Genomic DNA, 135,996 nt, shown 5'->3' with positions numbered 1-135,996 from the left:
TATTGAGAATTCTTTTATTGAAAAAGGATTTAATTTACTATGACAAAAAAATTCATATATAATTTGATTTAATTTACATGTTAAAAATGAGAATTGAAGGTTTCATATTTCAATATTGACTTGATTCAGAAGTATATAAGAGTGCATTTTTTTTAAAGCCTTTTCACATGTTTCAGTTTCTGCTAAATTTGAAAGTATACCAATTTCAGTTTTGAAGTTATTTTTCCTCTCTCTTAACTAATTAACTACTGTAATATGTTTTAAATGTGAAGTTAGGCCAACACTGTCTTTGATCACTTTATTTTATCTAGAATGAAAGTTTTTTCCCCAAGATTCCTAGATATGTACATAAATATCGTTTCTCTTTTTCTTGGTTCAATCAGAGACATGTTCAGGGCTCTCGATTCTCTATAATTGGGGCCGATATTCGGCCCCATTCCCAACGTGAAAAAGGTACCTTTTTTCCCAAATTTAAGGGTAAAAATTCCCAATTTATGATTGCTTCAAATTTATTACTGTAACAAAAAAAGCATATCTTTGACAGTCGTAAAAGCACTGTTAAGATATGAAGGAAAGACGTTCGTGTTATGAACTGGTAGTTTGTTTTAAATATGCTGGAACCAGTTTAGTATGAAAACGAAAGTCGTATGTAGTAAAGTAGGTACTTGTTCATTCACAACATGTCGCAGAATGTGAAGATCTATGATGTCAGGGCTCGAAATCAATGGAAAATACTCTTTGAATGAGAATTAGAATAAAAAATTGCGAGTTAAAAGCGACCTGTGTTCGCCACCTTTTGTGAGAAAAAAAGGTCTTGTAAAAAATTCAGATTTCCAAGACTGAATGAGAAGCACTAGGCCTACAGGTATTTTATTCACTATTTTGCTTTTAGATTCCCTAACAATTAAAAAAAAGTAGGTACCATGCTCCTACAGTTTATAAATCCCCTTAATCTTATCCATTTTGCAGCGCTACCTGTCATACACTGTAATTTACTTCCAAAAACGATCGTTTTTTTTTTTAATCCGAATTTCCTCCACTCCTTTCTTTATGGTAAATACAATCAGATACAATGTAACGTTAGATATTCCATTAAATTATTTACAATCTCTAAAACAACTTGAGTAAGAAAGTTATGTAATTTTCCAAAAAATATATCCCCAGTGTATTTAATGATTTAATTTTAAATTTATAAAGATGATTTTTTTTTTATTAATCAACTGATTTACTCTGTATCTGTTCAGATTTCATCTGTAATAAAACGGCCTAAATGATTCCAAGAGGTTAATTATTATTATTTTTTAAAATAAATTATTTAAATCTTATATGAATCACTATAAGAAGAAAAAATGCTAGGAAAAGTTCAAAATTACAATTTGATAGTAAAAATAAATCTGCTGATATTTACTACAGTGGTCAAAAAGTTAAGTTTGACCCCTGCAGTACTGTTGTCAGTGTAGAAAAAATATTTCTACTAAGAGCAAGACGACAATGATGTAAGTTTAAATTATGACTGGTAAAAATTTCCCAATTTTTATAGAAACGTCGCATTTTTCCCAATTTCAATGGCCCCGGCCCCAGTACCAAAAATGGGTGTGAGAGCCCTGATGTTTGGTTCAATTTGTTCCTGTTGGCCCTGATAACGATCTAGTTCTATCGGAAGCCATTTTAATTGACTTCAAACATTGAATTGTCAAAACAACACCCAGTTAATTGTTTACACCTGCACTGATAATTAATCCATCTGCATTGTTTACGCGTAGATCTAAGCTTGGGTTTTAACTGGAAGTTAAAAGTGCAACCTATTTTACGAACCAAATCCGGAAATCGGGAGATTTTCGGGTTGTTTGGCAAAAATCGGGTGATAAGCATGACCCGCCGGGTCATAAAAAATAATCGGGTTACGGGTTGAAAAATCGGGTGTGACCCGACGAAATCAAGTGAGTTGGCAAGTATGCTTCCCGCTCTTTCGTAAACCGAGTAAACCACCATCGGAGGTGGTTTGGTTGGTTTAACGAACTGGTTTCAGTTACAGCCAAAACAAATGGAAATCCGGTTCTGGGTGTAAACTAGTTTAAAACCAGTTTGTGGAACAAATGAACAGTTTACAAAACTGGTTCAAAACTAAACCCAGATTTGAGAAACAAATTCGCCCTCAGTTTTAGAGATTTTATTGGGGAATCAGGGCTTGATAACCCTTGCCTTCAGGTCCAATTGAAAATCCTTGTCCCAACTGAATTTTCTCCATGATAAATCCCCAAACAATAAGCAGCTTGAACTTTACACTTTTTTTTTTTTTTTTTTTACATATAAACAAACTTTAATAAAACTAACTTTATTTACTTAAGCACCAGTATTATCTCTTCAGTATTAAGGCCAAAATCACAGAAAAAGATGGCCCTGAAGCAGCTGATGCATTTGCCAAGAAAGCTCAAACCTGTATAAAAGAGGTTCTAGGAAACTTCAAAAACTTTGAATTTTTTCTTGGTAAGTACAGTTTTATAGATTCTGATGAAAGATTTTTCATGAAAACAAGAAGATCAAAAAATCTTAAGCATTGTCATTGAAAGTCAATTTTTAACAAAGAGTGGATGGATTAGTCTGTTGAAATTCTTTCAAAACTATTTATCAATCTACGTCTTTGGAAAGGTGTAAGATTGAAATTACTGGATATCATATTTGTAAACCTTGTAACCACCATCTAATAGCCAGTACCCTTTTTAGGATAGTGGTCGCAATCGGTGGAAAATAAAGAACTAAAAATAACACTGTAGACCTTTCATTTCATTGGAGAGGTTCATGGTGTTTTTTCTAGGACAACGGAAAAAGAATAGATGTATATTGAAGACCACCTCTAATTCACAAATGTTTATTTTAAGTATAACAAATAAATAGCATTTTATAATCTCTAGCTGGTTTTAATAAGCACAGAATCAGGTTATTCATGAGTGTTGTCAACAGATCTGTGATTGGCTCAAGTTATTCATGAGTGTTGTCAACAGATCTGTGATTGGCTCAAGTCATTCAAGAGTGTTGTCAACAGTTTTGTAATTGACTTTAGTTATTCTTGATTGTGTCAACAGTTCTGTGATTGGCTTAAGTTATTCATGAGTGTTGTCAATGGTTCTGTGATTGGCTCGGGTTATTCATGAGTGTTGTCAGTGGTTCTGTGATTGGCTCGGGTTATTCATGAGTGTTGTCAGTGGTTCTGTGATTGGCTCAGGTTATTCATGAGTGTTGTCAGTGGTTCTGTGATTGGCTCGAGTTATTCACGAGTGTTGACAACAGTTCTGTGATTTGCTTGAGTTTTTAGCTCACCTGAGCCGATGGCTCATGTGAGCTTTTCTGATCACATTTTGTCCGGCGTCCGTCTGTCCGTCTGTCTGTCCGTCTGTCTGTCTGTAAACTTTTCACATTTTCGACTTCTTCTCAAGAACCGCTGGGCCAATTTCAACCAAACTTGCCACGAAGTATCCTTGGGTGAAGGGGATTCAAGTTTGTTCAAATGAAGGGCCACGCCCTCATTCAAGGGGAGATAATTGGGAATTAATGAAAATTTGGTGGCATATTTTAAAAATCTTCTTCTCAAGAACCACTATGCCAGGAAAGATGAACCTTATGGGGAAACATCCTCAGGTAGTGTAGATTCAAGTTTGTTCAAATCATGACCCCCGGGGGTAGGGCGGGGCCAAAATGGCCGACCAAAGTTTTACATAGAAATATATAGGAAAATTCTTTAAAAATCTTCTTCTAAAGAATGACAAAGCCATAATTCATCAAATTTATATGGGAGCATGCTCAGGTAGTGTAGATTCAAGTTTGTTCAAATCATGACCCCAGGGGGTAGGGCAGGGCCAAAATGGTCGACCAAAGTTTTACATAGAAATATATAGGAAAATTCTTTAGAAATCTTCTTCTCAAGAATGTCAAAGCCATAATTCATCATATTTATATGGGAGCATCCTCAGGTAGTGTAGATTCAAGTTTGTTCAAATCATGACCCCCGGGGGTAGGGCGGGGCCAAAATGGCCGACCAAAGTTTTACATAGAAATATATAGGAAAATTCTTTAAAAATCTTCTTCTCAAGAATGACAAAGCCATAATTCATCATATTCATATGGGAGCATCCTCAGGTAGTGTAGATTCAAATTTGTTCAAATCATGACCCCCGGGGGTAGGGCGGGGCCAAAATGGCCGACCAAAGTTTTACATAGAAATATATAGGAAAATTCTTTAAAAATCTTCTTCTCAAGAATGACATAGCCATAATTCATCAAATTTATATGGGAGCATGCTCAGGTAGTGTAGATTCAAGTTTGTTCATATCATGACCCCCGGGGGTAGGGCGGGGCCAAAATGGCCGACCAAAGTTTTACATAGAAATATATAGGAAAATTCTTTAAAAATCTTCTTCTCAAGAATGACAAAGCCATAATTGATCATATTTATATGGGAGCATCCTCAGGTAGTGATTCAAGTTTCTTCAAATCATGACCCCAGGGGGTAGGGCGGGGCCAAAATGGCCGACCAAAGTTTTACATAGAAATGTATAGGAAAATTCTTTAAATATCTTCTTCTCAAGAATGACAAAGCCATAATTGATCATATTTATATGGGAGCATCCTCAGGTAGTGTAGATTCAAGTTTGTTCAAATCATGACCCCAGGGGGTAGGGCGGGGCCAAAGTGGCCGACCAAAGTTTTACATAGAAATATATAGGAAAATTATTTAAAAATCTTCTTTTAAAGAATGACAAAGCCATAATTCATCAAATTTATATGGGAGCATGCTCAGGTGGTGTAGATTCAAAGTTGTTCATATCATGACCCCAGGGGGTAGGGCGGGGCCAAAATGGCCGACCAAAGTTTTACAAAGAAATGTATAGGAAAATTCTTTAAAAATCTTCTTCTCAAGAATAGCAAAGCCATAATTGATCATATTTATATGGGAGCATCCTCAGGTAGTGTAGATTCAAGTTTGTTCAAATCATAACCCCCAGGGGTAGGGCGGGGCCAAAATGGCCGACCAAAGTTTTACATAGAAATATATAGGAAAATTCTTCAGAAATCTTCTTCTCAAGAATAGCAAAGCCATAATTGGGCCTAAATTAAAATATTGTTTGTTTGCCCTTAGCCGACCGACCCGCGAAAATTAGCCCGACTCAAAATATTTTATTTCAATTTTCACAAAAATATTTTTTTTTATTTGATTCGTATCTTTATCCGTTTTTATCCGTTTAGCTTTTTTCAACAAAACCTGTGTTAGGTTATTTAGACGCTTTGATTCTCCCTTTCCCCAATTGTATAAAGCGTGTTGATGATTGATATTAGGAACTTCGTTAAATGTTGACAGAATGGTGGTATGTTTGACAGCATGGCGGTAATTCGGGTAAAAAGGAGTTTGTCTACCTTCAAGTCGCTTTCAGACGAGGATTGCTTCACCGTGTGTGCCTCTATACCCGCAACATGTACTGGCAATTCAAAACAGATTTGTATAAACAGACTTTTAGAGTACTATGATGAAACAACATTTGCAGATATATATGTCGATCTTGCCAATGAATGTTCAGACTATCACGTGCATAAAACGGACAGGGTTACCGTTACTATTTCAGAAAAACTAAACAGTCCCGATTGTTTTCACCCAGACTTATAAGAGCCATTGCAGACTATTAAAAATTTTAACAATCTTTTAAAATATGTACGTTTCAAAGTAGAAAGGGACGAGAGTGTAGGATTAGAGTTAGATTTAAAGGATCAGCCCCAGGGAAAAAAAAAAGAAAAGCATTCGATCACAGATATATAGCTTACACCAGATTTTTTTAAGTACTACTTGTACATTTTGTTGTTCCATGAAGCATAAGATCTTAGACTAATAAGGAAGAATATGAACATGTTGATTTTTTTTAGGTCACCTGAGTAAACTCAGGTGACCTATTGCTATCCGTTTTCGTCCGTCGTTGTGCGTCGTTCGTCGTGTGTTAACATTTGAACATTTTCAGCTTCTTCTCTGAAACCACTGAACCAATTTCAACCAAATTTGGCACAAAGCATCTATGGGTGAAGGGGAACAAAAATTGTGAATTTCATGATCCCTGCCCCCCTGGGGCCTTGGGGGTGGGGCCAAAACCACTAAAATTAGTGCAATCTTTAAAAATCTTCTTCTTTACTCCTGGACAACAACCAGGCAATCTGTTTGCATGATTGTAATCAGCAATGAGTCCTCTACCAAAATTGTGAAATTCATGGCCCTAGGGTCAGGGGTTATAGTGCTAGGGCGGGGCTAAATAAGTAGGTAGTGAAAATGCATTATTTCTTTGAAAATCTTCTTCTCTGCTCCTGGGTATTAAATAAACCAACTAAGTACATAGTTATGATGAGCAAGAGTGCCTCTACCAAAATTGTGAATTTTATGGCCCCAGGGTCAGGGGTTCTTGTTTAAGGGGGGGGGGGGGGGGGGGGTCTAATGTTTATATAGGGAAATGCATGAATTATTTGCATGAATTCTTTGAACATCTTATCCTTTGCTCCTGGTTAATATGCTAATGATCTAATTACATATTTAAGGCCAGGATTTATTCTTTTTTAGTTTTTCCAACCCTCCGCTCAAGGTTTTGAATGTTCAGAAAAAAAAATAAAACATTTTTTTCTTTCCGATGTCAAATTTGAGTCGGGATCGAGATTTCACATTTACGAACTCGCACTTCCGGTTTTAGGATGAAACGGCGGGTAAATAAAGCTAGATCTGAGAAGAGCTTGGTTTAGTGTAAAATTCATCGATAAGAGTGCCATTCAAAACGTTTCACCCGTTCAAAAGACAAATAAAATGCTGACGACTTTGTTGCACAATGACATGATGGTGAGATAATTATGTATTCATTTCAAAACAACTGTAAATTATTTTCCTCCCCCAGGTTTTTAACTGCCCATGGTAGCTATTGCATATTGCCAGGGACATTGTTTAGGTCTCTATTATAGCTTACAGTCTTAGCATCATTCCTCAGAAAAGGGTTGCTTATGGATCAGGTGTAATGAATAAAACTATGGGAGAAGTGAATTCAAATTTGAGGAAGAAATAAACAATAACCTGAAGAAATAAAAAAAAAAAATTCAACTATTAAAAGGCAAGAATATACAAATATATACAGGCATGTAGTATCATTTGTATCAGCCAGAAAATTATTCTACACTTAATTGAAGAAAATGTTGACCCTACTTCCCAATACTCCCTGCCTGTTTTATGATAGGGATTATAATTTTAGGCATCAAGTAAATTTTAGAACAATGTCTACACATTCATATAACACATATTTAAAAAATGAAGATATATTGAAATATATTTTGATCAACATCACAAAATTTATATAACTGGCCCAAACTGGCAGATGATGAAATAAGCAATTAAATGTTCTACTTTCCTATTTGTAAGCATTATGTGTCCAGTGGTAAGGAGCCTATTAGGATAGCATAAAAAAAGAATGTAAAAATGTTAATAATTGATTTATCAAAATTTTTTTTTATTTTCTTCTCCTTCGGGACTTTTTTATTCTCATGTTCATAACTAAACCTAAACATAAAAAAAAATGCTGGCCTTAAAATGAAGAAAGGGGCCTCTTTCAAAATAGATAATTTCTCAGGGCTGCGGGGTCAGGGGTACCAGGGGGGTACTTTGACTAAAAATGAATTAATGCTTTGAAATCTGCCCTTTGATAAGCAATGGTGCCTCTTTCAAAATTTGTGAATTTCATGGCTTTTGGATTAAAACACGAACCAAATATAATCACTGGAAAGTTGTTACATGATACTCAGGTGACCTATAAGGCCCGAGGGCCTCTTGTTTATTTTAATAGTTATTTTATAAAAGTCTAAAAGAAAAAAAATAAAATATTTTTCCTACCTACCTACCCATTGCTAAAAATCTGGGTCGGCTAAGGGCAAACAAACAATATTTTAATTTAGGCCTTGATCATATTTATATGGAAGCATCCTCAGGTAGTGTAGATTCAAGTTTGTTCAAATCATGACCCCCAAGGGTAGGGCGGGGCTTAAATGGCTGACCAAATTTTTACATAGAAATGTATAGGAAAATTCTTTAAAAATCTTCTTCTCATGAATAGCAAAGCCATGATTGGTCTTTGGACTACTTTAGGATTTAAGCTTTTCAAGTATAAACCAATTCTGCTTATTCCTAGCCACAGTGCTCAGGTGAGCGATGTGGCCCATGGGCCTCTTGTTCTTAAGTGTTGTCAATGGTTCTGTAATTGGCTCGAGTTATTCATGAGTGTTGTCAACAGTTCTATGATTGGCTTGAGTTTTTTTTAAGTGTTGACAACCGTTCTGTGTTTGGTTAGAGTTATTCATGAGTATTTTCAACAGCTCGAGTTATTCATGAGTGTTGTCAACAGGTCTGAGATGGGCTCGAGTTAATCATGAGTGTTGTCTATGATTCTGTGATTGACTTTAGTTTTTCATGAGTGATGTCAACAGTTCTGTGATTGGCCTGATTTATTCTTGAGTGTTTTCAACAGTTCTGTGACTGTGTTGTTGCAGGTGAAAGTCAGAACCCTGACGGACATGTAGCCCTGCTGGACTACCGAGAGGACGGAATCACCCCCTACATGCTGTTCTTTAAGGATGGAATTAGAGCAGAAAAATACGTAAGAACAATGTTTATAATTGATCTTTCATTATAAAATCTGTTTCTCTTAACCATATTGAACTAGCCCTCAATTTCTGTGTTTGATATGTTGATGGAGGAATTTCACATTCCTAAGAGTTATCTCCCGTTTTCGGTGTAACACTCATTTTTTCCACTTTGTCCTTTGTAAGTTACCTGTTTATATTTTTGATCTTCAAACGTTTCAGAAAATTTCAATCTGATCCTCTATTGCCAGAAAATGGGGCAACATGAAAAACATAATGAACAATGAACACATTCATTCAGAATTATTTCTAAGATCTTGGCCCCTAAGGTTGGTAAGGTTATAGAGGGAAAATGGTGCCTTTCGCCGGTTGACCCCAAATTGATCCTACAAAGGGGAATAACTTTTGTAAATGTGAGTCGTCTACGGGGATATACCGTATAACGGGTAATTTTTACTGCTGTAAAGTTTTACGAATTTTGGTAAAAAAAAAGTGTGATTTTAATTTTTACGCATTAATTTTTTACGAATTGAACATGTCCGTTAAAATTAAAATCATCAGATGTAAAATTCCTGATCACTGATTGATAGCTCTTTGAATATGTTTACATACAAATGATGTGTCCGAAAACCCGACAAGAGAGAGAGAGAGAGAGAGAGAGAGAAAGATATTGAATTATAAAAAAAACAATGCAACAAATTACATAATGTGTAATTTTTTTTATCATTTACCTTTATATACACGAATCATGTACCTTTCATTTATTCATGTTTTGTAAAAGATATAGCTAGGCACACCACATGCTCGTCTGGATTTACCGAAAACAAGAGAGACAACTCAAACTATCATAATTGAAGTGAAAGTATACATTTACAGTGTATTAAGAAGTCAAAGTTTTATTCAAAGCACATGCATGAAACGGAAGAAAGTGTCAAAGATTAAAAACATGGGTATAATTGGAAGACCTGTAATTATTAAGTCATTATCAAAATTCATGTGTCTCGTAAAAATACTAATAAAAAAGAGTAGCCAGGTAGGTCTAACTGATTCATTAATTTACGATGTTTGTATAATTTATACAATTTAATTGAGATTTACCCGTATGATCCCAACTGATGATTGACTTAAAAGTGCTCTTAATAACAACAGTACACTAATTATATAGCCTCCAGGGAGTGAGCTTAACGACAATTAGCATTATTACTTTTACACATATGATGTTGAAAATTTTCAGGAGCCATTTTATAAATTATGTGGAATTGTACATGTTTAAATTTTACGGATTTATAAAACTCGTAAAAATTAGCACCACATAAAAAATACCCGTTATACAGTATTTTATATCTGAGCCAATACTTTGAAATTCATTCTGTAATTAACTTGATATATACCAAAAGTGAACTTTTTAAATATAAAGCAAATGAAATGTAAACAGGTAATTAAAAATTAAAATAATTCCCAACTGAACTTACCTCCTAACTGAAATACCTCTCTCCAATTAAAAATTAAGTTGATTATTTAAACAAAGAAGAAAAGATCTTAGATATCCAACAATTGGACATCCATCAATTTTTATCAATCTAACAACGTTCAAATCTGCATCAACATAAAAATAAAAGTTTTTGATTAAAGATTAGTTCGCGATTGAAGTACAATTGGTAAGAGAAAAATAGGACAATTCATTGGTCAGGTCAATTTAGGGGAACAGATATTTTAACGTTGGCCTCAACAACTTGTGTTTTCACCATCATACATAGTTTAGCCTTCAAATGATTGTAGTCAGAATATTCAGTTTCAATAAAAGCTTCTTAGAACATTCACAGGAATTTAGTTGAAAAAATGAGGTTCCTCAAAATCATTGAGGTTTCATTCCATTCCCAAGCCCTATCACTGAAATCAAAATATTACTTGAATTTTCAACAGAGGCTCTACAGAACTACATTGAAAAAAATTGTGTTCCTCAAAATCATTGTCGTTTCATCCCATCCACCCCTATGATGGGGTGAACAGCAGTTGATACTTAATCTAATAATTAAGCTATCTCATTTTGATAATTTTATACTATTTATACTAATAATGTATTTTTCTTTTCTTTCAGTGAACAAGTCTTCATAAAATTAATTCATTAAAAAGAATCAGAAACATCCAAAAAAGTGACATTCAGGACTTTCTACAAATATTGGGAAAAAAATTTACAACTATACTGGAATTCTTCAAACTTTGGACCTGAGCATTATTTCTGCTTGTTTCCCATTGTGAAATCACTCCTAGTCTCATGGTTATCGGGTACATGGCTTCGGCTTCTTATGCCAGTATTTATTTGTTGACACAGTAATACAATTATATGATGACAAGGCTACAGATACAACTGTGATACGTTAAATGGGACTGTTCTTAAATAACGCATGTTGTTTGGCTTGTGACAAAGCTGCAATATAATGTATATGATTATACAATAAAATTTTTAAAAAACAAAATAATTTTAGTCTTTAAGTTTCATGTATGCGAGTTAAAACATTTTGCTGTTTCTATGAAAATACAAATTAGGCTTTATTGTATTGGTAAGCAATAAACCTTGTCCGTCTGCATGTGTACCACAATTCCCTGTCATCCTTGGACTTTCAGTAAGGTGTGGCATTCTCAATGTTAGGTAGTTAATGTCTCTCAAATGGATATATAGATTCTCATTGGTAAAGAAATTAATAATGTCAGTGTCAGGAACTTCAAATCGTGGTTGACAACAAACAGATGACTGAAGCCCCACCCTTTGCCGTACAAAACGCTATCATTGGATCCTTGTTACACTTGACGTTCGCCCAAATTTCTATCCCATGTATATTTCAACAGCAAACGAAAGGCTGTGTAAATTTCAGCGCTAAATATGAAATGTCGAGAATTCCACGCCTTACTGAAAGTCCAAAACAGAATTGTACTAACTGTCTGTGCAGTACTAGCAAGACTATTAAACCACCAGCGTAGAGAAATATTTCAAGCGTTTGCATAATAGAAAGATGGAATTTGATAATCTGAAGCAATTATCGATCAGACAAGTTCTGTAAAGGAGAAAAGGTGTATACTTTGTTTCTGGTCCATCGCTTTCAAATGAAAATTATTGGAATAAGAAATACATCCTTTTACCTTAATTCGTGCAGTAAAATCTCAAGACCATTTTAGGTCTAAAAAAATACTAGTATGTAACTGCTCTGAAATGAAAAGAGTGAAACATGATGCCGGAATATAATGCCATAGGCCTTAAGAATGTATCGACAAAAATATAGGTCACAGTGACCTAAGTGTACTTTGTTTCATTTATGGCTAAACATTTTCAAAAATCGTTATTTATGGCTAAACATTTTCAAAAATCTTTTTTTTATTCCGATAGTAAGAGGTTTAGAATCGTCAAATCTTGTAAGTTGATACAATTTGGACCTTAAGTTCTATAAAAATGTAGGTCACATTGACCATTAATTTTTATAAGCCCGTCTTACGGGACGTATTATTCTGTAGCTTCATGTCTGTCAGCTTTTTTCGTGTCCTGCTCATAACTTACTATATAGGTCTAGAGTTATCAAACTTTGTCAGCTGATGCATCTTGGTTAGAAGGTTGTCGCGCACAAAAAGTAGGTCACTCTGACCTTTAATTAAGAAGTTATAGCCAAATATGGAAAAATCCTTTCTTTAGAAAACTATTAGACTTAGAATCATCAAACTTGGCCAGTTTACATGTATGCCTCTTAGGTAGAAGGTGTGTCGCAACCTATTTCAAGGTCACTGTGACCTTTTATTCAAGCGAGTTTTTTTTTAAAAATGTGTTTTTTACTATTTATTTACACATCCCAAAATGTAAGAGTATTGCATCACAATCCTTATTAAAAAAGTGTTAAATCAAGAAATACTTTTTTTTAGCATATACTTGGCAGCAATCTATAACAAATGTATGTTAGAGAAATTTCATTCCTCCCATGAGTGTAATTATCAAGCACTTTTAATGACAGACAATTGCATGTCAAATTAGAGAGAAACTACTAGTAATGATTTTAGTGTGAGGAGCTAACTGATAGAGCATCTGTGATCAAGCACGTGTTACTATAGATTGCAGTTAAGTGTGAAGTTTTTTTTGTTACGCCACGATCTAGTTTGACAACTGCGCTCAATGTAAATAAGACCGCGGAACATTAACTGGCAAAATTGGAAATATACAGCTTACGTCATTTCTATCTGTTACAATCAAAACATTCAGTGATAGACAGCGTAATGGGCGGGTACAATTCGACGCGGACGTTTGGAAAACATCGGATTGAAATTGCAGATCGAAATTCATTTTCAATCCACCTCAGCTACGCTAGAACCACATTACTGATTGACCCAAAAGACAGTATGATTTCAATTTTGGTACAGTTTGAATTTTTTTGTCCAGTGTTTTTAAAAAAATATTAAGGGACAAATATTTTATTTCTGTTTGGTAAATATATGTTTATGTTAGGGGCTTAACAATTTTAAATAAAGTTGTCCAACATTTTTCAGTGAGAATAAGTATAAAACTCATGCACTCTTATAATCCTAGAAATAAAATCTGTTGTCATGTTACATGTAAGTAATGACCTGACTCGACAATTTTTTACCTCCCCCCCCCACATTTAGAATCAAATATCTCCTGAAAAATAATCCTTGTCTTCTATGATCTTTCGCGTCCCTAAAATTATAAGCTAAAACTCGTATTAATGTGAACTTCAAACAATATGTATTCGGGAGTTGAAATTAGTTGATTTTTGGATCATATATTCACTCTTAGCTTTGAAAACAGTTCAGGTGGATTGAAAATGAATTTCGATCTGCAATTTCAATCCGATGTTTTCCACACGTCCGCGTCGAAGTGTAGCATAGCTGAGGTGGATTGAAAATGAATTTCGATCTGCAATTTCAATCCGATGTTTTCCGAACGTCCGCGTCGAATTGTACCCGCCCATTACGCTGTCTATCACTGAATGTTTTGATTGTAACAGATAGAAATGACGTAAGCTGTATATTTCCAATTTTGCCAGTTAATGTTCCGCGGTCTTAGTACACGCCTCCTAACCGCAAACTTTTATGAATTTTCTTCTAATCGCTGATTGGTTGCTCGTACAACAGATATTTCTGTGTCAATGTTGATAATACGAGTTGACCAATCAAGTGAATTGTTTACGCTGGATGCATCTGTCGGAAAAGATCGTGACGTAATGCAAAACTTCACACTGAACTGAAATTGATAGTATCTATATACCGGGGGTATTCCTATGGAATTGGGCAAATGTGTCAGCCTCTTGGATTAAAAATTAATAGCTCCTTGTTGGCTAGCCCAAGTTTTAAAATGAAATTGATGAAAAGTTATTAAAACTAATTTGATATTACATAATAAACTAATCTGATATTATATACTATTATCAATTTAAAAACTAATTTTATTGGGGAGGGGTTGAATCAACATGTCCATATGAAATGCATTATTAAACCTGTCTGATATTAAGTCTAAAAAAATCATGGAGTATTTTATATGCTTTAAAAATGTTTTAGGGTAGAAAGTGAAAATCCATCCAACTTTTGGTAGTAATGAGTAGACAAGTAGCCAGAGATTAATTAATGAGTTCACTGTAGGAAGGCTAGCTGTCTCAATCATTTTTTTAGAGCATCTCTGATCAAGCAGTCTTGTCTGTATCCTTTGGGGATTAGACAGAAGAACTGTTGTTCAATGATGTAATATTTGTTATAATTTGTCATTAATGCCTACACAACAGGGGATGGATGAACAAATATTTTAAGGAATGGAAAAATCACGGAATTCTTAGAATCAAGGTTGATTTGATTTTCTTGCACTCTAAACTGTTTGAGATAATTGTAATTTTTTGACGGGCGTATCATGCTGTGGTGTAGCCCTTTATTTAACTTATCAGGAATTTATTTCAAATTTTATAGGCATATTTTGGACAAAGCCGATGATCATAAAACTTGTCAATTTATGCATCCTAAGGCTGCAAAGTTTTCAACCAAAAAGTCGGTCACGGTAACCTACTTTTGATAATTTATGGCTATAGTTGAGCATTCCATCAATGCTATATCAGTAAATGCATCTTACGTTTTTGCAGTGTATCATGTCATTTGAAAAGCATTTTTGTTTGTGGCCTACTTTTGAAATATGGTTATATTATTGTAAATATTTCAGATACTAAATGGCTTATAATCATAAAACATTTGCAGTTAATGCCTCTTGGATTCTGAAGTGTGAAGTAGGTAGCAGTGACTTACTTTTGGAATCTTATGGCTTTAAAGTAGCAAAATACTTCAGATACTAATTACCAGGTAATTGACTTAGAATCATCAATCTTTGTCAGTTAACGCATCTTGGATCCTTGAAGTACTAGTATGTCAATGGAAAATTATAGAGCTATACGTATTCTAAATTTCAAATGCTAATTGACTGGCTTTGAATCATCAGTCTTTTTTTTCTTTTTTAAAAAAAATCTTGCATTTGTATTTGAAAAATGAGAGCAATAAAGAATTATAAAAAATTAAACTCCTTGAAATTAATACAACTAGATGGACATTTATATATTTAAAACATCGAGATCTATGGAAGATCTCTCTCTCTCTCTCTCTCTCTCTCTCCCCCATACACATACACTTATTTTAACAATATTTATTTAACTTACGGCAAAGACAATTAAATCAAATATTGTTCTTATGTGTTTCTGTCTGTAATATACAATGAAAGGGTTTTTGATTGCCTTTCTATTTATATCCACTGGAAATGACATTGAAAAATCAAATCCATGTTGATTGTCACAATATTAAACTACATATAAACTCTCAGTCAGCTAGAATACAGTGAATTAACCTTATTATATACAATCTAGCTAGTTAAAAAAAACAGAAATATTTACGTTTTAGATTTTCTCAGTTAGATCAGTTCTAAAAAAATAAAGTGATCTTCATTCTAATAATTATTATTTTAAAATACCCTGGTAATTGGATCCTCCACTTTAAGAAAGTTTGAACGACAGTTTTAAAAAATTCACTTGACCTACTTTAATATCTTTGCAACCAATGGCGAAACGCCTTGCGGATAAAACGTTTAAGAGACTCCATACACGTACATATGTGAAATAAAAAAATCACTTCCTTGTTTAAAAGTAATCCGAAAGTATGAATTATACCGTACTAAATCCTGATATGGTACTACCTACTGCGAAAGTGTAACGATTACAAATTCTGGACTGTGCAAGGTGACACACCAAGAGCTGACTGATTTATTGTAAGTGTATATTTATTATTGAGCACACTACTTATGACGTCTCTTGTTTACATTCCCAATATTTTATTTACAGTCTTTCTAAATGTAATTATTGTTAAAGTAGGCTGTCCCCCTGCTTACAAGAGGTCAATTAGGGTTACTAATCTTTAATGTATCATTTCAGTGACAGGTCATAAGTAAAATCTGGCTGTAAGGTCACCAGTGTTCAAAGTGCAATGGCCTCTACCTCCCGGGGGGGGGGGGGGTGGCGCGGGGACTATACTGATAACGAAAATATCACAATATTTTCTTTTCTTTCTTCACATCTCATCAAGGTCCCCATTCCCCATTTAACACCCATATTTACTTTGTTTAAACATAGTGCAATCGATCCCTCTGTATATTAATAATATCTGAAAAATAAAAAGCAATGAATGTCCAACATGTACAACTGTCAGTACACTAAACATGCTGCATAAAAAAGTCTCCAAGTAGCCTCTTGTCTCTGTTTTATTTTCTATCCTCTTTTGGTTCCTCCCCCTTTCTATATTTATTCTTTCATTTCCTTCTTCATTTCCATTTCTGTCTCTAATTAAATCACTGCTTTTGACTGATATTTGTCTCTGACTCTCTAGCTGTATTTCTTTCCGTCTTTGACTGTCTGTCTCTCTGTTTCTCTCTCTGTCTGCATTTCCTTCTGCCTCTATCTGTGTGTCTGTCTGTCTCTGACTCTCTGTCTGTATTTCTCTCTGTATTTATTTCTGCCTCTATCTGTGTGTCTGTCTGTCTGTATCTATCTCTGTCTGTATTTCTCTCTGTATTTATTTCTGCCTCTATCTGTCTGTCTGTATCTGTCTCTCTCTGTATTTATTTCTGCCTCTATCTGTCTGTCTGTCTGTACAGTATGTACAACTGTATATATCTATCTATGTCTGTCTCTGTTTCTCAGGTTATGTCTCTGTCTTTTTTACTGTCTCTGAATCACTGCTTTTGACTGTCTGTCTGTTTCTGACTCTCTGTCTGTATCTCTCTCTGTCTGTATTTATTTCTACCTCTATCTGTGTGTCTGTCTGTCTGTATCTATATATCTATCTCTGTCTCTCTCTGTATCTCTCTCTCTGTATTTATTTCTGCCTCTATCTGTTTTATCTCTTTTTTATGAATTCTTTTCAAATTTACGTACTTTCATTTAAGAATAAAACGAAAAACAAACTTCCAAAAGGTGTAGGCTAACATATACCTGAGACTCCCAAACTCAAGAAAAATCCAAGGTATGGAGACTGCATTTCTTCATTATTATAAAAAAATTAAAACTGGTGAATTAACTTTAAGGAAATAATTTCCAAGTATATTTCTTTGCCTTTTTTCACTGACTTCTAATCGACTGATAAACTCGACCACACTGCATGATAATACAATAACAATTGAAAGTATGATACACTGTTTTTTAAAACATTCAATAAATTGAGGGAAAAATATGTGAAAAGTCAACATATTCTTTTCGAAGCAAATAAAATGTCAAGGTAGATGACGGTTTCACTGAACTAACCATGAAAAGATGTATACAATATACAGCGGTTGTTGAAACATTGCTAAGAAAGTTGGAATTCACTTTTTTCAAATTATATTCTGTGATTTGGATAAAGATAAGAACCCTTAAAGTGTACATGAAAGAAACATCTATCAGTGACAAATGCTATCTCTTGTTTTATTTAAAATTCCAAATACATTAGACAATCTGGTTAAAATATCAGCTGTTCTGATACGTACATATACTACATACTTCCTATCGGAAATCGTTTGTAAGCGGTAGCGTATCAGAACAGCTGATTTTAATCGCATTGATAAAGTGGAGGATTTGAATGGTTTGTGATAAGCATGATGTTTTCAAATATTAAAAAAATATACAAAAAGATAACAAGTGTTTTATCTAGACAATGAAGAGTGAACCTTTGATAAAACGTGAACGATTTTCTCTCATGAGTAGATTGCTATAATTTTGATTTTGCGTTATAGAATGTATTTTATGTAGATGTATTTAAATTTTGTGAATATGATATCTCGAGTGGATTATGTTTTTAATAAATAACTCTATATAACCTTAAATTACATAATTTCAACTCTCGTATAAAGAAGGCTGAAAAATATATAGTGCTAAGAATAACCATATCTGTCTTTCCCTGAACACGAGTAAATTGTTTTACATATATTCTATTATATAATCATATTCTATTATATATCTATTCAATATCTATGGCTTATCTATATCTATTCTATCCCTATTCTATTTCTATACCTATTCTGTACATGTACTATACCTATTCTATATCCTTCATTATTCTATATCTATTCTTCTATCTATATCTATATCTATTATATATATATATATATATATATATATTTATTATATATATATATATATATATATTATATATATATATATATATATACTATATCTAGATTTTATATATATATATATATATATATATATATATATATATATATATATATATATATATATATATATATATATATATATATATATATATATATATATATATAACTGGTATTTTCTGCGGTTTTTTAATTTTTGCGGATAGAATAAATTCGCAAAAATTACAATCGCAAAATATTTTTAATATGACTTAAGGTATTTTATACATGCAAGTATGATAAGTGGTGTGTCTGCAGACTCACGCATGGTCCTGTCTTCGTTTGCGAGAAAATTCGGGTGACATCGAAACTCCGATAGCTGCAAACAAAATATGACAGCTTTTCTTTCTTTCTTATTTTCCACTTTTCAATTTTGTGTTTTGTCTTGAGACCGTGATTACTGCTTGTGTTTACAACATGGTTTGTCTCGTAAATTTCATTCAAATCAGACGTCTGACAGTATTAGTTACACCTCAATGCGCATGACACGTGTGATTGTTTAAGTTTAGAATGAAACTCCCGAATTAATTTTGATGGCAATTAATTTTAAGTGCATTTTAGATTATGGCTTGGGGGTATTTATTATCATTATCTATATACTTTTTAAAATTATTTTGATAGATCATATTAATGAACGACTGCGGTGTTAGAATAAAGATTTTAAATTATTGTTTGGGTGGACAAGTTCTGTTACTACAATAATTAATTCCAGGACTAGGCATAATTTTACAAAGAGTGACTAAAAGCTAGTAGTTTAATAGCGCAATGCCTGTTCTCATGCACGTTTCATTCATGTGCCTGAATGAATTGACAAAAAACGTAGTAATTGCAGTGTTCAAATAAATCTTAGAGTTTGATGATCCTATACACCCCGTAAATATTTTTTTTGCGGTAAAGTGCAACCGCAGAAATTGAAAACGCAGAAATTACTTTGCTACCTTTTAGGGGTTAAATCGCAAAAAATTCCAACCGCAGAAAATACCCGTTATACGCACGGGCACTGGAAGTTGATATAAATATATAGTAAGTGTATGTATAAAAAAAGAAGGGTAGGACACTCTTTTTTAGGCAAATTCGGGTTTGGGGTATTGTAGGCCTTTCTCAGACAACTTGACGCGATTAATCGTTCGCATATAACACTTTAAATATATTTACTGTTTCGTTCCGCTTCAATGCCCTCCCTTCGAAGAAAAAGATGTTTTTATACCTCCAAGTGCCTAAGAATTTCGCTAGACTGCCTTACATCCGGTTTATCCAAACTGAATAGAAAGGTAAGTTCTGATTGGTCAACAATAAAATAAAATTTAGACAGATGGATATACATGAAGCAAAAAACAATTTATTTGTCATGGTATATTCAACGTTTGTTGAAGAGTTAGTTGCAGTTAATATATTTTAGCCTTTTCACAAATAATTTCTAGGAATAATGAAGAATATTAGTATAGTATATAAAAAATATGTGTATGACATTGACCAATCAGAACTTAGCTTTCTATTCAGTTTGGATAAAGCGGAAGTAAGGCAGTCTAGCGAAATTCTTAGGCACTTGGGGGTATAAAAACATCTTTTTCTTCGAAGGGAGGACATTGAAGCGGAACGAAACAGTAAATATATTTAAAGTAAGTTACATCTGAACGATTAATCGCGTCAAGTTTTCTGAGAAAGGCCTACAACACCCCAAACCCGAATTTGCCTCAAAAAGAGTGTCCTACCCTTCTTTCTTTATACATACACTTACTATATATTTACATTAACTTCCAGTGCCCGTGGTTATACGGTATATATATATATATATATATATATATATATATATATATATATATATATATATATATATATATATATATATATATATATATATATATATTTGAAGAACAAATACAAAATCAGTCCACAACAAGCACAAAGATGTTATAAAAACCAAAAACAAATTGTGAAAGCCCCAACTATTTAAATATCCAAAATCGCATTTTATAACATCGTGAAACATGAATGGAGGTTTGTGATAACCCTATCTCCTTCTCTTCAAAGTTCGAAGCATACTACAAAAATGTGGCATAAAACCTGCATATACCAAGTACTTCCCTGTATTCTAGTCTGACAAGCATGTACATGTATGCATACACTCGAATGAAGTTCTCTTCATATTTATATGCATAACTTAAAAATAAAAGCAATACACATGCCTTATGTATAAGCTAGAATGAGTAATTTAATTGGATATTTTTCTTAAGAGGAATGCTCTCGACAATTTCCTCTTTCTGTTAGGGCCGTACGAAAAAGATAGCATTTCCTTCAAAAAGTTGTCAAACGGAAAGAAGAATTCTAATTGAAACTATAGGTTCTGTGAGCAATGAGCTCACTAAATGATACATCCGCCTCCCATATGTATAAAATGGCAGTGTCTATGTTTTGCTATGGTAAACCCAAAATCTTTGTCGGATCAAATAGTAAAATGGGAGATGGACAATGGCAATATGTAATAAAGATTATGTGAAAGTTTCTTCAAATATCATTCAGTGGAATGAGAGGAGTTTCAGATAAGAGATTGGTACCCCAAAGCGTAACAGACAGACGGCCGGCCGGACGGACATACCAATTTCTGTATACCCTCAAGCTTTTCAACCGGGGGGTATAACAAAACAATCAAGTCCCTTCCTTCCTGTATGAATATTAAATCAAACAAAAATTTCATATCAAAAGCAGAGGAAAAAAACTATTCTCCAAAAAGTGGATGGGCGGGGTTGTGGGGAAGGGGGGGGGGGGCACCACCCTTGCTACTATTCACTATTTTGCATTGATTTTCGTCAATTATGAACAAGACAAGTATTATATAAGGAAATAAAAAAAAAAATGAAAACAATTACGCATACAACATGTAGATTGTCAGGATCTCTGTAAAAACAGAAAATTATAATGTTAATTCAAAGTGCAAGTAAGTTAACCAATGGGCACTTCACAGTTAAAATTATCGTATACATATACATTATTTTATTTGAATTAACTAAAGCCCTTGAAAAAGTAATACAACACATCCGACAAGAAAAAAAAGTAAATGTAGGTCAACGGATGTTCCTTTTAAAATTTTCTGTGTTACAAATCTTTTTCTCTGAAATGCTTTATACAGTCCCAGACCCACAAGCTTCCGTTCCTCCAACGGACAGAAATACCGTCACTGTCTGAAGTGACTAAACTGTGTCAAATCTCGATGTTTAGTATGATATTATGAATAATGCAGTAAATGTAGTTACGCAAGTATTTAATTTATAGTTTAATAGATCAATTGAAGAGCCCCTAATTACTAAAACCCAGGAAATTTTCCTATTATCCTCGCAAAAAAATCACTTCTTAAATAAGCATGTTAAATTTTTTTTTTTTTTATAAAAATGTTATCTACCAAGAAGCGTATATGAAAAATGGGCTTCTTAATATAAATCGCCGAGAACTCATTTAAGATATGATTTTTGATATGTGGAAAGTTTTCAGATGGATTCAGAAATTAAAAAAGTAAATTAACATGCAGGAAATATTTAACTTATGCAGTCTTACTGGTCGATTGTTTGTGGGGAAAGCAAAATATATTGATGCTGTGTTTAAAATGATATAAAAACGCCAGATTGACACGGAAAGACATTGTCAGGACACTAAACATTTATACCTCACATTTTTTTTTATTGAATTCTGACAAAGAAAATGAATACGAGACTAATATTTCTATCAGATACCTATCTATTGCCTTAAGTTCTTACAAATGCCCAAGAGAAAACACACGTTGAATGTGGATCCGATCTTTTTATTAACATTTTTAAAATCAAAAATACAAGATTTCAATTTAATATTTAGCTCTTTGGATGAGAAAACTTGGAATGCACTCTCTATCATCGAAAAGGAATATCAATAAAGTATATGGAATTGTAAACAAAGCTGTCTTTTTATCAATTTTAACGAGGCGCAAGGGCTTCAAACATGTTTCAGTAGTTTTCCTTTTTTAAGAGGTTTAGTTAATCGTGAACATACATCGTGTGAGGGACCGTTAATGGTTACTTTTATGTTCAAATAGCAATAACGAAATTTAAACACAATCAAAGAATTCCAAAGAAGTCCAAATAGCGGTCGCAAGGGTCTTTTCATTTCCTGTACGTGACAAAGCTAACAAAGAGTAATAAATTAGATTTTGAAATAATGAAGAGAGGAAAGCTTACATAGCTTTTCTTTCACACAAGAAAACAAAAGAACATTGTACAATATCAGCACAGGCACCTGGCGTACGTTACTTATTTTTCTTTTAGTTGAAAAAAAAACTAGAACTGTCCAAACGGGACAAAATACCCCCCGCTGGGTTTTTCAGAAGTAAATTTTTCCATAATAAAGATATGTATCAGACACGAATTATGAAATTTTTTCTTCCAGTGACCTTGAACTTCCCAAAATGACCTTGGGTCAAGGTCATGAAACATTCTTGGGTCATGGGCAATCTTTGAGAGAAATGAGAACTTACCAAGTTTATCCATAAGAAAGATATGGACCGGACACAAATTATGAAATTTTTCTTCCAGTGACCTTGAACTTCCCAAAATGACCTTGGGTCAAGGTTATGACACACCCTTCGGTCATGGGCAATCTTTGTGTGAAATGAGAACCTACCAAGTTTATCCATAAGAAAGATATGGACTGGACACAAATTATGAAATTTTTCTTCCAGTGACCTTGAACTTCCCAAAATGACCTTGTGTCAAGGTCATGACACATCCATGCATCATGGGCAATCTTTGTGTGAAATAAGAACCTACCAAGTTTATCCATAAGAAAGATATGGACCAGACACGAATTATGAAATTTTTTCTTCCAGTGACCTTGAACTTCCCCAAATGACCTTGGGTCAAGGTCATGACACACCCTTGGGTCATGGGCAATCTTTGTGTGAAATGAGAACCTACCAAGTTTATCCATAAAAGATATGTCTCAAACATGAATTTTGAAATTTTTCTTCCAGTAACCTTGAACTTCCCCAAATGACCTTGTGTCAAGGTCATGACACACCCTTGGGTCGTGGGCAATCTTTGTGTGTAAAGAGAACCTACCAAGTTTATCCATAAGAAAGATATGGACCGGACACGAATTATGAAATTTTTCTTCCAGTGACCTTGAACTTCCCCTAATGACCTTGGGTCATGGTCATGACACACCCTTAGGTCATGGGCAATCTTAGTGTGGAGTAGTAGATTCTAATGTCCCTCTGTAGGAAAGATATGGACCGGACACGATTGCACAGACAGACGGACAGACAGCTAGACGGACAGACGGACAGACAGACAGACAGACAGACGGACAAGGTGATTCCTATATACCCCCCCAAACTTCGTTTGCGGGGGGTATAAAAACCATCTACCTATATATAATACAAAGAAAAATAAGTTACGTCAGGTGCCTGTGAATATCAGATATGTATTAAGCTTGGGAAGTGACATTCATCATCAATCTCTTTGGGGTACCCCTAAAGATGAGCAATCATACATTTCCAATCGGAACATCACTCGGCCTTTTCCGTCAGGTCGAGAAAAAACTTGACGAAAAAGGCCGAGTGATGTTCCGATTGCATACCTTTCTAGATCTGTTCCTCGCAGCAAATTTTAATTTGATTTAGTTACTGCGATGGGGTTTAGGTTAAGATGTTTTACAATAAAGACCCCTTCCTACTTTTAACTTTTTAAATTTCTTTTGCAGGTAATTTATATATCAAGAATGTGAAGAAAGGAACAAAAATGTCGGACGGAAAAATTCCTCAACCTTTAGATAATATAGGTAATATATGGATTCTTTAACATATTACGAAATAAAAAAACGATAGAGAAATCGGAGAGATAACAGATTTTCTGAAAGAAGTCAATTTGAATTGTATATTTTATCATATGTAATAACCCTTTCTAAATTCATCAAAATAAACAGTCATATCATATCACTTCTTAATTTTACTAATCTTGCATTTTTTAGCTCACCTGAGCCAAAGGCTCAAGTGAGCTTTTCTGATCACAATTTGTCCGTTGTCTGTCGTCGTTGTCGTTGTCGTCGTTGTCGTAGTCGTCGTTGTAAACTTTTCACATTTTCATCTTCTTCTCAAGAACCACTGGGCCAATTTCAACCAAACTTAATACAAAGTATCCTTGGGTGAAGGGGATTCAAGTTTGTTCAAATGAAGGGCCAGGCCCTTTTCCAAGGGGAGATAATTATGAATTAGAGAAAAATTAATGGCATTTTCAAAAAATCTTCTTCTCAAGAACCACTGGGCCAGGAAAAATGAAACTCATGTGGAATCATCCTCAGGTAGTGTAGATTCAAGTTTGTTCAAATCATGACCCCAGGGGGTAGGGTGGGGCCAAAATGGCCGATCAAATTTTTACATAGGAATATATAGAAAAAATCTTTAAAAATCTTCTTCTCAAAGAACCACTGAGCCAGGAAAGTTGAAACTCATGTGGGATCATCCTCAGGTAGTGTAGATTCAAATTTGTTCAAATCATGACCCCCGGGGGTAGGGTGGGGCCAAAATGGCCGATCAAAGTTTTACATAGGAATATATAGGAAAAATCTTTAAAAATCTTCTTCTCAAGAACCACTGGGCCAGGAAAAATGAAACTCATGTGGGATCATTCTCAGGTAGTGTAGATTCAAATTTGTTCAAATCATGACCCCCCCCCCCCGGAGTAGGGTGTGGCCTAAATGGCCGATCAAAGTTTTACATAGGAATATATAGAAAAAAATCTTAAAAATCATCTTCTCAAGAACCACTGGGCCAGGAAAGATGAAACTCATATGGGATCATCCTCAGGTAGTGTAGATTTAAATTTGTTCAAATCATGACCCCAGGGGGTAGGGCGGGCCACAATGGATGATCAAAGTTTTACATTGGAATATATACGAAAAATCTTTGTAAATCTTCTTCTCAAGTACCACTGGGCCAGGAAAGATGAAACTCATATGGGATCATCCTCAGGTAGTGTAGATTCAATTTTGTTCAAATCATGACCCCTGGGGCTAGGGTGGGGCCAAAATGGCCGACCAATGTTTTACATAGGAATATAAAGAGAAAATCTTAAAAAATCTTCTTCTCAAAGAACCACTGGGCCAGGAAAGATGAAACTCACGTGGGATCATCCTCAGGTAGTGTAGATTCAAGTTTGTTCAAATCTTGACCCCTGGGGCTAGGGTGGGGCCAAAATGGCCGATCAAAGTTTTACATAGGAATATAAAGAGAAAATCTTAAAAAATCTTCTTCTCAAAGAACCACTGGGCCAGGAAAGATGAAACTCACGTGGGATCATCCTCAGGTAGTGTAGATTCAAGTTTGTTCAAATCTTGACCCCCGGGGGTAGGGTGGGGCCAAAATGGCCGATCAAAGTTTAACATAGGAATATATAGGAAAAATCTTTAAAAATTTTCTACTCAAGAACCACTGGGCCAGGAAAGATGAAACTCATGTGGAATCATCTTCAGGTAGTGTAGATTCAAATTTGTTCAAATCATGACCCCCCGGGGGTAGGGTGGGGCCAAAATGGCCGAGCAAAGTTTTACATAGGAATATATAGGAAAAATCTTAAAAAATCTTCTTCTCAAGAACCTTTGGGTCAGGAAAGATGAAACTCATGTGGAATCATCCTCAGGTAGTGTAGATTCAAGTTTGTTCAAATCATGACCCCCTGGGGAGGGTGTAAAATTCAAGCCCCCCCCCTAGTTTACTTTCAGTTCTGATCTGATCTGTGTTTTTTCATAGCCAATTGCTCAGGTGAGCGATGTGGCCCCTGGGCCTCTTGTTTTTTAAAATTCTTAATGAAAACACGACGAATTAAACTGAAAATTATAAATTAGTAAGAGAAATATGTACCTAATGGTTTGGAGACTAAAAGAAGTCACGGTGGATACCCAATCCCTTTTCCTTCAAGCCGAGACTTGACGGAAAAGGCCGAGTGATGTTCCGATTGGATGGATACCATAAATGTATTTGTGATTTTTTTTAAAGGTTGTCAGGATCTTTTATTGGAGGACTACAGTCACAGTGGTTGGTTAAGAAAGCAGAGCTTTATTAGCAGATTAGGAAAATTTAGATGTGAGCCCCCCTCTTTCTCTCTACTTTACATTTATAATATTATCTGTTATCAAAATACACAGTATTAATTCTATAATTTAGATAAAAAAAATTATATTTCACCATAAATGCATTTATTTAAAAAAATCATAAGCCTTGACTAACTCCTTTTACAGGGCCCCAGATTTACATGGTTCTCAGTGGAGGTTGTATTTATTATTTTAAAAATGAATACAGTACCCGACCGGCGGGGAAGTTCACCCTTTATGGGTATAACACGTACGTAACTTTAAAGCTAATTAACATTCTATGGGTATCTTACGTACGTAACTCTAAAGTTAATTTACATTCTATGGCCATAACATGTTCGTAAAACTAATTCACATTCTATGGGTATAATACCTACGTAACTTTAAAGTTAATTTACATTCTATGGGTATAATACGTACGTAGCTTTAAAGTTATTTACATTCTATGGTTATAACACGAGCAAAAGCTTATTTACATTCTATGGATATAACATGTTCGTTACTTTAAAGCTAATTTACATTGTATAGGTATAATACGTATGTAACTTTAAAGTTTATTTACATTGTATTGGTATAACACGTATGTAAAGCTTATTTATATTTTATGGGTATTACATGTACGTAACTTTAAGGATAACTTCATTCTTTTGGTATAACACATATGTAAAGCTAATTTACATTATATTGGTATAACACGTACATGAACTAACTTACATTCTATGTGTATTACATGTTCGTAACTTTAAAGATAATTTACTTTCCATGGGTATAATACGTTATAAAGCTTTACATTCCATGGGTAAAGCACGTACGTAACTTTAAAGCTCATTTACATTCTATGGCTATGGCTATTATGGCTATGGCTAATTAACATATTATTGGTATAACACGTACGTAAAGCTCATTTACATTCTATGGGTATTACACTTACGTAAATTTAAAGTTAATTTACATTCTATGGATATAACACATACGTAAAGCTTAATATTTACATTCTCTGGGTATTACATGTACGTAACTTTAAAGATAGTTTAAATTCCATGGGTATAACACATATGTAAAGCTTTACATTCCATGGCTATTACACCTACGTAACTTTAAAGCTCATTTACATTCTATGGGTATAACATGTATGTAAAGCTAATTTACATTCTATGGGTATAACACGTACGTGAAGCTTATTACATTCTGTAGGTATAACACGTATGTAATTTTAAAGCTAATTTTCATTCTATGGTTATAATACGTATGTAACTTTAAAGCTAATTTAACTCTATGGGTATAACACGTACGTTACTTTAAAGTTAATTTACATTCTATGGGTATAATACGTACGTAACTTTAAAGTTTATTTACATTCTATGGTTATGAAATGTGCGTAACTTTAAAGTTAATTTACATTCTATGTGTATATCCCGTACGAAAAGCTAATTTACATTTTATGGTATTACACGTACGTAACTTTAGAGTCAATTTACATTCTCTAGGTATAACACGTAGGTAAAGCTTTACATTCTATGGATATAAAACGTACTTTTAAGCTCATTTACATTCTATGGGTATAACATGTATGTAAAGCTAATTTAATCCTATGGGTATAACACGTACGTGAAGCTTATTTGCATTCTATGGGTATAACACGTAAGTAGGACCTTTGAAAAAGTATTCATTCTATGAATATTAACGCTAAGTATGAAGTTAATCTACTTGCATGTAATGGATTAAACTCGTAAGCAAGGTGTTATTTTTTTTAGTAAACATAGTCGTCGGAACTGGGGAGGGGGTTAGGAGGTGTGGGTTAGCCCGCTCTCACATTTTTGTAAAGATAAGAAATAATATAGGCATTAAAAAAATGGGGTTTAGCTTTTCTTTGATTGGTTTAGCCCTCCTCCCCACTTTCAGCCCCCCCCCCCCCCCGCTTTCAATTTGCTTCCGACGCCCATGATATAGTTTTACTACATGTAGTACTTTGATGAACTTAACAATACATTGTACAGCAGTTTGATTTACAGAATACTCTCTCTAAATGAAAACTGCAAGTTTTATTATATATTATATAAATGATAAACATTTAAACTTGAGGAAACATTTCAAAAATAACTCTAAAAAAGATTATCTCTGAAAAAAATGCGCTTAAATTTTATATGTACAAAAAGTGATATTATTATTCAACTTCTCTAACGCAATTAACCACCTATTGATAAAACATATGGAGATGACGAACAGTCAGATCAAAAGTCCACAAAACAATACAAAAATAGGATCAGAGTAAACACGGACCTCTTAAACATCAGAGGTGTGATCAGGTGCCATGGAGGAGTAAGCATCCCCTGCCAACTGGTTACACCCGCCGAGTGCACCTTGTCATGATCAGGAAATAACAGGAAAATCCGTCGTCAATTCAGTGTATTATCAACTAAATGGACTTTCAGTTTAGTATGAATAACTTCAGTCAGCATTTGACTCAATGATAAATTGTATTTGATATATTAGTGCCATGTTCGCTAGCCAAGGGTTTCTGATACGCCACTCTCCATGAGGAGAGCAACGTATCAGAAACCCTCACCTAGCAAAGATGTATTAGTACACACTTTCTCTTTTCTATGTAAGTGTAGTGCATGCATTTGTATTTCAGAGTTGCCCGAGCCCAAGAGAAAATCTCACCCAAAGTGGCCCCCTTCGCCTTCAAAGTTGTTCATGCCGACCCAGAGTATAAAACTTACTATTTCGCTGCTGGTTCGGAAAAAGAAATGAAGGCAAGTTAAATGACACAGAGGGAATTCTATTTATTAAGGATTTCCGATCCTCAGCCAGGAAGGATAACTCCAAAAATTAAATATTTAATTCGAAATGCACCAAAATGAAGCTTGAAAATGAAATTTTTTCATCTTTATAAGATTCAAGGTCTTTGAATGTCTTAGAAAAGGTCTTATAAAAGTTTACATTTGTACCCTATAAAAGGAGAAAAAATTAATAATTTTTTGAAGAAATTATTTTTTCTTGAATCCAGCCTTAGATACCAATGCTTATATGCATGAAATGAAATGAGAAGTGATTTGTGGTGTCTTGCTATGATAGCAAAAGCCTTTCACACTATGTATTATACAATTCACGATGGAAATAGAAGACAAAAATAAAAAATAAGTATAAAAATCATGACAATTTCTATGAATGTCTGGATACCTATCGTTTTTTAATCTAAAATATATTTGATGATCAATTTGCAATTAGAAAATGCATTGTTGATATTCGAATTTTTCTGCAAAAATATTTGAGATTTGACAATTTTCCCTATATAATATGATAAACTTTAATATTTAACTTTAAAGAAATACTGTGGATAAATTTACTTTACTTTGTGGATTCAGAGATACTTTAATGAGTATTTTTGATTACTTAATTGCTAATTTTATGTATTCGAGGATTGGACTACCTTAATCCGCATCAAAACAATCTTACGTGCTGTTCAAGGAAAGAAATTTAGGTTTATCTAGGTTATACACAGGTCAGCATCGCGGTCGGAAAGGATTGCAGTTGTTCAATTTGTAGCAAATCGCGGTCTTTTGAATTCGCGGAAAGAAAATACATTTTTTGTTATTTAATACTTTCATTAAAAAAAACAAAAACTTAAATTACTTTGCAGAGCTGTACATTGGTACATTTGCCGAAGTCTCAGTGACTATTTCTTTCACTGTACAAATTAAAATATAGATTAAAAGTATATGTTATTATATTTTTTGGAACAGGTCAATAAAGAATGTCCTGTGCTTTTTTTGAATAGGAATGGATGAGGCGTATAAAAAGTCAGCTAATGAAAGCTAATGGACAGAAAGCAGATAATTATTATTATATGCATAAGTACGTGAAATTATACATTTTATATAAACCATATGTATGTATATTTATATGAAAAGAATAAAAAAGTATAGATAATTAAGATGGCATTTACCATGTTTACATGTTTTCAAAATAAGAGTGAAAATAAATAAAATGATATGCTCTTCTTAATAGTTATTAAATATTTATTTTTGACAATTTTTATATGAATTTCATTCGCTAAAATATTAAACTTCATTATCTGTAATTAAGATCAATTCAAGTAAGATAATAATGGCTGTTATTTTCTTCTTAGGAAAGCTGAAAGAGAAATGAAGGCTGCAGAAGAGGACGAAAAATCTATGACGTATCAGGAAATAGAAACTGACATTTACGGTGACACTAATGCCTTCAAAGCAACCAATGACTACGCTCTGAAATTCAAACTCAAAGGAAAAGATGATGGTATGCAAAACGTTTATCACTACACTGTAGAATTATACTGCAGAAATATACTTATAACAAAGAGACCAGGATGGACACTTTTGCTTCGCTATAAACATGATAAACGCAATTTACGTTCCATTGTTCTCCTGCCAAACAGCCGAGTTTGGTTCATGCTGAAGTAGGAAAAAACCAATAACATCGTGTAGAAGCGGAAACATGTCATTTATTCAAGTAAATTGTGAAAATTTGTAAAAGCATTGTTAACAATATAAAAAAGAAACTATAATACAAATAAAAGTAACACCAGTACAACTGGAGAATTATTGTTGTATGCTGTATTCCATTTTGTAGTGTCAGATGATGAGGATATCTCTGTACCCGCTCCCCCTCCCCCAAGGAAGCAGGGAAAGGATGCATACAAAGAAAGACCCCCAGCCCCTCTACCCGAGGAGGAGAACAAACCGTCAGTCCCTCCCCGACGGCAGGCAGACACGTCTCAACCAGTTAAAGGTCAGTGAGTAAACAATGCAAAAAAACTCAAGTTGAGATGATTCTGACACAAATTTGATCTCAGTGCATAAATTTATCTTTTGAATAATGATACATTGTAATTATGCAATAAAGAACAATGATTGCGAATTTCAGAAAATGTAGATTACACCAAATATTCAATGTTCTGTATTTTTAATATAACTCTTTCCAGATATTTCCAAAAGCATTGAAGGACTGATGAATTTTTTGTAATTACTAGTATCTCCCCACCTAAAAAGTGGGAGTATATAAATGAGATTAGAAGTCCTTCCGTCTTCCCCTTCCATACGTCCATATTTTTCTTGGAGGACCCACCTGTAACCTGCGATTCCTCCTTTATATTGAAATAATTGAAGAGGCTCACACAATCTTCATAGTCCCAAATTATGTTATGATGAGATAGATATTTTGGGTTAACCATAATGTGGCTAAATGTAGACCCAATCATTCTTTCTATAACATTTTAATACCACTGAATATATAATAGGGCTGTTACAGAATCTTTATATTACAAAGTGCAGATTTTTTTCCCAAAGCAAATAACAGAGAACTGAATTACCTTTAAATGTTTTTTTTAAAGAAGAAGGTACCTTTTTCAACCAAAAAAAAAAAAAAAATCTGAAAAATATAATTGTTGCGAAAAATTAAAACATGGCCATGCTTTCTGATCATTTCATTTTCTGATAATTTTTTTTATTTGACCTTGTAAATTGACAATCACGACGTGATTAACATGTGCAATTTCCTTATTTTCATCAACTTTGTAAAACATTAATTATAAGTAGGCACAATGCATTGCCCAAAAAGTTGATATAAAACATGCTTTTTCAAACAAGCAAATAAAAGATTTTGATATTCACTGCATATCCTGAATTTAAAGTGAGGGAAGACTGTAAACACTATTCTCTATTTCATTTTGGGAGAATTTGATAAGTTAATTATTTTAAGCTTTTCTGTTGCAAACTAAGAAACTAGAAAAAAATTATTGACTTCATATTTCCAGAACGGTACTTTCTTATGCTATATTCTTTCCAAAATCAAATTCATTAATTCAACCCAATAGCCATTAGAAAAATTGGACAAGATTTTTTAGTTTTAATAATGATTGAAGCAAAAAGCTTACATGCATCTTTTTATAAGTATTTTTCTCTCTCCAGAAAATGAACAAAGAGAAAGGGGCAAACGAAAAGAATCCATGGACGCGGCGGCTAAAGTACATGTAAAGTATACCTTGATATATCGTTATACATATATCGTTAAAAAAATGTTGTTAGGAAGTTTTGCCTTGTGACTCATGAAATCAAATTGTACATAATGTTGAGAAAGTAATGATGGAAACTGAGACGAAATAATAGTCATATTGACTCGAATATTTATACATATCTCAAGTTCAACTATTAATCAAACAGTATTCATTGATTTTCTGATTCTAAATACTGTTAAAATTTCATATTTTAAGTTCAAATGTTAATTTAACATTTTTCTTCTATTTTGTGATTCTATGTACTGTTAAAATATTCATTTTGTGGTTTATATCAGACTTTGAAGAACATAAATACAACATTTTTAGCTCACCTCAACGAAGTTGGGGGAGCTTATGTAATACCCTCGGTGTCGGCGTCGGTGTCGGTGTCGGCGTCGGCGTCCCAGGTTAAGGTTAAGTTTTTTGGAGCAGTTTTCTTTTTTTAAAAGTACTTCTATGTCCTATATTGATTAGACATGCATGGAAGATGGTTATAGTGTGTTTCATTGTACCAGTCAAAGTTTCAGATGCTGCAATTTCAGCAAAGGAATGACCAGGTTAATGTTTCTGGAGCAGGTTAACATTTTTGGTGCAGTTTTTCTTGTAGGTTTCATTTCCAAGTAACTATAAGCCCTATGTTGACCAAGCTTGCATGGATGATACATCTAAAACCCCAGTCACATTTCCAAAAACGACCAACGGCCGACGGGTTGTGAAGCAAAAATGGGAGTCTTCGGGTGACAGTCGTCAGTTCATCGGCCGGTGTCTTGGCCGATGTTGACCTCTTTTGTTGTCGGCCGACCAATTTTGTGTCCATCGGTCCAGGTTATAATTTTTTATGCGTCGGTGGCCGATTCCTTCATTGAAGTTAGCCATCGACCAACCTTCGATCATCGTCCGACCATTCAGTTTATAAAGTCGGTTGTCCGTCGTTGGACAATAAGGGTGTTTAAAATGGCCGACGCTTAAAATCAAACTGTAGCTCAGAGGATGATCGGACGACGATTGGCCGACTTGTGAATATTTAACCTAGTAAGGATACATAACACAAACAAAATTTTGATGCATGGATTGACATAAATTTTTTGAACGGAAATAACATGAATAATTAATCCGTAAAATATAAAGAAATCTAAAGTATTATTTGCTGCTTAGATATGCACCATTTGTCATTTTTATGCAATTCCACACAAAATTTTGCACACATTTTCAACTTTGCCTTGCAAACATTACTCACGTCACCTATCTGAATATAGATCTATGAAAAAATATTGCTGAATTCAAAGAAAAAAGATTTTTTTGTTATTTGTCCAAGTTTGTCCCTAGGAATTAATGTGACTGCTCCGTGTCGCCCGAGGTTTCACAAGACCAGAAAAATTTAGTCGCCCGACCATCGGCTTAAATGTGACTAGGCATAAGGATGCATACTACCGAGCTTGCTTCGGATGCTGAATCTGACCTACATTTTCCAGTTGAGTGAACAGGTTAAAGTTTTTGGTGCAGGTTTCATTTCCAAGGCCCTATGTTGACCAAACTTGCATGGATAATGCATCTAAGGATGAACACTACTGAGCTTGCTTCGGATGCTGACTCTGACCTACATTTTGCGGTTGAGTGAACAGGTTAAAGTTTTTGGTGTAGGTTTCATTTCCAAGTAACTTTATGCTCTATATTGACCAAACTTGCATGGATTATACATCTAAAGATGCATATTACCGGGCTTGCTTCGGATGCTGAATCTGACCTACATTTTCTGGTTGAGTGAGGTTTCATTTCAAAGGTTAAAGTTTTTGGATGCACATCTTTTGGTGTAGGTCCTACATTTCCAGGTTAAAGTTTTTGGTGCAGGTATTTCGGAGTAACTATAAGCCCTATGCTGACCAAACTTGCATAGATGATGCATCTAAGAATGCATACTACTGGGCTTGCTTCGGATGCTGAATCTGACCTACATTTTCTGGTTGAGTGAACAGGTTAAAGTTTTTTGGTGCAGCTTTTGGTGTAGGTCTCATTTCCGAGTACTATAAGCCCTATGTTGACCAAACTTGCATGGATGATGCATCTAAGAATGCATACTACTGGGCTTGCTTCGGATGCTGAATCTGATCTACATTTTCCGGTTGAGTGAACAGGTTAAAGTTTTTGGTGCAGGTTTCATTTCTAAGTAACTACAAGCCCTATGTTGACCAAACTTGCATGGATGATACATCTAAGGATGCACACTACCGGGCTTGCTTCGGATGCTGAATCTGTCCTACTTTTTGTGGATGAGTGAAAATATTAGTTTTAGATTCATGTTTCATTTCCAATTAACTATGAGCCCTATAATGACAAACTTGCATGGACGATACATCTTAGGATGCACACTAATGGGCTTGCTTCGGATGCTGAATTCGACATACATTTTTCAGATAATAGACCAGGTAAAGTTAAGGGTGCAGGTCTAATACGAAAAAACTATAAGGCTTATATAACATTGTATAAACCAAACTTGCACAAATGTTGCATCAAGAGATGAAAACTCTCAAATTTGCTTCAGATGCTGGATTTTGATTACATTTTCATGAAAGAGAACTAGTTTAAATTTGTTATGTAGGTCTATTTCAAAGTATCAGATCAAAATTGCTTAAATATTTTCGGAATGTAAACTTTTTATTGGTTAATTGTGTGACTTTGGCTTACTTAAAGACAACATTCGTTAAGGTGAGCTCTGTAATCTCTGATTACCTATGTTTTATATTATATGATTTCTTCTATATCTGGTGAAGAATCTGGTTAAGAATTGAGCAAACCATTAATGTATGTGATATTAAAAGTTATGTAAGTTTCATTAAAAGATTTCACAGTTATCTGCTTCTGCTTTGCAGAAAGAGTTAACAGAGACACTTTCAAACAGGTAAGATAAAGACTATCCCTCTCACTTTTTGTCATTTCTGTATGCTAGCAACTTTGTAAAGTATTGTTACAATATAAGGAATACATTGCAGCAGAAAGTTGTGTGAGCATTAATCATAATAATAATGTTTTCTAAATACATTTTAGTATTAATGAACACCCAGTTTTGAAATCCTAAATGGAGCAGTACTAGTTACGCTTGGGTATTTACTAAAATTGATGATGAAAGCAAGCAATTAAATGAAATTACAAATGTATAATATCACATTCAAGAATGTGTAAAATAAGATTTTATCGTACTGTTAAATAATCTTTTTTATTTAATTTATTTGGCACTCATCATTTCAGTATTTTCTGCAAGACATACTACTGGAGAAGTAAATAACGTTTTAAAAATTTCACTCATCAAAATTAAAATCAAAATAAGCAGAACTTCCCAATTTCCTAAAAAAATATGTTCAGTATATTTATGTATTGTTTTGGTTCTTTTTCATTTAATATAATAAATGAAACAGAGGTGAATTTTTATGTATCTTTTAAGTCACTCTAAAGGAAGGCGAAAAGGATCAAAAGATAAAGAAAACACTCCAGTTTCTGACAGAAGGATCGCCGAAATCAAAGCTGCAGACGAGGAGGTTAGAAAGATGGGTTTTCTTTTCAAAGAAATTATAATATATTAGAATTGTTTCAATATAAAAGATGAAAATAACAAACAGTGATTGATATCTAAATATCTCTGTATAATTAAAATATGTGAAGAGGGCATAAAAAAGACCCCTATAATTTCCAGGGCTGGGATCAGGTGCCTTTAAGGTTTCGTCAAAGGTCAATTTGTACAAAAATTGATTTTTACAATAGCTCCAAAACTACTAGTATGTGTTTTATAAAGTTAAAACTTTTACAGTTTTTAAATACATCATTGATTAACAAATATAGAAAATATCTCTTGATAACAAGGAAAATTCTTTTAAAAAATAGCATATATTTTCAAAAACACACTTTTTATTAACCCCATGGTTTTAGTGAAAGCCTTCATTGCAGAAACAACAAATGTTTATCAATGAAGGGCAAGTTGGACTTAGATAACCTCTGGAAAGTTGTTTTTCTTGTTTATTTTTCAAAATGTTCAGATCTGAAACTAAAAATACATTGCAAATGGCCGATTTTAAAGGGGCCTTGTCTTTATGCATGTCATGCTTTCAATAACAGCCTTTCAGAGACTATTCACATTCAACTTGCCCTTCGTTGATAAACATATATCATATCTGCAATTATGGTTTTCAAAAAAGGACAGAATTAAGCAGGTGCACAAAAAAATACAATGTATATTTTTTAAAATACAGTGCATTTGTTTTCAAATGATACTTTCTATGCGTTTATTATTGATATATCTATTAACTGTAAAAGTTTTACCTTTATACCTCTCATAGTTTTGGAGCTTTTGTAAAATAAATTTTTCGAAATGTTGACCCTTGACTAAACCTTAAAAATAAACATACTTACTTCTGTAAAATCATCATAAATGTTTTTTAACATCATCTCATTCGAGGAAATATTGATTCCAGAGAATGTGGAATTTATATGGATTAAATACAAATAAATTTAAGTATAATTCCTTCAGCTATTTCAAAAAAATTGTCGTTTTAATTTTTTCTTTCACATTTAAGGTTTCTGTAGCAATATAATACTTAAAGATTACACGATATTTGAAATATGGTTTACTATAGGATGATGAAGATGAAGATAGCGAGGACTATTGGAGTAATATTTACTACGAAGGTGATGATAAGGAAAGGGCACAAGAGTGAGTAGCATTCAGCTGATATGTCTCGAGATGTGAAATGTAATGTACATGTATGCGTTATTATATATGAAAGAAGGGTTATTTCAATGTCATCATTTGCAATATCTGTGTTTTACATACCTTTTTGTAGTGTTTGTGAATTATTATAATCATCTTAATTGCATTTCAATTTTTTTTATTCAAATCTTGATTCAACCAAATCTGTAATTTACAAAAAAAAAAAAAAAACAAAAAAAAAACAAAAACACACAACCAAAAAAAAAAAAACAATTTAAATAGGATGAAAAATTTGCAATCATAGAAAAATAAAAGTTTATTATTTTTCTATGAGCTTTATTAAAAACATATTTCATTCATCTGTAGTATTTATTTTTATTTCTAAAACAGAATTATAAGGAATATTGGTGAGGATGGCGTGTATCTAGTTCGAACAGGTGCAGATGGCGGACAGGTTTGTACAGCATTTTATCTGAAAAATCCCTACAAAAGTTAAATAGATCTTGCAAAAAATATGCATAATTATATGAGTCTAAAATTTAATTTTGCTTTGGCAGGTTTTGGTTGTATTTGCAGAAAACATGCCAAAGAAATATAAAATTACCAACGAGGTCAGTATTGATATTTACTTAAGCTGCATGTACATCAATTTAAGTAAAAACTTCCAAAATTACATGTATATTAAAACAAGTAACACTTCAGGTATAACTGTTCAAGTATTTAGTCTTTATGTAAAGATTTGAATAAGATATTTCTTGCTTAAATACAGTTAATCAGACTTTGAAATAAACTTTTCTGCCTGTTTCAGAACGGTGAATTTTATCTCAAGAAGGAGGGTCCCCATTGTGACTCAGTGGAAATGTTAATGTACACCTATTACTCAACAGAGCTTCCTACAGCAAAATCTTGTCTAGAAACACCTTACAAGCTCCACTCTAAATATAAAGGGTAGCAGCCCTCTTTAAGGTTAGCAGTATTTATAATATTCTGTTGTACATTTTTAAAAAAAAATCTGTTGAAAATTAATGACAAGTTGTAGAAAAAATGTTAATTAAAAAATATTTGCTATAATCATTTATGAAACGTGAGGTTTATACCAAAACAAGTCCAAAATATGCCCCAACCATGCATCTAATTTCCGGTTTAAACAGGTTTCCCTAAGGGAACATCTCAAAACACATCTCTTACCTCTGCAGTCCAAGCTCGACCTTTTTTCATCGTTGTTATGGTAAATTCAAGTACCTTAGATTATGTCATACTATGTATAATTTCTCATGAGTCTGTACATAATATTTTCTTGTCAAAAACATTTCCTGAACTGGATTAGTTTCATTCATATACTCATTATATCTATTTCATGTTGTAAATTTTAAATTTAATAGGGGGAGGTAAATGCACAATTTACAACACGACAACCTTCTATTTACCCCCCCCCCCCCTCCCCACCAGTACATTCAAAATTCACAACATGATACCTACCCCAAAACCAAACCTCTACAGCCGTGCACTAGTACAGGTCTCGTATGCGAAAATCATGAGTTTATATTAAGCGCAGCCTTGCCAAAACATATAAATTGATGTTTAATCAATAAAAATACAAGTTTGCTATAATCATATTTCCGTTTTGGATCATAGGTGACAACATGTTTTAAATAGCTTACATTTAAAATTATTCTACATATTTAATCCAGTTAGATTACACAAAACTTAAGAAGTTTGTATTCTTTAAAAGTTCGTTTGCATTTTCAAAGGTGTTTTATAAGGCTGTAGTGATATAATTATATATATAGTTTATTTTTGTTAAGTTTCACATCATTCTACTTTGGATCACTGCAATAATATATGTTTGAATTTGTTATGCTTTACGAGTAAGAATGATTCTGATATTGGTGTAAATACGAGTATATTTATAAGACTTAGACTTTTTGTATTAAAAAAATATATTATCAGTACTTCTTCGTCATGGGATAATTGTTTGGAATAGGTTAAATACATGTATTGTTTGAATAATGAATCTGTTCAAGCTGTTATGTTAACAGTTTGGAAGATTGCATGTTTTTAAAAGATAAAAGTAGAAATGTTCAACAAATTTAAGTTTGTTCATTGATTTTTAGAATAACTACCATTATGATTTTGCTTTTATTAAAATGTTTTATTGACTGCCTTTTTCATTTTTTTTCATCAAAAAACAAATTTTTTGGTATGACCAAATTAAAAAAAAAAGGATTGTGTGCTGTGCACCAACTTTTAAAGCGCATCTAGAATTTATTGAACGTTCATTGAAAAGGAAAAGGGAAGAATTAATTTACTTCATTAAGCTTTGTTGCATTAAGTATCCTTTGTATTAAAGAAGGGATTAATCCAAAATCTTGACCATGCTTTCGTGCGTATAAAACTAAAACGTACTGGAAACTTACAGATAGCAGATTGCAGTCGTTTTGCAAGTGCTAACGATCTTAATTGTTAAAGTAAAAAATCATTGAAAAGCTTTTGGAATACTGCCTGTCTTATAAATACATGAAGAAATTCTGTGCATTTCTTATAATTAAATGACAGAATGTAAATATTTATGTTCTAATTGTAAATTCTCTTCCGGTTTTGAATTGAAATTTATATCCCCATGTCAGGTATGGACAAGTACTGCACCTGGGCTTGTTGCATCTATTGATGATTGCTGCTTCGTTGTTGTTATTGGAAAAGGATGCTTTAGTAAGGATTGATTTAAGAGAAGGACTTTGTCGCTTACTCTTCATGATTCGTGAAGTTTCTAATATTTTCTTCATGCCTGGATAATCCTCTAAGATAGGCAAATTATTTCTCATAATGTTGAAAATCTCTGGATTTCTTGGGTCATGTGTTGAAACGGTATGGTATGACATTATTAACCGATTTATTTTTCACGGTAAGAAGAGCTTTTCTTTCTTGAGATTTTGCTTTGTTTATTCTGTTTTCAATCAATCGTCTGGGATAGTGTCTTTGAAGGAGTAGTTCTTGTAGTTCTGTGAGGCGAGATTCTTGTCCATACCTAACAAAGGGATCTTAATTTCAATTCAAAACCGGAAGCGAATTTACAATTAAAACATCAATGCAATGCACCAGCTCCAATCATATTCATTAACTTTTACTTATAATAAAATTTATCAAATAATTTATAAACCTGTGCCGATTGTGTTCAAATCATATCGGCCAGACAGGAGACCTCCTGAGACATAGAATGACCGTACATTGACAACAAATTAGGGAACCAAAATGCCAGGGTAGCGCCGGAAGAGAACACATTAGAAACTGTGCCAAAATAGAACCTTCTAATTTCACTGTTTTTCTTTAACACATTCCGAAGGAATACTACATAGAAAGAATGTGAAACTGAAGAAAAACATTGTACGTTCTATGACTGATACAATGTACGTTTGTTACAATTTTCATACAAATTCTTATTCCATTATATAAATACTGAATTGTCGACAGTATTTCCCGATCCTGATCCCACCTCTGATGTTCTGGATGCATGCTCGTGTTTGCTTTGCCCCCGTTTTGTATTGTTTCGTGGACTTTTGGACTTGCATGCTGTTCTTCATCTCCTTATATTTCATCAATCAATTATCAGTGGATTAAAATACTGAAATTTATAGGACGGCTATTTGGCGAGGCCATTAAAAAGAAAACAAAATTTGCATTCAACTCATTTGATGAACAATTAAACTTTTAATGCTCAACAACTTCTATAATAACCAAACCCAATGATACTATTGACCTAAAAAAAATTAAAAATTTACATATTTACGTGCAGATCAGCAAAGAACATTTGATGAGAAGTGAAACAATATTTTAAAGAATTTTCATCTTCTATTTCTTATCTAAAATCTTGAACAATTGAAAAAAAGAGATAAAACAATCAGTGTAGCAAAATGTTATCCGATTTATAGTTTTTGAAGCACAAACATGAAAGGAAATATAACAACTTTTCCTTTGACTACGCTTGCATATTTCTATTCTGTTGTTCTTTTACACACTCAATTCTTATCAATGTAGCTTCCTGTATTTTGTTATATGGATACTGACTAAGTGACACTTCGTAAGATTGTAGAGCCCCTTTCAAGTCCCCCACAACTTGCTGACAGATTCCTAGTATCTGCCAGGATACGTCTCTGGTTTCTACAGGAACATATACATTATCATCATACAGCAGCAGTGTCTGTAGGTCTGTCAGTGACTGCAAACACCGAGATCTGTTACCTAGTCCATAGTGAGATAACACAGACAACAACTCAATCATAACATTTAGTGATAAAAATAAGAATGGATGTCCGTTTTGAAGACTCCAATTTTGTTCTAAACATAACTCTTCCATGTATAGAATATTGTTGTTTAAAAATATATTATACACCCAAGCTATTTTCATCCTTCTAGACAAAGGGAGATTACCTACAACTTCATTGTACTTCTGCCTGTCCTCAGTATCTATATACATATTAAAGTCCTGAGACTGTCTTTGTTTAGTCGGATAGATAATGTGTAGTGCTTTTTCATACTTCGCTGTTCTATAGTGATATAATGCTAGAAATAACAAAGAGGAAATAGGGCCTAGCCTACCTGCTAATTTTAGCACATTACAAATCACTCGATCTAAGATGTAGATATTTTTATATTTGCAAGATGAATTATTGTTTGCTACTGTGAAGGCTAATTGAACAAGTAAATCAGATGTAACACACTGTAATGTAAGTAATTGGTATGGAGAGCATGAAAAACTTGATAGTATTTCACTGGATTTTAAACACAGATAAATATCCACTATATGTTCATAATTAATACCAATTTCAGAAATTTCCGTCATGCCACATACGTTTCTATCTGCAATACTTATAAATTCTACCTCAGCAGGGGATAACACAAAGGACGGGCTACTGAGGGCTGGTTCAAGTATTGAATTTAGAGTCGGACTCAGCAGTAAACAAGTCACACCCATTCTGTAATACTGATAAAGCTGTTGTAAAAGAGAGGCACGTGCATCTGCAACCACTTTGTTTATGAACATGTTGTTTTGTGGAATAAAAAAATTAGGAAAATATCCTTCATAAACACAATAAATAAGATATTTAAAACACTTCCAGAAGCAATCTAGTAATCTGTTTGGAAACCATTTCAAATGTCCCTGTTGTATCATCCAGAACATCGTGGTCTTCATGAAATATGAACACAGTAATGGTTCCTTCCTATAATTGATAACTTCCTTTAGAAATATTTTCAAAAGTCCGTAACACAAAAATTGAGTATGATTCATAGTACATACAAGTTGTTGTTCGGCTTGAGAAAAGGATAATCTCCATTCTAATTCGTTAGAAGTCGAAACAATTTTGCTTCCAATAGGCACACAGTGAAAACCATTTCTTAATATTTTTTCCAACACAAGTACAGGTGGCCAGGTGTGTCTCTGACATCTGTCAACCCAATCTCTCATCTGTTTAGGCCAATGTATACTGGCAAAACAAACAGCACAATCCCATTCAAAAGTTTTTTTCAAAACCAGTAGCACATGGACCATGGGTACGGATATTTTTCTGTTTGCAATATCTGTTATTTGCTATTAACCGATAAAACAATTCTCTCCAAATAGAACATGATACATAACCCCTGCCGTTAAATTCTGCAAGACACATAGATATTATGAACTTGTTTTGTGGTGTCAGAAGGCGTAGTCTTACAAACCCTGGTGGTGTGTCGAAATCTTCCATTAGTATGATACATGTATCATGTTTCGACGTATTATATATCCTGGACTGAGATATGTCAGTTATTAGCCTAAACTGACAAAACCAGGCCATTATATCAATGTCAGATGATATCAACCTAAATCCCTCTCTATAACTCCCACTGTCCATTTTAACAGAGCCTATATGATAAAAAATTGGTTTCTGTATCATCTCTCTTCATGTCCAACACGTCCCTTCTGATGGCCACTTCCGTCGGTGTCCCTATCTCACGACACAGACCAACATACAGGACCTCTGATAGACGGGGAATGTGTTCCATTCTGTATATAAAGATTAATAAATAAGTTATACTCGATAAAAAAAAACAGGTTTGGGAAATAAATTTTAATTCTTAACAAGTTTATATATTTCTACAAAGAATTACAATATACGTAATTTCAAAAGTGTTGTGGAAGCAGGAAGAATTTCTTTGTGACCCGAATTTTTTTGTTGGAAAGGAATAGTCTCTTACTAGTCATAGGGGGATTTATAATATTGTAGATTAAGTTACATTTAAATTAAAAAATTACACGTGTATTTATAAAACGTGCATTAATTGAATGAATTACCTGATAGTATTGTCACTGCAAATGGCGGCTTATAAGTCAGCAGGAAATACCAGTTGCGTATATTCCAGAAGTCAAAAAGGTTGTAGCCTACACATCATTTTCTCAAGAATAAAAATTAAGTTGAATAAATGGAGGGGAGTTGATAATAAATCGTACTTATTAATTTGTTTTGTTGCAAATGCCAAAAAATTTAGATTTCTTAGCAATTGCACTTTTATACCTATCTGATTATGTTTACAGTTTTGCTTAAATATAAGAACAAAACTATTCCCCTAGCTGGAAATTTTGAAGACAAAGTTCAAGTGATATTAATATTACGTCCGTATCAGAAAATTTCATCGAAAGCAACAGGAGTCCATAATAAAAACAGGAAACGAAATTGATAACTTGAGTTATATTTGGTTAGTAGGAAATACAAAGTATTGATCGAATTTTGATTATTCAGTAAGGAATTTTCCATATTTTCTAAGCAGAGTAAAAGAATAAGTTGGAAGTTCTCAAATTTGTTCAGTGGTCCTCACATCACGATATAAACTACATGTAAATACGTCTACAATATTACTTTTAATATCTAACTTTTAAATGGTAACTTTTACGTACACATCAGTACAAAAATATTTTAATTGTTAGAGAAATGCTTACATGTAAATTTTCGTACTAATTTTTAGGCAATTATATACACACTGAATTTTTTTTAGTGGTTTTTCCGTTATTTTCCAATTATGACACGCAAGTGTGACCGTTCGTCATGGGATGCTTACTCCTCCATGGCATCTGATTTTCACCTCTTATCTTTTGGAGGTCCATGTTTGCTCCTATTTCATAATGTTTTATGTACTTTTGAGCTTGAATTTTGTTCTTTATCTCCATATATTTCATTGAAAAAAAAATCCCCTCTCCCCCCCAAAAAAAAGAAATATTAGATTCAGTCGTCAAAGGAGAACGAGGCGCGACAGGTATAAAGTCCCTCAGCCAAACTCTTTATTTTTCCTACCAAAGTTTATGTATTAACATAACTGGTATGACAATGATATACCTTCTCTCAAAAAAGGAGATGGGTGAACATGACGAACGATAAGCCTATAGCGCAACAAACACGAAGGTGAAAAATTAAATCTCAATGATATCAAAATTTTCTAAATATTTTATCTAACAATAAATTATACTTTGCGTGAAAACTCTACAACTTGCACAAATTAAATATCATGACGATTGAGGTTATTTGCCTATGAAATATTATACGCACACGAAAGAGGACAAAATGAGTAATTTTGCAAACTATAACAAAATTTTTCGATATGAGTGGGTCTTCGCTCCATTTTTTTAAAAAGTTACTAGTAATTCTCAAAGTTTGAATACAATTATACATATTTTGCATGGTTTCCAAAATTATAGAGCAAACACCCACTATACCTTAAATATATAATTTTATGACTTAACTTTCGTATCTTTTCGAGAAATACTTGAAGTCCACTAAGTCAATGGTCATACCACAAACATAATTTAAAAGCCACACTCCATCAGGACATGTGTAGTTTAGTGGTTAGTGTGCTATTCTCAGTAAAAAATGCTACTTAGGATTTTTATTGCTAGGGTTTGAACCCAACGGATACCACATTATTATTATTTTTTTTAAAATGAAAATTCAACGAAATATTTCATCAATTTTTTTTTTTGTTTATCATTATTTTATAAATATCAGTAATGAGAACTTAATTTACTCTAAATACTGAATTCACAATTTGAATATGATTTTTATATATCTGAAGCTGGTGGCTTTTCTTCAGTCTTCACACTAAGTTCGACCTCCTTTGAGAATTATATATAGATTTAAAAAATGAGATAAGATTCCCTGGAAAAAATAGCACCCAATCAATTTTAGAAAAGTAGTTTACAAAAAATCAAATACAATAAAAAGCAGAATTGTATAAAATGCATAAATTATTAATTTTTAAAAAATACTTCTTGTTGGCGCTAATTGAACGTGGGGAAGGGTGAGAAACCAACAAAAAAAATGTAAGTCCCAATTTTCAAAACCTTTAATGTTATGTCTGTCTTTTCCAGATAGAAATCCATAGTATCTGCATGAATATGGGGGGAAATAATAATAAGAAACCGGGTTATATTGCCTTGTCGACTATTCTTATGTAATAATTATATTGTTTTGAAATTATAATTCCTGGTTAAAGTTATAGAATTTATTCAAGTCCAAAAGTACAAAATCAAAATTTACATTTATTTCGATGAAAAGGTCTTGAAGATAAAACAAATGCATGTGCGGATCTAGAAGGGTGGGGGTATTCTAGAGCCCTCCCTGTAATTTGCAGAGTTATATATTAAATTTAGAAACGTAGATCAATAAGAAATGATAAGTATGAAGCTTTAAATAAGTAAACATTGACTACACCCCACCCAACCCCCAATTTACACACACGAAATAGGTTATTTCACATTTGGAAAGTGTTTTTGGGGGGGGGGGTGTTTGTTTGTTGGGTTTATTTTTTTGCTCGTCACGAAATTTCTCGGTTGGAATTTTTTTTTAATATTTGCGCCTGAGATAAAACTCAGAGGAAGCTCTAAACACTAACAAAAAGTGTTTTCTGGACTAAAGAAAAAAATATCTATGAAGGTGTGCATATTGAGACTGTTTGGTTAATTTTCAACATAGGGTACCTGCCTTAATTGAGCAGGGAAAAATGTTTAAAGACAATGGACTTTGCATGAACAGGAACAGAGTTGTTAATTTACATTGGGAAAATTTGTGGAAATAATAACTATTTTACTTCTAGGGGAAGATCATTTTAACAGCATAAAACTACCCTACAATTAGAACTTTTTAGTGTGCAGTGTTTAGAGCTTCCTTAAATTATAGATGTATATCTTTTTTAATTTCAGCAATATTCCGGAAATAAAATATCTATTCGTACAGTTTATTTTTTTTTCTGCGCATGCTCATTGTACATTTTCCTGTCGGATTTCAAATATCTAGCGGGTAAACCATAACAAAAATTGGTAAGAGTTGCTAAAGTAAAAAATAAGCCGAATAATCATATGATTTCGATATAAAAAAAGGATCCGTATGAAAGCTCAAGACAATTAGAAATGCTTGACCAAAAGCGTATTCATTTTGATTCATGATCACATCAATTGTCGGACGAGTCATTCCGTTTGTTTATTTCATATTTCAACTGTTCATCGGTTTGTTATTCATCATCATGACATATAACGATGTTGTTAAAACAATACAATACAGAGTAGTTCATGCAAAACCATGATAAAAGGGTTTTTGACAATCGTTATGATGGAAAAATACACCAATTTCTGTTTGCGTTAGGTCATTCAAAAACAAGGATCAGGTTTTTGATAGTCGTATCATGATGAGGTGGAACCTTTTAATTAGCCTTATGCTCCAGTGTTTTCCTTTTATTTCAAAGTAAAGGATTAGAGATCGGATGTAAAAGTCTAGGGTATGAGGTTTATGAACAAAATCTCTGTGGACCTTACAACATGTACAACAAATTGTTATTTCAAAGCGGCATTTTTGTCAATTGAAGTGGTCAATTTCTTATGTCGGAGACTGTAAAAAGCAAGCCCCATATTGCAGTAGGTGCAGACTTAAAAAAAATCTTCACTTCTTACTGTCTTTGAGTGTTCTAGACTATCAGAAAGTGGTGGCATCTATATATAATTAATATGACACTGACAGAAAAAGTTTCAATAAGGACATTAAACAAATAACTTTAAGCCAAAACTTAAAGGGAAAAGAGTGTTATTACAACTGTAAAATACTGTATACAGTAATATATTTATTGAATAAAAATGATACTCTATCACATTTTGAAAAGATGTCAAAATGTCTGAAAATCATATCCTTTCACGGTGTGTCAAATATCAAAAGTTTAATAACTTTCCAATTTCATCTTGTAACAAAGAATGTTGTAAAAAATATCCCTTGAACTGTTATAAGATAAATGAAGTAAATAATCGATATTGACATAGATTAAATCTGCCATAGTTCCTGTAAATATGTTGTTGAAAGAGATGTTTACATTGTTTTCCAATCTCACATTTACTTGATAGTTCATATGATGTCTCAACTGATCAATTATTACCTCATACATATAGCAGATGGAACAATTTATATATAAGAAAAACAAATGAAAAAATACAAATGAACATATCATTGGACACCAGTTTTTGTATCATCACACTTTCACAGTATAAGTAAATTTAAAGACAGTGGACTGTCACACAGTTTGGTCCTATGTGTTCCTTGAATACATTACATAGGATCAAATCTGAAATGCCTGTGTGTCCCCAAAAACTTTTGATTAGAATTGTCTCGGGGGGTAACCTGGGCATGTGTCCAAAAGCACCTGTGTATGGAACTTAAAATTATCCTATTTATTAAAAAATTAATATTAATATACATTTAATTTATTCATATCATTAATGAATATACATTATTTGTGTTTTGTGATTACCTTGATGACATATTATACAAAGAACACCTTGAACATGTAGAAGGACCAAGTTTACATTATAGTCATAATATAAGAACCAGCTTCAATTGACAAAAATGCCACTTTGAAAAAAAAAATTGTTGTTAGGTCCTCAGAGATTTTGTTCATAAACCTCAGTCCTTAGCCTGTTGCAACTGATGAGATCTCTAAACCTTTACTTTGAAATAAAGGTAAAACACTGAAATATGCTGAACATGCTCAATCGATCTTTTGTAATCATGTCATTTTGCCGTTTTCATTTATTTCTCTTTATATGGTTTGTAAGCTGTACATAGATGTTTAAAATGAAAATTTCCTTTTTTAACAGATATAAACAATGGATGAAAACTTGATGGAGTTTTCCCTAAATGAGAACGGTGAGAATTCTTGTCTGGAGGACCTGAGGCCCCCCATGTTGATGCAGACCCCCCAGGTTGTCAAGAAATCGATCCTAAAGCCTTCACAACAGGATAACCTCATACAACTCTGTACACCCATACACAAAGGACTAAAGGTCAGGAAAAACACAGAAAAGTGAGACATGAAATTCAGGGATGTCATTTACCTAAGCTCTGTCATATACTGTCCTACTAACTTAGATGTTTGGATTTTTGGAAATAAAAATTCGGAAACGTTAACATGGTTAAAAAAAGCAAAATGCTCATAAAGAACATGAAGAAAAATTAAAAACTTAAAGATAATAATAATACATATTGATATTGGATAAATTTGTTAAAGAATATTTTATATAAATTTATTCACAAAACATATATGAGCTTTTCAAAAAATTTTATAAATGAAAGTTGAAACATATTAAAATGATGCACATGTACTGTAGAAATATGCTTTTTTATGTTAAAAAATTTTTATAAAATGAATATTTCGATAATGTTGCAGGTAAAATTTGAAACCCCACACAATGTTAAGAAGTCGACCCCCACTCGATTTGAGGAGGTACGAGTGTTGGATGAGCAGGAAAACTGGATTGAGCGGACCTCAATTGTCACCAAGGATCAGCACCAAGAATATCTCGAGATGGCTCGAGATATTATGATGGAAGTCATCAATAAACTGCCACTGTAGGTTCTATTGGTCACAAAATCTTTATAACTGTATAAACTTGAATACAGTAAGAAGTTAGAAGAGCTATGAATTATAGTTACATATATCATATATGCAATGGTATACACATATTAAACTTTTTAGTCTTAGCATTTGAAGTAGTTGTTTCTTCTGCTTAAGAGCCATGAAGCACAGTGGTTTATATCTTATCAAAGTATGGATGTGAGAATCTGTTGCAGGGCATTGTATTGACTTTTTAATACTTGTACCCTTTAATTTTATAGGCGTATTAGTTAATAGATTATAATTGTAATTATTTCCAGTGTTAGGTATAACCAATTGGCATATATATGCATTAAAATGTAATAGTGATATGGGCCTTTTGTTTTGCAGTGAAGACAGTGAAGTTGTTCAACCCAGCTGCAAGTCGTCACAGGATCGAATGGAAGAGGACATGGATACTGATGACTTTTTTGATGCCGTTGATGAAATCGAGAACATTACCCCAAAAGAGGGCAACATAGAGGACATGGCTCAGCCAGATGAGGAGTTAAAGAATGGAGATGGTCCTCAGTCAGTGGAGGACAAGACTGACAAATCAGGAGTTGGATCCGAAAAAGCAGAGGAGACGGGGGATAGATCTGAGGAGCCCTCATCTCCTCCCCTCCCCGCCAGTAAGGGCAGCTACAACATTGACTTTGATAACCTAAATATGAGGAATGTCAGCGATCTGCAACATTCCTTGTTCAACCCAGCTGCAAGTCGTCACAGGATCGATCGGAAGAGGACATGGATACTGATGACTTTTTTGATGCAGTTGACGAAATGCTACCAAAATGACAGTGCAGAATTCTCCACTGTCAGCCGCTGGTAGAAAAGAGCAAGATTTGCCAGATGTTAATGGAAAAGAAGCTGATGTTAGTGAAGTGGCGGAGGAAAATATGAGAGAGGACAACAGCCCCAAAGAAACTTTTCAGTCAAAAGAGGAAGATGAGAGGAAAGAAGTTCCAGGCTCAACAGAGGAAAAGAATGGAAAGTCAGAGGAAGTGCAGGATAAGGAGGAAACTGTAACAGAAAATATAACACAGGGATCCTCATCTCCAAAACTGCCGATCAGCAAGGGCAGCTACAATATTGACTTTGACAAACTGGATGACATCAATCCATTTGCTACTAAGGTGGCAGTGCAGAATTCTCCAGTGACGTCTGCTAATGGCCAAGTGCAGAATTCTCCTAAAGCTGACGGAAAGGAAGTAGAAGAGGATGATGAGAGAAAGGAAGGCAATACTTCACTCTCTGAGTTTCAGAGTGTGAAAGACAATCCATTCATTAGACTGATCGAATCTCCAGCCATAAAAGAAAAGAAAAAAGAATTAGCTTTGGAGTCCATCGTTGCTGAGCAGTCGGAGGATATCTTCAGCCAAAGTTTTGAAGACATAGATCCTTTTCAGCCTAAGAAGCAGCTGATGAACAGTCCAGAAGTGTCCAGAAAGACAGAGAAGTCCAATGTTCAGGACACATGTGTACCTTCAAATTCTCCCAAGAATCATGTAAAGTCTAGGAATGTTGAAATTTCTCTGGAAGAAGAACATCTCTCTCAAAGTGCAGGGTTAAATAATGTCCTAACAAATGAAGTAAGTGTAAGGAAATCTCCTGAGTCTGAAATCAAAGAAAAGAAAGATTTGGGTTCTGCTGAAATTGATGGCAGCATTGATCCATTTGCAACAAAGGCCACTGTGATGAATACTCCTCCCAAGAGAGAGGAAGATGACAAACTAGATCCATTGATGAAGCAAATGTCAAACTCTCCAGTAAAATCAGCATTCAATGATGTTAATCCATTTGCTACTAAGTCTAAAGTAGTCAATTCCCCAGCTCCAAATTCATGTGAAAATGAGAAGAATCCATTTGAAACCAAGTCAAAAATTGTGAACAGTCCAGAAAACAAGAGTTTACAATCAGAGGAGCCTGATCCCTTTGTAACAGTGTCTAAAGTCGCAAATTCTCCGGCGAAAGAAGCTTTGACTGAAAACGTGGATCCGTTTGCAACAAAGTCTAAAGTTGTCAACTCTCCTTTGCAGAACACTGAAGAAAGTGAAAAAGATCCTTGTGGGACCAAATCAAAAGTTGACACTTCTCCTCCTGCAAAATTACCTGAGGAAGACTTAGACCCATTTGCAACAAAAGCAAAAGTTGCTAATTCCCCAGCACAAAAGAATGTAGATGATGAATTTGACCCTTTTGCAACCAAGTCTAAGGTTGCAAACTCCCCTTCTGTACAAAATTCATGTAATGAGGTTGATCCCTTTGCAACAAAATCAAAGGTTGCATTTTCACCAGCTGGAAAATCAGAAGACATTAACCCATTTGAAAGTAAATCAAAGGTTGCTAACTCTCCTGCAGTAAAGGCAGATGAAGGAAATCCTTTTGCAACAAAGTCTAAAGTTGCAAACTCCCCAGCAAAAACATCAAATCTAGAAAATATGGACCCATTCACATCAAATTCAAAAATTGCAAACTCACCACAAGTGTGCAAAAAACCAGCAGATGATTCTTCCAGACAAAATAATGATCCTTCCGTTACAAAAAGTAATGTAGAGGAATTACCCACCAAAGACAATGTTGAAACAGCCTCAGAAAAACAGGGAAAGAATCATTTTGAGAAGCTTTTGATGGACAGTGAGAAGTGTGATAGTCCATTCTCAGGTCTGAATGCTAACAAAATGCAGGATGCTTCTTTCCGACTTCAGAATGATCCATTCAAGACCCCCACTGGTTCTGCTGTAAGTTGATGTTACCATGGTTACAGTTAACGTTACCAGGGTTACAGTAAACCTTGAGTACAAGGAAGTCACAGGAACTTCCAGTTTTACTGCTTTATAATCAAGATTTTGTATTTTTATGCTTAGGGCAAAGTCTTCTGTGGTTTTCATAAAGGTTTCTATATAATTAAGCTTTCCTTATAAATGAGTTTTTTATAACCAAATTTTACTTTGAATACTAGTACCATAGTCAAAAATGGACTTGTTAGTGGGTTTTACTCGACTAATAAAAATCATTGTTTTTTGAATAGGTTTACCATATTTACAGGATAGTTATGATAATAAGCAGTGTGACTTTTATTGTAGAAAAAGACCCCCAAAAAGAGCTGCCCCTTCACCAATATGAGTGAGTTTGGTTTGAGTGATGATGACTTCAAGCCAGCCAGTTCTACATGTAAGGATTTTTTTTTTCTGATAGACATCTTTAGCACATTCATACAGCATAATGTGTCAAGAAAAGGGTTTAACATTTTCCAGCTGAATGATAAAACATTTACAAAGAATACTCATAAATAAAGTTAAACTATTGACCATGTTGACATGATGTATTTTTTTAAATATTGATTTTTAATTATTTTTTTAAGTGTTTAGTGATCCTGCTGACTTTGACATCTTGGAACAGTTTGGCAGCAATAAGGGGGTGAGTTTTAACAATCTCTGGCTCAAACACTGCATCATGGTGAAGAAAATAGCAGAATGATAAAGTAAATGCAGTACCTTTATTATACCCCCCGCTTGAAAAGTGGGAGGGTATATAGTAAAGGGTATTTCCTCCCCCGTCCGTCTGCTACGCTTTGGGGTACCCATCTCTTATCCGCAACTCCTCTCATACCACTGAAGGAAATTTAATGAAACTTTCACAGAATCTTCATTACATATTGCCATTGTGCACCTCCTATTTTACTATTTGATCTGACATATATTTTGGATTTTCCAGAGCAAAACATGGACACTGCCATTATATTCATATGGGAGGCGGGGGGTATCATTTAGTGAGCTCATTGCTCACAGTACCTCTAGTTTAAACTAGAGGTACTGTGAGCAATGAGCTCACTAAATGATACCCCCGCCTCCCATATCGTTATAACTGATGACAAAGTCCATGTTTTGCCATGGCCGGGAAACCCAAAATATGTGTCAGATCAAAAAGTAAAATAGGAGGTGCACAATGGCAATATGTGATAAAGATTCTGTGAAAGTTTCATTAAATTTCACTCAGTGGTATAAGAGGAGTTGCGGATAAGAGATGGGTACCCTAAAGCGTAACAGACGGATGGACAGCTACTCAGCTAGACGTACAGACGGACGGAATTAACGATTACTGTATACCCTCCCGCTTTTCAAGCGGGGGGTATAAAAAAAGAATGATATAATCATGGTGATTTGATTTAATCTTCATTAGCATAAATAGAGGAAATAAGCCATTATTTAAAACTAGAGGTACTGTGAGCGATGAACTCACTAAATGATACCCCCCGCCTCTATATAGTTATAATGGCAAAGTCTATGTTTTGCTGTGGCTGGGAAACCCAAATATGTGTCGGATCAAAAAGTAAAATAGGAGGTGCACAATGGCAATATGTAATAAAGATTCTATGAAAGTTTTAGCAAATTTCATGCAGTGGTATGAGAGGAGTTGCGGATAAGAGATGGGTACCCCAAAGCGTAACAGACGGACGGACAGAATTAACGATTACTATATACCCTCCCGCTTTTCAAGCGGGGGGTATAATAATGATGGTGCCAAAAAGTCATCTATAAATTTAGAACTTAAAGTCTTAGTGTACTAGTTGTAAATGAGTGAATTGCATTTTACAGATTGCTGAATCGGCCCTGTCACGGATGTCACTTTATGTTAAATTTGACCCCTTGGTGGACCTCCCTGTTGCAGGTACTAAGAATCAACAGATAGATGTTTTACTCATGGTCATAGAAAATTAACAAAGTTATAGTTAGGCTCGCTTTTCATACATTAAACTTGTTTATAAAACATTTTTGCTGAAAACATCCTGTTTTGTTGTTCATGTTATTCTAAATTCAGCTTTAATGTCTTCTTTTGAATGTTGTCATATTTTTCCCTGTTATTTTTTTCATATGCATTTGTTTCCCTTTCCTCCTAAGTTTATGTTAAGTATTCAGAATTTGATTTTTTTATTGAAATGATGGCTTTTATACAGCATCCTCTTCTCTTGCCAGATCCCCGTCGAGCCAGTATTGATGTCAGGAGAATGAGTATGAAGCGAGGAGGTACTTTTGACCCCAGACTCCGACAGCTGTGAGTATCTTAAAATGTTTCAAAATAACTTAGAAAGTTCATGTTTATATATTCATTACAACAATCAAATCTTTTCATCTTAAACTTGATTTGAAAGAAGTAAAAAATGTAGAGAATTTGTAAAGAATACGTGGTTGGACCTAAAAAAAACTTTGACATATTTCTAGTATTTGAGTTGTCACTGTTTGTGTTGCTCAAGTTAAGCTGTATTATGTATGTTTACTCGGCAAAAGATGGAGATCAGTATAAATTCTACCTCAAGGCGGGCATTGTGTAGAGAGATATCCTGCTAACTTAGGAATTATGCTATACCTAAGCCATATTATTGTGACAATTTAATTTTTTTGTTAAAAAAGCAAACTTCAGTACACTTGTAATAGGGCTGCGTATTTGCCAAAGATTTCGTATTGCGATATCTTTTACTGTATTGCGATATGTATTGCAATATTTTTAACGTTATCAAAGTGGCATTTTCTTATTATATTAACTTTAATTTACATGCAGAAATGTACAAAACTATGATTAGTCAGCAAAAGAAAAAAAAATCTTGTTGGTTTTATTTAATCTATGCTCTAAAATACACCCATAAAACAACATCTGTCTTACAGTTTGGTTTATAACAACCTTTGTTACAATTATTTTTATGTTTAATGATAAAATTCTTAGTCAAAACATTTTGCCAATATATTGATATTACAAAAACGTATTGTGATGTGATATTTTTTGTCATTGTATTGCAATATACCGAAATATCGATATTTTTGCCCAGCCCTAACTTGTATTAATATTGTTTCCTGATTATTCACTAAGAGAGCCAGAGGAAAGCATGCTTTTGATGGGGACACCACCACGAGGTCCCAGTCAGAGCCGCGTGGTGCCGGTGGTGAAGAATCAGACACCAGTCAACACGAAAACGGTCACCTCTAATGACCTACTTTGTTCAGATATACCAGAGGGCAGGACGGTAGGCATTGTATTATCGTACAGAAACCACTAAAGATAATGGGAAAAGATGTGAGTGCTTGAATTAAAAAAAAAAATGTCATTTTCTGTACATTATTGCTGACATGCCTCATTTAATTTTTGCTCATACAATTTGCTGTTATTGTCAGAAAAGATTTTTTTTTTTTTGCAAATGAAAATTTTTATGCAACATTTCTTGAAAAGAGAAAACAAGATATTTATTAAAGAGGATTATTTGACTTTAACAGGAAGTAACAAATGTGATCAAGGACACCTTGTCTCTAAATCAGACAGAGGGAGATGGAATCATTGAGGTAGGTCACATGACAAGCCAGGACATATGCCGAGTATATAACTACAGCAATTCATTATTTTTATGCCCCCCCTTCGAAGAAGAGGGCATATTGCTTTGCTGCTGTCTATCGGTCTGTCGGTCCACTTAGTTACCATTCATTTTCTTCGCAACCGTTGCACATACTGAATGGAAATTTGGTATACAGGTATATCACATGAATATGTAGGTTCAAGTTTTGTTTTGGGTATGATCACACCATTTTTGACAGAGTTATGCCTTGGACATAGAAAAATTCCAATCATTTGCAGTTTCCATTCATTTTGCAACTGTTGCACATACTGAAATGAAATTTGATATACAGATACCGGTATATCACATGAAAATCTAGATCAAGTTTTGTTTTGGGTATGATCGCACCATTTTATACAGAGTTATGCCCCTTGGACTTAGAAAAATTCCAATTATTTGCAGTTTCCATTCATTTTCTTCGCAACAGTTGTACATACTGAACTGAAACCAGTATACAGATTTATCATATGAATATCTAGGCCAAGTTCTGTTTTGGGGACAATTGCAACATTTTTGACAGAGTTATGCCCCTTGAACTTTGAAAAAATTTCAAATTATTTGCAGTTTCCTTTCATTTTCTTTGCAGAGGTTGCACATACTGAAATGAAATTTGGTATACAAATTTATCAGATAAATATCTTGGTCAAGTTCTGTTTTGGGTATGATCGTGCCATTTTTGAAAGAGTTATGCCCTTATGGACTTAACTCTTTAAAAATGGAACGATCGTGGAATTGTAAAAATTCCAATTTGGGGGGAGGGGGGCATAAGTGTTTTACAAACATCTCTTGTTGAACAAGTGTCATATCATCTAATATAAATAATGACTAAAGTTTGCTTTATATTTAGTGTTGGTTACCAGGGATACTGATGTAATTTGTATCTTTGTTCAGGGTGTTTAAAAAGTTTCAGTTTCATCGTTTTTGCAGTATTTTGCATGTATTCAAGAAGGGTTTCGGTTTTAATACAGGAAACAGTTTTAAAATTTGTAAGAATAATCTGTGTGATTTGTTTGGTATACTTGCATGTATGGTGTAACTGGTATTTGATCTTTTTTAAAAATATTTATACATCCTCATAGTTCTGTGTGAATTGGAAAGTTTATTTTGTGTATATTTGACATTTGAAAAGTCAGGTAATGAATCATATACACATATTTCTTCCTCAGGTTTTGCAATATACAGAGGCAGACATCTCTCGGATCAAACAAACGTTGGCCTTGGAATTCCAAGGCATATTACTGGACAATCAAAAAGAATGGAGTCAAAAGTTAGCAGAGGAGGAGAAAAAACACAGTAAAAAGTTGGAAGAGGTGAAGGTACAGATGAGTCAAGAAATCGAAAAGAATCGGGCACAGTGTCAGAAGGCAGAGGACAAGGTCAAACAAATGGCGTATGTACTCTAGTTCTTTTTTTAAGGACAGATGATACAAACCAAAAAGAAATCTTATGATGTCTAAAATTTTACATTTCAGTAATCGTTTTTAAATTCTTTACCATTTTTTAATTATCATTTGATGTACATGTTTGAAATTTTAAAAGAATTATTAATTTTTAGGTCACCTGAGTAACTCAGGTGACCTATTGCTATCCGTTTTCGTCCGTCGTCGTCCGTCGTGTGTCGTGTGTTAACATTTGAACATTTTCAGCTTCTTCTCTGAAACCACTGAACCAATTTCAACCAAATTTGGTATACAGCATCTATGGGTGGAGGGGAACAAAAATTGTGAATTTCATGGTCCCCGCCCCCTGGGGCCTGAGGGGTGGGCCAAAACCACTAAAATTAATGAAATCTTTAAAAATCTTCTTCTTTACTCCTGGACATCACGCAGGCAAACTATTGGCATGAATGTAATGAGCATTGAGTCCTCTACCAAAATTGTGAAATTCATGGCCCCAGGGTCAGGGGTTCTAGTGCTAGGGCGGGGCTCTATAGATTATATAGTGAAAATGCATTTATTTATTTCTTTGAAAATCTTCTTCTCTGCTCCTGGGTATTAAATACACTAACTAAGCACATAGTTATGATGAGCAAGAGTGCCTCTTCCAGATTTGTGAATTTCATGGCCCCAGGGTCAGGGGTTCTGGTGTTAGGGCGGGGCTCTATAGATTATATAGTGAAAATGCATTATTTCTTTGAAAATCTTCTTCTCTGCTCCTGGATATTTAATAAACAAATTAAGCACATAGTTATGATGAGCAAGAGTGCCTCTTCCAGATTTGTGAATTTTATGGTCCCAGGGTCAGGGGTTCTGGTGTTAGGGCAGGGCTCTATAGATTATATAGTGAAAATGCATTGTTTCTTTGAAAATCTTCTTCTCTGCTCCTGGGTATTAGATAAACTAACTAAGCACATAGTTATAATGAGCAAGAGTGCCTCTTCCAAAATTGTAAATTTTATGGTCCCAGGGTCAGGGGTTCTGGTGTTAGGGCGGGGCTCTATAGATTATATAGTGAAAATGCATTGTTTCTTTGAAAATCTTCTTCTCTGCTCCTGGGTATTAGATAAACTAACTAAGCACATAGTTATAATGAGCAAGAGTGCCTCTTCCAAAATTGTAAATTTTATGGCCCCAGGATCGGGTTCTGGTGTTAGGGCGGGGCTCTATAGATTATATAGTGAAAATGCATTATTTCTTTGAAAATCTTCTTCTCTGCTCCTGGGTATTAGATAAACTAACTAAGCACATAGTTATGATGAGCAAGAGTGCCTCTTCCAGATTCGTGAATTTTATGGCCCCAGGGTCAGGGGTTCTGGTGTTAGGGCGGGGCTCTATAGATTATATAGTGAAAATGCATTATTTCTTTGAAAATCTTCTTCTCTGCTCCTGGGTATTAGATAAACTAACTAAGCACATAGTTATGATGAGCAAGAGTGCCTCTTCCAAAATTGTGAATTTTATGGCCCCAGGGTCGGGGTTCTGGTGTTAAGTCGGGGCTCTATTGATTATATAGTAAAAATACATTTATTCTTTGAAAATATTTTTCTTTGCTTCTGGGTTTTAAGCCAATGATCCAAATATATAATTATATATTTATGATGAAGAAAGGTGCATCTAGCAAAGTGGTTTTTAATGCCCCCAGGGTTAAAGGGGGGGGTGGTTACATAGCCTGAAAATAAATTAATGCTTTGAAATCTGCTCTTTGGTATTAATCAACCATTTTATGATAACATTTGCAAAATTTTGAAATATGAGGCCCCAGGGTCAGTGGTTCCTTTGGGGTGAGGTGCACAACTGGTTATAAAGTGGAAGTGCATTTTCTCTTTGTTACTCTGATCTACCTCTGGGTATTAAGTAAATAGAGTAAGCATGCTAAGTTTATAATTATGAGGCCATCCTTAAAAAAAAAATTTTTTGCGGTAACGCGCCTCATCATTTTAGGTGTGGGTAGGTAGGTAGGCTTATTTTTTTTTTTTTGGAGACAAAATGTCAGAAATAAATTTCGATGATATAGAGGTATTAATTATGTCTCAATTTTCACCTTATTTATCAAACAGGAAAATTAAAGCATTCTAAATGAATTCAATCTTTTATTGCTCAAATATCAGAACACATCAGTTCTTTTTAGGCAAACTTTTTCTAAAAAAGTGACTCTCATCAGCCACGTACCTCAAATAACTGACTCCACACTAATCCAGTGTTTTGGGGGTGTGATATTTACGAGGTTTAAGATTTTGATAGTTTATTAATTAGCTGTAAATCCGCAATCATCCCACGTGGAATTTTGTCTGCCACCAATTTTGTGGCGATCTCGTAAACATCATACCATGTATCTGTTAGGTGGAACTGACGTACAATATTTTTTTTGCCTAGTAATTAAGATTTTTTTCCTTTAAAATTTACTGTAACTGACAGAACTATAGAGTCAATATTTCCAGCAACCTTCTCGGACGCCATCTCTAAATTTGTAGATCACAAAGACGTTTTAATAGTACTTGGGGGAAAGATAAAGCGTAGGTGTAACCGAGACGTAAAAAAAAAATATCAATCGGATAAAAACGGAAAATGGATACGTAAAAAAAAAAAAGAAGATTTTTGAACCGATAAAAAAAATCCAGTCGGGTGGATTTTGGTGAGTCGGTCGCGTTACCGCAAAAAAACAATTTTTTAAGGATGGCCTAAGCAATGGTGCCTCTTTCAAAATTGTAAATTGTGAATTTCATGGCCTCCGGTTTAAACGCGAACCAAATTTAATTGTTTGAAAGTTGTTACACAATACTCAGGTGACCTATAAGGCCCGTGGGCCTCTTGTTAACAAGATGAAACAGCAAGCTTATAGAATTAAATCGCACCGACTGAAAAGATTTTTTAAATAAGAAGACTCAATTATTTTTTTTTTTATTGTTAACTAAGTTTCTTGAAATACAATTTCATCGAAATCAGTTTTTAGCAGAACGGCCGACAAATTGATCTACTGTGATTTGTTGAAGAAAATGACGCCAAGATATGATTACTGAGAAAAAGTTCTTAATAAAACAACGGCGACATCTCAATCTCATGCCTTTAGCTAACTAAAATTCTTCACTCTAGAAACAATTTGATAATAAAATTTACCACGACTAATTAAGAGTGTTTCGGAGGTGTCTTGACGTGAGTGAATAAATTTTCGAAAGGGACGGTAAACAACAAACAAACCTGTATATTGAATTTAAGGTACGTAATACATGGTACATGTAAGGCCCGCCTAATGAGCAGATGAGGGGCCCACCCATTTATTTATGGGTTAAACTTCATGACTATGACATTGTATATACATGTAGCATTTTATCATTTGTAGATTCGGTTTGGTTCAATTAAATATTGTTTAAATACATTTTACAATTTATAGTTTTGAAATCATTATTCAGCTTCCTGAGACGCCCAGTGTATTTTTCTTTAATTACGCCCTCGAAGATTGGTTGTTTCTTTGCTTTTAATCCCTTTGAGATTTGTTTGGACGACATTTGAACATTTCCCCATTGCTTCAAATTTAGACGTACTCAGCACTTTTTTGCCATTAAGCAGTAAGGGATCTTTTTTCAGCCAGAATCTTTTGTGAGACTGGACATAAGTTTTTATGGTCCCTTTTGAAAGACTGCTTTCAACGTTCCTTATTGGTATTTGGACCTGCGACTTAAAATTAGACACTTACTTCTTAACTCTAAAGCAAAATGCTCTAGAAACACTGCAAATCTGATGGCCCTCAAAAAGTACATTGATTGTCTATAAGCACTGGGGGCTGATGGAAGGTTTGAAAAAATATACTCGGATGTCCGGTCTTTGCGTATTTGAGAATCTTGTCTTTATCTATTCGATCTATATAAATGTACTCTGGCACGAGATATCTCACAAGTTCAACGAAATAACAGTTGTAAATTAATTAATCATGAATTTTCCTTTAAACAGCATATGTCTGATACATAGCATTTAGTTCACAAATCGCTTTCTTTTGTACTTTTCTTACTTATAAAGTTTTTTTCTATTAAATTTTAGAATGTATTTTCAAAGCTGCTATCAAGAAATAAAATTGTTTACCTACCTACCGACCCATCTTGAGAATTCATGGTCGGGTTAGGGGAAACAAAGACATTTTTAATTTCGGCCTTACATGTATGAGTAATACTGTTAACACTATGTGTATTTTATTTACACAGTTCTGTAGTCCAGGAATTTGAGACCATGATCAATGAGTTTGTAGGTAAGTTTGTCTGTTCCTGTGACAGTAGGTAGATGTACAGAATGATTGAACTAAATAGATGGTAGGGGCCTTTTTACCTAAGCAGTTACTTGCATAGGAACTACTATGTACCGGTAATGTGAAGGCAACCTAAAAATAGAAATTGACACCTGAGCTTAGACCAAGGTATGCATGAGCATCATGTATTCGTAATTTGAAGAAGTGGAGTTGAAGTTTTTTCTTGCATGATAAAAATCCAGTTCTCTATTTAACATTTAGCTGTAACTTATAGTAGATTGGAATGAATAAGGGATCACATGTTTACACTATAGAAAAATAATATCTTCCAAATTTAAAATCTTATTATTAAGTTGAAATCATTCGTATTGGTTGTCTTATTATAACAGAATTGCTCAATTTAAAAAATCAGTGACAGGAGAAATTGCTTTGTTGTCTTGAAAGAATTGTGATACTTGTTTGTATAAATTATTTACACTGGTATTGGGTGCTAATAGTATTTAAATTGATTCATTACTTTTATTCCAGAGGAAAGAGAAAAATTAAAAACTGAATTGAAACAAGTAAAACAAGAGCTACAGAAGGCCAATGAACAGGTTTGTTAAGTGAACTTCAGTGCTTCAATGAAAGTCAACTCTTTATTTGAAAAAAGTAAACAGTGTTAAAGCTGTAATATTTGCATACTAAGGAATGATTTATATTGCACATATTCCATTTTTTTGTTTAAAGACCTCACAAGAGTCCAAGGCTGTGGACACATTAGAAGCCTCCTTCTCAGCTCTGCACAAAAGATACGGCAAAACCAAAGAAATACTGGAGAATTCTCTAAAGGCAAGTCTGTCAGTTATGTAATGCAGAATTGGATTAAATTTTCCCTGAAGAGTTGATGTAGTTGTGAATCAATGCATCCATCCGAGAACATCTTTCATAATGGGACATGATGGCCTAACTTTCTATTAAAATATATAGAACATTTCAGATTTTCTAATTCTCAGTAAGAAAGTAGAGAATGGTTCAAGGACTTCGATTAGAAAGATTCAATCACCTGATAAATAGATAGAGTTGTATTTTGTATCAAATGATAAAATAACTAAATTTAATATTGTCATGCATGGGATGACATTAAAGCTAGAAGTATCATCATAGTGAAAAAGGATTGATATCATAACAATGGTTGAATAAAGAGTCAACTTAAAGGATACTCAACCTGACAAATACTCAAAATATTGTTATAGAAATTCTAGGCATTTTTGAAAAAAACCGACCTTTTGGGGATGACAACAGGCCTTGAAATTACACTGAATAAAGCAGTTGATCATTAAATCATACATAAACATCCCATATTATTTCGAATTCTTTGTGTATCAGAATGAAGAAACCCTGAAGGCCTGTGTGGAGGATTACATGGGGAGATTAAAGAAGGCGGACGAACAAATCCTTAAAGTCAAACAAATGGCCGAGGAGAAATTAAAGGCGTAAGTTTCTTTACAGGGGACAAAAAAAGGTAAAAATCGGCAATGGCAGATAGCAATGAAGTTAAAACTGCTTACTGTCAAATGAAGAATCCCATTTTTGCTTCAAAAACTGTTGGCTGACGGCTGTTTGTGGTTTTTGGAAATGTGACTGGGGTTTAACAGAATTCTTCAAATTCTTTTCATATCACATATGACACGTTTAAAAATATAATAAAATATTGCAACTCAAAACTGATAAAAACAGCTTGGATCCTATATGCTGGCATCTGCATCAGTATTCCAGATTTAACTTTTTGAGACGGTCTCAGATACTTTTACATAAAACAAACTTTTCTTGAAACTTTCATTGATGTTGCATGTAGAATCACATTGAGATGTGCATTGTCTAGATATCTTAGTCAGCCAAAGTTGGATTAAATTAATACTATAATAATTAATTACCAATATTATCGTCAATTATTAATGGAATTTTATTTTATAATAATTTCCAGAGCACATGAAGAACTTGAGAAGGTCAAGTCCAATTCAATGTCAGAAACAGCCCGACTGGAGGCTTTGGTGAAACGCAAAGAGATGCAGCTGGAGAGCAAAGAGAAAGCCCTAGAACAGAAGGTATTCTAGCTTTATGATGTAGTGACAATAAAGTGTTTTCTTTGGTTGTAAGGGTGAGAAGATGCAAAAAAGTAATACACAACTCACATAAGAGGGGGAGGGGGGACAGGATACTTTAAGAGGGGCAGGTGGTTACATAGGGAGTTTAGGTATAAAATTTTATTGCAAAAGGTCAACTGTCAAAAGTTTCTTGAGGCATCATCTTTAACATGCCAATTGCATATCAAAGAACTATATGCGGTATATTGTATATATTTGCCCCCCACAAAAGTCAAATTTTGAAAACTTCCTGAAATGTGCTGAATTCAATAAATTGTATGAGAAATATAAATTAACAGAAAATATTATAGTGTCAAAGCAGTGTATTCCCAATTTTTGTTTTTATGACGTCACAAACTAGTCCGATTTTATATCCTTTTTCAAAAAGAGGACAAAATGGACAAAATTTCAACAATTTTACCTTTAAAATTTATAGAGCGCAAGTTTGTTCAGGAACAATATTGACATTTTTAATTGATATTATCATTCTACACATTATATCAAAATATTGATCCTGAACACACATGCGCTCGGTGACTTTTACTCAAAATATTGACGAAATATGTACATTTGTCTGTAAAATTCATAATAAACTGAAATTTACGTCAAGTTTGTGACGTCATTACGTACATATGGCGTCATTTCTTTTGAAAATATCAGTGCTTTGAAGTCAGCATATACTCCCCTGTTTAAGAACTTAATTAAATATATCTCCATCAAAGTTTGATTTGGGGGGCAAATATTGGTTATTACCGAATAAAGTTCTATACATACATGAAGAACTTTAAGAAATGTAGTTGAACTCAGTATGTATTTGTTCTATTACAGAGTAAGGAATTTAATGACTTGTCAGATATTTGTGATCAACTGATGCAGAAGCTGGAATCCAGACAGTGAATATCATTGTTCATGAATTTTAGACTGAAAGACATGTTTATAGAAAACCCCATTTTATTTTCAATCATGGAAAATTGTGCTCGTGAGAGAAGTAGTGCTGTAATGTATGTGGATGTTACAATGAGTACTGTAAATGTTTGCACAACTCAGATATTTAAAAGTAACTTGAAGTTCACAGTACATTGACACTATGTGTTCATGAGTGTGAACATGAGAAATTGATGTTCATGAAATATACAGGATAATAATCAGATGTTTTTATTGCGTGTTCTTTGCATAAAATATTATTCAGGGATGGGGTCGATTACTTTCAAAAGTAATCGATTAAATTACAATTACTTTGGATTTTAAAAGTAATCGATTACAAGCTGATTACAGGCATTTTTTTAAGTAATCAATTACATCTGATTACTTTTCCTTCATGTAATCATGATTACTTATGATTACTTTAGATTACATTAAGTTTTATTTTTTGGGGTTTAATATTCAAGGACAACAGCATGTTTTTATTCATCTTTCTTTAAATATCATTAATATTTTTAAGGCAGAATTCAGACAAAGTTTGGTTGTATATGTCTTTATTTAGATACATGAGATTTATCTTTTATCACCTGATTTCTATCTTTAATACAAGTAAATATCATGTTACTGTTGAGAGAAATAGAAAAAAGAATTTATTATAGTTTTTTTTTATTAATCAAACTGGACATAATTATAGGTAGGGATAAAGGGATTCGGTAGGGAACTGTTACACAAGTAATTGACATTCTTGACGACTGATGGGTTTTTCAATTAAACTGCAAATTATTACCTGGTAGATGTTTTTTACTAGAATTAACACATTGATTGGACAAGCATGGATAGTTTAATAATTACTATTACCCAAGCTGACCTAACTTTAGTATATCTGTGTCTTATGACTAATTAATTCACATTATCTTTTCATGTACACTGTAAATCAAACAATTAAGTGAATTTTAGAATATGTCTCAATAAAGGAACATTTGCTATTAAAAAAATACAAGTTTTTTCAAAGATTTACAGGGAAAACAAATTGTTGCATTACACACATGTTCATTAAATTTTAAACAAAATAAATCAAACTTTAAAATGATCCTGTAGTAATTTTTTATCAGTATATGCATATATCGTGTCAAAAATAGGGAATTGCTAAGCTGCTAAAGTATTTTGAAATGAATACCGAATATACAGTCATGTTGCAAGGAAATGATAGAATTTACTCATTGCCAGGACAATGGACCTGATTATAAGCATTTCTGGAGACAATAGAAGAAGGTAATTAAATATAGCTTATAATTCTATAATTTTTTTTCAATAAACAATTTTATACACTGAAAAATATTAACTGAAAATCATCAAAAATCATGATTTTATGAACTTTGTTATCCAAATTGTAATCATAAAGTAATCATGATTACAGGACTTTTTTCACAGTAATCGATTAAATTACGATTACTTGTAATCAGAAAAATGGATGATTACTGATTACTCATGATTACTTGGCAAACTGTAATCGATTACAGCTGATTACGATTACCCCATCCCTGATATTATTATATCATTTCTGTGTTGGAGAGAATCTGTGTTTATATTAGAACTGCTCTGTACTATATATTTACTACTTCTGTCTTATGAATCATGCATTTTTGTCTTCTTTCTATCCTCTGTCTGTAAGTTGAGTGAGATGTCTTGTACATTTATGTTATGTAGTGAACATCTGAACTGTGTAGTTTGTCATTTGTTATGTAGTGTACATGCTTATAACTACATAAATATATTATCTGTATATCGTAATAATGTTTTATATTGTTTATATGGAAGCATTTACAATTTGAACTATATTTTATTTCAAATGCCTGGTCTCTTATCAAGAAAAAATATGGTTACAAATTTCACACTGCAAAATATAGACATTTATCAGTATGTCAAATTTTAGGTTTGAGTCATCATTGGGATCACAAATTTCTTATCATGTTGTAATAATTACATCTTTGCTATGGCACATTCATTGCCATGGAAAAAATCCAGCAGTGGACAAAATGGAAACAGTCAGGTGCCTGTTCAACAGAGTGAAAGTTCACGAACAGTCGCCAAAGTTCTGTATACATTCAACAGAAAGTTTGTGAGCTCTCGCCAAAATTCTGTATACATCCAACAGAAAGTTTGTGAGCTCTCGCCAAAATTCCTCATATCACCAACAGAAATGTTTGAGAGCTCTCGCCAAAATTCCTCATATCGCCAACAGAAATGTTCTTGAGCACTTGGTCTGTTGAACAAGCCTCGTTTGTGGGAATGTAATAGTATGATCCTTTTAGTAACATCAAGACTGAATCAAAGTGAAAACTTCAGTTGAGACATAAGTATAATTTTAGAAATTTTTATCCATGAAATGTAAACACTGGTTGGTATTGTGATCTATTATTATTTAATCTTTGTTATGGCCAAAGTCTAAAGTATAAAACACAAAGCTACAGTTCTGCAGCAACCTTGACAGTGCCCTGGTTTAATTATGCATACAAGGAATAACAAAGATATGACATTAATAATAAAATTTATTGTATGATAAAAACAAATGTCAACAGTCCATATTGTAACAAAGGAAAATGGAACTGTATTTAATGGGTTCTTTCTTTTAAATTTCAGAAGTCAACTTTTCACCTAAGATACCATTTAGCACTCACAGGTAAATTTCATTATCAGTGATTTCAGACACACTTCAATGGTAATACCATACAAAAGACAATCAAAGAATGACATTGGATTATGATTTTTTTCCCTTATAAATTTAGACATTTTTGATCTAGGAAATGAACAAATATAAATAACCCTTTAAACAGCACCTTAACATAAAAACAAAATTGGAATAGTGACTAAAATTGAAGGTATAACGAGATGTTTGTAAAACACTTATTCCCCCCCCCCCTTTTCTAAGTCCAAGGGGCGCAATCGTACCCAAAACAGAACTTGACCTAGATATTCATCTGACAAACCTGTATATTAAATTTCATTTCAGTATGAGCAACCTCTGCAAAGAAAATGAACGGAAACTTCAAATAATCGAAATTTTTCTAAGTACAAGGGGCATAACTCTGTCAACCAGAAGTCTCTGTCGAGACTGTAGCTCTACTGGTTTGTACTTATCAAAAACCATTGCACTATTTTAAGTTTCTTTGTGTAGTCTACTTGTGTGCCAACTTATTTTGAAATCGAACTAAAACTGTAGAAGGAGTAGCGTTTTAAAGGAATTTCACGGAAAATTCTATTTCTAGTAACCATGGCAACACCATTCATTGAAATCAAAAACTTATGCACTATTCTTTGTATCTTAGTGAGTCTACTTGTGTGCCAAGTTATATTGAAATCAGACCAAAACTGTAGAAGGAGTAGCATTTTATATGAATTTCACAGAAAATTCTATTTTTAGTAACCATGGTAACATCGTTCATCGAAATAAAAAACAGATGCACTATTCTATGTATCTTAATGTAGTCTACTTGTGTGCCAAGTTATATTGAAATCAGACCAAAGCTGTAGAAGGAGTAGCGTTTCAAAGGAATTTCACAGAAAATTCTATTTTTAGTAACCATGGCAACATCGTTCATCGAAATCAAAAACAGATGCACTATTCTATGTATCTTAGTGTAGTCTACTTGTGTGCCAAGTTATATTGAAATCAGACCAAAGCTGTAGAAGGAGTAGCGTTTCAAAGGAATTTCACAGAAAATTCTATTTTTAGTAACTATGGCAACACCGTTCATCAAAATCAAAAACCAATGCACTATTCTATGTATCTTACTGTAGTTTACTTGTGTGCCAAGTTAAATTGAAATCAGACCAAAACTGTAGAAGGAGTAGTGTTTTAAAGGAATTTCACAGAGAATTCTATTTTTAGTAACCATGGCAACAACGTTCACCAAAATCAAAAACCGATGCACTATTCTATGTATCTTAGTGTAGTCTACTTGTGTGCCAAGTTATATTGAAATCAGACCAAAACTGTAGAAGGAGTAGCGTTTTAAAGGAATTTCACAGAAAATTCTATTTTTAGTAACCATGGCAACACCGTTCACTGAAATCAAAAACCATTGCACTATTTTATGTATCTAAGTGTAGTCTACTTGTGTGCCAAGTTATATTGAAATCAGACCAAAACTGTAGGAGTAGCGTTTTAAAGGAATTTCACAGAAAATTCTATTTTTAGTAACCATGGCAACACCGTTCATCGAAATCAAAAACCGATGCACTATTCTATGTATCTTAGTGTAGTCTACTTATGTGCCAAGTTATATTGAAATCAAACTAAAACTGTAGAAGGAGTAGCGTTTTAAAGGAATTTCACGGAAAATTCTATTTCTAGTAACCATGGCAACACCATTCATTGAAATCAAAAACTTATGCACTATTCTATGTATCTTAGTGTAGTCTACTTGTGTGCCAAGTTATATTGAAATCAGACCAAAACTGTAGAAGGAGTAGCATTTCAAAGGAATTTCACAGAAAATTCTATTTTTAGTAACCATGGCAACATCGTTCATCGAAATAAAAAACAGATGCACTATTCTATGTATCTTAGTGTAGTCTACTTGTGTGCCAAGTTATATTGAAATCAGACCAAAGCTGTAGAAGGAGTAGCATTTCAAAGGAATTTCACAGAAAATTCTATTTTTAGTAACCATGGCAACATCGTTCATCGAAATCAAAAACAGATGCACTATTCTATGTATCTTAGTGTAGTTTACTTGTGTGCCAAGTTATATTGAAATCAGACCAAAACTGTAGAAGGAGTAGCGTTTTAAAGGAATTTCACAGAAAATTCTATTTTTAGTAACTATGGCAACACCGTTCATCGAAATCAAAAACCGATGCATTATTCTATGTATCTTAGTGTAGTCTACTTGTGTGCCAAGTTATATTGAAATCAGACCAAAACTGTAGAAGGAGTAGCGTTTTTAAGGAATTTCACAGAAAATTCTATTTTTAGTAACCATGGCAACACCGTTCATCGAAATCAAAAATCGATGCCCTATTCTATGTATCTTAGTGTAGTCTACTTGTGTGCCAAGTAATATTGAAATCAGACTAAAATTGTAGGAGGAGTAGCGTTTTGAAATATTGTTTACAGACAGACGGACAGACAGACAGACGGACGGACGCCGGACGCATTACTATCGCATAAGCTCTTCTGGTCTCTGACCAGTAGAGCTAAAAATGGTGCAATTGTACCTAAAACAGAACTTGACCTAGATATTCATCTGATATACCTGTATACCAAATTTCATTTCAGTATGTGCAACGGTTGTGAAGAAAATGAACAGAAACTAAATGAACCGACCGACAGAAAGCAGCAAAGCAATATGCCCTCCCTTCTTCAAAGGGGGGGGGGGGGGGGCAGAAAAATTTGTAAGAGCTGCTAACCAAACCACTCTTAGATCTGTAACAGGATTTTAAAGGTACAAAAATCTGTAAATAAAAAAAAGTTAAAAATAAAAACTAAAGCTTTGTACCATCCTCGCAAGCCAGGGGTTTCGAGTCAACACATTGCCATTATGGACCCTTGTCAAACTTCATTCAATATCCGTGGGTTGAATGTAGCGACGTCTTTCGGAAAAATTGCAAAACTTGATCATTTTCCTTATCTCTCAACCAATCACATTAAGCCATTGTGTGAAAACAATTCGTAACAAGTGCATTTGAGGTGCAGCTGAATCCTTATCTGACTATTTTTAAAAGCTTTAATTTGATTGGTGCTTCTCAATGAGAGAAGCAAGCCCGGGAAATTTAATGAAATATGCCTGGGGTGTAACGGCAATGTGTTGACACAGGACCACTGGCTTGCAAGGATGGTTTTGTACATCACTACATATAGTAACTGTTGCAATTATACTGAACACAAGTATTTAGACATCATGACATCAGATTGTCACAAAAAATATGAACTGGGTCATTCTATAACCATGATACATGTATCAAAAACATGTAATTTAACTTATCTTACTACTGCTTGGATTTCACAAACAAAAATAATGTTCAAACCTGCTGATTGATTGCTATTTGTCACTGATTGAGAAAAAAAGCAAAACTTCAAGGCTCTATATAAAAAAGTGATTTCAATAGTGACTTATATTCACAAAATCATACATGTATTAAGGTGCCTTGATTTTTAATGATTGAACACATTATCTTTCTTAACCTTAACATATACATGTACATGTAACTGACTATAAATTTAAATACGTGAATGTATAAAAAAAGTCATGTTAATTGGAAAATTCATGTAAAATGGAAAATTCAATACTTCATTGCAAGCACTGACTAGATTAAATTTAAAGAATCTTAATAATTGCCATAAAAATTCAGCAATTAAACTTTAAAAAAATTATTATGAATTATTACACATGCCCTGTACCAATAAATACTCTTATACACAAAAAATCAACAAAATATACAATTTAAAACAAGGAATAATATTTAACACACTAGCTATCCTAAAATTATTTAGCTAAAAAAATAGACACAATTGCAAACAAAACAAAATCACTCTTGCACCTTTTGCTTTTGGTCCTTTTCCTAATTACAGTAAAAGTTTTAACACAGGGTTAATTTTCATAACATAATTATGAACACAGCAGAGTCATATATATAAAATACATGGTTACTTCTTGAAATATAAGCAATATTTGGGCGAGAGTAAAAAATCATGATAGAGGGCGAGGCTTGCCGAACCCTCTTACGTTTTCGACCCAAGCCCAAATATCCCTTATATTTCAAGGTATTTCAAGACAGTTATCATACATTTTGTCTATCCTGCAACAAAACTTTTACATCTGACTGTCCAAAACAAGCTATTTTCAACGGATTTAGGCACATAACTGCAGTTGAAACTATGACGCCATGGCGTAAACATTGCAACATACATGTACATGACGTTACAATGCTTTTAGAACGTCGGAATACATGCACAAGGATTTATTGGGGTAGTGACCGGATAAAGCTTTGATTTATTAGGTTACCTTTATTAGGTCAATGCAAGGGGTAGTTGCAGGATAAATACCATTAAAGGTGAGATGTTGTGTTAAACTTAAATGGTTAAACACTTAATGGGACATACTTTTACATTGTCTATTACTCTGTTGGAGGTTGTGTTTTTGTTTCATCAAGGACCACTCAAGAATATTGGTAAAAAAAAATTAAACTACATCTATTCTCAGAAGAGCTTAATATACATTTTTTTGTTAATGGATGCCTTTCCAAGCAATACATGAAAGAACATTGTTGTAAGGAAGATGATAAAAAAAAAAACTGAGTTTGTAATTGATGCTTCATAATTACAATAAAACTGTTTGCTAAGAATGAAAAAAACCCACAAACTTTTTAAATCATCCAATTCAAAATAGTCATCACTCATGCCTTAACCCCCACCCCATCCCATCCAAATTTCTTTCCCTGAAACAGGAAGGGGTGTGGAAGGGGGGTCGGGATTTTACAAAACGACAACAAATCTAGGAGTAAATCACAGACAGTTTGTGTCTAATATCAGCTGAATGAAGTACTAGCACCTATACTGGCTATAGGTTTCTTGCTTGTCAGTTCACTGGAGTCAAAAGTCACTTGTTTGGTGATTTTCTGCTTGGTGTCTTTATTATCTGAAGCTTCCAGTTCGTCCTGAGATTCGTCGTAACATTCATTGACTTTATCCTGGTGGGCTTCCTCCTGTTCCTTGGTTGGGGGAAGTAATTCTCTACAAATATATCAGATGTACATAACAATACAATAATCACAAGGCAATTTTTTTCTGAGTTCAAGATTTCCTGTTTTTTAATTGTAAACAAAGAATATGCAGCTGCATCTTAAATTGACATCCTACAAGTTTCATGAAACTCATTACAACTTCCTGGATTTGTGAGTTTCTTTCATTAGAGAATCTTCAATATCACAAAAAACTTGACATTCCAAATCAGAGAAATTATAAAGTATTCTGTATCGAGGACTTTTCATAATTTATAATGGAACCTCTTTTGAAAATATCCCCAACACTTTTACCTTGAAAATGTTGATCCCATCAAGATCAATTATCTTGCAGATCTTCAGTAATCTTGCAATTATTTTTATCACCTGGCAACAGAGTGTGAGTGGATATAGCAATATGTTTTTGTATGTATTAGTTTTTCCTGTGTGAAAAGGGACGTAATTTGCATTGGGATCAATGTTGAATGCTGCCTTGGTTTATAGATATGCTGTGTAGGCTAAGATGTCTGCTTATTTTAGATATCTTTGTTCATAAAATATGTACAGAGTGAAAACTGTCTAATCCGCCACACTATTAATTCTGATGTAAAAATTCTTTCCCATTTTACTTAAAGTTTCATGTATTTTACATTGTGCAATCCGACACCTTGCCTAATCCGATACAAAATTCCTCTCCCAGTGCACGTTGGATTAGATAGATTTCACTGTATTAAGATCAAGCACCTACCTCTCTCTGTTGAAGATTCGAAAATATTTAAAAATGTTCTCCTCCATGTCTTGTGATGGATCTCCTTCCTATTTATAAGATAACATAAAGTAGTATTAATTTGTATATCGTAGACAGTCAAGTTTCCAAACTAGCCTACATGTACCAAGGCTGTGCAATTTTACAATCAAAGCCAGGACTATAAAACAAAATAATTCAACTAAGTTTTTTTAAAATAAGCTATTTTTACTGATTAATTTGATTAAGTTTTACAATCAGACTTTAAAAGTTCATTGGAAATTACTGTATACAGGGAAATTTTCTCCTTTGTTTTATTTTTGCCCTTCCACCCTAGACACATGAGTGGGCAAATTTAAAATGGGACAAATTCAAAGAAAACTTATAATTTATAACTTCTTGAACTGAACTGTGACAGGGTGAATTTAAAACTGGTAAAATTATTTGCAAGTGAGAAAGGGCAAAATATAACATAAGGCAAAAATAACACTGTATATAGTAATGATAATTTGATAATAATTATCCACAGAGAATTTAACCCTAGAACCCTAGACTGACTACATGCAGGACCTACCACTGAGGACTGATGTGAGAGCTCTCTCTTGGAATTCTGTTTGGCAAGTCTTTTCTTCTTCTTGTGGAGTGGTTTTGATTCGATGATCATTTCTTCGAGTTCATAGGTGGGGTCACAGTTAAGGTGGTCTTTCTGTAACATTGGCAGAAAAAATATTCATTGGATGATTAATATTGATGCTTGTGTTGGTAATTAAGTTACAATTCTTTAGAGGATTTTCCCCCCACATTAACCTTAAGTTTTTAATTTATAAACAAAACAAATTTTTCATCAAAGATTTAATACATTAGTGTGAAAATGAAATCCCTTTGTTGAATTCTAAGAAAACAATTCATATTTCCTTCTTATAACACAATAAATTAACATCATTATTCTACTTTTCTTACCAGTCAGACAGCAATCATGCAACTCTACATTAAGTTTATTGTAAAAAAAAGTAAAATCAAAAACAAACTATTTAGGAAATAGAAAGTGGATATATTTCAAACATATTGCACCACCTCATTAAATCACAATATAGGTAATAAAATAACTTACGGAAGGCACAAAGGGGGGTTTGATTTTTCTATGCAGAACCTGGTCAAAGTCCACATCACTTATAAAGCTATGGTTCTGCAAGGCCTCTATTGTTGAGATTCTCTTCTCTGGATCCAGGTACAAGAGCTACAACAAATGTTTACAAGAGCTACAACAAATGTTTACAGTGTATTTACAAATGTTTACAGTGTATTTACAAATGTTTACAGTGTATTAACAGGAGCAACAACAAATGTTTACAGTGTATTTACAAATGTTTACAGTGTATTAACAGGAGCAACAACAAATGTTTACAGTGTATTTACAAATGTTTACAGTTTATTTACAAGAGCTACAACAAATGTTTACAGTGTATTTACAAAGTAAAGAGTGTATTTACAAGAGCTACAACAAATGTTTACAATGTATTTACAAATGTTTACAGTGTATTTACAAATGTTTACAGTGTATTTACAGGAGCTACAACAAATGTTTACAGTGTATTTACAGATGTTTACAGTGTATTTACAGGAGCTACAACAAATGTTTACAGTGTATTTACAAATGTTTACAGTGTATTTACAGGAGCTACGACAAATGTTTACAGTGTATTTACAGGAGCTACAACACATGTTTACAGTGTATTTACAGATGTTTACAGTGTATTTACAGGAGCTACAACAAATGTTTACAGTGTATTTACAAATGTTTACAGTGTATTTACAGGAGCTATGACAAATGTTTACAGTGTATTTACAGGAGCTACAACAAATGTTTACAGTGTATTTACAAATGTTTACAGTGTATTTACAGGAGCTACAACAAATGTTTACAGTGTATTTACAAGAGCTACAACAAATGTTTACAGTGTATTTACAGGAGCTATAACAAATGTTTACAGTGTATTTACAAATGTTTACAGTGTATTAACAGGAGCTACAACAAATGTTTACAGTGTATTTACAAATGTTTACAGTTTATTTACAAGAGCTACAACATATGTTTACAGTGTATAAAATTTACAGGAGCTATAACAAATGTTTACAGTGTATTTACAAATGTTTACAGTGTATTTACAGGAGCTGCAACAAATGTTTACAGTGTATTTACAAGCTACAACAAATGTTTACAAGAGCTACGTACAGCATTAAATGATTTCACCTGAATAGTTGGGGGTTATCATTTGATAACAACTGTTTAATATAGTGTTTGACATGGAGGAACTGATAATCTTCTTGACTTATCAATACAGTTAAACATGTTTATACTGAACATGTTACAAGTGGCTTTAAATTATACTGTGAACTTAATGGATACATTTATAACAAATTACATTTGACTTGAATGTTTATAAACAGCAAAATCGACCATCCCTGCACTTCATTATACGACTTAGTGTGTTTTACTGTTACCTGTTTGATAAGGTCTTTACAACCACTATGCCAGCTGGAGGAGTAATGCACTTTGAGAGTGGTGAACATTTGTTTGGCCTCTAGGACTGAGGTACTGTTGTGTATATCATACGGCCTCTGCAATAATATCAGAAAGTTACTTTTCATGAAAATAATTTTGCAAGGTCCTAAATTAAAAAGTCACTTATACAGATCAATTACAAGGCAAATATGGCCCCATTAGAAAAAATGATGAGTATCTACATGTACATGAAGTGCAACAGATGAATGGCAGAAAGGGTATACTGTGAAGTCACTGCTTTTCGGGGGTTGAGGGGGTGGGGGGGTTAATAATTTTCATGGTGTGAAGAAACTCCTGAGCTCATGTATTTCAAAGTACATAATTCACCTTATGCTCAGTGAATTTTGTATTCCTCAGGTGCCTATATCATTATACTGACCTAAAAAATATAGCTTTAACTTTAAAAATGAGACTTTATGATTGATCATTTTGGGTGTGTGGTGTTGTTCAGTAGTAACATTGCTAAAGTCCTAAATTAAACATGTTAAAGGACCACCCCATATTAAATCTGACTGCTTTGACCCTAATCAGGAACTAAATCTTGTGCCCTCACTATATTACGCCTTTTATTCTGAACTTTGATTAAGCTACAGAGAAGTGATATACTGTTTGAAATATAAATGGTATTTCCCAACAGAGCTCTATCTGATCACGAAAAAGAGATTCACGCAACCTCAAAACTCCCAAGCTGTCATGGAAAAAAAAAATTAATAATACAAACTAGTAAGAGGAAACATTGGGTAAACTCTTTACAATCATTTCTAAATGACAGAGCAGATATCGTAATGATTAACTTTCCATGCGAGTCAATAATTGATGAACGTCGTTGGCATAAGTTGCCTCATTTGGGTTTTTCTAGCATCCAGTCTCATCAGAAATCCAATAAATTTGTTTTGATTATGATGGTAATCCAACACCCACATACTTCTGAGGATTCAATAAAGACATTAATTACAGAACAAGGAAAAGTCACATCAGATGCACTCTAAATGGTATATATGCATTGGTTATTCTCTAAAGGCGACTAAATGTTATCAATAAAAATCGTGAAGCTGAAAATGATACAGTAAAACTTGCATAGTCTGAACACTATTAGTTAAAAAAAAATGACCAGATTAAACAACATTCCTTATCAGACAATACTGTAAATGTATTATATACTGAAAGGAAAAAGAAACGCAGGGTATCATAATATTCGAAAAAAAATTGACCGCATGACTGAAAATTACGAAAATTGGTCAGATTAGAAATTTAGTTACTTTGAATCAAAAACAGTGTTCAGAATTACTCAACCGTAAAATGTATGACGTCATGTAGGGAAAACGCTAAAAAGCCCAAAACACGTTCAATTTGATGACGACAAGTTTGTCAACAAATCATGTTGCACCATGTGATCACTAGCACCTGAGGTAATTACACATTGTTTTTCAATATTTAAAGACGATATGAATTTCTTGTAATCTTGGTACAGTTTACAGAAGTCCCATATGGTCTGGCTTTCGAATTGCCAAATTAATGGAAAAAGTCAACAACGGGTAAATAAGCAGTTTCCTGTAAATTTTCCCCCATAAAACTTGTTACCCGTTATCAGAAAGGGCCTTGAATAGTTTTCATCAACCGTGACGATGACGTTAACGCGAAACAGAGTCATGTTCCGAGCGGGTTTTTCGTCCTGCCATCTCTTAAATCGCCACCTTACTACCACAAAAACCGCCTGTTATACAGTAGACATTTATAATCATTACAATCACACAAAAAATGAAAGAAAACAATTCCGCAATTTGGATTTTGGGGCCGGTCAACTTACTGTTGTGTTCCTCTCACTGGCGCATGCGCGCGTCATATGACTTATTTTTCGGCGTGGTTAACCATGCCCAATATAGCCAGAGTTTGAAAGATAAACACTCTGATGATTTCCATGCTAAGGATAAATAAGGCTCTTGACAGATGCGCGGGAGAGACATTGAAGATAATGAGAGTTTTCGATTTTCCCTTTTGGGGGGTATCGTCATATGAGCTGCAATAACTCATGGATTATTTGACAAAATCAAATGGGATTTTGGTTATATCTTTTTAATAGATAATTTTAAAAGTTAGATAGGAATATTGAAAAAAATTTAAAGAAAAAGAAATTAAATTCACCTCAAAAGTTTACCCTGCGTTTCTTTCTTTCAGTATATTTAGCGCGTACAATATTTAGCGAAAATTGGATTTTGAACAACTTAGTGTGGATTTGATTTTGCGCATATCTTATTAATGTTCTTCTTTATAGGTATATGTGTGAGGCATTTAGCGTTGTACTTGAATTAGCTCAGATTGCTTAAACGCCAAAAGAGCTAAAAAGAATACACAGCCAAATGTAATACGTTTACAGTATTTTGAACAAATAAATTTACTGAAAAGTACTTAAATTTTACATCGTATCAAACTAAAAAAAAAAATCAAAGAAAAGCATTCTGGAGTAATAATCATTATATATGGAAGCATTCTCATTTTTCATCATAGCTTTAAATTATTATATAAATATTGCATGTAGTTGAGTGTAACATTGAAAATTTTCACCCCAAGAAAACCATTGTCAACCGAGGCGCAGCCGAGGTTGACAATGGTTTTCGAGGGGCTACGCAGGAGGGCGTGGCTTCATTAATTTATTCAGCGGGTAGTAGTGTTTTTTATCAAATGTTTCTCGACGAATCAGATTCAAGTTATTTACATGAAAGTATAATATTGATTTTTGTCACAGGGTTTCAGTAACGTTGATCGATGACGTCACAACTGTATCAAAACAAAAATTACGAGAATGCGATGACGGCGCTGCTTGTATCCAGATAACTGTGTATGAGAGGGAAATACTTTAAAAATTGTTTATGCTTTATTAGAGAAAAGGAGCATTGATCAAGTGTACTGATTTTTTCTTTACTGAAGACAAGAAGCCGCGTCCTTATGTAAGTCAGGATTTCCTCTGATATTCTTGAAAAACAAGAGGCCCATGGGCCTTATAGGTCACCTGAGTATTGTGTAACAACTTTCAAACAATTAAATTTGATTCATGTTTTAAACCAGAGGCCATGAAATTCACAATTTACAATTTTTAAAGAGGCACCATTGCTTATCATAATTATTAACTTAGCATGTTTACTCCATTTACTTAATACCCAGAGGTATATCAGAGTAACAAAGAGAAAATGCACTTCCACTTTATACCCAGTTGTGCACCTCACCCTAAAGGAACCACTGATCCATGGGCCACATATTCAAAATTTTGCAAATTTATCATAAAATGGTTGATTAATACTAAAGAGCAGATTTCAAAGCATTCATTTATTTTCAGACTATGTACCCCCCCCCTCCCTGACCCTGGGGGCATAAAAAAAACACTTTGCTAGATGCACCTTTCTTCATCATAAATATATTGGCATAAAACCCAGAAGCAAAGGAAAATATTTTCAAAGAATTTATTTTTACTACTGAGTATATAATCAATAGAGCCACGCCCTAACACCAGAACCCCTAATCCTGGGGCCATAAAATTCACAATTTTGGAAGAGGCACTCTTGCTCATCATAACTATTGCTTAGTTAGTTTATTTAATACCCAGAAGCAGAGAAGAAGATTTTCAAAGAATTAATGCATTTTCACTATATAATCAGTAGAGCCCCGCCCTAACACCAGAACCCCTAATCCTGGGGCCATAAAATTCACAAATCTGGAAGAGGCACTCTTGCTCATCATAACTATGTGCTTAGTTAGTTTATTTAATACCCAGAAGCAGAGAAGAAGATTTTCAAAGAATTAATGCATTTTCACTATATAATCAATAGAGCCCCGCCCTAACACCAGAACCCCTGACCCTGGGGCCATAAAATTCACAAATCTGGAAGAGGCACTCTTGCTCATCATAACTATGTACTTAGTAAGTTTATTTAATACCCTAGGAGCAGAGAAGAAGATTTTCAAAGAATAAATGCATTTTCACTATATAATCAATAGAGCCCCGCCCTAACACCAGAACCCCTGACCCTGGGGCCATAAAATTCACAAATCTGGAAGAAGCACTCTTGCTTATCATAACTATGTGCTTAGTTAGTTTATTAAATACCCAGGAGCAGAGAAGAAAATTTTCAAAGAAATAATGTATTTTCACTATATAATCTATAGAGCCACGCCCTAACACCAGAACCCCTGACCCTGGGGCCATAAAATTCACAATTTTGGAAGAGGCACTCTTGCTCATAATAACTATGTGCTTAGTTAGTTTATTTAATACCCAGGAGCAGAGAAGAAGATTTTCAAAGAAATAATGCATTTTCACTATATAATCTATAGAGCCCCGCCCTAGCACTAGAACCCCAGACCCTGGGGCCATGAATTTCACAATTTTGGTAGAGGACTCAATGCACATTACATTCATGCCAACAGTTTGCCTGCTTGATGTCCAGGAGTAAAGAAGAAGATTTTTAAAGATTGCAATAATTTTAGTGGTTTTGGCCCCACCCCTCAGGCCCCTGGGGGGCGGGGACCATGAAATTCACAATTTTTGTTCCCCTCCACCCATAGATGCTGTATACCAAATTTGGTTGAAATTGGTTCAGTGGTTTCAGAGAAGAAGACGAAAATGTTCAAATGTTAACACACGACACACGACGCACGACGCACGATGACGGACGAAAACGGATAGCAATAGGTCACCTGAGTTACTCAGGTGACCTAAAAATCAAAGAATGCAAATATAAGTAATAAACAACGATTACTCAGTGAACATGGCATTATGAGCAATTGCTATTCATAACGCCATGTTCACTGAATAACGTTGTTTATTTCTTAATTGGCTATCCTGCAGTTTTCAGTTATTTAAATGGTTTCCATTTTTAAGTTAGAATCAAGCTTTTAATCTGTAATTCATTGCTGGAAATACATTTGATTGTTTTAATTTAAATATTAATGTACATTTGATAACTTAAAGCATGTTTTGATGAGAGTGATTTTTATTGTTCATATCTGTTTTGTCTGCAAGCATGCATAATACATAAATGGCAATCCAAATACCGTATATCCATTTTTTTTCCCAATGATCTATTTTTCTGCATTTTTTGCGACCATTTTTAATTCGCAAAATATAAAACATGCAGAAATTATGTCAGCTATAATGTGACATTACCATTTTAAACAAAAAAAACTTCAATCGTAAAAAATAACTTACGCAAAATAAAAACTGTACTAATCTACCCCTTTTTCGCAAAATTTCCAACACGTGAAAAAAAAGGGTATACAGTATATAGCAAACCAGTGTAATTAAAGTTTATATTAAAAAATACCCATTTACTGAAAGTTAAAGATGATGCAAAAAGGAGAAAAATTTGGAATAAATGCCAAGAAGCAGAATTTTCAGAGGTCAATCTTTAACAGGTATTTTCAATATCCAGTATAAATAAAGAGGTTGATTGGATTGAATTTTGAATTTCTCACTTATAATACAAAAGGAATTCATTATGGAAAAGAGAAACTGGGAGACCATAGCCTGCACCTGATCCTTACCCCCTCCTCCAGACCCTAATAACATTCCCTCTCACATTTTTGATCAAGCCTATCCCCCCCCCTAACCACCAGCAGCAGCAAACCGCCTTGCATATTTCATGTTCTAAATTAGTTTTTCTATCTGACCCTTACATTTCCCAGCAGCTGAGTTGTCACTTCCCCCAATAAAAGACAGTGAATTATGGTCATTAATTAACATCAGCCATTAATTTGTAAGTCAAATAAAGATGCAAACAATTTCCTCAGACCGGCACTTTCTGATCATTAACCAAGAACTCTTCAAATAATTTCCCCATCAATAATGACCCAAGAAGGCAAGGATTTTTAGACATTTCCTCTTCCAGTTTTATCTCTAGACTAAGAAAACTAGTCTAATCAATGTGTCGTAATCTTTGAGAGGCTGTCGTGTGAGAGGGCTTCAATGAGAGGACCTAAAGTGTCTCTTTCCTTTAGCCTCCTAATGAACTTCGTTTCTGTCCATCACGAGAGAATGTTGTTTTTTTTCCCTTTTTCTCTGAGGAACAAAAAAATCTAATTATTATAATTATCTTCTCTTATCTTTTCTTAACTAAGTCTTCCTTGCATAAAACAGTGTTTTAACATGTTTGAGAATACATAGCAAACAATATTTCTTGGAAAGTACTGGTAATTAAGCTATGCAAGCAAGAGTGCATTCTCCTACAGCGCAAGCTATATTGCTGCACTTGGGACTATAACTACCCCTCTAAGCAAAATGATTGGAAAACAGATAAATTAGCTGCTGCATGTAAAACATAACAACTGTATATTGGTTTATTTTCGCCCCATGTTATTTTCACCCTTTCACAATTGCAAACAATTTTGCGCTGTTTTAAATTCGCCTGGTCATAGTTCTGTTTAAGAAATAATGCTGTGTTCTTTGAATTTGCCCCATTTTAAATTTGCCCAACAATGACTAGGGTGAAAGGGGCAAAAATTTCCCTGTGTACAGTATATGCCAAATCATAAGGGTATAATTGCTCAATTTTGCTATCCATACACCTTTTCTTTATTGAAGGACTTTTTTCCAAATGAGAACTTCTAAAATCTGTACATCACAACTTGATACAATCAAGACTTTTCATAATTTCCATCCCTGAAACCTTATCCATCTGACTCCTGCTCAAGATCAGGACATTACATAGGCTATTAGCATTACCAAAGACCCCAGGAAGAAAAATGCTACCCACCAGAGCAGAAATCAAACCCAGGACCCTTAGACCTAGCCAGGGGCTCTACCAAAAACCTGTCTGTCTGCCACATCCCTCCCTCCTTAAAGGTCTTTGCCCACAAAAACCTAATTCAGCCTCTTCCCTGGTTGATCTTTCACTGGTCACTTCAAGAGGAAGGGGTGAGTGAGACCAAAAGTAACCAATAAGGGAGAAGAATGTGATGGACAAGACTAGAATTCGGACCCTCTTGACCCCCTGAAGCACTAGCAAGTGCTCAACCACAGAGTTTTATGTATCTGGTCACTGTCAATTTAAACCTAGCTGCCACACCTTTGTTCAGAATAGGTACCACTTGAATCTCCAAAATACAAAGGTTTAACCCAGAAAAAAAATCAAACATTTGTTCCTTAATTCTTAACCAAGTCCTATTACTCTTGATTTTGAGTTGTGACACCGCCTCAAGTCAGAAACATAATGAGATATCAATCTGATGGGAAAAATTGTACAGTGATTCCTAGTTTCTGCAATAAAAGATTGCAATATTTTAAGGATTATCAGCTTTTTTATTCATTTTTAATGGGTATGGTTTAAAGTTGCCATCTGCTTGAAGATAACTTGAGATGATTTATAGATGAGGGGGTATAATTTATTGTTTCATTTTCCCATTCATTGACACAATAACATTTTTGTTGAAAATAAATATATCATGAGATTATTTTTTAATGAAGTCTCAAAAAAGTGAAGGGCAATATTGATAATCTTCCCTCTCTCTCTCCTTCCACAGGAAATCAGATTCAGATAAAAGTCAAATCAATTCATATGTAATGTATGTAACACAATCCAAATCAAAAAGGAAAATCAAAATTCCTGTTTTTACCCTCACATTTCAAATATGAAGCCATTTAAGGCAACAATATCATAACATGCAGCTCCTCCAGTCATTTTTGCAACATAAAAGCTTCAAAATTCAAACTTTTGGATCCTTTATTATTTAACAAGGAGACCTGCGAGGAACGTTCCTCTCAAATGAACTTAAAATATACATGAATCTTTAACAAAAAGACCTAGGAGGAATGTTCCTCTCTCAATTTCAAGTGAACTCAATATATATACATGAATCTTTAACAAGGAGAGGTTATATAAATTTCCCAAAATATATTTTATACAGGAACACAAAAAGGAACAGACCAAATGATGATCTTTATGATTATGAAAACTTCTGTAATGGTGTTGTATGCTGGGATATCTAATTCCCCAGAGTTACCTACCCTTCCCCTCAACATCTCATAGGCACACACCCCTAACGACCACCAGTCAACTGCGAAGCTGTAACCAGGACACTCATCCAGAGCACAGGCAAAGATTTCTGGTGCTGAAAAACACAGAAAAGTTATAATTATACTAAATCTATCAGAAAAGCAAATGCTTTCAATGAAAATTTGATCATTTGAAAAATATCAGTCAGTCAAACTTCATTCTGTCAATTGACAATTGAAATATATGGCTCAACTTTAAAACTAAAGATTGCCCATATTTCACATTTTGACTGCATTCTGTTTATTCACGGTCATGTTTAATATCAGTGGAAAAGTATCAAAAAATTTGTGATTTCATGGATTAAAATTTTTTGGTCTACTAATTATTTTTACAAATAGGCATTCCATAGTATGCAATAAAATATCAATTTTTGAGATACTGCCTTTACCCTGCAGGGAAAATCTTATCTTTCTTGTGCCCAAAATGAGAAAAAAAAATGCAGAATTTCTAATTTTATAAGAAAATGACTGATGACTGATTTTTATTTAAAATTTCTTCTTTAAGCATTCTTGACTGACAATTTATGTGTTAACTGATAACGTACAGTTTTGCAAAATACATTTTATTACCCGGGGTGTAGCATAATATTTTGATACTGCGATATATTGAACCCAGGTTCAAAATATCACATAATATTTTGAACCCGGGTTCACTTTTTCGCTGCGATATATTGAACCCCCTTATAAAATATTGAACCCCTACCTTTTTCATTTCAAAGATAGGAGGTTCAAAATATTATGGCCATAAAATATTTAGTCCCCCTGCCCATTTAATTTTACAGGGAGGGGAGTTCAAAATATTATGACTATAAAATATCAAGTCCCCCGCCCTTTTAATTTATGGGGGAGGGGGTTCAAAATATTATGGCCATAAAATATTGAGTCTTCCTGCCCATTTAATTTTACAGGGAGGGGGGTTCAAAATATTATGGCCATTAAATATCGAGTCCCCCTGTCCATTTAATTTTACAGGGAGGGGGTTCAAAATATTATGGCCATAAAATATTGAGTCCCCCTGCCCATTTAATTTTACAGGGAGGGGGGTTCAAAATATTATGGCCATAAAATATCGAGTCCCCCTGCCCATTTAATTTTACAGGGAGGGGGTTCAAAATATTATGGCCATAAAATATTGAACCCCCCTGTCCTTTAAATTTAAGAGGGAGGGGGTTCAAAATATTATGGCCATAAAATATTGAGTCCCCCTCCCTGTAAATTCAAATGGCAGGGGGACTCGATATTTTATGGCCATAATATATTGAACCCCCTACCTCTGAAATTAAAAGGCAGGGGGACTCAATATTTTATGGCCATAATATTTTGAACCCCCTCCCTCATGCATTCAAATGGCAGGGGGACTCAATATTTTATGGCCATAATATTTTGAAATCCCCTCCCTGTAAAATTAAATGGGAAGGGGACTCGATATTTTATGGCCATAATATTTTGAACCCCCCCTCCCTCTTAAATTAAAAGGACAGGGGGGTTCAATATTATATGGCCATAATATTTTGAACCCCCCTCCCTGTAAATTTAAATGGGTTGGGGACTCGATATCTTATGGCCATAATATTTTGAACCCCCCTCCCTGTAAAATTAAAAGGGCAGGGGAATCGATATTTTATGGCCATAATATTTTGAACCCCCTACCTCTGAAATTAAAAGGGCGGGGGGACTCAATATTTTATGGCCATAATATTTTGAACCCCAGGTTCAATATTTTATAGGGGGGGTCAATATTTCGCAGCGATATTTTGAACCCGGGCTCAAGATATCGCGGGGTTCAATATATTATATACACCGGTATTATTTGGAAAATATCTCATTACACAGTTTCATGTTATCAATGCAGTAGAAAACGTTTTTCAGTGGCATTTTTTAAAAAAAAATTTCTTTTACTTCCGGGCTTATTCAAATGATCATGTGATAGCCTCTTTAAAACCTACCCATGTATGGAGTGGTCCCCGACATGGAAGTTGCTAGCTGGTTGTCTGTTATCATTGTCGCAATATTGAAGTCTGTTATATGTACATGGCCTGAAATTATATCAATTGGTAGATCATATTTCATTTGATGTCAAGTTCCCTCCAATCAATGAAAATCTAAAATTAAACCAAGGAGTCAAAAGGGCAGGCAAAAGATGAATCTCACAGCCCAGAGTTTCTCATCAAATCTGATGATCCCCAACTCACACCTGTGAACTAATTAGGGGATTTTAACTAATTAGAAGATTTCATCAACTGTTGGAAAAGATTGGATTACTGAACAGGGATCGCTCTGTCCCATTCTTCTAGGCAACATGCACAGAAAGACCAGTGAGACATTAATCGCATTCAATAACAGAAATCGGTCAATTTAGCATTTTACATCTCTTCAAGGGGGGTGTCAAATGTCTAGGGAATGAGAGTCGTCCAATCAATACTGCCACCACCGAATCTTAATTCTAGAAAAACACACTGTCCCATTTATGGCTTATACTGGGCCTGTCTTCCCAAGACAGACAGCATATTATCATCTAACAAATATTTCAATCTATTTTCATGAAACTTGACATCCGATCATTAATAATTCATCTCCCAAGCTCCAAATCTAATGATAAAATTCTTTATTCTGGAATCATATTGATTATTCAAATACACAGTTTATGGTAGAAAATATTGTTTTGCTTTAAAAATTCATTATATAAATGCATATCAGGTCTGAAATTCAATACCCACTCTGGTCATATTTCACAAATACACTTTGCAAATTTACAACTGGTTAGAAATTAATGCTTCATTCAATTAAATCATGAGAGTTAACAACAGATTTTTGCTCCACTCTGCTCCCACAACTACTACATGTAACTACATGTATAGGCTAAGAGAAGAAAAGAAGGAGTCAAATCCCTTGGAAAGAGGCAATAGTAAGCAGAGAGGAACAAAAACCTTTGGCTTGAGAGATGTTGGTGGAAGTTCAGTACAGAAACCCATGGCTAAAGAAGGTGGGTCACAGAAAACACAAAAGATACCCATCGCTAGGGAAGATGGGTGGAAGATAAGAACAAAAACTCTTTGCTAGAGAAGCTCATAGCTGGAAGATTAGACCATAAACCCTTGGATAGAAAAATGGATGGTTGCAGAATGGACAAGAAGCTCTAGACTATGGAAGGTGGGTGGTAGAATAGACCAGAAGGTTTTGACAGAAGATGGGTGGCAGATTGTGCCAGAAACCTTTGACTGCAGCAGATGGGTAGTACAGTGGATCAAAACCCTCAACCATTAAGAGAAGTTATAGGGAAGAGTAGACTAGAAATTTTTGAATAGAAAAGATTGATGGCAGATTGCACCAGGAACCCTTAACTAGGGAAGATGGGTGGTAAAGAAGACCAGAAAATCTTGGCTAAAGATGAGAAGCAGAGCAGATTGAAATTATTTAGCTAGGGAAAAGAATCTGGCAGTTATCACAAATTGTAACAAAAGGCCCATGGGCCTTATAGGTCACCTGAGTATCATGCAACAACTTTCCAACAATTGAATTTGATTCATGTTTTAAACCAGAAGCCATGAAATTCACAATTTTGAAAGAGGCACACTCAGCATGCTTACTTTGGTTACTTAATACCCAGAGGTAGATCAGAGTAACAAAGAAAAAATGCATTTCCACTTTTTGTGTATGTCAGGGCACCTGGGTCAGGGCTTTTTGTGGTATGGCAGGTCCACAGTTGTTCACCCCATCCCACAGTAACCACTGACCCTGGGGCCACATCTTTCAAAATTATGGAAATTTTATAGATTTTATTTCATCAAGTTGTTGATTAATACCAAAGTGCAGATTTCAAAGCATTAAATTATTTTCAGACTATATATTACACCCCCCAAGTACCTCTGTCCCAGGGGCCAGGAAATAAACCCATAAATATATACTAAGATCATTGGCATAATACCCAGGAACAAAGGAATAGATTTTCAAAGAATTCATGCATTTTCACTATATAAACATTAGAGCCCTGCCCCAACACAAGAAGCCCTGAAATTCAAAAATCTCAAAGAGGCATCCTTCCTCCTCATAACTATGTACATAATTTATTGTTCAAATACCCAGGTGCAGAAAAGAAGAATTTTAGAGAATTTATGCATTTTCACTATATAATCAATAAAGCCCCACCCTAACACCAGAACCTTCAACCCAGGGGCCATGAAATTCACAACTTTGGAAGAGGCAGCCTTATTCAACATAACTATGTACTTGGTTAGTTTATTAAATACTCAGGAGCAAAGAAGAAGATTTTCAAAGAAATAATTCATTTTTTTCTACATCACCTAATATATAGCACCACCCTAGCACTAGAATCCCTGACCCTTGGGCCATGAAATTCACAATTTTGGAAGAAACAGCCTTATTCAACATAGCTAGGCACTTGGTTAGTTTATTTAATGCCCACGAACTGAGAAGAAGAATTTCAAAGAATTTTTGCATTTTCACTAAATAATCTATATAGGCCCACCCTCGAACTTAAGAACCCCTGACCCTGGGGCCATGAAATTCACAATTTGAGAAGAGGCAGTCTTATTCAACCTAACTATGCATTTGGTTAGTTTATTTAATGCCCACGAACAGAGAAGAAGAATTTCAAAGAAATAATGCATTTTCACTTAGGGAATAACTATCTTCTAATTTGGTATTTGCGACCGTTAATGCTGATTTAACGGTCGCACTAGAACCGGCGACGCGTAAGCGGAGCCATAAAGTTCACCGTTAATTTTGGTCGCAAGAGAAGTCATTATTCCCATTCTAATGCAATCCATGCATTTTGTTGGTTGTTTACGTATTATTTTGTTGAGTTTCATTATATGAAGTACGTCACGCAGCATTGTGTTTTGCGTCGCTCTATTATGACGTCACAATTGAGAGCTTTCACTCTCATTAATGCTCGTTTTACTGCCTCAAACAAATCACTTTAGCCAATCAAAACGTGTTTTACAAACCTATTGCATTAGAATATATAATCTATATAGCCCCACTCTACCACAAGAACCCCTGACCCTGGCGCCATTTGATTTATAATTTTGGAAGAAGCAGTCATTTTCTACTTAACTATGCGATTGGTTAGTTTATTTAATGCCCAGGAGCAGAAAAGAAGAATTTCAAAGAATTTATGCATTTTCACTATATAATCTATATGACCCCACCCTCACAATAGAACCTGATCCTGGGGCCATTAGATTCACAATTTTGGAAGAAGCAGTCATTTTCAACTTCACTATGCACTTGGTTAGTTTATTAAATGCCCAGGAGCAGAAAAAAAGAATTTCAAAGAAATAATGCATTTTCACTATATAACCTATTTAGCCCCGCCCTAGCACTAGAATTCCTGACCCTGGGGCCATGAATTTCCTCATTTTGGTAAAGGACTCAATGCTGATTACAATTACACCAACACTTTGACTGCTTGATGTCCAGGAGTAAAGAAGAAGATTTTTAAAGATTGCACTAATTTTAGTGGTTTTTGCCCCACCCCCCAGCCCCCAGGGCGGCAGGGATCTTGAAATTCACAATTTATTCCCCTTCACCAATAGATGCTATGTGCTAAATTTGGTTGAAATTGGTTCTGTGGTTTGAGAGAAGAAGCTGAAAATGTTCACGCACGATGTACGACGACGGAGGAAAACGGATAGCAATAGGTCACCTGAGTTTACTCAGGTGACCTAAAAATGCTTGCTTACAATTTATGTTGTTGAGAGCTATCTAAAACTGCATTACTAAAAATTAAGATTTGTCAGTTTAACTGCCAAGTTCTAGGTGTTTGAAATGATGGCAATCTATAATTTTGTAACCTACTAGGGATTTAAGCTTGAAAGACCTTGATTTTATGGTTGGAGGTAAAAATGTCCATTGTGAATACTAAAATTGCATGCTGAGATATTTCTGCACTTGATCTTTCAGCTCTAATTTGGAAAAAGAATAAATCAGGCAAAACATCCATCTAAGATTAATATCATGCAATGAACTTATGCATTCCCATCTCTGGAGTAATCTGCTTAGGTCTATAGCATTCGAGGATGCATTAGCAACAGTCACGCATGACTTCAAGGCAATATGCCGGCTTTTAAAAGAGCATGATAGAATTCTACATGATCATAAATCGATGCTCTAGATCTGTAACAGCCATTTAGATTTATAACTTAATTGTGCAACTCAAATTTTTCTCAAGTTTACAAGGAAAAAAATTCTTCGCAGAACATATGGACATGCATAAAAGGATGTCAAATATTTTTATTACAATGTATAGTCTTCTTTAAAGTTTACCTTCTTCATCCAATAAAATATTGTCTGGCTTTATGTCTCTGTAATTTTAAAGAAAAGTCATTATGATACATATATAAAAATATATACAGTAAAACATAGCAAGCATGCTTAACATGTTTATTCCATGAAAATGGGGGGGGGGGGGGGAATTAAACTTCACAAAAATTAGTTTCTGATCATATGGTACAGTTTTCCAAACAGTCAGTTTTTCATCAGAATTAAGTACGTCTTAATGTACCCAAGGGAAATGAAGTTTTACTTTACGAGAGGAGAATAATCATAAAACGTAAGATAATTGTTTTAAGTACTAAAAATTTAAATGTCATGGCAATTTCTGGAACACACTTTCTTTCTGGCATAAAACTTGTAGTATAAAAAATACTAGACTTTTTAACTTAAATCTGCTGAGGAATTAGATTTAATTTACTGTTTGAGAAAAAAGAATTCAAGCAGTATTGCAGAGGAAAAAGCTGTGAGCTCAGGGAATTTTCACTCCTAAAAAGGCTGTATACACACTGGGGGGTAATTGGCTCTTAACACTTTCAAATTACTTCTTAATTGAATGAGCTTAAACAATACTTAATCAAGCTGTCAGGAAAAGGCATGCAGCTTTGTCTTTTGATTTGTCAAGGGAAATTCTGAGCAAATGGTTATCTATTCTCTATGCAGAACTAGTTCAAAAGGTGTACCTATGGTTTCATAATATTGGAATCAACTTTAATTTTAAAATTGGAATAAGATGCTAACAAAAGTATACCCTTGTTCCACTGAAATGCAATTCCTTTACTTATTAGATAATGAAAAAAAATACGATATGTACACTGGAATGTTCAAATATGGTACTAGTAAAATACCATCATGTAATATAAGTTTAATTAATCAATCCTTTTGGAAACTTTTTAAAAAATTTTAAATTGACAATTTCTTTCAATATATAACAGCTGATGAAAGCAATACAATTTGAAAACACGTACATTCTGTTTATAAAAATTTATGCTGTTAGGACTTATATTAGGACTTTAAAGAACTAAGATATGATTTCATATTTTACAATACCTGTGAATAATATACTTCTTCCTTAGATAGTCCAGTGCCAAGGCAATCTCGCACACATAGAGTTTGATGTGACTCTCGTCAAACTGAACCTCCTGCTGAATGTGAAACCTTAGATCCCCTCCCAAAAGTAGGTCAACGACCATAAACATGTCCTCTTCATCTTGGAACGTGTACCAGAGGTTGACGAGGAAGGGGTGGTCCAGGGCTGACAGAATCTCCACCTCCCGGAACACATTGCGGACGGCATCTTTTCTGACGCACATGGACTTGTTCATGTATTTCATGGCATACATTTTCTTGTTGTCTTTCTTCTGCACAATGCATACCTAGAAAAAAACATTTTACATTTTACCAGGTAAATGTATATTTTCTAAACAAATTAATCTTAGTAAATTAAACTTTACTTAATCAATCAACTGTTAAAGACTTTAATTGGAACAGAAATGATCTATTTAAAATCCACCATGTCAGGAATATTCTCTCTCATTGTTATCTTTATTTTTATTTTTTTAATTTCTTATAACATGCAAAATACAGTAAGTTGTATATGAATAAATTGTATGTTAGCCGTGAATTTCAAAATGCCAACAGATACAAACAATTATCCAATTACACTCAATCCATTTGGATTTCCCAATCTCTATAAATTAGGACTAATCCAATCTATATCCATCAAAATGCAAACAAATAATAACAATTATCCAATTACTCTCAATATCATTAGGATTTTACCCTATCCATTGGGATTTTACCTAATCTCTATCCGTTAGGATTTTAAACATTCTCTGTCCATTAGGATTTTCCTTAATATTTATTCTTTAGGATTTTATCCAACCTCTGTCCATTAGGACTTTAAACAATCTCTATCCATTAGGATTTTATCCAATCTCTTTCTATTAAAATTTTATCCAATCTCTATCCATTAGAAGTTTACCTAATCTTACCCATTAGGATTTTATCCAATCTCTTTCTATTAGTCTAAGACTTTATCCAATCTCTATATCCATTAGGATTTTACCTAATATCTAACCTTTAGGATTTTATCCAACCTCTGTCCATTAGAATTTAACATAATCTCTATCCTTTAGGATTTTATCTAATCTCTATCCATTAGGATTTTACCTAATCTCTTTCAATCTGGATTTTATTCAATCTCTACCCACTAGGATTTTTTACCTAATTTTTATCCATTAGGATTTTTTTAAATCTCTATCCGCGTTAGCATTTTATCAAATCTTTATCCATTAGGATTTAACTAATCATTCTCTATCTATTAGGATTTTATCTAATCACTTTTTTTAACTCATAATTTTATCCAATTCTATCCATTAGAATATTATTAAATATGTATTCATTAGGATTTTATCCAATATCTATATCCACGCAAATTTTATCCACTCTTTGTTGACTTTTACACTAGTTATTCTGATCAGAGGAAATATCGTCTTTTATTTAATGCAGTGATGCTAAGTTGCTAACAAATGTCTATTACTAATATTATTATTATATTGTTAAAACACAGAAGAAAAATACAATACATGTAATTAAATCTTACTTTTGCCTTTAACAAACCAAAAGACTTCTGTGTTTTCTTTAATGTGTCTTTTTTATTTGAGGAGTTCAATATCTTCTTGCCATGCAGTCAATATACAAAATAATGTTACCTTTCCAAAACTTCCTTTTCCGATAGCTCGTAGAATTTGAAAATGGTCAAAATTCACTGCAAAATAAGATAGAATAAAAATCAAATGGCAAAAAGAAAATGGTGTGCTCATATCATAAACAGGACCTTTTAGGATAAAATTTTTGCAGTCATTCACCCTACCTACAATACAAGCTACTTATCCATACATTTACGGATAATATGATTTGTGAATAATCCATGAGACAGAGTCAGAGCCCCAGCTTGTTTTCTCTACATACACATTAATTTTGATTTACGCCACTGCTCTAACGAGATTTCTAGGACTTTGTTTATAAGATAACTGACAGATCCATGCATACTTAACTAATTATTTGAACATTAGTTAATGTCTGGGCTGCTATATCTTGTTTCCTCTTTTACCTTATAAATTTCTAAATGAAGTCTTTGCAAATCTAATTCTTAGTCCAGCTATAAGAAGATATCTCCCTATTTGTCCAATAAATCAATTTTCTTATGATAAAGGCATGCAGAAATTAAGACACCTTAGACATGACCACAGCACATATGGTCATATATCTCACAGAAAGAAGAGGGCCATGGGCCAAAGACACTCACCTGAGTAACTGTGACCTTTTAATATTATTTTTCATCAACAGATCCTTTATATTTATTCCCATGTAAAATTTCATCACCCAATTGCAGCCTCATCAAACCACCATGATTTAATCACATTATACACAACCTGAGAATGTCACTCTTCTGTTTTTCTATTTTTACCATTAATGTAAAACTTCAAGTACCAATCTGAAACTGTGCTAAACACTATTTAGGAGAATTAACTCGTGTATCAAGCAGTTCAAGGTTAAAAGTAATTTAAGGTCAAGATCTAGTAAATAACTTGAGACTAATTTTTTGGTGCTAGATCCATTATGACGTCATAATCAATTTCAACTTTCTTTTTCCCGTACTTTACGGCTTTAGTAGAATTATGTAGGAAATAGGGTATTTTCATGTCATTCAATTTGAAATCATATGAAAAGTAAACCGGATACCTATATTAAATTTTATATTGATTTAAAGAAGAGGCCATGAACATACTAATTACCGTTTGCAATTTTTATACAAAATAGCTTTGCAGGGGTAGAATTTTCCGATCCGGTCTTGATTTTCCTAACACGGCCATGAGAGACTGTATGCAATCTGGATACATTTCCTTTGCCGAATACTTAAAAAACTCCCATATTCATGACTGGTTTTCTTAATTTTTCATTGAAAATGACAGATTAAAATGCAGTATTTCATCTTTTTTACCTACAAATTATGCCCCGAAACACCTTATTTGATCAAGCTAAAGTTGTAAAGCATTAATAAAGGAATTTATTTCTCAAGTTTGATAAATCTGTAGGCATCCTTCATTTACTAGATCTTGACCTTAAGGTGAAGCTATAAGACTGAAGCAAGTACAGTGTAGTGTACAATATAGAGCTCTCACCAATATGCATTAGCATATGAAGAAAAATATCTTGTATAGTTTCTTTGAAACTGTGCTAAATTAAATGCAAAGTGTGATGGACATAGAGATGTAAGGACCATGTCAGACTTGATAAACATAGAATGGACTGCATATTGACAATGGGGCATAAAAATCATAAATAAAATAGCCAGGCACACTGACTCCTATGATTGAACTGTTTACACTTGTCTTTATAATGCAGAATACTTTTTATCTAACTCATGAAATATAACCCAAGTATGAACTTTGTCACACCCTGTATCAGATTCCATTTCCAAAGCAAACTTTTGGCAAGATGCATCTTGATACATGCTAACCTTCGAGTGTTAATATAAACAATGGGTGATTGAAATACACTTTGTAAAACTCAACACACTGAAGTTCTAAGTAAACTGCATTGATTTATGTGGGCCAACCTAATTCAATTTCGCTGCCATTAATCCTAAGCTGGAATCTGGCATCTCCAATAGTTTTCATCAATGCCTCAATTCAGCACAGATACATGCAAATAAGTAAGAAAAGCTACATGTGAGTCTTGGTTCTTTGTGTGGCAAATAATATAAACTAAAACAACAAGTTACATGAAGAAGTTTTAAAAAATATCATCTATATAGGTATAAAAGATTCCATCAGCTCATCTGCAAGTGTTCATATAGGAAAATATTTGTTACAATAGACATGATAGAATTGGTTAAAGATATTCACAGTACTCTTACTCTTATTTAGAACTTCTATATAAATACTGTGATATTTGGACAACTGTACATGGCTCCTTATGTGACAAGCAGAATACATTCTCCAGCAGTTTCTTGTGATCTGAAGACTCAATCTTCCCAATTTTTCAAGAGTAAAGAGAACAAGAGGCCCATGGGTCACATTGCTCAACTGAGCACTGTGGCTGGGAAAAAAGCAGAAATCCGCTCATTTTTGAAAATTTTAAATCCGGTGGTTCCAACTTACCATTAAAGGGGAGGGGTATGATTTGAACAAACCTGAGTCTACATTAACTAAGAATGCTTGAATATTTCTTTGATTACATGTGCCTTTTTAACCTTTACATTTAAACTTACATTGTGGTATCCCCCCCTACTCCTGGCCAGCAAAGCACCCTATTGTCATATTTTAAACAAATTTACTCTAATACACTTCCTGAGGATACTTCTATATCCAATCAATGCTTTGCTGTTCTTGAAAAAAAGTTTTTAAGAGATTTTCCTACGTATTCCTATGTAAAACTTTGCTCATCAACTGTGGCCCCAGCCTACCCCAGGGGCTCATGATTTGAACAAAAATGAATCTACATGTACATTAAGGATGCTTCCATAAATATTTCTAATCATGGCTTTCCTTTGTTTGTAAAAAAAATTCTTGCTGTTCTTGAGAAGAAGATTTTTAAAGAATTTCCTATATATTTCTATGTAAAACTTTGATCGTCTCTTGTAGCCCAACCCTACCCCGGGGGTCATGATTTGAACAAACTTGAATCTGCACTACCTGAGGATGTTTCCCCATAAGTTTCATCTTTCCTGGCACAGTGGTTCTAGTGAAGATTTATAAAACATGCCACCAAATTTTCACTCTCTCTGAATCATCTCCCCTTGAATGAAGGTGTAGCCCTTCATTTGAATAAACTTGTGTCCCCTTCACCCAAGAATGCCTATTGGCAAGTTTAGTTGAAATTGGCCCAGTGGTTCTGGAGAGGTCAAAAATATGAAAAGTTTACAGACAGACAAAGGGATGGACAGATGACAGATGGACTACGGACAACCTGTGGCTGATCTTCCTTAGTAGCTAAACATACAAGCTTTAAATGATTCCTGAAGTAAATGACCTTAAATATCTTAAATCCTCATATATTTTTTATTAAGTACTTGCATTTTCTCAGTTCCATTGAGTTGGAGAAAACACGTTTTGACAGCATTTACGTACCTTCTCCATGGACATCAAAGGAATCCTTTCTTCCAGAGGAGGAGTTACCCATCCTGAATCGTCTGTACACAGTCAGCTAAAGACAAATGGGACGTCACACATCTACAATGATAAAAGTATAGCTTTACATTTATCATCGGTTTGAAAATCATGAAAATTAATTCCAACAAATGCACCTTTAGCAGCCAAGTTTCTATTGCATCCTTTACTCTGCTTGTTTTGGATACACCTATCCAATTTACATTAAAATCAATGATCTATAAGCAAGATAAGACTTTAAAAAATAATTTCAGAAGTTTTCTGAAGATTATGAATTCAATACCAAATTAAATATACAAATTTTATAATTAAACAATAAACAGTGAAATTTTATCAATGCTCTCTTGCTTTTAGCTGCAAATTAAAATGGATTCATTTTAGGAAACCGGGTTCGATCTTGACCATCCATTAGGATTTTCCCATTTTTGCTGACACTGTATTTACACTACCCTTATCCTACTCCATCAAATTGATTGTTGTCCCACCCACTAGTGTACTGAAAAGTCAGGATGCTAGAATTACATCAGCACCGAAGGCCACTAACATATTGAAAGTAAATCATTCCGCAAGACAGAATTTTTCTTCTGCGTCTAAATTTGTTCGACACAATATATTTTCTGAGACAGTAGTATGTCAGGTTATAAAACTGCCTATTTCACCGTGCATAACCCCACATATGGGCCATTATGGGGGCGCGGAATGGTTCTTAAATTTGGGTCTTTGCTCCATGCTTTTGTTACCCAAAAATGTATATTTTACGCAAACTTCCTGTTACAAAATAGAAAAAAGGCCCACTGCAATCAAAAAATTGTGTTAAAGTATGAGAAAATGAACCCTTTTGGCCTCTTAAGTCTAAAGCATGTATGCCATTTTATTGGCAAATAATTTCAGTCTTTGTAAGATTTTTGCAAATTGTGGAGATTCTTCACAAGAAATTAATGATAGATGAAAGGAACTTGTGTTATAATTGAATTTTATTATTTCACCTTCTTATTTGTCGCACCATAGGATTAGCTTGCCATATTCGACTATTTTCCGTAGTTATTAGTACAAAGACAATGTTCAGCTTAACATAGATCTGTTGTTTAAGAAATTGGATAAATATTATCAAGTGTAATTAGAATTAAGTTTCTCTGTTAATCATCTTATTGATCATTTTGTAAAAATCTTTGCTACAACAGGCACATAGCAACAGGATGACCAGAGGGGGGGGGGGGGGGGGGGGCCCCACCCACTTTTTTTCACATCACCTTTACTATTGAAAATGTCCATTGAAAGGTTGCTTGAACCCCCCACTTCTTACCACAGTATAGTGATATCAAGGAAATGTAATATTGTATTACTATGCCAAAAAAAACAAGAGAACATATTTATAAAATAACATACATTTATTTTGAAGTCTGCCCCATTTATTTGAGGTGGAATTCTCCGAAACATTAGAGCTATGTCTTCAGCAAAATCATATCTAGAAGTCCCTCACTTAAATCAGATGAAGCTGAGTGATATATAAGGCACCAACTTTCACAAAGAAACGGTCAAATTTGCATTCCCGCATGCTCTTGCCAGATATTGCAGAAGTGTTCATGTATTTCTAGGACGAGTCCCGAGCTGGGAAACGAGTAACAGTAAGCTGGGATATCACTGTGTTCCGCCGTAAGTGAATTTAGGATTATTTTCATCTCAATCACTGTAGGAAAGCTAATCAGGTCAACGAACATTGCAAATTCTGCTTCGAATTCTTCACCCCCGGGCGGCACCATTCCGCGCCCCCATATGTGGGGTTATGCACGGTGTATTTTGCACGTATATATTTTCATCTTAAAAAATGTGCTCTTTCATCAAATCATTATATAGGTGGTCATTATAAACAAACAATTTCTGCATCATTACATGGCATTGATTTATAATATCACCTATACTCATCCATTTGCCCATTAAATATGTGATTGAAAAAAGGAGATATAGACCCTTTTCCTATGACATGTTTTGCCTAGGAGTTATTCCTCTTAGCCGCCATCTTGTAGGTCAAAGTAGTGAATTTACCTCTTTGAGCAAACCAATTTTAAACATGCAATTTTCAATGCAATGCATGCAAGAAATATTTGGGGGAAAATATTTACAATCTTAAAATTATGAATTAATAGAGGCTTTAACAAACGTATCTTCATAAGAAAAATAGTGTTATCAATTTACCTCAGTAACCAGTATAACAAATTGACCTTGGTTGAATAATGAAGGAAACGGCCGGGGAATGTTGCCCTACAATATGGCGGCTAAGGGGAATAACTCCTAGGCAAAAAGGGTCTATTCTGACAATTCTAATCTACTGGTAACATGTGTCTATGCACAAAAAGGGATGTATGACTTATGTATCTGGTTGTGCAAATATAGATGACATATATAATTTATATATAATACATTATCTTCTCCATAAGCTCAGAAACCGGGACATTGAACCAGTGTCCTGGCTGTTCTCTAGAAAGTTGTGCATGAGGATGATGAGTTACTGCAGATCTTTGTCAAACACCCCCCCCCCCCCCCAACTTTTAATTTACAATCCTTTGTTTTCGTGGCAATTAAACTTACACAAATCACTTATCCTTTTAGTTTTAAATAATAGTGGTAGAGGATACATGTACTGTACTGTAAAACTCAGTTAAAATTCAGATGATTCTGTATAATTTTTTTTTTTTTTTTAATAAATTTTAAATACTGTACATATAGTTTCAATACAATTTTTGAAAATAGAAGCCATCCTTGACTAAATATCCATGAACCTAAGAATGAATTAAGAAAACTGAAAATTGTAAAATCTGAGAATTATCAATAAAAATTGAAAATTCAAAAATGAAATGTCTTTGAAAACAATAAATTCCATATGTATCGATCTGTTCAGAATATGTATATATAAATTATAAAGGTTTTTAATTGATAGTGTCTCACTCTCCGAAAGGCAGCATTAAGATAGCAAATCTTCCGAAAAAAATCAATATACTTTTACCAGAAGTCTTGAGGCAGAATCATCCCTCAAACTGCCACAAAAAAACATATGGCAATTATCCGACACAACGTTTTTCAATTTTCTCTAAGAAATACCCTCTGATTCAATTCAACTTGAAATGAGACATCTACTTATTTAACTTCCCTTCCTTAGGGGGAGAGTCTGAGTTCCCTTCTTTGGTGACTTAAAAGAGGCCTCATATACAATTTAAAGCTTTGATGGTCTCTATACAGTCAAATTATCAATTAACAAGCTTCAAAAATATACGGTATATACTTGAACTTAGGTAACCTGTAGAGTCCTGGATAACTCAAATAACACTGAATATGTTGAAATTTATCTGTTGAAATTTTAAAGAGATGTAAATGGTCATTCTAACCATTGCCATTGGCATGTGATTTATTTATTTATCTAATATTCAATACCTCAGATCCTCGGTCATTTGATTTTTTTCAAGCACATGGTCACAGAAAATGAGAATTAGCAATTTTAAAGAAAAATCCTGTTTATTATATCAATCAAAAGGATTTATCCTGTTTCATATACCCTTGTGTCCTTTGAATGGACATATAGCTTAAATAGCTGCAGAACCTCTCTGGTTTCAAGACAATATTTGAGAGAAATTTAACAAGAAAGCTAATTATGTGCAGATCCAAGCATTAATGTTAAAAACTTTTGAATTATCAAATCATGTATATATATTTTCATCTTAAAAAATGGCTCTTTCATCAAATCATTATATAGGTCATTAACACTTTTAGTTGCATACTTCAAGTATTGTTTCTTGAATTGATTGTGTTTCTTCATCAAAAGCATGGTATCCATATTAATTAACCATGTGAACATTTACACCTATCTTGCTACTTCAGGCCCTTTGGTTTGTCAGTTTCAATTTCATCAACCAGAGAGCTCTACAGTTCTGCAGCTTGAGTGAAACAAATGGAAATAATAACAAATTATATTTCTTTTTTCATATTCAAATTATTATTGTGTGCTTTTTTTTTTTACATGCACATGCACACAAAACAATATATACCATATCCTACCATCATACATGAGCTTTATAAAATAAAATCTTTAAGCAGTATTTAGCAAAACATTGTAAGAAAACTGTTTTTCCAAATTCATTTTAAATTCTGTTGTATTCAAAACTACATACATTTATCTCATCTACAAAAATGAAATTAGCTCCATGTAAGGCATAAATTCTGTATAGATCCAGGTCTGCTGAAACTTACGAGATTTCTTTATTATGGCCAGTTCCCGAAGTCCGGAAAATGAAACAATAAGGGTACAATAAAAATTGATTTTGCAATAAATGTACCATCACTATCATTACAGACACTTTCGAAATCAATATAAACGTTCAGGGAGCACAACCTATATTCCAGATGATTTCTTTTGTCATAAACCGTGTTCACTTCAGAAATTAGAAAATAGCCAATAGTGAAATGTGCAGCTTTTTAAAAAATTATACTCACTGTGTTTCGGCAAGGAAGTATCAAAACGATCTAATCATGTCATCTCTTTCCATCGCCTTTTCCTGCACGGCAGAATGTAAATAGAAGCATCGTTGTGTATTCTGTCATGCTCCGTCGCACTTCGATTGATGAGCGGAAGATTGCACGTGATCAAAATCTCCATAGTGATTGGATTGTATCGGCCGCCATATTTGTTTTGGTTTGCCATGTGGAATGTCGACAACAACTTACGGAAGCGGCTTTCTTGTGTGTTTTGGTTTATTTTGAGGTCATGAAAATTACAGACAATATGCAGGCAGACATGGAAACCCTTGACGAACTTCCAGATATAGATAAACTGGATCTGGAAGGAAATGATGGCTCGTGTGAGAGTGAAATCGATCGGTTAGAGTTGTATTCGCCCGGTTTAGATTCCCCGACTGAAAGAGGTGTAGCCAAAACTAAGAAAGAAGAGGATTTAATTTTGAAAATTATAAAACAGACAAAAGCACTCGGCTCTAATACACTAGAACTATGTAATAAAGGACTGTTACAAATTCCACGAGAACTGCTAGAACTGAATAACCTTGAGGTAAAATGACTTCTCAGGTTCCTGCTTGAACATGTACAGGTTTTGATTTGTTTACATTTTCTTGATTATATGAAAGTCACGGATGAAGCACTGATACATACAGGTTGATTTTCTCAACATGTGTTTTACATGTGCTCACGAAAATGAAGTGCTGTAACATGTTATATCAGGTCTGGTACAATCACTAGATTTAGCTACGTAGCTTGATTTACCTACATAGCTTTATTTACCTACCTGAGGTAGCTTTATTTAGCTACCAAATTGGTTTATTTCTATTTAAAAGCATTTTTCTCAGGGTGTGCAGAAAATATCATTTAGATGCAGTGATCATTTTCAACTTTGAACTCATCTGAAAACAACTCATGAAAAAATCCCTCTTGGAAAAATGCCTTTTTCTGCGCAATTGCAATCAAAATTCTGAAAGTTTTGGGGCTATGTATGACAGTTAGAACAGTTACCCCTTGGATGAAATGACAAAGAAGTCCAGTTCCGGTTAACACGATAATAGGTCGGTAATTATTCAGTACAATGTGAAGTAATCATACTCAGTCATGCCTCACCGCACGGACAGCTAACCAAACAATGGAATTACATGTTTTGCTCTAAATTGTCCAAACGCAGCAATGTATAAACTATCTCTGCTTTGGATTGTTTTTTTAAGCCTCCCTAGTATAAATATCAATACATTTCATACATAGTCATTTAATTGCGACTTTTTGTCTCTTTTTTATAAAAAGACAACTTTTGAAAACTTACCTTGAAATAGCTAAATAAAGCTACCCGAGGTAGGTAAATATAGCTACGTAGGTAACTCTACCTACGTAGCTAAATCTAGTGATTGTACTGGACCTGTTATATCATTTACTTATATACATCTTCTAAAAAGCTGTTCCTTATATTGGGATTTCCCCTTATTGATTTTTATATCCTAGTAAATTGTGTATTTTTAATCAATGTAATAATAAGTATTCAAAATTAGTGTTGAGAAATGTATGGCTGGACCGGGAATCGAACCCAGAACCCTTGCATCACTAGTCAGGTGCTTTACTAACTGAGCTATCCAGGCCAATATCCATGGCCCAATCCATTACATTCCTCCCTCCTTAAATGGACTTTGCCCTCAAAGACACAACCCAAGTTCTTATTAGCCCCTGGCAGGACTTTTAACCTGCAATTCCAAAGGTCACAGGTCAACAGCACCAAGTCTGTAACAGGAAAGGTGATCGAAAATGTTTGGCTGGACCGGAAATCTAACCTAGCTGGGACCCCTGCATCACTATTCAAGTCCTGTACCAACAGAGCTATCCAATGGCCGATATCCACAGTCCAAAACATTACAATTGAATACCTTCATTAATAAAATGCCAATTTTTGATTGTAAACATATAAATAGAGAAAACAAACAGTAATCTAACTCAAAAGTTCTATAAAACTATATAATTCATAAACAAAGGACACAGAGACCTCCAAATTTATTAGAGGTAGGATCAAATGCCATGGAGGAGTAAGCACCTCTTGTTGACCGGTCAAACCTGCAATGTGTTCCTTGTCATGATCAAATAACAGAAAATATCTCTAGACAATTATATGTTTAAATTTTTGAGTAAATGGTGCATATATCTGAATGTCTTGGCTAGAAACAATGGCATGTAACATAAACTATTTTAAGTTTCTTGAACATTTTAGTACCTGTACTTGGAGGGAAATGAACTGACCGGTCTTCCTGATGACTTTTTCGACTGCTTGCCCAGGTTGACCTGGCTTGACCTCAGGAAGAACAAACTTTTACGATTACCGAGTGTGTACACTGGCCGACATAATCACCTTCGGACACTTCTCTTGGAGGGAAACAAACTCCGAAGTCTTCCACTTGAATTAGGTGCTTAAATCACACGGTTACTGTTGATTTTTCAGATGTAAATTCATAATTTAATATAATCACCTTTTTACAATAACTGCAGCACTACTATTTTGTAGGGCAAAATGATAGCTTTTGGCAAAGTTTTTGTTGAAAGATAATTAAATGATTGTTGAAAGATAATTAAATGACACATATATATTAAAACATATTTGAATTTTAATGTGATGAATCTATATTCATATTTTTTAGGCTTAATAAAAAGCTTAAATGGTCTTAATATCAGCAATAATCCCATTGAATTTCCCCCAAAAGACATCATGGAAAAAGGCACAGCTGAAATCTTGAAGTTTCTCAGGGAAATGCTCCAAGCAAAGTCATCAGGACAACTCCTGAATGGTAATTTCCAATGAGAAAGGATTATTAGCTATATTGGCTGTCTCCTCAGAATTATATGCATCATGAGTTGTATCCTCTACTGTACTGTTGCTCTATATGTGCAAATATAGAACTTTTACATTAAGTCTGTTACATTTAAAAACAAGGAAACTAATATTTGTGCATCCCTGTTAATTGTAATTTTTCTTTTTTGAAATTCGCTTGTTCAAAATTTCATGCATAAAGATATACATCTAGGTTCCCCCGGTAACGAGAGCAGCAGTAGTAGTTCTGACGACTGGGACGATGGCGACGATCTCCAGGACTACGCCAAGCGCCGCCAGAGGACGCTGGCTCTAGAGGATGCCAAAAGCACCACCACCAAATCTTCTGACCCATTCGGACCAGTACCACAGCCGGTGGCACTCCACCAACCGGTCAGTTACACCGACAAGAAACTGGAAAAGGCCGAGAAAGTTCGCAAGGCAGGAGCTTCAGGGACAGTGGAAAGGTGAGAGGAAAATGGGAAAGGGATTTTGTTTTGTGGAAGGCTAATTGAAAAATCTTGTACACTTCAAAAGAATTTTTGTATAAATGATTAAAGTCTGTTCCTGTATGGTTTAATCTATTAAATATGAAACAATGAATACAATCTTAAGGTTAAGAATTAAAAGTTAAAAATCTTTAATTTAAAGATTATTGCGAGAAGAAATTTTGCTTAATATTTGGAAATAATTATCAAGTTTGAAGCTCTTCAAAATCTATGTTGTTTTGGCTTTAAGCTTTAAAAAACACAGGTATGTAATTGGTTTGATTGTTTTAAGTCCTTTATCCCAAGTTACCTTAGATCATCATCTGAGTAAATATTTCAAGCTTAATCAGAAAAATTGCCAGGAAAACCCTCAGTTTCCCATGTCACCCTAGCCTAGCACACTGATGTACAAGGCTCTCAATTGTCTATAATTGGGGCCATTCTGTAGGTATACATGTAATATTCATGGATGTATGGGGCATAATACCTCTGCTTCACCATGCTCATTCTTAGGTCTTTAGTAACTAAAGTAAGGTTTAACCATGTTAAACATTTTAGAAACCTCGTAATAGAACTTACTGTCAATCATAAAAGTAGATTTTTCCATTTGAATTGCAGATTGGATTCATTAACATATAGATATTGAAACATTGGAATGATAATATTATACTTATGTTATAATATATAATATAAATCATATTTACAATTTTTGTTCCTGACTTAATATCAGAGTACCCTACATTTATGTGACTGTTTTTGTTAACATGTTGATCAAATTTTCAGAGTTGAATCAGCATACTGTACAAGAGAGGCCATGTATATGGATATTAGGTAGCCCAATGCTGTTTGTTTAAGATAATTAAATCATGTAAGATTCCAGCTAATACACCATTGTTTCTTCCTGACGATATTTATAATCCCTTGTTTTTCCAGCACTCCTATTAATGAAAATACCAAAAATTGAATTATTTTAACCCATTAATCTTAAATTTCCAATATATAACCCCTCTCTACGACTATTTTCCATGCCTATGACTACCTGTGTTTCATTTATTGTACATGCAGTAAATTACTAAATATCTCATTACATGTATGGGGACATTAGTATGGAGTTCCTTTATATGGGTATAATATATATATTGGTGCAGTTCTTGAAGGGCACTTTATGGTAACTTGACCTATTACAATATAAGCATTCAATACATTATAATTTTATCAAGGCATTGGTGCTGATTTACAGTGTATATTTTATTGTAATGAATTATGTCTGTGGGGTTTTTTTTTAATATAAAAAAATTGTGTGATTTTGGGACTTAAATCTTAATTTTGGTTGGTGTATATATTTCACCTGTCAAAAAAACTTCTTCCCCTTCTAAATTTCTGTGATCCTGTACATTGTTAGATATTGTATTGGTTTAAAGTACGTATAATCCTTTGAAAATTAAGACATAATGCTGTTCATTGAACAATTTTTGAGGAAAATTTAGCTTTATTGATGGTCAGTTTTGTTAATGCAGTGAAAGCCTTCATGAGTATTATACTTCAGAAATGAATCTTTTCTGTATCTTCTGAAATAATATGTTGTTTTCCTTTGGCATCCAACTTAATTTTAAAGAAATTCGTCTATTTCCTTGCTATGACCTTATTATTTTTTCTCTCTTTGTCAATAAAGTTTTCGACACATGCTCGAGTGTGGAAGGAGAGCTTCGCTCCATCAGATTTCTTTGAACAAACCTAGATGCAGGTTTGATGCCAAGTGTTTTACTGTTCATGCATTCAATTAAAAATTTAGTGCATGTATTATCAAATTATTAGGTATTGATTTTAAAAAAAAATGCATGCTGTTTTCATATTTTTTTTTTCCTACAAATTTGTAATGATCGTTCATGTTTTGTTCCGGTTTATAGGTCTTTTACTGACCATTGTCCTATTGCTTTTGTCTATCACACTCATGGTTTTTCCAGTCATGGGCTAAGTTTTTTTTTTTTAACTCTGCAGCCAAAAATTGCTTGTTTTTTGAAAGGCCCTATTGAAACCTGATTCAAGGATTTTTGCAAAATGATGGTTGAAAGTTAAACAGCTGAATTTTTGAAAATAATTTATTTGAGTGACAAATCTTACATAAAAATGCATTATTTTAAAGAAACGTCTACTGAATAATATACTAAAAAGTGTAAATCATGGGTTTTGGGTCTCTTGTTTATTTCCTTCAAGTTGAAGTTATTTTCTTTATGAAATACAGTTGCATGTTAGTAAACATTAATTATATATAAGCAATATTAAATTTGTTTCATGAAATTTTTGCATTACTGCAGTTTTCATTTTGAAATTAATGCACATGCAAATTATATCAGTTATTATATACATTTCAATCCATATATTAAATTTTATCACTCGTGTACATCTGACAGTAAATGATTAAAACGAGGCAGAAAATGTTTTTAAAATAATTTAAAAGCACAGGGTTCAATACACCGTGATATCCTTTTACTTGTGTTCCTTTAAACTTTACAAAAAAAACTCTTTTCTATGAGAAAAAAATATAATATTATAGTTAGTAATTTACTTACACTTTCTTTTTTTCAGTCGTAAAAAGTCAGCCAGCAGTGTGTTGAACTGGAGGGTGAACCCCTACCCCGAACCCCCTCCTGAAGAATACGCTAACTTCAAAATGACAGAGGAACGAAAACTTGCCAAGGTCAAGGAACACAAACAGAAAACAGAAGCCATTATACAAAGGAGAAAGTAAGTAAGAAGATGTCAAAGAAATGGGAGAATCTGATCTCTCTGATGTGATGCCCCACAAATTCTAATCCGATGCCTCAGAGAAAGTATTGGATTCATTCTTGAGTTTTGACCATGTTTCAAGATAAATTGAAAACAATTTTTTTAAAAGAAAAAAAGCTGTTGTTCAGATTTAATATGTTCAATACTTAGAAGAAAATGAATTCAATTTGTGTGTTTGAAAAAATATACACTTGCATAACTCGTGTAATTTATATGTGACCACTCATGGCGTAGTCTAATAGAATTTTGATATTTCAGGGACAATGAAGCATTGAAAGACTGGAGAGTGAAATCAAAAAAGATGCAGCAAAAGAAACATTATGAGAGCATGATGAAAGGAACAAAAGGTATACAAACCAGGTTTTTTTATATTCTGTATATAGAGTTATTTTCGCCTGTCTTTTTTTTGCCCTTTCACACTTGCAAACAATTTTGCCCCATTTTAAATTTGCCCAGTCATAGTTTTGTTTAAGTAATTATGCTGTATTCCAGGTGTATTCTTTGAATTCGCCCCTTTTTAAATTCGCCAAATGAAGGTAGGGCGAAAGGGTCGAAAATTAAACGGGGGCGAAAATTTCCCTGTTTACAGTGTATTTTAAAAGTGGCAAATAGTCACACTGATGAACTAAGCAACATAAAAGCTAACCTTGGTAGTGCTGATTTCAATCATTAAGAAATACATACATGTAGTAAATGATAGCATTTAAATTGAAATTTCAACTAAAAAATGTTGCAAATTATAAATTCCTGTGGTTTTAAGTATTCATCCTATGTCACTGTTTGGTGTGATGCACATAAGTATGTTTTTATGGGATATATATATGCCTACTGATAGTTCAAACTACATGAGAAGTTGCTATTTGTATAAAACTGTTACTTCAGCTTATAAGTACATGTATATACTGGTACTTATTTTTATTATTTTCATTAAATTATTGTTCAAAAGAAGAGAATAAGTTTTGCTTTTATAAGTCAAAATACCAAAGTTCTACCTGATCTAACATTTCCATTATCAATTTTATGAATTTTTTTAAATTTTAGATTATGTTGATGCCGTGGAGAAAGCCCCTTTTGATATTGACAAAAATCATATGAAAATTCCAACCAATGAGGAGAGAATCAAGGTAAGTCACATGATATTGTCAAAAGTCCCATGAAAATTCCAACCAATGAGGAGAGAATCAAAGTAAGTCACATGATGCTGACAAAAATCATGTGATGATTCCAGCCAATGAGGAGAAAATCATTACAAATCAAATGATATGAACAAAAATCACAAAAAAGATTCCAGCCAATGAGAAGTGAATTAAGTAAATTGAAGATAATCATTATTCCTGTTGCAAAGATATATTCTGAAAGACACTGAGAAATATTAATATAAATTAATTTCAACTCTCATTCATGGAAAGTATAAACATGATTTTTTTCTCCAGATGAAATGTATTTTTATCCTGAACACATAATAAAAGACTATATCTTATAGGAGGATGTGAAGAATGCCCATGAAAAGGTACGGAGAGCCCTGTCACCAAGCACTCGTCAACGCATAGAGGAAGAGAAGTAGGTTAATCCAGTATACCACAGATGTGAGAGATCTGATCACCCCAATAGTGGAAATTTTTCCAAATTTCAATTCAGATAATTTTTAAGTCAGATATAAAAGTAGCTTTTGCAATGTTTTGTGCTTTCTGATATTCAACAAACATCTTATATGGTGACACAATAAAAGATATCTGATTGAATAACTTGTATTACAAGGAATAATATTATTACTTTCTAATATTTATGGATCTTGATATATATGAAGAAAGGATTGCAAATTCGAAATGATTTATTTGCTTCTTTGTTAAGATAAGTGCAAATACATTTTATGTCAACTTATCATAGAAATTGTTCTTAAGAATCACTCATATGCATGTATAAAGGCCGTATGCAATAGGTGATACATGTAGAATGTCAATATTCAGTATGTCTTGACTGTTATAGGACTGCAAGAATACGGGAGTTAGAGAGAAGAATAAAACAGCACACATCACAGATGCATGACAGAAGAAAACTACCGAAGGGTACCCCACAGGAAGAAATGGAGGCTGCCAGAAGGGAGCTAGAAATTGTAAGTAATAAAATGCAAACTATCAATAAAGATGTTATTATAAGAAGAATGAAAGAGGTTTTGAAGTAAATATTTTAATTTTTAAAGAAATAAAAGCTAATGATCTCATTTTATAAAATCTGGAATATGATCATAAAAAAAATATGTGGTAATGACAAATATTTGCCCCCAAAATCAAACTTTCGTAGAGAACTCTTTTAACTTAATAGAATGTTAACATCTATTTTCATATTTTGTTTGATGAAATTTTGAGGCATGTTCTTTCGCCCTGGGATTTTGTATGTTTATAATTTTTGGTTTAGTTGTTTTTTGAATCATGTTGATAATGCTTGATTGGTGAAAGGCAAAAACAAAGGTCAAGGTCATATTAATGCAGAGGTGAAACGTTAGATGAAAGATTTCAGAACACCCTATTTCAAGTTTTTCTTGAACACAACTTTCTTTCCATTAACAAAGGGTTTGGTATTCAATAATTCCTGATTTAACGGTGGAGGATACTATTTCATATTTTTTAAATAGTATTAATTTATTGTTTCCACAAAATGGTCATGTTGTACTTTCAGTAATTATAATTTATCATCTTGGTATTTTATTTGACAACTCAATTATACTCTCTCTATGAATCTGACAAATTTGTTATGAATTGACATTGACATTCTTGATCATATGATTTTGATGACATAATTATGTGCTTGATAAATAAATGATAATTTAAAGAGTATTTTTTTCATTAATCACAACCATTCATTTCCTTGATTTTTTGGACCTAGCTTCCATCAGTCAGCCTTTAAAATAACCAGTAGCTACCTATTAGGCTCTATCCTGTGTAAGATATTGATAAAAAAAAAATTCAACATTAAAGTTAAATTCAATTTGATTTCATTTTCTAGAATCTTAACTCAAGCTATAATAATATTATTTTTTTGGAAAGAAATGTTTTTGAAATATTGTTATGGAATATGGAAATATGTTCCTTTTATTAGCTACTTGTGATGTAAAATATTTTAAATATTCTTAACAGTTTTTCAAATTGAATGTTATTTATAATTAAATGAGAAGTTATAGTGAAAGTTTGATGGTGTTAAAAAATTCTGAATAAGTAAAATAAAAATAGACTATGTATATAATCACATGTTTATTAAACATGGATAATAGCTATTATTTGATTTTGTACTGTTTAAGTTTATACATTTTTTATGCTTCAGATTGACTTTATTTGAAATGTTCCTGGTTCAAATTACCAAAAATGGCCCACAACTTTACAACATTTATGCATGGCTTTAGTAATATAATTGTTTTGCCTAATAACCATAATACTGTAACATTAAAAATTAAGTATGAAATCGAAAATTGTGCCCCTGTATAGCTTTTTTCAACAGTCTCTCAAGTTTGATATTCATGAGAAGAAATATTATTTAATTAAATAAATAGATAAATATTGATATTATTGACTTATATATGAGAAAACTATAGACAAATTTGACATTCTAACCATGGTGCTGACAGAGCACTCTTCTATATAAAAAGATGTTTCTTACTGAGGCTTTAATTGACATGATTTTGTTGATATTAAACCTTGTAACCCATGATATATATTGCTTTTAATTTAAAAAAGAAAAAAAAGTGAAAAGGGCGAGGGAAAATATTTTAACATTAACTTAATCGGTGAAAGTCTTGTGGTTCACAGATAATTAGATTTTTCTTATGGTTTATGGGAAATACAGCCATATTAACATAATAAACACACCAGTATTACACTATATATTTTATACTAGGTTGAGAGAAAAAAATATTTCAACAGTAAATGAATTAGATTAATTGATATGAGACTATCTACTCTGAGAAGTTTTAGCTGAAGGTGATAGACTTCTTTCAAATGAAAATCATATTTATCCTCAAAAAATGTGCCTTAATTGAATAAGAAATTAGAAAGAACTCTTTCTGAATTTAATTGCCAAAGAATATAGACATTAATTGAACAAGAAATTAGAATTAGGAAGGGAAGTCTTAAATTTAATTGCCAAAGAATATAGTTACACAGTCAGATAAAAAAAAAAAAACAATAATAAGTATGGGGTCATGATAGTTGTAATGAGAGTTTATATGTAGAAGTAGTTGAACATTGAGAGGACTTGTTTCAGTAGATAATAAGCTTTGCTCCTTGTCTAGGTGAAATCTCTACAGAAAGACCTGCTAAAGCGCTATCAGGAACTCAAAGCATGGACCACAGGTTTTCTATAACAACCAATCTCTTAGACATTCTGTGCTTGCTTTCTACCAATCATTAATCATCAGTGCTTGCTTTGAATATGTTCAAACCTCGTTAACAGAATTATTTATCAGAATATAAAACATGATTTGATTTAACAATAGATTTTTTTTATGTTTTCATTACTCTGTATATTCTGTAATGTGTAGGTGTCATTTATATGTTTTAATAACTCACAATACCCTTTTTTATGTCATTTTAAAGAAAATCACGAAGTTTTTAATTAATTTAAATAGATATTTTGAATGTAAGATATTTTCTAACCAAACATTTGCACACACTGTCCTTTGCACAGTACAATGGTATTATAGGCTCTTTGGACTCTTAAGTTAAAAATTAACTAGTATACTTTACAGTTACACATTTGAGGTTGAGTTATGAGATGTAGAAAACTGGTATAGTGTAAACAAATATTTTCCTTTCATAGCATGATTAAATTATAACACTTTTTTCCATCTTTTTATTGGCTAGTCTAGATTAAATTTTGTAATATATAATCAAAGTTATTTATACATATAACTTGTAATTCTATCACTGCATTCTTCTGCTCAATATAATGCATATATTTTATATTTATAACATTTTTGAAGTATTTAGAAAGTGTTACAGTACATTCTGCAATTTTTATCAAGTCTTATTGTATAAATATCATAACTTAATATTAGATTTATTTAAAAAAAATGCAAATATATAAATATTTTAAACATTATTTGAAGAATATTGCATATTGCCATTTTAATAACAAATCAATTTGAAAAATTTTAAATAAAATATTTTCAGAACATATTTTTATGTCATATTATATATGGCAGAATTATTATGACTGAATATACAGATAAGTTCATAACAAGTATCAAAAGCTTTAGTTTAATTTATAGTCCTGAATTTCATTATGAGGACAATCATATAGGATAGTCAGAATGCACTATGATACTTTTTTAAAGTACATTGTATAGTGTAAAGTCCCATTACTAGTATTTTGATGATCTCCATAGGCCTAACTAAATTGCCAGTTAAAAGTATCATTGTAATTAACACAAGAAAACCCTTATTTTAAACAGGACAAGCTTTTCGGGGGCTGCTTCATATAAGCATTATTTTACCACCCATCTCTAAATTCTGACCGTTTGGTAAGAGATATGTGTGTAAATTCAATGGCTAGATTTGGTTTTATCTTGTATATTTTGTTGAATATATTAGGCTAAGAGGCTGCTGTTATTGTTACTTTCATGTTTAAAACCTATACTTAAAATTATAATTTTGAATTCATCCATCAAATTCAATTTATATCCTGGGGTTATAAGGTACCTTCCTTTTTGTTTGATTTGCAATGTATTTAGCTTAGTTTTAAGGAAGAAAAACATAAAAAGCCAAATGAGCTCTTAGAAATATATATTAGGCAGTTTTGTTTGGCAATTTTCATAGCACTTTCAACTTTTGCTGTATGATCACATTGAAGATACCAAACTTAACAACTGGTTCATGAAATATTCAACAAATTTCATTCTATAGTACAGATAGATTTAAAATATCATATATTATAATTAAATTGAATTTGAGAAAAACAAGACATTTTGTAAGACGATGCTTATGGAAAGATTTAATAATCTAACACTCGGAAACCTTGATAAGAAATTTTAAAATATTTTGACATTTGAAGTATATATTCTAGTCCTTCAGATAAATTTATATGATTTTTAGCATTCAGGACTCAAGGCCTTAATGCTTAATTCCAGGACTGATGTATAGACAGAAAACTAATTCATTTCATAAGGTACTCCACATTGATTTGCAGACGTGGAAAGTTTCACAAAGTTTTCACATTAATTACAAAGCACTTTCAAAAGCTGAACACTTATAGGGGATACAAGAGAAAATTGATGTACCAGCCATTTTTCTTTCCATAGTTGTGTCAAAAATACTTCATGAAAAGTAAATAATTTCCTCTCTGACTCTCAATTTTAGCAATCAAATAAAAATTTTTAATAAATAAAAAAAAAAATTCCAAAATAAAGTTCATATATACAGGCCAGCCATTAAAAGCAATATGTTTTAAACTTAGGTATAGTAACATTTCTATAACACCCTATGACGTAATTTTTAATATTTCAAATGTATTATGGTTAAATTTTGATATTAGAGTGCATGTTTTACTTATTATATATACAATGCATTGTTGCAACCACTATTGAAATAACGATCACTATTGAAATAATTATATCAATAGTGGTTGAGAGTGCATTTCAATAGCAAACATAGTAAGTAACCACTATTGAAATACGACCACTATTGAAATAATTATATCAATAGTGGTTGAGAGTACATTTCAATAGCAAACATAGTTCGTAACCACTATTGAAATACGATCACTATTGAAATAAATATATCAGTAGTGGTTGAGAGTGCATTTCAATATCAAACATAGTTGGTAACCACTTTTGAAATACGACCACTATTGAAATAATTATTTCAATAGTGGTTGAGAGTGCATTTCAATAGCAAACATAGTTGGTAACCACTATTGAAATACGAGCACTATTGAAATAATTGAAATAATTATTTCAATAGCGGTTGAGAGTGCATTTCAATAACAGACATAATTAGCAATCACTATTGAAATACGAGAACTACTGAAATAATTATATCAGTAGTGGTTGAGAGTGCATTTCAATAACAAACAAAGTAAGTAACCAATATTGAAATAACTATTTCAATAGTGGGTGAGACTGCATTTCTATATAATAACCATATGTTTCAACCACTATTGAAATACGAGCACTACTGATATAATTATTTAATAGTGAGTGAGAGTGCATTTCTATATGGTAAACATAGGTTTCAACCACTATTGAAAAACTACCAGTATTATAAGAAAAGTTTCACAACGTAAGTAACTTTTGAAATAATTTTTTCAATATATATTGGATTCATTGTTCAAAGCACTATTGAAATCAATAATTTTATCCACATTGAAATCATTATACCAAAAGTGAACATTATTTCAATAGTGGTTGCAACCTGTGTTTGTTATTGAAATGAATCTCATCCACTATTGAAATAATTATTTCAATAGAAGTCGTATTTCAAAAGTGGTTACTATCTATGTTTGTTATTGAAATGCACTCTCACCAACCATTGAAATATTTATTTCAATAGTGGTCGTATTTCAATAGTGGTTATTACCTATGTTTGTTATTGAAATGCACTCTCAACCACTATTGATATAATTATTTCAATAGTGGTCGTATTTCAATAGGGGTTATTACCTATGTTTGTTATTGAAATAAACTCTCAACCACTATTGATATAATTATTTCAATAGTGGTTGTATTTCAATAGTGGTTACTAACTATGTTTGCTATTGAAATGCACTCTCAACCACTATTGATATAATTATTTCAATAGTGGTCGTTATTTCAATAGTGGTTGCAACAATGCATTAAGGTAAAATGTAGAGTAAAAAAATGTATCTTAAAGAAAATTTTCTGTTAGATTATGATAGCGTATTTAAATAGCACTGAAGACTTTATGTTAAGTTAGCTTTATATTGCAGATTCGCAGCTTTCCAGAAAGTTTCCTCATGCATTTGGTAAAAAAAAAACATAAGTGTTTTAGAAAGACGTTTAGAGAAAAGAGATTGCATGGGCAGTTTTAGACAACTGGATGAGAATCAGCATGCGTTCTCAAGATGCATTTTTTCCAGCTTCCAAATTTTCTTTGCGTCAGTCTTTTCCATCTTCTTGTTAATTAGATTTTCAGTGTCTTTCAAACACCTTTCTATATATATATATATATATATATATATATATATATATATATATATATATATATATATATATATATATATATATATATATATATTGTATATATATATATATTATGAGTGACCATGCCGATAAGCTTAAGCAATAAATCATTATTTTAAAGGGAACATGGTTTTGGAACGTTACTTCATGAATCCTAAAGCAACCCACAATATCCCCATAAAATGCTTCTTTCAATTTTTAGAGTGAATGTTAGAGATTAAGGAGAGTATTTAAATGAATTAAAACCTCGCTCGAGTCTACACCGAGTCTACATTTGACAATATTTTGACTTTCTAAGAAATTGCTGCTTTATACCAGTAATTTCACATGATACGGGAAGTTTTCCCAGAGAAGAAACATTTATTAAGGAAAACAAAAGTATAGATTTATTCCAAAAAGTTTCAATTAAAAACCCAAACAAAATATCATAAGCTGTTTATGTTCTAAAAAAAATAAGTAGCTACTACATGTATGCTTGTCTTCCAGTTAATTGCTTTATCTGTAATATATATATATATATATATATATATATATATAATTATATAAAGCTAAACAGTGTTGTGTAGTTCACGGTCAGGGAAGAGCTTGGTAGAGTATACAACGTATTATTCAATAGTGTGTTAATATGGAAACGGGGGAAAATAATAAGCCATACAGCATGGTTACAATGTCCATTGCATGAATGAAAGAAATTAGTTCATGTATATGTAGAAACTGTATCTTTCTATCCTGGAGTCTTCTTTCTTAAGATTTTTTTTAAAAAGTAAAAATATTGACTTCTCAAACTAAACATATTCAATTTTATTTCAAAATAAATAATAATATTTCCTGGATTTGTTTTATAATAAACGTTGTCAAATAAAAATTTTAAAGATTTTTTTAAAATTAAAATCATCGTAAAATGAGAAATGTAAGTTGAAATAAGGAACGATGATTGAAATGTTGATGTATTACTGACTGAAGTTGTATTGACACCTGAACAGGTAGAAGTTCTAATACTTCCACTAGAGATTTATTGCAATTCCATAGTCTGGCCAGTAAGTTATATTCTACAGGTAGAAAATAGCTAATTTTATTGTAATAAATTGTTAAATACATGCCTTAAGTACATGCCTTTGTTCTTTTTCATTTTTTTTTCATGCTACGTTTAAACACAATCATTTACAATTATGGGAAAACGCATTTTAAAAATTCTTTCTTACACTAAAACACTTAGTTTAGATTCTTTCGTATACATTTACTAAAAATAGTTTATGACAAAATTATTTAAGCTTTATATTAGAATTAGATTTCTTTTTCACAAATTGTGACGATTGTTTGAAAATTCACATTGTTGAAATAAAACCACATGACCATTTTGTACGTTTTTTGAAGTGTGTTTGCCGTGGATTTTTCCCTTTGTTTAGTTGAATATCCAGTAAAGATGAAGTGATTTTCAAATAAAATGTTATGTTTTTCGATTGTAAAACAATAGTGTGTATATTTCTTTAGGCTGAGGACCTGCACAAGGAATTGATGTCCACAAGGAAGAATCTAGAGTACCGGTTTAAGGCGTTCACAGGAGATCTTAGTTCTGGTCAGATATACAGAAGAAATCGTGTCCCAAAAATCTAGTCATTATTGTCCAACGATTACCAGTGTAGAATTCAAAACTCAAGCATAGTGATGGAAAGTGCTTAAATGCGAAATTACCATTGTATGTGAAGACTCTGGCCAATAAAGTTGACACTGCAGTTGTTCTATGAAAGGTGCTAACGTAAAATTGCTAATTTTAAATAAATTTTTATCCTTATGAATATGGACAAATTTACACCATTTATAGATATTCACTAGTTACTGACGTTCTGTATTCAACTGTATATCTTTTGATTGTTTTCTATGCAATGATTAACAAAAAATCTGAATATTAGATTATTACTGAGGACAGATGGTTCGATATAATTGTTTCTAAGTGAGTATTTCCATGTTTTTCTTGGCATTGATACATTTCAGGTTACCTAAAAATGCACACCCATAATGCCTGCAATTGCAGCTTGGGACCTATTTATTTTGAAATTGATGAACTTATATAAACTGTATATGTATTTACTTTTATTTGATCAACATATATTTCAATCCGTCCACATTACATATATAAACATGGTGTTTTGTTTTAAGTGTTAAATAAAATTTTGTCGAACAAAATCAATCTCCTGTGTTGAGTTGTCTGTCGTGCCTCCTCTGTCAGACTTAGTATCAGCCGATGGTGGAGACTGAAACAAAACGTCAAGTTTATATAATGAGCACTTCCTGAAGCAGAAAATGTTAAAACGCCATTATATTCTGAAATATTATAAATACCAGACCTATTGTAGTATGAATATCCCTATTTTCAAAGGGATTCTTACATTATGAATATTTTCTCGGAAATTCCCTCTTTTTATTTTGAACTTGAAGATTAAGAATATCGATAATTTCAAATGAAAACAATTCTTCAAATTGACAAAAGTCGTACAAAATTTAGAATTAAAAAAGCACATGTACAGAAGAAATCGTCTTCCAAATATCTGGTCATTATTATCCCACATTGACAGCAAGGAATTAGAAACTGAAATGTAGTGTTGAAAAGTGTTAATTTTCAATGGGTAACCATTATGCGTGAAGACTCTGCCAATACTGCAGAAGTTCTTTGTAAGGTACTTATGGTAAACATTGCTAAGAAAATCAAATTTCTTACTGACTCCATGTATCAACATTATAAACTATTTATATGCTAGTTATACCCTCCGCTTGAAAAGCGGGAGGGTATATAGTAATCTGTATGTCCGTCCATCCGTCAGTTCGTCCGTCCGCCTGTCTGTTACGCTTGGGGTACTCATCTCTTATCCGCAACTCATCTCATACCACTGAATGAAATTTGACAGAATTTCACATAATCTTTATTACATATTGTCTTTGTGCACATCCTTTTTTACTTTTTGATCTGACACATATTTTTGGTTTCCTACAACAAAGCATGGACACTGACATTTTATTCATATGGGAGGAGAGGGGTATCATTTAGTGAGCTCACTGCTCACAGTACCTCTAGTTTGTTCTGAAATTCAACTTATATCATTTGCTTGGTTTCTGGAGTATTTGTTTTTCATTGAAGTCTCGATATTTTAGTGACTTTGATGATGCATTGTTAGATAATTAAAGAGACAGATGTTTACCTGCTACCGCTACATGAATAATCACCAGTGTTTTTCAAACTTCATAAACTAATATTGTTGGGATATATAATATTTTTACTTTTATTTGTTTGTTTAATCAACTTAAATTCCATGCCGTCCATGCCACTTTACATGTGTAAACATGGATTTTTGTTTTTTACTTTAAATACAATTTTGTCCTCCCAAAAAATAAATCGATCGCCATATTTTGGTTGTCAATCGTGGTTCCTTTCTCAGCAGACGGGGATGTACCCGCCGATGCGTAATGGAGAGCGAATGATAATCAGTTTCGAAGTCTTTTGAAATAAAGAAAAGATATAAACATGTCATCATTACTCTTTGTTAATACTTTTAAATGTGCAATACACAATCTAACTTCATTAACCTAAAGAACTAAATCGAGCTGCTGCTTTTATGGCTTTAAATGAAAACTTTTCAAAAGAATAAAGATAAACACAGCGTTAGATTTTGTCTAACGTTGGACTGCACAAATCAATGTGTTTTTTTTTTGGCATATATTTTTTAAGCTCAACGGCGAGTCTTAGTTTACCTCTCGCATGTCTCTCTTTAATATTCATTATTGCAAGTTTGCCAAAAAAGCATCTTGTTTTGTGATATTTTAATTAAATTATTACCTTGTCCAATTTTTTTCTTCGTTTTGGTCATTTTGCATAGATCTAAAAATTAATATCTATATATTTACATCCACTGAAAATTTTGTCCTTTATTTCTTAAGAAAACACATTGTGTTAATCACTGCATGAACTACATAAAGCATGTCGCCTGTACAAATTTCTTGATTAGTGGTTGTTCCATCAATGAAACGTATAAAGACGTTCGCACAATTAATGCAGTAATTAATCTTTTAATCCTACTTTAAATGATTATATAAACAGATATAAATATAAACAATAAAATGTCATTCTTTGTTTGTAATGGTTGCAGCTATTGCAGAAAAAAATTACATAACCCGCTTATGCGGGTTATGTATTTTTTCTGCAGCAGCTGCTTCCGTTAATTCCAGTAATAACAATCAAAGGAAGCATTTTATTGTTTTTAAAAGTAAAACTTAATATCAGCATGGGTACATTGTTGTCATACATGTGGCGATAGAGACGAGGTCCGATGGCTATGTAGTGTTTATTTTTTTTAAAAAAAGGGGGGGGGGGACGTAATGAATGTTTAAAGACAAAAGTCAAAATATAGATACACATGCAACTATATAGGTATAAGTATATCATTTTTTTTAATTCTATTATTAAATGTTATTAAATAGATCACTTGGCGACACAATTTATTTTCGCGCGGTAGTCATTGACTCTTGATAAGCAAGACAAAATTTTCACGAATTGTAGCTATTGCTTTTTATAATCCTAAGGAATACCCAAGAATTAAATTTTTGCGAACATATTGCATATTGAGCATATAGTCATGATTTGAATTTTTACCTCGACCAAGTGTTTTGACTGTTCATCATTTACATGCACATTTATCATCGATGGAAAGGACAAATACTGCATCTCCAAAAATGACATACGGATTATTTGCGCATGGATTTGTACCATATGACTATACTTGCCATAATGTTTAGTATTTAATTGCGCCAATGTTTTTCCTCTATTAAGACAATCAAAATAAAAATAAAAATAGAATTGTCAGGTTCTGAAAATCAGGCAATGAGTAATTGAAAATGCTCACAAAGATGTCTTTAAATTCTCAAAGTAAAATGTATTTACCCACGGTGTTTCTTTAAACTTCATCTTTAAATTTAATCATATTATATAGGGAAAATTAGTAAATCTCAAATAATTTTTCAGGAAATGCAATTAGAACTACCTAATGGATATTTTCTAATTGATCATTGATCAAGAAATACATTTTAGGAATAAAAATCATAGGTATCCAGACTTTTAAAGAAAATTATATGATTTTTATACTTATTCGGTACTTCACTTTCTCCTTCTTACTTCCATCGTTTCATAATGCATATTGTATGAAGTGTTTCCTTTCAAAGAGAACACCGTAAATAACGTCTAATCTCTAATCATGCTTATAAACATTGGTAACTAAGGCTAAATTAAAAGAACTTTAATTTTGTTAAATATGCAAGTTTTACTTAGTTTTATGATCGAGGTACAAATGTCAACTTTTAAAATACTGTTTGTTAAAACTTTAAAGAACATTGAATCATACATAGGGCATAAAATGAAAATTGTTGCAAGAAAAAATTTCAATTTCAAGCTTTATTTTAAGTCTTTTTGAATTAAATTATAAATTAAAGAGTTATCCTTCCTGGCTGAGGATCGGATATCCTGAACGTCCTTGTTTCGAATCCTGCTGTGGGACGTGGAGATCGGTGCTTCGGACAAATCCGTTTAAACCGAGGCACGGTGTTGCAGTAGGTGGTGGCACAAATAGGATCCCTCCCTGCTCAATGGCCACGAGTGCGGAGTATAGGACTATATTTGCAGCTCTCCTGCGGCTGGTGGTGGAGTCTCCATATGAGAGGGGGGAACTCATCAGTCAATTGTTCTTGGAGCTGTACAGTCCAATTAAGATACTGTGTAAAATTAAATTTACAAAAATGTAATAATAACTTAATAATGTTTCTTTAAAAAATAAAACATAAGGAACACTCTTCATATTCAAACCAACAATGTACATATCTTTATTATTTTCATTATGTCCTTCAGAAAATCGACACGAGAGAGTAAATTTGAAACTTTGTGGGCTTTGTTATTTATTAATCTTATCCATGGTAAGGTATATTAAGTGCAATTTATATAATATTATTTTTTTTTAAATATATAAATGTTCCTTTATAATCTACAGATAAAAAAAGACGAAGATGATGCACTCTTGAAAGAAAATTTATCTTAGTGCCATCAAATTCGTTTAGAACATTAGATACTTATTGCACACTGATTGCATCGCGATACTAAAAATCAGTGTTTGAAATCAGCGTGCGTTCGATTACAAAAGAGTATACGTGGTATATACAATTCGTGTATAAATAAATTTCTTTACGGAAAGTGAATGACACGTCTTCTATATCTGAAAAAAGAAAGAAGAAAAAATGATTTAAAATGGAATAATTTCTTAAAACGAGTATATTAATTTATGCTTTTTAAGTAATAAATGTTAGAAAAAGTTATAAAAAGATGTGGCAATGTTCATATTATTTTTGTTTATACTTTCCTTACTTTTAAGAACCCCTTGGGGAAAAAAAAGCTTTTTAAAGCCTCCAAGACACTTTATCCCTTTCTTATGGTAAGGTCCGTGTTTGCTCTGCTCCCGATTAATTGTATTATTCGATAGTGTATATAAATTTCTCTCTCCATATATTTTATTTTACGGGTTATACTTAGGAATGTGTTGTATCTGTACTTTTGAAGTAAGAATTTTCTAAGCCTAAATTATTTAATAAAAATGCGACACATACAAGCTCAGACACCTGATGTTGCTTATTTTTGTAGTAAAAAACATTGGGGATATATGTTTTTTTCTTTCAAGAAAAATATGCAACGTCAGTGTTCAATTATCGCTCCTTTTAGCTTGTCTACGAAGGAAACATCAAATGCTAACCTTGATCTCTAGGTACTCCCTCAACACATAGACCTATTCAATAGAGCGAACGCTCGCGAAAAGTTCTGTTGAATGTAGGCCTATAAGGAATTTTTTGCGAGCTCTCGCGAACGTTTGCTCTGTTAATCAGGCCTTGCCAAGTTTTTCTTCCGGAATTTTGTGGATAATCAGGAAGAATCCGCAATAATTATAATCGAAAATTATTTCTTGAATATACTAGTATATTTAAATATTTTATGTATTTGCAAGTTTTGATGTGTGGTGCCTATGTCACCTAACCTGCTTTATAATCTATATTGCTTAAAAATAACTGCTTGTTTGAAAAAGGATTCGAAAAAAGTTTACGAATACCATCTTTAAAAATTTACGCATTCCAATTTAGTAGAGCTAAGTTTCAGTTCTCATTCACCTTTGAATATTATGGAAGTTTTAAACCTTTTACACAGATTTGTTCTATTTAATCCCTATTACATGGTGTTTGTATCCCTTAAATATTTTTACGGTAAAAAACAACCACAGATATTGAAAACACAGAAACTAATTGACAAATTTTTACGGATCAAATCGCAAAATATTTCAACCGCAGTGCTTACCCAGCACACATATTCTGATTGCCTAAAAATTTGTTTCTAAAATTACATCGAATAAAAATTGTAATATTTTTTCAGGGAAACTCAGACGTTAACAAGTTCTATTTACTCACTGCATTACATCAAAATTGAATTTTTAAATCCACTGATTTGTTAATTTTGTTCTCTGTGCAGGATAAGCACATACCATTTCATGGTTGAATTCGACTTTTCCTACTTTCAATTTATTAAACTGTCCTCACTTTTGAATGTAGCCAACGGGAAATGATCATAACAAAACGTTCATTGTTATCATATACTACTCACCGTAATGTAAGAATATATAGAGAACTATTACATAACAGAACAAATTAGAAAAATAAGTGTACTATATATACACTGTACCATATATTTACATGCCAAAGTATTGATTAAAGAACTATACATGTATATATAACTTCAATAAAAGAATGCAATGATAATTTAGTCAACTAATAAGGAGTCCCCTATAAATTAAGTATTTGTTTTTAAGTCTACTTTGTGATTGTTTCGGCACAACTGAGAAAAGATCATTCAACCTGTCCGCTTACGTGTGAGAATGGGGGAACTTGCACCTTATTGTACAACCCACAAGGACAATGCATTTGCAATCATTTCTACAAAGGAGAACTTTGTGAAGGTATGAGTACTTGTCTTCTACTGAAAAATGTAATTGAATTAATGTGTTAACTTTGTTAATCTGAAACTTCGAGGAGAGTGGTTTTTCGAAGTGTTGATTTTAATTCAGTATATCATACTGGTAGGGGGGTATATGGGCAACGGATTAGTAATGGTATAGGAAAATAGATACTACAGTACGTAAGTCAGCGCAAGTCGAACCATCAATTTTTTAAGACATTACACAAAACATAAACTAGATTTATTAAACTAAAAACAACAAACTCCGTTGCAAAACGAAACAAATACTGATGCTGAACCAACTCTTACTAAAGTGAATGATGTTTGCAATAGACTTGTAAAGAACAAAAATGTTCGTGGGAAAGTAAAAAAGAAATTGCTCGCAGATGATTGTTGCGATCTTGTGGCAAACTCTACTGCAATTGCTGCAGCTTACAGATAATTTGCAGAAACTCAACGTGTTCGCAGGAACATTTTAATTTTTTATTTACAAATTAAATGTTTGCAGGAAGTTCGCAAGAACATGCAGCAAACAAGTCAAATAAACCGATGAAATGATGAATGTACTGGGGTCAACACATAGTTCACCATTTAGAAATGTTTTAATTGAGGGTTTAGACTTTCAGTATTTTGTAAGAAATAAATATCACTTCTAATAGTTGCAAAGGCATAGTCCTGGATATATGTAAACTTTCTTTCAACTTCACATATGCTTCGTTATTGTATTAACTCAGTTATACGTTTTTAATCCCTTTTTGATTTCAAATAAGGTAACTGTACTATTTTTTAAAGTTTGATATTAAAAGTCATGTGAAATGGACCTTTCAATTTCTATATAAAGTCGGAAATAAACATTTTTTGAAATAACATTTTTTTATAATAGGCCCATTGGAACATTGCCTAGGATAAAAAATTAGATTATCAACATTTAGGAAACTAACATCACTTGAATCACGCGTGATGGATTTCTCTATAATTAAGGCCAAGACAAAGGTGTTCTGAGAACTTTCAGCTTCAAGCAGTGATTGAACTGTTTGCAGCAAGTCTTCGGCAATGTTTGCTGCAAGTGTGCAACAAGCTCTTCCGTATGTTTGCTGCATATTGGCAGTATAAACCTCATGTGCATGGTAAAATGATCGTTGTATGCATGCTGCAAACACAAAGGCTTAGAATAGTTTGTCGTGGTTTCTTTAACTTCATTGCAGTAAGCTTGCAGTAATGTCTGCAGCAAGTCTGAAGGAAATATTTTCAGGAAGATAATATTGTTGGTTATGGAACAAAAAGGTTATTTACAATAATAAGCGAACAAAAACCAAATTATCGAAATGAACTCCATTTGCGGCGGTCAAGACTGGTGTTTTCATGTTAATAATGATACATGTAGATGTACATGGCCGAGTGTATAGATCTATTTAGATTGATTGATTGATTGTATGTTGTTTTACATCTCATTGTAGAATTTTTCACTCATATAGAGACGTCACCATTTAAGGAACGTTTTTAAGTTTTGTGTGAGTTATTGGTGTGTGAATCACACAGACTTATCACGTAGGCATATTCATGAAGCGCGCTAGTGCTTCATGAAAAATATGCCTACATGCAAGTCTGTGTGATTCACACACCAATAATTCAAAAACTTAAAAACATTCCTTGTATTTACATTTTCAATGTCTAAAAGCATAAAAAGTTTGAATTTCTCGTGCCCTATTTCGTTATACTTTTACTAAAGTCGATATAGCCTTATTGTGACTTCATGTTAACGCATGTTTCTCCGTGTATATTTCTACGCGTGAGTATACACGGAAATGGTATTCAAATCAATATCACAGTTGGCTTAGTAGAAAAACACAGCGAATGTAAATATATAACAGTGAAGGGCTTGAAATTTTGACATTTCCCGGCACTCAGGGTTATTGAGCAGTGAGGGATCTTTAATTATCGTTTTTAGTTAATAGATAATTTTATAATCTATAAACAATTTATATTTCTATGTATTCAATACGCTAGAGCCTGCTCTGAACAATTTCTGAAACGAGATGATTTATTGACAAACAAGATTATCAACAGTCTCGTTTAAAGTTATCTTTCTTAAGTTCTATAGTCGATACAATGACATTTTCAGCAATTACACTCTCATTAAGTTAAATTCTGACTGACGTTTTTCATACTAATTGTTTTACCGCTTAGAAAGTGGGAAGGTATAAAGTGATCGAGATGTCCGTCCATACGTCCATCTAATACGCGTTTGATCGGACACATATACTTTGAATTTCCCAGAGCAAAACATGGGCACGGTCATTTTTCTCTTATTTCGAAGTGTACAAATCTCTTATCCACAGCTCCTCCTATACCACTGAATGACACTTTGATTACTTTCACAGATTCTTCATTACATAAAACCAATGTGCACCTGCTATTTTTCTTTAAGATCTGACACTTATTTCGGGTCCCCTTGGTGCTAGACCTTGCCTTTATACAATGTAACTATATGGAAGGCGGGGGTATCATTTAGTGAACTCATTGCTTACAGTGCCTCTAGTCAAAATACTGGACTGTCGACGCATTTTCCGGCGTTATTTTCCGATCATAACGGAGCTCACGGCGTGTGTGACCGGTCGGCTTAGAGGTCTGTGTTTGCTCTTCTTCTAAATTTGTATTGTTTAGGGGACTTCTAAGCTTAAATACTATTGTTAATCTGCATACATTTCATAATAACACAAAGTAGAATATACAGATGGGCCAAAGAACTTCATTCGGTAATCAATATTTGCCCCCCCCCCCCAAATCAAACTTTGATGGAGGTATATTTAATCAAGTTCTTAAACAGGGGAGTATATGCTGACTTTAATGCACTGAATATTTTCATAGGTTATGACGTCATGTGTACGTAATGACGTCACAAACATGACGTAAATTTCAGTTTTTATGAATTCTACAGTAAAATGTACATGTACATATTTCGTCGATATTTTGAGTAAAAGTAACCGAGCGCATGTGTGTTCAGGATCAATATTTTGAGATAATGTGTAGATGGAATGATAATGTCAATGAAATATGTAAATATTATTCCTGAACAAACTTGCGCTCTATAAATTTTAAAGCTAATATTGTTGAAATTTTGTCCATTTTGTCCTCTTTCTGAAAAAGGATATAAAATCGGACTAGTTTGTGACGTCATAAAAACAAAAATTGTGAATAAACTGCTTTGAAACTATAATATGTTCTTTTAATTTATATTTCTCATGTACAATTTATCGAATTCAGCACATTTCAGGAAGTTTTCAAAATTTGACTTTTGTGGGGGCAAGTATATGCAATATACCGCATATAGTTCTTTAAGTAGAAGTCCAAGTTTGAGAATATTAAAGATATTGTATACTGTAGACTCCTTATTTATTGCGAGTACTTATTATCGTGAAAAGGCTCTTCAACGCAGCAAATCGCGAGAAAAATAATTCGCGAATGGACTGTTGATCAAATGATTTTACATAGATTTTGGCACAATAAAAAATAAGGCGAGTAATTATATTTCGCGTGTGGTGCTTTTCGCAAAATTACGCGATAATTAATTCCACGCGTATATTTAGGAATCTACAGTAGTCATAAAGCATGTATACAGGTATTTTAGAGCAGATAAGGGAAACATCCTCTACTCGGAAATTGAGCCCATTTAGGGAATGGTTACTTTAATAAAGTATCGCGTTTGTAAATTTTTCATTATATAATCAGTAGCTGAAAACAGGTAATTGTTCTCTTTATACATTGCATTTTTTTTTTGAAATAACAGTATTAGGACAAATAAAACCCTCTTTTCTGCGTAGTTAATATTAACATGAAAATATTTTGCCGCAAAAAATTATTTAAAAATAAAAACTAACAAAAAATTTAGCTTACAACCAGGGCTTATTTCTTTCCTTATTTCTTATTTAGTAATTGAAATTGTTTATCACCAGTTTAAGCGAATTATAAAAAGAAATTGCTACAATGTACAAATTTTATCGTCACTGTTACTCCGTATTCTATCTTTTCTTCTTTGCAGCTGTAACGTTGAATTTTGACCCGGATTGAAAATTGACCCGGGGGTCATTTTTCAACATTGAATAGTGAGACCAAAGGTGTTGAATTTAGACCCTAGTCTGTTGAAAACTGAGCCGGGTCGTGGAATTTTGATCGTAAAACCGGTTCTAAATTCAACAGTATAAAACACATTCATGACTTGGTTTTCACAACTGTGATTAGGAAGTATAGGCATTGAACAATGTAAAATAGGTTGAGACCCCCCTTTTCAACAGGCACTTTACAGTGTAGTAAAAGCAAGAAGAGTAAGTGTAGTGCCTAAATAAAGAAATTGGATCCCCCCCCCCCCCCCCCCCCCAAAAAAAAAAAATAATAATAGATAAATGATAAATTTTCGGGTTTGGACTACTAGTTTGGACAATGGACAATTTTTTTTCTGGTCATCTTTTTTCAGATTTGATTTTTTTCTTTTTCAATTAGCCCCCCGTCCCGCACTTTCAATTTGCTTCCGACACCAATGTAATCAATGCACACTTATTTCAGTAATTCAGTTTTATTCTTAGAATAAGATATTTTGAAAAAAATATTTAAACAATAAAATGCTTTCTTTCTTTGTTAGTACGGGAATTAGACTATCGTGTCACCGCTTACGCGGGTTATGTATTTTTTTCTGCAATAACTGCGACATTCATTCCCCTATATACTAACTACCAAAGAAAAACATTTTATTTTTTATATTTATATCTGTTTTAAATAATCATTTAAAGTAGGATTAAAAAGATTAATTATTGTATTAATGATAGGTCGGTCTTTGTATTTCATTGATGGAACAGCCACTGATCAAGAAATCAATACTGGTGATATGTCTAGTGCTGTTCATGCACTGATTAACGGCAATGGGTTTCCTTAAGAAATAAAGGAGAAACTATTCAGTGGATGTAAATATATCCCTATAAACTGTGAAATAACATATTTTCGTTATTAGGTTAATTTTCGTGGTTCGAGGAAAAAGTCTTGGTTGACGGGGATTTGATTTATAGGATGAAGAAATGTTGATCAGTTATGAATATAACATTTTACATTTCGTTATTTCCACAAGCAAAACAGTCTTCATAATTGCTGTTTATAGCCCTTTTGGTCCTGAAATTGAGATCATCGAAAATATCGTCTATTTATACTGCCATGATAATTGGTTTGCAAGATTAGTCGTTCCAAAGCGATTAGTGCAGATGTTAACCACAAGAGGACTTGATAGAGGAGAAAAGAATTCTTTTTTGAATCAATCTTTTTTTGCGACCGGCCGTAAAGGCCCTTGATGCTCTTGTTTGTATGGATAGAATTTTAATTTTGATGAAGGTATTTTAAGCTTATTCTTGATTACATAAACTATAATCAACAAACGGAATGATACATACAAAGGCTGTTCGAAAGTCATGGATCAAGTCTTTTGATTTTAATTCAAAAAGGAAAGAGATAAATTCATGTAATTTTCTAATCTTATAACATATCAGGAACAACTAAAACAAATTGGCAAAATACCCGATGCTTACCTATAATAGGATCATTATAAAAATGCTAGTAAAACATTTGATTTGTATATGACCAATTATTTTTTTAATATTTGTAACACATACCAGCCATTTTCTACCAAAATCGTTAATTATTTAAAAAATAAGCGCAATGTTTTAATAATTTCTGAACAGCCCTCATACATGTACCATTATTCAGTTAAATTTGGACGGAAAGTTAATAATTTTTGTTTAAATTCAGCGTATACATGTTGCTAAAATTAATTACATTTATTTGCTCTTGAGAGCTATTTGTCGAATAGAAAAAAATAATAGGAAAAACAACATACAATTATTTTGCTCAATCTGAGTGTGCTAGAGTAAAATGCTAAATATTTTAATATTGTAAAAAGACTCTTGTAAATTTCAGATGGATGGGACTACTGTATTCAATTCGCTTACTTCATGTCCGGAAGCAAAACAAGATTAGTCGTCACCTTTGGGCCTCCAGTGTCTAGCACCCCTCCATTGTGGACAACGGAAAATAACGTCGAAAAAGAGATAGGAGATTGGGTCCCTGTGTCGGTCAACTTTAAAGGAGTGAAAAAGCAAGACAGATTGATTGTAAGTTTATTTTTTGTTTGTTTGTTGTGAAAGTCTCTATTGAGAATATTTCATTCATATGGAGACGCCACCACTTGCCGATGGAGGACTACAAATTCTGACCTATACTCGACACCCGTACGTGTGGTCATGAGAAGTGAGGAATTTTATGTTTAATACATTTTCTTTGAATTTCCCTGTGCCTCTGTCTTGTAATACAGTCATAGGCTACATGACGTCATAGTTGAGTGGTGAGAAGCGATGTGAGATTGTAAACATTGTAAACATGGATTCTAGCAACATATTCAAAGTCTAAGTCTCTGTAAGAATTGTTTATTTACTTTGTTTTTTATTTTATAACAGGCAAAGTTGTATATTTACAGCACTCATTGTTATCGGGAAGGGGAATCGCGAGTTTTATTATATACCTAATTTGTATTACTCAATTTTACTGTTGAATTTACGCTATCACGTGACGTCGTGATCCGATTTTCCGGATCACCAACATGTTGTTTTCTGAATCCATATCACCACTCTCTGAAACTGATGACGTAGTACGCAGAAAAATGACGTTATTTTTCTTGCGCGTTAAAAAGTCCCTTGTTATTATGCTTTGTTTTATGGATAAATGTCCTGCAATTGACCTCTAAAGTTTTCTATTGCTATATTTTGCTAGTTATGAGGGGGTATATAATAAATTTATCATTATAACAGTAACTTGATCCGAAGAGCCGTATCACGTCTCGTTGACAGGCGCGGATCATCAGATAAAACTCGACGCTTCGCGTCTCGTTAGATCTTATGATCCGCGCCTGTCAACTCGACGTGATACGACCCTTCGGATCAAGTTACTGTTATAATAATATATATTTATCGCACTTTTGATATTTGTCATACTATGAAAGGATATCATTTTTATATCCTTTCACACAGTGACAGCATATCATTTCATTCAATGAAAAAATAACACTATTTCACTGCTATTAATGTTTTAAGGAACAGTATATTTAAGCTCAAAAGTTCACAACATAAAAGAATTCAAAATAGGAGCAGAGCAAACAATTACCTCCAAAATTGGTTGGATAAGGCCATGGAAGAGCATCCTCTGCCGACCAGTAACATCCGCCGCGTTCTTCTTGTCATGTTCGGGAAATAACGGAAAAATCTGTCGTCAATACAGTGTGTAAATAACGGACTAATAATTTGTATGAAAACGTCACTCAGCATTTGACTCAATGATCCACATGTTATGAATAGTGTTTCAAGTTTTATTTTGCAAAAATATTAAAAGTCCACATGTTCTCAGTTTAGGCTAGTGGATTCAATTAAATTTTGTACAAGTGCTTTATCTAGCTTATAGGTATATTTAAAGGTTAAAGTTTGAATATTGAGCGCAAAAAAATCTTTGAAGGGTATTTAAAAAAACATGACAAGTTTAATCACAATTTCTTAGACTAAAAAGTCTATAATTTCAGAGATAATTTCTGAGATCATTCTTTTATCCTTTTTAAATGTCAGGGAATTAATTGATTTTTTTAATACGAAAAAGTCATTTCCTCTTTTTCAAGTGTCTTACATAGTGATTCATAAATATATTTTTAATGACGTTCCAAAATATTTTATTAAATTCGATAGGTATCCTATCACAATTAAAATAAATATAGCTGAATTATTTTAGATGTCATAATCAATATTATAAATTAGTCATTTTTTTTTACAGACAATCATAGGTGAAACAAAAGACGAAATTGACAGTTTCCTAGCTATAGATGAGATTGATGCGTACGAAGGACATTGTCAAAAGATGTAGTGAAGCAACATGCTTTGTGTAACAGTAATTAATAAAAAGAATTATGAATGCTTTATTTTTGGAGTGACGAGTTGACTTCTTATATTAATATATATAGTCTTAGAGACGAGATATGTGAGTATATTATTAAAAATGTTTTAAAAATCCCTACATTCACCTCGATTTACAAATAGTGTCTTTGCTATACCTCCAGACTAGTAACCATGTTTACTTTTTTTTGGTACACCATTAGGTAACTCTTCATGAATTCGATAAACTATAATTTTATAATTAAACATTAATCACGATAAATTTGTACATTTGTTGAAAAATATCAAAGCATTGCAATCACGCCACAAAAATCTGACTCACACTTTGGCGCTGTCATAACAATGTAAGCTGTGTCCATTGTCTCTGTGTCTACATCATAAATATGACTTAATGAAATCGTAGATCTTTCGGCCTTCACATGATTTGATCACGTGACATCTCTATTGAAATTTTTATAATTAACTTCTCATATATTTCTTTAAAAAGAGACCGTAAGAAGACAGGTTATACATATCCTTTTTGAACATCTTCTTGAAATATTTAAAGGATAGAAAATGGCAAATTTAGAACAAAAATTCTATTTCCAACGTTAATTAAAAAATATAGGAAGGAGGAAGTATTTTGTAAGAAATCGTGGTTAAATGAAAACCTAGATTAAAAGGGGAGTAATAAAAAGGAAGAACAAAATATAAAAATAGTAAATATAATATATCAGAATACTTCTTTTGACATTTCTGATCATGGTTTATCCAAGATAGTGTCGAAAAAAAAATGCAAAGGAAACAGTGGTGGAAAAAAACGGAAGATGTTTGAACAGAGATTGCAAAAAAGGAATTTTTCTTTGATATACCAGTAAACTTACTTTCTGTGGTCCTTTTTTCACTTTAATGAAATATAAGAAAATGATCCTCGAAAGTCTTATCAAAAAGTACAAATCTAGAGCATAGCAAACACGGGCCTCTTAAACTTAAGACGGTATATCGAGTGCCAGGAGGATTGAGTATCCCTTAGAGACCGGTCACATCTGTCTTGAGCTCCTTGTTATGACCCGGGAATTCTAAAAAATCCGTAAATAATTTATTTTATTATATACCCATCAATTTCCTTGTTTTTGTTATTGTTAATTTTACAGAGTTTGATCCGATTTTCCGGATCACCACACTGTGGTTTTCTGAATCCATATCACCACTCTCTGAAACTGATGACGTAGTACACAAAAACATGACATTATTTTTCTTGCGCGTTAAAAAGTCCCTTGTTATTATGCTTTGTTTTATGAATAAATATTATACAATTGATCTCTAAAGTTTTATTCTGCTATATTTAGCTAGTTATGAGGGGGTATATAATAAATTTATCATTATAACAGTAACTTGATCCGAAGAGCCGTATCACGTCTCGTTGACAGGCGCAGATCATCAGATCAAACTCGACGCTTCGCGTCTCGTTAGATCTGATGATCCGCGCCTGTCAACTCGACGTGATACGACCCTTCGGATCAAGTTACTGTTATAATAATATATATGTATTATCATGGCCTAACTATTAGTATGAAAAAGCTCAGTCAACATCTGACTTAATGATTAATAAAAGACCAAACAACTGCGAAATGATGACGGTCAGAGTCTGATTTTAACGTTTCATCAATCTGTTTGTTGCAGTAGGGGCAATTTGTATTCCTGATTGGCACAACTGTTTCGGCAAAATAATATTATTATACTGTATCACTAAATTCTTTATTGAAGCTAAAAAATCATTGTTGTTGTCCGTGCACACAGAAAAACATTATAAAGAACACCTAAATAAGTAAAATGTTATTTCCTGTTTTTAATGTGTTTTACATATAGTCAATCGAAAGAAAAATCTCAGAAAAATGGAGAAAATGGGGAAATGAAAATAAATCTTTGAATTATAAATTTATTGAGTCTTAAATACTTAAAAAAATTAAAAGTGACTTTGTATTATATATATAAAAAAAGATTACTAGGTGACATTATATAAAATGCATTCCACATTTGTCATTCTATATATCATACTAAAAAAAAATAGAAATTGAGTTGAAATTGGAACAAAAAAAAAACAAGCATAATTTTCAAAACAGTAATTTTTATTGTAAAAAAAGGGTTCAAAATTGAAAAGGTTTGACAATTTGACAATATATTTTATTTTTGAAATTCATCCGATTAAGAAAAAAAGCGAATGATATAAAATTGGAAAGAAAAAAGGGTTGAAGGAAAATGTAAACTTTTAAGATATGTTAAAACGGAAGAACAAAATACAAAATTAGAAAAAAATCCTTAACAAATTATGACATCTGTCCGCTGGTTGAGAATCCAAGATATAAAGTGTAAAAATAGCGGAGGAAACAGCTGTCAACAGATAATGAAGGCAAAAATCGCTTGAATAAAGAGCATTAAAAAAAGAAAGGGATGAGGTATTTCTTTGACATAATGGGTTTTTCATTGGAGGCTCCGCCTCTTTGGCTTTTTACAAAAAAAAAAAAAAAAATTAATGTCAAGAAAAATTTTGAATTATAGATAAGAAAGAGAACATTCAAAGAAAAAACACATGGAATATTATTATTTAAAAAATGTAATAAGTAAATTATATAAAAATGAAAAACATTTATAGAAAATGTTAATAATATCACCAAAACATGGATACATTTAAAACAGAAAAAGTTAACGAATGCAAATCTGCTACGTTAATGATTAAAGTAACATTCTGATTGAATCCGTTATACAAAATTATAAATTGATCATCCCATGGAAGTATTTAATAATTATTTCTTTTCCTGACTTCATAATTCCTGACAATAATTTTTCATTGTACAAGACATTTTTATTTCGAATAAAAGAAAATACCATTTATAAAAATGCATATCACTCCAATGACATGATTGGATGAGATGTAGTGAGCCATTTTGTTTCAGTGACGTTTCAGTTTCCTTGCTTTCCTATTGGACATCTCCAGTATCTGTTTTCTAATCACAGTCTTTGAACTACAAGTATTTATATTCCGCACTCTTAAATATTTCATTTACCAAACATCCTCTTAATGAGTACGCAGTTGTGTGCTTCCTTGATATAAAGCTGTGAAGAGTGCATTTACACTATGAATACAACAATTTACAAACAATGTGCAACTGTACAACGAAAAAAGATTATATCTGTTTTTTTAAAACGTTAACTGGATGCTAGAAATTTTGAACTTATGTGACAATAAATTTTGATACATCATAAACCCAGGTAGGTTTACTCTAAAGTTATACATCCATTTTCGAAAGACTGAAAAGTATTGTTGATCTACAAACTACAGTTTCTGAAAACCTTCAGAAGAAGAGCTGCTTTGGGTACAATGCCCCCTTTTTAAATAATTAAATGCAAACAAAAAATATCGTAACAAATCCAAATGTTTTTATTTTATTTTTATATTTAAAGTAACATATGTAGATTTCATTTTTTGAAAGATATTTCTTATGTAAAATTTTCCACTAAAATTGCTATAAAATTTAAATAATTATGAAAAAAAATATAAATAATTTGAAGTGCCAGATTCAATAAATTGGTCGGAATACATCGTATATATTATTGTTATCATGAAGAAAATAGGTTAACTATTATATAGGTATATAAAGCACTGTACTATATTTGCATAAAATTAAAGAAACAAAATTATTTGATTTTTTTTTTCAAGAAATTTGTATTTTTTTGTTGTTGCTTTTTTAATGTATTAATTAAAATGAGAGGATCATCATACATAACTGACAGGTTTGAATACGTATTGGTTGTGGTAAATACTTGTGTTTTTCAAACAACGTTTAACAAACATACTACCTTGGGCTGTATTCCTACAAAATAAGTTTACTAAGAGAATTAATACATTTATCAAGCTTTACTGAAGGTTAATTGGGACTATTTAAATATTCAGGAAATCAGAAAACAGAGACAAAAATGACATCGTTTATGACCTTAGTAAAAGAGAACTTAAAGTCTTGAAGGTTTTGTGAGAGAAAAAGATATTTTCGAAGATCAAATTGAGGTCTACAAATTTAGACCTGTGCTCGGCACTCAGGCCCTTTGTGCCGTGGCTCTCTTTCGTGTCAGCCTCTATTGCGTCACTTGGCTCAGTTTATACGGTCTCATCCGAAGGACCTGTCTCCGTGTTCCACAGTGCCAGTGAGTGGGATTCGAACCCGTGATGTAAGGATCAACTTCTTACTCCGCGACTCTAGAGCAGACGCTCTAAAAACTTCGCCATGCGAGCAACTCTCAGAATTCAAAATGGAAAATATTGATAGGGGTAAAAACGTAGGCAAAAAGTAAATTAAAGACAAGAATTTGTAGAATGTGGAACATAGATTTTGTTTTAAATTCATTTACTGGTTGATTGACCTTTATTGAAGTGACAGGACACTTTGAGAATATTTGAGATTAATATTTAATATTAATTGATATTTTAACAAGTTTTTCAAATAAAGATTTCTACGGTTGTGTTAATAAAGGGGAGGGGGTGATGGTGGAAGATATTTCTTTGTTATACTACATATACGTTGCTACAAAGCATTTTTGACGATATAATTTTATGATATAAATAAAAGTTTGGCACTAAAAAATAGAATAAGGATAGCATATCTGAATCAATTAGTTTTAGAAAAACACGAGGATAATTCATACAACATTTGTAAACCAAGGATTTCTCATGAAAGCCGATGTCTTATTTCCAGTGGGACCCTTATTCACATGCATGTACGGGTGTACTGGAAGTTTAAAAAAAATAAACAGAAAAAATATAAATACTTTTGCTAAGATATGGGATTTAGCTGACAACAGAAAGATCCTTAAAAATGAACTGTAGTATGTATATATATTTTATCTTTACATGGTTGTAATCGTAAACAACTAACAGTAAGAAAAATAACTAATAAAACACGACTTGACTTTTACACTGTCCAATTCCACTTTCTAATGAAATATTCTTGACATTTCAGAACTTTCAAAAATTTTAAAAGCAAACTAAATTCAAGTATTTATAACATTTTTGATTTCTCCTGGTAACATGTTCTAGTTTTGAATTTCATTAAAATAAAATGATTAAGGTTGTTTATGCTTAATTAATAATACAACGAATGTGCATTTGATGCTGATCTAGTATGATAACTACTAAAATTTGATTGAAGTAAAAACTTATCAGTAAGATTATAAAAAGGGGCTTTTTATTGAAAAACATTAAAAACATAGTTGAGTCTTCGACTCACGGTGTAAGAAATAGTTTATTCAACATTCTTTAAATGTCTCTCAATAAAGTGATCCATATCCAATATTATGCACATATTTGCATATTTTATATACTTTATTTATACTTAGATGGATACTCGGGGGGGGGGGATGGATTCATTGTGAATGTCGAATTACAGATTTAAGACTGATTACCTGTACTGAGGATCTATC

At 33.1% G+C, this 135,996-nt stretch overlaps 6 protein-coding genes across 14 annotated transcripts in view; 5 read left to right on the top strand and 1 right to left on the bottom strand.

Moving 5' to 3' along the window:
* LOC134270781 (uncharacterized) overlaps window positions 1-11,123 on the top strand; it is a 17,263-nt gene extending 6,140 nt beyond the window's left edge. The window contains exons 4-6 of the mRNA XM_062753030.1: window positions 2,369-2,487; window positions 8,551-8,657; window positions 10,742-11,123. Coding sequence (XP_062609014.1) covers window positions 2,369-2,487; window positions 8,551-8,657; window positions 10,742-10,744 — 229 coding nt within the window. The 3' untranslated portion in view covers window positions 10,745-11,123. The remainder of the gene's footprint in view (window positions 1-2,368; window positions 2,488-8,550; window positions 8,658-10,741) is intronic.
* Window positions 11,124-15,734: 4,611 nt separating this feature from the next.
* On the top strand, window positions 15,735-38,188 carry LOC134270780 (SH3 domain-binding protein 2-like). 2 transcript variants are annotated; one of them, XM_062753029.1, is made up of 15 exons: window positions 15,735-15,931; window positions 24,068-24,145; window positions 26,358-26,444; window positions 26,600-26,702; window positions 29,088-29,208; window positions 30,234-30,310; window positions 30,585-30,733; window positions 31,067-31,225; window positions 32,404-32,459; window positions 35,357-35,385; window positions 35,926-36,019; window positions 37,112-37,188; window positions 37,576-37,639; window positions 37,743-37,796; window positions 37,994-38,188. In XM_062753029.1, exons 2-15 carry the CDS (start codon window positions 24,106-24,108, stop codon window positions 38,135-38,137), a joined length of 1,254 nt encoding a protein of 417 aa, XP_062609013.1. In that variant the 5' UTR covers window positions 15,735-15,931; window positions 24,068-24,105; the 3' UTR covers window positions 38,138-38,188. The 2 variants fall into 2 exon arrangements, with proteins under 2 accessions (XP_062609013.1, XP_062609012.1); XM_062753028.1 differs by having other exon boundaries at window positions 15,736-15,931; window positions 32,404-32,465; window positions 37,994-38,184.
* An 8,269-nt stretch (window positions 38,189-46,457) lies between these two features.
* Window positions 46,458-49,892, top strand: LOC134270769 (uncharacterized). Its single transcript, XM_062753010.1, has 5 exons — window positions 46,458-46,519; window positions 48,338-48,523; window positions 48,907-49,088; window positions 49,465-49,803; window positions 49,889-49,892. Exons 2-5 carry the CDS (start codon window positions 48,347-48,349, stop codon window positions 49,890-49,892), a joined length of 702 nt encoding a protein of 233 aa, XP_062608994.1. The 5' UTR covers window positions 46,458-46,519; window positions 48,338-48,346.
* Window positions 49,893-49,903: 11 nt separating this feature from the next.
* On the top strand, window positions 49,904-64,482 carry LOC134270782 (transforming acidic coiled-coil-containing protein 3-like). Its single transcript, XM_062753031.1, has 14 exons — window positions 49,904-51,854; window positions 52,200-52,287; window positions 52,478-52,533; window positions 53,712-53,784; window positions 54,090-54,168; window positions 54,979-55,132; window positions 55,380-55,445; window positions 56,662-56,885; window positions 61,128-61,171; window positions 61,697-61,764; window positions 61,898-61,999; window positions 62,537-62,643; window positions 63,135-63,255; window positions 64,123-64,482. The coding sequence occupies exons 1-14, from the start codon at window positions 49,908-49,910 to the stop codon at window positions 64,189-64,191; spliced, it is 3,198 nt and encodes a 1,065-aa protein (XP_062609015.1). The 5' UTR covers window positions 49,904-49,907; the 3' UTR covers window positions 64,192-64,482.
* Window positions 64,483-68,920: 4,438 nt separating this feature from the next.
* On the bottom strand, window positions 68,921-100,348 carry LOC134270776 (serine/threonine-protein kinase 32B-like). The gene is made up of 12 exons (XM_062753022.1): window positions 100,239-100,348; window positions 95,718-95,819; window positions 92,295-92,350; window positions 90,631-90,956; window positions 89,575-89,612; window positions 85,233-85,322; window positions 83,239-83,342; window positions 75,185-75,301; window positions 73,794-73,919; window positions 73,257-73,388; window positions 72,686-72,753; window positions 68,921-71,950 (listed from the first exon to the last, which is right to left on the bottom strand). Exons 2-12 carry the CDS (start codon window positions 95,767-95,769, stop codon window positions 71,746-71,748), a joined length of 1,314 nt encoding a protein of 437 aa, XP_062609006.1. The 5' UTR covers window positions 95,770-95,819; window positions 100,239-100,348; the 3' UTR covers window positions 68,921-71,745.
* LOC134270775 (leucine-rich repeat-containing protein 27-like) lies at window positions 100,345-116,734 on the top strand. 8 transcript variants are annotated; one of them, XM_062753015.1, is made up of 15 exons: window positions 100,345-100,809; window positions 102,496-102,688; window positions 102,920-103,066; window positions 103,304-103,556; window positions 104,361-104,408; window positions 105,250-105,321; window positions 106,164-106,322; window positions 106,623-106,711; window positions 107,406-107,488; window positions 107,848-107,924; window positions 108,351-108,477; window positions 110,647-110,707; window positions 114,300-114,335; window positions 115,536-115,589; window positions 116,044-116,734. In XM_062753015.1, the coding sequence occupies exons 1-15, from the start codon at window positions 100,345-100,347 to the stop codon at window positions 116,046-116,048; spliced, it is 1,869 nt and encodes a 622-aa protein (XP_062608999.1). In that variant the 3' UTR covers window positions 116,049-116,734. The 8 variants fall into 8 exon arrangements, with proteins under 8 accessions (XP_062608999.1, XP_062608998.1, XP_062609003.1 ...); XM_062753014.1 differs by having other exon boundaries at window positions 105,250-105,333; XM_062753019.1 differs by lacking the exon at window positions 104,361-104,408.
* Window positions 116,735-135,996: the final 19,262 nt, after the last annotated feature.

This window comes from Saccostrea cucullata, unplaced genomic scaffold (genome assembly GCF_032062105.1).
Source record: "Saccostrea cucullata isolate Sc308-1 unplaced genomic scaffold, CSIRO_AGI_Scuc_v1 ctg3809, whole genome shotgun sequence".
NCBI lineage: Eukaryota > Metazoa > Mollusca > Bivalvia > Ostreida > Ostreidae > Saccostrea > Saccostrea cuccullata.
This window is presented reverse-complemented; position numbering and strand designations above follow the sequence as displayed.

Coding starts and splice junctions, on each gene's coding strand:
- LOC134270780 (XM_062753028.1), top strand. CDS start 24,106: ATGTCGGACGGAAAAATTCCTCAACCTTTAGATAATATAG. Junction 24,146..26,357: donor TCAACCTTTAGATAATATAG/GTAATATATGGA, acceptor TTTTTTTTAAAG/GTTGTCAGGATCTTTTATTG. Junction 32,466..35,356: donor ACGCGGCGGCTAAAGTACAT/GTAAAGTATACC, acceptor TCTGCTTTGCAG/AAAGAGTTAACAGAGACACT.
- LOC134270769 (XM_062753010.1), top strand. CDS start 48,347: ATGGATGAAAACTTGATGGAGTTTTCCCTAAATGAGAACGGTGAGAAT. Junction 48,524..48,906: donor CCATACACAAAGGACTAAAG/GTCAGGAAAAAC, acceptor ATAATGTTGCAG/GTAAAATTTGAAACCCCACA. Junction 49,089..49,464: donor GTCATCAATAAACTGCCACT/GTAGGTTCTATT, acceptor TTTGTTTTGCAG/TGAAGACAGTGAAGTTGTTC.
- LOC134270782 (XM_062753031.1), top strand. CDS start 49,908: ATGACAGTGCAGAATTCTCCACTGTCAGCCGCTGGTAGAAAAGAGCAA. Junction 51,855..52,199: donor AGACCCCCACTGGTTCTGCT/GTAAGTTGATGT, acceptor CTTTTATTGTAG/AAAAAGACCCCCAAAAAGAG. Junction 55,133..55,379: donor ATATACCAGAGGGCAGGACG/GTAGGCATTGTA, acceptor TGACTTTAACAG/GAAGTAACAAATGTGATCAA.
- LOC134270776 (XM_062753022.1), bottom strand. CDS start 95,769: ATGGGTAACTCCTCCTCTGGAAGAAAGGATTCCTTTGATGTCCATGGA. Junction 85,323..89,574: donor TATTTTATTGGATGAAGAAG/GTAAACTTTAAA, acceptor ATATAATTTCAG/GCCATGTACATATAACAGAC. Junction 73,920..75,184: donor GTAAAGACCTTATCAAACAG/GTAACAGTAAAA, acceptor CATTTGTTGTAG/CTCTTGTACCTGGATCCAGA.
- LOC134270775 (XM_062753014.1), top strand. CDS start 100,345: ATGCTCCGTCGCACTTCGATTGATGAGCGGAAGATTGCACGTGATCAA. Junction 106,712..107,405: donor CATGATGAAAGGAACAAAAG/GTATACAAACCA, acceptor TTTAAATTTTAG/ATTATGTTGATGCCGTGGAG. Junction 107,489..107,847: donor CCAATGAGGAGAGAATCAAG/GTAAGTCACATG, acceptor TATATCTTATAG/GAGGATGTGAAGAATGCCCA.